The 144,179-nt window shown below is 43.6% G+C and overlaps 2 protein-coding genes across 2 annotated transcripts; both read right to left on the reverse strand.

The window, feature by feature from the left end:
- Positions 1–23,944: 23,944 nt before the first annotated feature.
- On the reverse strand, positions 23,945–25,098 carry ptf1a (pancreas associated transcription factor 1a; the record flags this gene model as incomplete). The annotated part of the gene is made up of 2 exons (XM_083781341.1): positions 23,945–24,153; positions 24,441–25,098. The coding sequence occupies 2 exons, from the start codon at positions 25,096–25,098 to the stop codon at positions 23,945–23,947; spliced, it is 867 nt and encodes a 288-aa protein (XP_083637467.1).
- A 12,204-nt stretch (positions 25,099–37,302) lies between these two features.
- On the reverse strand, positions 37,303–100,107 carry dlgap1a (discs, large homolog-associated protein 1a; the record flags this gene model as incomplete). The annotated part of the gene is made up of 16 exons (XM_083782692.1): positions 37,303–37,527; positions 41,390–41,542; positions 41,959–42,050; positions 42,391–42,523; positions 43,232–43,531; positions 44,652–44,697; positions 47,651–47,727; positions 48,810–49,208; positions 50,078–50,203; positions 52,395–52,415; positions 52,846–52,973; positions 70,500–70,893; positions 78,968–79,163; positions 90,494–90,708; positions 98,542–98,913; positions 99,082–100,107. The coding sequence occupies 16 exons, from the start codon at positions 100,105–100,107 to the stop codon at positions 37,303–37,305; spliced, it is 3,903 nt and encodes a 1,300-aa protein (XP_083638818.1).
- Between the last annotated feature and the right edge of the window lie 44,072 nt (positions 100,108–144,179).

Genomic DNA, 144,179 nt, shown 5'->3' on the forward strand with positions numbered 1-144,179 from the left:
TACTGGGACAATGGCAATTATAAGACAGCTCTCCTGCCGGGCAGTCACTGGCCCTGTCTTCCCTCGCTTCAGTTTAAAAGGAGACCTTCTCTTCAAGTTGGTTCAAGTGGCTATTCCTTGAAAGCCGCAAGAGTAAACCACCTGAAGATCTCTGTAACCCCTAATCATCCTCTAGAGGAAAAGAGCCTTTCCGTGTAGGTGCTACACTCAAGCAACCGGCCATTAGGGCCCCAAGACACATTCAAAATCAATGTTTGTTACTATGAGGCACCCAGAAAGACATAACTGGATTTGAATACAGCTTGTTGCCACCATAATGTTTGGACTGCCAATGGTGAGGAGAGGTAATGGATAACGTTGCACTCTCCCACTATGTTTCTTTATAGGTGGCAGTCCTGAAAGAGGAGGTGAAGAAAGAGAGAAAATCTGTGGAAGAGTCTTGTCACAATGAGGTAAAAAAATGAGGGCGCTTTCACACCTAATGGTCTGATAATTCCTTGGTCTGGACCAGAATGTTTTCTTCATCATACATTGCACGTGAATCAAATTGTGTTTGTCAAACAACCACAGTCTTGACACCAAACGGAGAGGAGAAAGTGAAAAGAAGACTGAACTACCGCCGCAAGCACCAACATTTAGAAACAAAGGTCAGTTGAAGGAGTGCTAAAACTGTGAATCGTCAATTTTCCACGATTTATTTTAACCAGTATTTGTTTTAAAGTTGAATGAATACCTTTGATGCAGTAATGGTCTTTTTTGTTTGAGGTATTAAATCCTTAGATTGTCACTTCACTGTCATCTGGGGACGTAGGCGTACCCCCCACAGGTTGAGAACCATGAGTCATACAGGACCTACTGTGGACTTTGACTGTTGATGTTTCATGTTGTTGCCATTAGGCAGAAACCATGTACTGTATGTCCATATTTCAACTTTTTGTGTTTCTTTCCGTAAATTAATGCTCTGCTTACTCGACACACACAGGTAATGGAACTAGCTGCCAAGCTCACATTGCGCTTTGCCACGCGCTGTGATGTTGTACAATCTTCTATTTCTGATGTCTTTTCATTGAAAAGTATTAAAATGCGCTTGTGACTAAATAATTACTACATCCAATAGAACACAGGTACCTTTTACCATATCCTGAAAAGTAACGGTTTTGGACATGCACAATTTCACCCGACAGCAACAGTTTATTACTAATATACTTACATAAATTGTACCATTGTGTATCATTTGTTAGCATTACTAATGCTTGCCTAGTATAGAAATGTATTTATTTACCCTTTGTCCACTTGGCACCTATTGCACTCCTGTCCACCCTCGAAGGAGGTAACCTCTTTTGTGAGACTTCTTGAAGTTTCTTCCTTTATTTTCTTGGGAGTTTTTCCTTGTTCTACTGAGGGTCTTATAGGACAGGGGGTGTTGTTTTGTTTCCTTTGTGAAATGTGGGTCTGTAAAGCCCTTTGAGACTGTAACTGTGATTAATGGCTATACAAATAAAACTTGACTTGGTGCTTTATACCGTTTCAAAATATTGAACTGTGCGATTTCACAGTAGAGTGTTTAAATTTTACAAGAAGATTTAGAGATTTATCAGAATAAAAAAATCACCATACACAGAAACTGCTCTGGTCAGAGCCTTGTCTGTGGTCTTAGCTATGTGGTTTGTCAGCACAGCCTGCCCTGAAACGGAACACACAGAAAACAATCCTTACCAATATTGATTTGTAGTCAATGTACAACTGGCAGATTCACACGAGCCAACACTGAAGTGCATCCATCAAGATGTCTCCAACAACACTTAGCTACATTAGGAATGTCTGTGTGTGTGGGGGGGGGGGAGGGGGGGGCTGTGGAGATTAAAGGATTTGCTACATTATTAGAGAAATAACTTCCGCACACCCGGTTTAATTTTCAGCAGGTGTGTAGGTCCTAGCAGAGCAGCAAATGTATGGAGAAGGAGGGAGTCCCGCACACCGCCACTTGCTGGTTCAAGAGATTTTTTCATCTTTGTCATAGCAACGTTTCGGCCTTTCGGCCTTCTTCAGGCATAGTTGAATTAAATTAAACTAAATTCAAGTAAATCTGCACTTTCAGGGTAAATTAGCAGTGCCGATTTGGCAGTGTACTGCCTGTGCCTGGGTACGCTCACTGTGAACATGGATACTTGCCAGCAGCACCATAGAAGAATTAATCGGATCACACGCATGCAGTAAGAAATGCCTTGCTCTCTGATTGAAATACAGTAATGTACAAAAAGAACCGAAACTACATTGTGTAGATGCGCTTCAGTGAGTGCAACACAGGAGTTAAAATGCATCCCACTTGTGTCTAGATATAAGTGTTGGATTAACCCTAACAATAACCCTTTATGAGAGAAGTGGAGGAATTTTAATAAAGCCGTAACCACCCTACCTAACCACACCACCATCTCTAAGAATGTGAGTCTTGGAATTCAATATTATTTAAATATAAACGACTAACGTGTTAACTACTGTAACTCACCAGGTGAAAACAAAGGATGTTTAGTGGTTATGAGTTACAGTGCCAGTGAGCTCGTACTGGATGCGAGGAATACAAGTGAACCATCCTGTCTTAAGCAGCCAGTGTTTATTTTATGTACTAGAGTCTATTGTGAGCGATCAACACCTACGCATTTACTGTCTTGTCTCTGCGCACAAAGCACATCAGAGGTGGGGCGAGCCGGGGAGGCCTTTCTCTCTTTCTTTCTCCGTTTTCTCTCTTTCTCCCTTTTCTGTCCATCTCGGAGTGAGAAAGAGAGCAGCGAAGGCTTCATCCCTGACAGGTCTGTTTGGGGGGCAGGCTAAAACACACAGCAACACAGAACGCCCACTACACTGTGGCTAATCTCTAGAGCCTGGTCCGCCCCTTATTCATTGACACACACACACACACACACACACACACACACACACACACACACACGCACGCACGCACGCACGCACGCACACACACACACACACACACACACACTTGAAGGACTTTTTGTACATGCTCACTCCGTAGTGGATAATGTGACAAGACTTTGATGGGACTCCCTCCCACACTCTGGTTCACTGCTATGTTCTTCTGGATACCTCGAAAGTGTAAACCCACATGTGTATACATACCTATCCATGTAATTTAACCCCATACACAATGTACTAATACATACATTACAACTGAATGTCGTTTTACAAACATTTCATGAGGGGATAGGAGTGAGGGACTCAAATGACGCACACTCGCACAGTATATGTATCAAACCATTTGCAACAACTTCTCCAAACAAATTCTCCTTAAGCCGCTGAAATTCAACAGGTTTAGCTTTGTGTTTCTAAGAGTTTAATAGGTACTATGGTAGCCATTTTGCCATCACTTTAACGTGGAACAAAAGCGAGTGTGTCCGGTTTGCCAAATGTGAACGAAACGCTAATGGTCATTAAGGCTCCATCTATGTGACTGCAGCCATATTGAGGTGGAGTAATTTGGATGTTCCGGGGGTTGACCCCTGGTGGCCCGACCTTCACCCCTTTCCCCTGACCATACGCTCTAAATCAGGCAAACACACAACAGCCACAATGCCGGCCGAGGGCACCCTAGAAGAGCCAGCCCGCCCATTCACAATGCAGGGTCCACGGGTCCTGAGAAAGGACACCGCTCGCCAGGTCAGAGCAGGCCTTTTGTAGGGGCTGGGGCTAATGGCACAGCAAGACCCACAAAAACACACTTAAAAGAGCTGGAGAATGGATGAAAAAAAACACAATGGATTTAAGGACACATAGGAGGCACCGCCTCCTGAATCAGGGTGTAGACTTAACATGGCTGTGATTCACGCCCCAGCCTTTGCTGTCATGTATATTGGTTTTGCAATTAACCACAATCCACCTGGCGTCCCTATTTTGGGAGTGTATGGGCGACAATTCTCAAAAATAGCCGTGCAATGCATTGTGAGCTTGTAGATTGGCTACTTCGCTGTGGGGCACTGTCATATGATGATACGTCAGGCTTGTTTAGAGGTTAAAGCGCCGGCGTATGAAACTCTGATCGCTGATGTTGTAGTTTGGTTTCCGGTTCAGGTTCAAAAGTACAGCAGGATACAAAAACGTGGCAGGTTGCATGGCTGACCGTATATTACACCGAAAGCAACACAGAAGCGATTCAATTCATAAATGGTTGAGACTGTTGAGTTACATTTAGGTGTGTCAGTACTGTCTGCTTGCAAATTTAAATCTTGCACATCTATTATTAATTTCATTAGCTTCAGCTGCTGTGCTAGCCTGCCATATTATTAACATAGCATCTTTTGTATGCTACACAATATACCCAATTATTCACAAGGAGAGTAAAGTGGCCAAACCCTACATGTCAAAGAGGAGGAGTAAACCTAATCTCAGTAACACAGCAATACAATTTTCAATTAAATTCCCACAGCACAACCTGTTGAGTTCAAGCATCTTGTGGTCAACAACATGTTCGTTCATGTGAACAACAGATCTTCCAGATTAATAGTAATAAACAGAAATGTTCAAATCAAAAGCAAACATTCTGGAGCACAAGCTTTGGCTGTTTACATTAAAAAGAAACTCTAGCATCTGCTGCAACCGCCCAGTGCAGTGCATTGGTTCTGCCCAATGTGGCTTTGCCATGCAATACAAAAAGCCTTTCTGAAGATTGGACAGACTTAACGCAGTCCATGTAGGGCAGCGGTGGCCTAAAGAGTTAAATGATCAATTGTGCATTTATAGTATAGTGCCTTTAGGCGCTTTACATAGATTGTGCATTACATTCACCCATTCACACACCGATGGCGGAGGAAACCATGCAAGGCACCAACCTGCACATCGGGAGCAATTAGGGGTTCAGCATCTTGCTGAAGGGCACTTCGACACTATAACTCTGGGGGAGCCCGGGATCGAACCGGGAACCTCACGGTTACATCCGACTGCACTACCGGCCACTCTACCCTTGATCCACTGCCGCCCCAGTTAGAGGAGCATGCTTGTTGCCGGAAGGGTGGGGAAGTGAATGGTCACCACTCACCCAACACCTCACTGAAGTGCCCTTGAGCAAGGCACTGAACCATCAAATGCTCCACAGTGGAGCTGCTCAGGGGCCAACAGTATAACACCTCATCTACACAGGCAAGGAGTGAGCGTTCCAACGGCGATATCACACAAAATACTGTCCTGATATAGAGCGTCGGCCATTGCGTTGTGACGTAGCCTGAACCAATCACATAACAAATAAATAGTAGCATGCAAATCTCAACCAATTAAAGTACAAGACTTAAGTATAAGACTGTGGTTGTACTGGTCAACTCCCAGTACAACAGTATATAAGACTGTGGTTGTACTGGTCAACTCCCAGTACAACAGTATATAAGACTGTGGTTGTACTGGTCAACTCCCAGTACAACAGTATATAAGACTGTGGTTGTACTGGTCAACTCCCAGTACAACAGTATATAAGACTGTGGTTGTACTGTTCAGTTCCCAGGCTTTGTGTGCCTGTTTCTATGTGCAGTCTGTCTGTCTGTCTAAGTATTAACTGACCCTCTGCCAACCTGGGGGGGGCAGCGGACTGACCTCATGCTTTCTTCTATGCATGAGGAGTCCAAGCTGCTTCTTTTCACCTGCTAGGGGAGAGTTTCTTCGCCTGGACGTAGTGCGTGGAAGGAACACGTTATTTCCGACCAGTTCCTTTCCCCTCCGTCAGGCGCCCCGGCTGGCCAGGGGGAGGTAGTTTAGAGACCAGGATTACTGCATGTTATTTGTGAGGGTACCTACCCTAAGGGACACGGGGAGGACATGCAAACTCCACACAGAAAGGACCTTTCGCCAACCCCACCTCGGGTATGGGCACTGATGACGCGGAGGAGAGAACACGCCCCCAGCGCCCACAGCGTCCCGAGCGGGAATCAAACCCTGGACCTTCTATAGCTGTGAGGCATTTTCAATCATTTAAACCCCTTTATGCATATTTTATACATTGGCTATCAACAGAATAACAGATAAACACATCAGCTATAAAAAAAACAAAGTGTTTGAAAAAATATATTTTTTTTAGATTTCTTTATTCCATTTAACACAAATCTTCTCTTCTGGGGTTCCTATATCATTTTGGGGGTCCGTGGCACGAAAACAGCAATAAGGCAGAATCGGCTTCAGGTCTTAATGGGTTAACTCTATACTGCATTGAATGGGGTCCCCCAAGGCTCTAGTCTGTACCCCTCTTTTTCCCTCTACACCAAATCATCACTGAAAACAGCTGATCTGCAAGCTTGCCCACTTTCATCTATTATGATGTACTCAGACTAGGGATAATGTTTACCATACACCTCAGCATCAGTCTCTCTCACACGCCTTATAAGGATTATTTTCCACTACACAACACACACCTACAGATACACATATCAGATGCACACTCACATATGCATACCCCCCCAACACTCTTTCTTTCAGCGTGTCCTTGTGAAATGGAGCCGTCCACTTGTGTTTCATTGCGGGACATTTTCACACAGACAGATCAGGGTTCAACAGGTGCAGGTCCCATTAAGTCCCGCTCGTCTCATCAAGCCTTTCATTTGGCTCTCTGCCTCGCCAGTAATGAATATTCATAGCTTTGGTTCTAACCCGTTATTGTTGCGCTGTTAAATTGTCGTCACTGCATTAAGGGAAGAATTACGCATGCACAAAGGTTGCTTCCATTAAGCTGGGGGGGGGGGGGAAAGTACAAGTCATCTATTTAGTAAGCAATGAAGGAGAAGAGGAATTAAAGTGGGTATATTTAAAACTTCGTCAGAGTCATTAGCCGACCGACGAAACACCTTTGTGGACCACACTACTACTGACCACACCATGATTAAACACTGTTACAGACCACACTACTGACCACACCATACACTGTTACAGACCACACTACTGACCAGTGTGACCACACCATACACTGTTACAGACACTACTGACCACACCATACACCGTTACAGACCACACTACTGACTAGTAGTGTGGTCTAATGACATTGATAAACACGTTCTAGACAACACTACTGGGCAGGGAGGGTGGCTGAACTATAGTGGACCCTTTACAGGTTTGTCAGGACGCCTGCTCAGCAGGGCTGTGGAACTATGAGATCATGTTGTTACTAACTATACACACACATACGTTACCCCAACCCCGGTGAAACTCCTCACCGTCAGGCGAAAAGAGATGTGTGTCTGTCAAACACCATCCCTAAGAGACTAAGACCTCTCAGTAAGGGTCAGCATAGGACTATATTATGTATGATTGGGGATAATTGGCATATAGATATTACTTACCTAATTCTCTTCGTGCCACGTAGGACATATGGCCTTGTGCTGCATGTTGTGCCTCGATCGCCCCTCATCAGGTTCATCTCCTTCAGCTTGGCTGCCACAGTTCGTCGCCAGGTTGTTTTAGGCCGACCTCTCTTCCTCTTCCCTGCAGGAGTCCATCCTTAAAGCGGACTTTGGGATAGGATCCCAGGCTGGGACATCCTGAACACATTCCCGAATTGGTGGCATTCAATCTCCAACACGTTGTTGACTATATTGGGAGAAAACAACAAGGGAAGGGAAAAACGAGGAATCAAAAAATAGACAACAATGCACGCATCTACAATTTACATATAGCATATCCATCCAAACATCATGTAGCCTACATGTGGTTTAGAAATGGGTGCATGCATGAGCATAGCAGCTATAGTTCATGAATAAGGTGCAGAGTATTGGAAACTTGGAAAGTGATAAATTCAACCCCATAGTTCACAAAAGGTTGCTTTACTGTACAATCCACAGGTCCATGAGGAAAGCAAAAGTCCAGCCTGAGACAGGCAGTGATCATGCCTTGTTCAACAGTCCAGCCCGGTCGTTGTATAGGCAGTGATCATGCCTTGTTCAACAGTCCAGCCCGGTCGTTTGAACAGATTTGAACAGTTTGTGCAGGGGGTGTAGCAGGGGGAGTAGTAGCTAAAATTGGAATTTGAAGAAAAGGCAAACTTGTGGAAAATCTTCTATATGGGAAAGTCAAAGTCGTACTATTTGTCACACACGTTACCGCAGCGAAATTTGTTCTCTGCATTTGACCCATCTCTTGGAGCGGTGAGCCACAGCCAAGGAGCGGTGAGCTGCAGCCGCACCACACTCGGGAATCATTTGATTAGTTTATTTGACCCCCCAATCCAACCCTTTGATGCTGAGTGCCAAGCAGGGAGGCATTGGGTCCCATTTTTACAGTCTTTTGGTATGACCCGGCCGGGGATCGAATCCCGACCTCCCAGTTTCAGGGCGGACACTCTACACAAGGCCACTAGCCTCGGAAACTGACGTTTTTATTTCCAGGTAGGAAAAAAAAAGTCTGGGTCCGAGTCCACTTCAATTCGGCATAGAGAAGCGCAAACGTCGATCACTCTCTGCTGATTTCGGATCGTCTGCACCTTTGTTAAATTGACGCACACACACACACACACACACACACACACACACACACACACACACACACACACACACACACACACACACACACACACACACACACACACACACACACCTGTTCTAAGTGCCTAACCTTGGGCTAGATGTTGGTCCTTGGCCTACAGGGGGCGTGCGTGCAACATTTCACACCGATCGGTACGGTGGGGGCCGAGATAAGCTGCTCAGCCAGACAGACTCACAGAGTCTAATACATAATCCCTGCCCCGCCCCCTGGCCCTTTGGCCTGGCGGGAGATCATGATGCTTCAGCACTGCTGTGTGGCTGTATGTACAGTATGTAGATATGTGCAGGTGTATGTGTATAGTATAGTATATGTATATATCTCAGTGTATCCATGTAGGCCTATAGTGTAAACATATGCTATGAGGCGTGCTTTTTCAAAATGAAATGTAAGAAGCATAGTGCTTCTCTCTATCCCTTTTTTGGACACTTGAACAATGCTGCAGTAGCAGCATGTAAAACATTGACATTTAACTATAAATGTATTTATTATATAAATACTACAGGTCAAATTATGCCTTTCTGGTGAAAAAAGGAAATAATAATCTTTATTTGTATAGTATCTTTTAAAAGACAACGAACAGGAGAAAATCCAAAGAGTCACATATCTAAAGAATAAACGAACATGAATTAATAAAAATGAATAAGAAAGTTGGAGAATAATATTCCAACTGCGGTTGGTCCTCCAAGGTCCTGAGTTGACAGTGACCTGAGCCACTCTAATCTCTCTGGGTCTAACTAGCTAAGCAGCACAGCTATTGACTTTGTCATCATAATTGGTCTGCGGGCTTAATGAGCTTAGTCGACACGACCGCCACTGATAAGTCAGGGGGTTTGGGGGGGGGGGGCTGAAGGCTTAAGGACCCCCTCCCTCCTCCCTCCCCTCTATCAATATGGAAGCCCACAACACAGACTCAGCTATCTGATGCACAGAAGCCGGCCCATTAATCTGAACAGATTATGCCGTCGTCGTCTTGAGAAAACAAAATGACAGAAGAAGGGGGGGGAAAAAGAACAGGGATTAGATATGTCAACAAGGAGAAGATCCTCTGTAATGATGATAAGACCCTGGGGCTCATGTTTTAAGGCAAAATCTGTTTCCTCCTTTCTCCTCCACCTGGAGAGGCTAGACTGTGACTATCAGCATGGGTAGCAGAGGCTGTGACGGCCTAATTAGCAAATACATCTGACTGACCGAGCCAGATGATAAAAACACCAACACCTGACTAAACCCATTTAACACCTTGACGGCTTTAGATCAAAAGGTGACATATACAGAGGCTGCCAGGATTGTTGAATTACCTTTGAGCATATTTTGTTGCTATAAATAGCAGATATACAAGCTCACATCGCGTCACTTCGTGCCACGCTGCGACCTTGTACATCTGCTATTTTTTAACATATTTGCCTATAGCAGTATAGGTACTACTTTTCTACAGTATCGAAAATGTTTGGAGAATGTTCACTCTTCTCTTCTGGGGGTTTAACCAACAGTTTTTAATTTTAAATTGTCTGTTTGAATTCCCAAATGTGTGCCATTATTAAATATCTGACTACTTTTCCTGCAGTACAAATTACAGATGCAGTATGTTCCACAAAGTTATACTGCTTGTCTTAGTTAGGCCTCCCAAAAACCTTTTACATCACCTGAAACCTCTCATATGAATTTCTACCAATGAGTATCTATTTGCCAATATTGCCAATATTGACATGTCGATATCTGATTTTAATAAAAGGCTAACTCTTGGTTATGTATAGGCGGACCGTTATGCAGGCCTGACCCTAATCAATAGCTCTGTGTATACATTCATCCATCCTTCTGTCTGTCCATCCAACCATTCATCCATCACTCTGTCCATTGACCTGCTTCAACACAGCTTTGTTTGCACTCAGGCCTTCAGGTCCAAAGGGCTCTCCCCGTCCTGCGCTCCCTGTGCTGTGTGCCACCATCAAGTAAAAGTCAACAGAGATGACAGGGAGCGTGGTGGAGGGTGACAACAATGCTTGAAAAAGCCACCGGTCTTCAGCCACTTAGACCCTGAAGGACACTCACTGACCCCTTGGACCGGCCGCCTACATCTCAGGGCCCCCACACTGGGAGCCCCGGAGACCCCAACCCTTTCTGCGTACCCCCAGAACCCCCAAGGTCTATACAAAACACACACCCGGCCACCATGACCAAACCATGTGGTAGCGGGCCACCTCTAGCCAGGCCCCAACCTTTCCGAGCCCTCCTTGGCCTCCTAGCTTGGTCATCGACCCCTCCCCCCCCCTCTTTCCTTGGCCTAAACCATGAGAATCCAGCCTCATACATCACCGCTGACACGTTGGTAATTGAGCTGGGATAGATAAGGGCCAGTGGACAGCCATAGTCCAGGGCCCGGGGTCCTGACACCACTGAAAGACACTTAACAAACAGGGTATGTCACCACACAACATTAACTTGGTTCTGCCGCCTCGCCTTCTCCGTTTCCTCCTGTTCGGCTGCTCACTTATCCTCTTTAGATGGCGTGAAGGGCTTTGGCCCTGAGCTGAGTTGTGTGGGTTGAGGTACGTACACACACTTGTGCCATGTGCGTGTCTCTGTCCATCTTCTATTGCTATGGCTACAATTGCTGGAGAACAGTGGCCGACCATAGTTGTGTCCTAAGACTCCTAAAGCATGCATTCATTGTATGACGAACAGCTAAAATAGCTGATCTGCAAGCTCACAATGCATTTTAGTGAGCTTTGTACATCTGCTATTTTCTCCATTTTACCTATTTGAAAATGTCCTATAATGACATGAAGCACTGAGAAAACTGTTGCGCCTTTTTTTGTCCTTTTCCCCCCAAACTTGACTACGGTAGCGGTGGTCTCAAAAACATAAGGGAACATTGACAGAAAAAGACTCGCTCACCGTACAGAAAATAGAAGTAAAACTCCTTAGACTGAGACTTTCCTTTTATTTTATCATGCTCATAAAGTGCTCTGTGCTCAAAGTGCAATTAAAAAGCAAACATTCGGTCCTAAGACCTTCGTCAGTGCTGTACTAATATAGGATACTATAAAGGTTTACAGGTGTAGAAAGCAACTAATCTTCCAGTCAGAAGTTAGTGACTCCAACAGTGAACTACTAACTACAGTATACAGATAGGTGTATAGTCAGGCTGCATGTGAGTTAACGGATGCATGAAAAATCATTAAGATAATTATGTTGAGATTTTTCAATCAAACACATTGATGGTGAAATAGAAGCGCTCAGAATAGGAATCATGACAGATTTTACGTGGACTTTGGCCATATCAGGTGCACAGTTAACTGTCACCAACTTGGAACCTTTACAGACCTCACTGAGTCACTGTATCAATATTCCTAGTACTTATTAATCACATCCACATGTAAACATGTTTTCCCTCATCAGCACTATACTTTTAAAAGTTATATCAAAGACGGCAAGGACAGCCAAAAGAGTGGAAGCCTTCTAAAAGAAGACTGCCCCCCCACCCCCACCTCCCCCAAAAAAAGAACACGTTGTTAGCAGGACGTACAAGCGTGATAAATTCCCGTTCGCCTTTTGTCAGTGAATACGTCTGGGCCCATATGCTGGACTACAAAGCTACGTGAAAGCGGCATTTAAAAAGCCAGGCCTACCGCATTAAAGCCTATAACAATCTTCGTTCATGGTAAGTTATCACTCTCAATTAATCACCTCCCACAATGGGATTTCTGATGTGTTCAAGCCCCCTGAAAGCTGCAGGTCAGGCCGAGGGCAGACAAAGTCTTAGTGGCCCATTCTCTGTCCTCTCGGTCCCTTTCACTCCTTCACATCTCTCAACCCCTCTCTCAATGCATGAAGCCCCTTTACATTTTTCTTATTCCCCGATGGTCTATGTGACAATGAGGAGAGAGTCGAGCATCCGACTATATCCAAGACGAGAGAATGCTTCAGCACTGTAATAATGTGAAGGAAGGATCGTATGCCTGCATGTGTCCCCCAGCGCTGTAGCCATGTCCGCTATATAGCCAGCCTGCAAAGACATTCAGTCCATCAGTCAGTGCAGTAAATCAGTGAGCAAGTCAGTGCAGGACAGTGACAGATGGAATGACTGACTGGCTGATGAAGTGAGGAGTCTTTCTGGCTGATTAAAACCCCTCCCTGGTCATTCCACTGGCCTGTGAATGGTATTGTATTGTCAGGACTCTCCCCATTCCTGCACCACTGAATGGGTTTAACCACTGGTTTAGATTCAGTTACACGGTTTTGGTTGAAAGTGTCCCCCTCCCACCGCTTTGGGCTCTATGGTTCCCTTGGCTGACCTGTTTAGAAGCTCCCGTGGAAATGTCATGTCGCCCCTCCCATGGGCCGGACCCGACATTCACTTTGATTGGTCACAAAAAGATCACTTGGGATGGGACGGGATGAAACCAATGGCTTTTTTCTCTTCCTCAAAATGACTCGCCAATTTATTGTGGGATGTAACAATGTGGTGATAAAAGACTTTGAAGTGAATGATGCAGAGATTCACTTCTTGGCCCAACTCTGAGCAGGAGTAAATACAGGCTTTGATTCTCCCATTGTGTCAAGCAATGAATGCACCCATGAAATCTACTGTGGCGACACATTTCTACAAAGAATTAGATGTTTTATTGCAAAAGTTTAAAGAAGAAGTAGTGGCAACTTTTATTCATGATGTTATAATGAAAGAAGATATACTGTACATATTGACCATTGACAATAGATTTCTGTTTAATTAAACTACATTATGTCTCACAATTAAAATAAAATCATTGTTTTGGGGGTGTTACTGATGGTTAGATAACCCAAGATTTACTAATCCTAAGAAAATAGGAAATTGTGTTGTGACTATGAAAGAAAAAAGGTTAACAGTATAGCACAAGTTTTTCTCACGGAAACTACAAAATGGAGCAGAAAAAATAAAATAATAATAATTCCACCCACTTCTTTACACCTGCAAACTGTGATGTGATTTTGATCCTTCACAGCACAAGATAAGTACACAAGTCTCCACTAAATCTGTAGAAAAAGTGTTCGAAGCAGAACTGAGAACTGGACATTAATACTATTGGCGTGCACATGCTACGGTATGTGCATTGTGCACATAATATGCAATTAACATGATTTCAGTGAAATGTCATGACATCATAGAATGGCAGTATCACTGGTTAACCCATTTTGGGAAAGGAACCCCTTTTGGTGTTGGTATTGAAAAATAGCAGATCTACAAGCTCATAGCGCGCCACTCGAGCTAGTAGGTCTGCTATTTTTGAAAAATCAAAGAACGACTGACATAGAAACAGCTTTTTCAGAAAACTGCAAAGTCCCTCCTGATGACCATGATGATTCTGGAGTTCTCCTCAAGGCAGTTCATTGAGCAACTTATCAAGGAAATAAAGAACATAATCTGTCTATCCATCCATCTATAGGCCTATATACAATCCTATGTAAAGAAAGGGTATAAAGACAATAGTGGAAAGAAGTGATGATAGTCAATGAGGTGGTGAACAGTAAGAAGAATGTGGTGAATGAGGGAAGTCTTCCTCTCATTTAGCACGACTATACCAGCCTTAAAAATACAGGAATGCAACTAAGCCTTTTAAAAAAACATTCTCTTGGTCAATCAATGGGGGTTGGTTGGGTCAGGGTGTGATGCAGGATTGCTGTGTTTGAGCCTTTCTATATATGTCCTGCAGGACAGCATAAGCAGCTAGACTCATGCATGAAGCATTACCTCGGAGTGCTGAATGAGTTTTTAAAAATGCTTATTGTTCCATTGATGCATATATACCCATGCACTGCTCACACATAATCTTGGTTTATCACTTGTATGTTAGCGGACAGTATAGGATAGCCTATGCCAGCTAATGCTTTCACACAGGCTGGATGGCCAAACCACCCACCCACACACAAGCAGCATTTTCTCCAGCCTACTTCCCCCCCCCCCTCTGTCTTGTGAATAGGACAAGCCTATAATCAATTACTCCCTTTGCTTCTCATGCTGCTGTCAATTAGCCCAACCAATGATTGGGGATATGACTGCTTTATTAAGAGCGCCAACTGCCCCCTTCTTCTGATTATTGTTACTCTACAACTGTTAACACACAAGTAACCTAATAAAATGATTTTTACTTGACATTTATGAGACAGATATTGCCTCGCTTGGTTTTCCACGCAGCATGCTGGTAACTCAATAAAAGCGAACACAATTTGACACTTATGTGATGGCTTTTTGTGTTAAACAGAGCGCTGGCTGTAGTAAAACACACAGAACAATTAATAGACCATCTTGATGCAATTAATAAAACACTATTATTGAAACATATGAGGTTGCATTGGGTGACAATGGGAAGTGGTTTTCAAAGTGGGGTCCATGCATGCAGGAAGGATTCCTTGAAGAGTTTCCAATGGACCCTTACAGGTCCGTAACTCTGAGAGTACAAATGGAACCAAATGAAACCATACGGGTCCATTTGGTTCCATTTGTACACTCTCTGAGATAACATTTGAGAACCACTGGTTCTCTGTGCCTGTATTATATCTGACTGATCACTCAACAATAGTCCCAAACTATGCCTCGGTGTGTAAAATATATGTGGGCACTAATGAAGAGTGCGGGCACCTCTGTGTTAAATGGGCTATTTCTTCCAAAAAATGTTAGTAACAAAGTACATGATTTGAACATGCTTAAACATTCTGACAATTATAAAGTCTAATATTTCTACAACTTCTACAAATTGCTACAAAACCTGTATCCAGTCATTTTGGGGCATAAACAAGAAGTTGAAGGATACAATTATATCACATCATGTATACGTTAGCCAAGACCATTCAAAAATAGAATAAATAAATATTTAAAAATGATATAATGCTGCAGATGCTGCCCCTGCCATCAGATTCTCCTAAGCAAAACTGTGCAAGAAAATGTATAGGCCAGTCTGGACAACAGGCTCCTGCACTTTTGCAGGTCTGCTATAGGTCAACTGAATACAAATGTCACTGTCTGAGGCTTAAACTATTCTTTTATACATTTAAGGCACTTGACATTTATGAGGCCGTTGTTCCACTGTCACACACACACACACACACACACACACACACACACACACACACACACACACACACACACACACACACACACACACACACACACACACACACACACACACACACACACACACACACACACACACACACACACACACACACACACACACACACACACACACACACACACACACACACGCACACACACACACACGGGCCCTATGGTGCTGGGGGTCTCCATAGAAACGGACTGTAGGTATATTTTACAGCCTGTTGAACCGACTCAGGAGGGTTTCCCACTCAAGATGTCTGCGTTCTCTTTCAGCGCCATACTCTATTGGTGTGCAAAAACAACACATAAAGTGTTTGGTGCCGACTCTCCTCTGTCTAAAAGTAATTGGCTTCATTGGAGAGTGGATAAATAGCGTTAGCAGGTTGCAGAGAGTCCCCGCGGAGACTGACCGCACTTGGGTTAATCACAGTCCTCCAAGGCTGGAAGTCATCCCAGTCGCCACTGGCTCTCAGCCACATGGAAACCATTGGCTTCCACTGGGCTGGTTATGGAGATAAGGAGAGCTGAGTGCAGTCGTGGGATAAGTACTCGCATGTTTTTACATGTAAGTACAAGTATCAATACTGCAATGTAGACATATCCTACTTTGTTGCAAGTAAAAGTCTGGAATTCAAGATTTACTTCAAAATCAAAAAAATTACTTAAAGTATAGGCTATACCACAAGTAGAGAGTATTGTGCAGAATGTTTCATGGTATAAAAATATTTTGAAAATAGCAGATCTACAAGTTCACAGTGCATGGCATTGCGACACGCTGTGTCCTTGTAGCTCTGCTATTTTCAAATGGCCGAAATGTATTTATAGCCTATACATACATATAATAAGTGTGTAATGCATGTTTTGTATAACAGTAATCAAATACAAAGTAACTAAAGTTTTCAAATAATTGTAGTGGAGTATAATGTACAACCTCATTAGTGAGTGTAGAAGTAGAAGTAAAAGTATACTGGAAATTGGAAATACTCCAGTAAAGTAAAAAATAGCTATGGCAGGACTGATAAAGTGAGTCTCCTTGCATGAAAGAATATATAGCTTCGTAAAGATAAGCTTTATGGATATGCAATTCTTCCTGTGAAAAACAAAACTGACTGGGGGTGTTTTACCTGCATTTGCTTCATTTATTTTTGTCAATTGTCACGCAGGACTGTCAGGACCCTAACTGATGAATACTTTTGACTGTATACCCTATTTCAAACTTCTTCTTTTTTTGTATTTTTTGTTTTTGATTGATTTGTCGTTTGCATAATGCTGAATTTCTCCAACTGCACAGGGTTTGTGTGCCACTTGACTCTCTCTCCCTCCCACACACACACACACACACACACACACACACACACACACAGCTGCATTTGTCTTGCAAATCCCTCCCCGCTGCGCCGCGTTTAGAATAGGAAAAGAGAGCAGTCGGACATCAGTGAAGTTCAAGCCGGCGAACAAGTGAAGAGGCTGTTCCATAGCAGCCCTTTGTGAATATCAAAACGGGGGAGCTGGTGAAAAATGATGCATGCTTTTACACTTCTGAATCCTGGCAACTGAGAAAGGAGAGAGTGAGGGAGCAGAGGGGGAAAGGAGAGAGTGAGGGAGCAGAGGGGGAAAACCTTCTCGAGAAGCAAAAGTCAAGTCTTGGAGAGAGATGGGGACAAAAGAGTATCCTGCAAGAATTTAGCAGGGTTTGAAACGAGTTTGTGCATGTCCCTGCTATCCTATCGTATAGGGAATCGCGGGACTTTATATTGTATGGAGATAGTTTTGGGGTCGCTTTGATCGACTCATTGGGGTCCCATGAGGTCCCCCGGTGCGCACAGACTGACTGCAACTTCTGCAAGGCCTCATTCACACTTTTCAACCCCGCGGACACACTTACAAACGGCACATGAATGAAATTAGCATATTAGTAATTTATCACATTTTTGTTTCACTTTTTCGTCGCGTTATTCAAGGAAAAGGGGATCTCAAAAGAAAATCGATCATTTGTCAACTCAGTCCGGAGTCTTGCAGAAAAGAAAGGAGAGGGAAAGGGGCTTTATATAGCCTACTAAACATAACAAATAATAGTATAGCCTATTTATTTATTTATTATTTGGTGCATGTAAGCCTAAGTGCATGTAATTTTTTAAGATGTGTATTTTCCTTCAAGACATAACTTGCCCGAAATAACCCAAATTCGTTCATTTAACACAAAGCCACGAAAATCACTTAGCAACAACCTGTAGATTTTAAAGCTATATATTTCTGAAAATGTGAGATTCCTTATAGGGCAGGCTATAGATAATTTTGAATAAGAACCTGATCTCCACCATCCATAGCCTACTTTTTTCGTGACGTCGTCTCGTGGCCAAAGAGAAGAAGAAGAAGAAGAAAAAAATAGACTGTAATATTTCATCATGCATGGGGCACGCAAAAGCTGTGCACAATGCCTCTCATATCCACCCGTCTTTCAGAGCCAACAAAGATCATAGCGAGACGTCTTTATGGCTAATTCAGTCAAAGGCACAATATCCCGTTCCCCGGTGCAGAGGTCAGCCCGTCCGTGTGTGGTGCAGCGAGGGGGCCAGCTGGCTCTGTCATAAAGCCCTCAACACACTACTGTCACAAGAATATTATGCTCCCAAGACCGGCTAAGAAACTATGGTTTAACACATCCAAATAACATAACAAAACAGATTACTTTACATTATATAATTTGAGTTAACTGCATGCATGCATTAAAGGTTGTGAAAGTGAAAGTGCAGTTTATCGGTCTTATATAATCAACATGTGAACTATCGGCCCGCAACGTTGTAATACAAATGAATTATATATTATCACTATACATCATAAAGCACTAACAATTAGATTGTTATAAAATAAAACACATAATGGGCAATGTCATTGTGCCATCGTCCTGAATCACACTAGCATGCCATGAATTAATTAACTGTATAAGTGTCTGCATATAAAATAACACGTTTTCACAAAATATCATGCATCATGAGACAGCCACACATGTATTTTGTGCGTCCTGGGCCTATAATTGTTTTACCATGTTTCGAATCGATAACAATGAAATAGCGACATGGATTATTGTTAGATTTCTGCACAGCTGACTGAGATGACAAATCCATGCAGCGCGCGCATGTGACGTGCCATTACGCAACGAGTTAATATTCACAGCATGCTTTTCACTTTTACGCACGAATGCATTGCATGCCTGTTTGGAGTTAACTAATCACATGTCGTTATTAAAATACTTTGCAGGCTATATCTACAAGCTCATATAAAATATTTTACCATTGTGTGCCGCGCCCCCTGTTCTAAAAAATCCACTTTCAGTGTACTTTAGGCATAAAGTGAGCTCAAATGTTTTAGATTAAGGTATGTTTCATGCAAGAGAAATACATAGGCCATGCAAGTTTACGTAATTTCCCCTCTGTTGCGCACTGCGCAGAGTAGACAAGACTCGAGATTGACTTCGTGCGCAATCTGGAGTCTCCAGTCTAAAAAGATTACCATAGCTTTCCGTGCGCAAAAACACCCCGGAGAGACGACATAATCCTTCTCCAAGTTCAACTTTTAAATAATTTCCCCTAAAAATGTAAGTCACGGTAGCTTAGATTTAATGTGTCTTCCCATATACCTAGACACTTCTGTTTTGTAATGAACTAGTTTATTTGTTTTGTTCTCAATGGAAGAGAGCCCGGCTCAGTATATGCGCGCATCGGAGCCACTTGTTGCCTCGCACTAAGTTGGAGCTATTGAGAAGTTAAATATCCCGGAAAGAACACAAGTTACCATCTCAAGGGCTTCCCCGGGACAAAGGACCAGCGCCTTAGCCCCATATGCTTAATGGCTACAGCCGTCCAGCCATTATTAAAGGTAAAACGTGGCCCTTTAAAAGTTGGAAAGGCTCCTTTATTTGATTTAGATGGAGCACTTGCGCACAAAACGCACGCCTCGCCATTGACTCGGTCCCTTTTTCTTTTCTTTCAGCGGTCTGAAGCGACCACCACGTCGTCCCCTTGTTTCATTACAACATAAGCTTTTCATCACCCGGCTTTGTTCTCCGTGAAAGTAATGCTGTGAATCAAAGAGATGACAATATTTTCCATCAGCTTGGAGAACCCGGACAAGGGCCCTCGAGCTTTGGCAAAAATCAGAGCCTGTTATTCATCCTGTCACTCCGCACCTGTGGTCCCCGCATTCAAAGTACACAAACCTGTCCCTATTAACATTAATTATTCACAAACAACACAAAGGCTGAAATAGAGCAGGTTGAAGTCGTTTTATGGCTGCTAAATGTGTTTTTTCCCCCCCTCTGAAGATGTGCCCAAATCTTTTTTTCTCTCTCTCGCTCACAGCAGAGTGCCCGTCTCTTCTCTTTCAGACTTGAGTAGCTCTACAGTTTCAGTTTTCAATCGCAGCATCTGCTTAATCTTGCGGATCAAAATATGGAGACACAAAACATGCGTAATCGAGGATTTGTTAAATCCCAGTAATGAGTAATCAACGCGTGGGAAGACAATGGCGCAGGATGGTGAGAGCCGGATTTCGGGGGGCACACGGCATGATAGTTTGTTCTGGAGGGGAGAAAACGCCAGGTGATGGCAGGGAAACGCCGTGTGTCCCAAGGAAGAGAAAACACCGAGTGCTGCCTCTTTTCTCTCCTTGAAAAATTAGCAGACATAAATTTAATTGCCTTATCAAGCCAAAGCGAAAAGGCCTCGCTGTTAATTGGCTGGAGATGCTCGGATGGGGGGACAAAACAAACCCGGTTGAATGTTTGGGGCTGGCTGGCTCGCGCCGTGAGCTTTCAGCCCATGGTGTCACATCATTGAAAATGTGTTTTATTATTGCAAAACGTCATGCTTTACAGTTCCCATATTGTGCACGGGACAATGGCCTGATGGAACATTAAAGACATAGAAAACGGTGCCAACTCGTTTCGGAGACACTGTAAGGGCCTCTTCTTTGCTTGCTTTTAGGCAGCTGCTGTCCAGGGACTCGGACGCAAGGGAAAGAAAGGACTAAAGTTTAAAATACCAGGTGCATCCCCCAGAGAACGAGCAGGGGACGGCTCTGTTACAGCGGGACACACGGAAGCCGTTATAAAGATATACTAATGTAGATTGTTGTGAGGCGCTTCCAGGGGCCGTGTAAAAGGGCGCAAGGAAGGGAGGCAATGATCGCATCTCTTTGGCAACCTCCCCTCCCTGTCTCTCTGGTTCTCTCTAGCCCACAGAGCCCACTCTGCAAGGCAGGCTTCGCGCAAACACCTGTTGGTTTGAGCCATAAAGACATATAAATTGCCCTAAGTGTTATTTTTGCGCCTTTGCAGATTTGTATTTTGCTTTCATGCACATATTAACTTTTTGGTTTCCAAGACGAAGTTCCACACTGTTGTTTTGGTTGGTGTTGGACGCGGATACCACAAGCACACATACGAGATTATTTTCACGAGTTTTATTATTAAATTATATCACATTATAAGCGCGATAATAGCAATTAACTAATTTGCAGTTTATGCTAATTCCATTAAGCTCTCTCTCAGTTAGCTACCATAATGCTTCATGCATGCGGATTTGGGAGCATTTATCAGTCATGATATTCATTAACTCTTGTTTGATTAATCATTAAGTTAAACGTGAATAGATTAAAATGCGTATGCATAAGCCTCGATATGCCTAGATACAGACGAAACTTTGGCATGCTGCGCCTTTTTAATTAATTAATGTAATTAATTAACAAATGTAATATAGAGAATAGAGAATAGTAAAAGTATAAGCCTTCCCGAGCCATGCTTGCCAATCAGGCCGAGGTCTCATCGAGGCTTATGGTATGACCCGACCGGGGATTAAACCCTTTCAATTTACCTGCACAGGCATTACAAAGTCACTGTCGATTTTGCGATATCAGAATAAATATCTACATCCAGTAAAATAATAGGCCAAAGCAATTATAGTGAACAATGTATGCATGGAAAGCCCAGCTATTTTGCTCAATTGGCCAATATGCCTATAACTAATTAAGTGCCTGGCAGATTATTATTATGATTACATATTTATTTTTCTTGACATTTACCTCTTCCACATGCCAGAGCACCTCGGTCGGTCTGCAACAGGTATCAAAAGGCTCTTTCCAGCCAAACAGTAGCTGACTATGTGGTGAATTGACGCCCCCTTTTCAGCACACATCGACCCATTCTACACCGAATCGCCGCTTGGCACGGTCCTAATGTTCAGCCCCGGCTTAAGAAAAAAGGGAAATAAAACCTGTCAGACAGTAAAATGGTTGTCCCCTTTAAAGCCTTGCCAAACTCGCGGCGGAGACTGACAAGATAGCCAGAGTATTTCAATCTCCCCAATACGGCTGTCCCTTCCGCTTGGCTGGTACCGGACCAAAGGATGTTTAGAAAGTTTTCTCTCTCTTTGTAAATGCGACTTCGCATACAAAACCCCAGCAAGCCCACAATGGCATTTTAGGTGCGCCATACTACAATGATACTACTGTTTTAAGTGACTAAAAGTCCCTTCTTCTTTAGAGTGGAATTGTAAACGTTGAATTGTTGCCCGCCCCTCCTTGCGAAGTAGATGAAGTTGCTGCTTCATTGACTGGCCAGCATTTGACTTTCTAATCGCTGTAATAAGATGACATGCTCTTGTTGGAGGCTTACAGCGCCGGTGCACTGTGCACACTGCAAGGTCTCGACTCCCCAACCAGAAGGGGGGAAATCGTATAGGCCTAATCTATGATGTTTTAAACTATACTCTCCTATAATAGTGTATAGCCTAGCCTAACATATGACGCCATAGGTTATGAAAAAAAAAGAAGTAATTGTATTTATGCGTTGCCTAATACATTGAAACAGAATCTGTCACTATTACATTTAAGGTATAGTATATATGCCTATATATATAGGCCTAATTAAAATGCAATAGCAAAAGTCGCCTAAAACAATTACCGAAATATCAAACTGGATCTAATAAACATAGTCCTATACCCCTTATACTATACCTCATATAGTAGCCTACCATTAACAAATATTTTAAAGTCCAGAAAATGCACAAAAATCCAGAAGTGCCAAGCAAGCAAACTTAGCAAAGCGCAGAAGCCGTTTGGACGATTGACGAGCCCAAAGTGAGTATAGGCTATATGACTTTTCGGGTTGAGGGGCATACGGTGGCATAATATATGGTGGCTGTGCATTTATTGTCATCTCTCTAGGGGCTGACAGACTGACGTAGGGACGTGCACGCCAAAACAAGGGGACACATGTTGTTGGAGGGATGCCGCTATACCACGGGAAAATGTGGCCTGCAAGCACCTGGTCGCATTCAACAGTCTCATATAGCCTGCAGCCTGTGCGTCCACATGCAGACCCCCAGCCTGTGCGTCCACATGCAGACCCCCAGCGTCCAGACAATGCTTTTCGCCATAATGCTGCACGTTCAGGCTGCAGACACTTCCAGCTGATTCTTCTTTTTTTTGCTATACATGTTTGTTTTGATTAGCATCAATTTGCATATTTTATGCGATGATATTTATTGGTCGGCTATTAAGAGTCCATAGCCTTTAACTCGTTCATTATGGCCTTTTGATCAGAGCCCAGAAATTATGGAATCACCAAATAAATAAGAATGGCTATTATAGTTATATCTATATAAGTTGACTAAATTAATGACCAATACGTTTTCAATTTATTTATTTTTGTGTATCAGTTAACACATGCATATCACTGCATATCATAATATTTGAACTCTTGGACAAACCCAACTTTAAAGAGCCAAAATAGCCTACACTTAATTACACTTTAAGTGTATTAACTATATAGATCTTATCATTATTCTGGGAATGATAATGAATGCTTATTACAGACTATCTGTGTTGTTAATTGGTTTATAAATCGATCGAGTAAAAAAAAGCATGAATCTGTTTTAAATTATCAAAAGATTTTATTTGTAAATTGCATATAAATTAAATCATTGTACAATATAAAAATAGTTTTTTTCCTCTTCATATCAATTGCTATTAAATTAAAACATATTACAAAATTGCATGACAGACAAATTAAATACACATTTTCTACATGATTGCCAGTTGCCAGAAATACAAAAATAAAGACTGATGTCATAAATATGTACAAAAAACCGTTCAATCACATCATTATCAACAACGTGTGCATTTTTATACAATGTGCTTTCATAATATCACAACATTCACATCAAGTATATCGTCACATTTATAAAATGTGCATCGTTAAAAAAATAAAACATCCCGTTTCAAACTGAAGTGCTGCAATATTAAAGTATTTTAAAGTTCTCTTTTTTATATATTTCAGGCCACCAAGCCGAAGGGGGGCTCATTCTCGATGTTGGTGAGGGAGGAGGACTTTATGTTGTGCACTTTGCGGGGGTCTTCGGGGGTCCAGACCTTCGCGGTCCGGATAATGTTCTGGTCCCGCAGCTGCTTCTCGTCCGTCCACGACAGCGAGTGTCCGGCCAGGGGAGGCAGGCCGTAGTCGGGGTCACTGGGAGACGGAGATCCTGGAAAGAGAGAGAGAAAATTGGTCAATTAAGAAGAAGTAAAAAACAATGTGACAAAAGACCGCAAGTGGGGGCAGTTTTTATTTTTTATTGTGGGGAAAGTATATTTTACTTAAGAAAAAGTATATCAATATGTAAAAATAATTCAATCTTTTGAAAATAGCAGATCTACCAGCTCACAATGCGCCGCGGTGGGACGCATGTGAGCTTGTAGATCAGCTGTTTTCAAATGGCCGAAAATGTATAGGGTTGAAGTGGTTCATCGATATAAGGGAAGGTGAACTTACTTGTCCCCCTGTGGCAGATGATGACCTTCTTGGGCTGCGCGTGCGCCTCGCTCGCGCTGCTCCGGATGGGCATGTCCGACTGCACGAGCTCCGCGAGGAAGTTGATGTAGCCGATGGCCAGGCGCAGCGTGTCCACCTTGGACAGCCGCTTCTCGTAGGGCAGCGTGGGGATGTGCGAGCGCAGACCCTCGAACGCGTCGTTGATGCTCTGCATCCGCCGCCTCTCGCGCACGTTGGCCGCCTGCCGCAGATGCTGCATCTCCGTATCGGACCGCATGCGCCGCCTGCGCTTCAGGAGGTGGTGGTTGTGGTGGAGGTGGTGGTGGTGCCGACCAGGCGACAGCTCCCCGTCCGGCGTGATGCTGTCGGCGCAGCCGTAGGAGAAGGTGGAGGAGGAGGAGGAGGAGAAGGAAAAGCTTCCCAGGTCGTAGTCTCCGTCGTGATGAGGCGCCGTTCTCCCGCCGCAGCCGTCCTCTTTGTAATAGTCTTGGAGGTGGCTGGCCAGGAACTCCACGTCCTCGTCCAGAAAGTCGTCCGTGTCCATGGGACCGTCGCCTCTGGAGGACTGGTCGGTGAAAAACTCGTCGTCATCGAAATAAGGCGGGGAGGAGAAAGAGTCCAGGCCAGAGAAAGGGTCCAAGACGCTGACACTGTCCATCTTTTTGTCCCGCACGCACGTCTCCCTTTTGATTATCCTCCCGAGGAACAATAAGAGTGACCAGCCGTGTTGTTTTCTCGATTCTGTTGTGTCTTTTCTTTTTGGACGGTCAACACTTTAGTTTTAAATTGACTGGCCGGCACGCGAGGTTCCTTTATAGCGACATCCATAGTCGCGTGCCGTTCGCCGAGAGCGCCAACCAATCAGAGCTCAGTCCGCGAGGCGCACCTCTAGATAATCCTCGGACTCGGAGGATCACGCCCCCTCTCCACCACAGCTTTCTCTCTCAATCGTTTTAATACCAATTTAACATTAGCAAAGCTTATTGCATTTAGTGCCTAATTGGCTATTCATTTTTATGTAATTTAATGTTTTACGTTGTTTCAAAATTAATAAAATGTACACAAAGATAGTCCTATACGAAAAATGGACCACAGACATTTACGCATAACTCTTGCAATTAAGGCTTAATGCAGGCATAAGGGCAGGCTATTTAATCTGGATGACGCTTTTAGCTATATGGTTTCTATTGACAATTGGCCAGATTTTAAAAACCTCATTGGTGTAATATTAAGGTAACATTTTGCATAATACACTGCTGACAATCTGGTCAGTGTTAACGAAATAGTAAAATATGCTGCAACATGCAGGGCACAATGATGAAGACTGTTATTAGCCTATAGACAGCTAGTGCAAATGTCTGTTTCAGATTAAAAACATATCTTTCTCAATACATGCACCCTGTTTTAATAAGTGCTGCAGCACAGTATAATTTACCACCTTAACCACTATCCAGAACAATGCTTTGTATACATGCAGCAGCGCATGCATGGGTGAGTGCTGTCACTACGCCGGTCCTTGACAATAAAGTACCTGTTTGTGTCAATAGACCACTGGTCTGCAAGCAGGTTACCGAGACTGAGGAGATAGGAGACCGGCCCCCTCACCACCACCATAAATACACGCACAATTTTCAGGTGGATGATAATAATTATTTTCATACATCTGTGTGACTTTATATTTTACATTATAAGAACGAGATACTTTTTTAATGTTGAAATTATATGTGATATGGGCTTCCCCGACTCAATCTGCTGCCTGCAAGTTCAAGAAAAACGAGAAAATACACGTAACTTTAGGGTAATTTTTTTTCTTCCGCAGAACGAAAAATAGTATACTGTATGATCACGTCAATAAATGCATATAATCTTACATGCAAGCTGTTGAATTAATGTTTGTAACAAAAATACATATCACTGCACATCAATACATCAACATACGTATGCAGTGCATGCTTGTCTTCAAAACAAATCTATCATATAACATGCAGATCATGCAAGTCGGCTATACTTTTAGATTTTCTATACTTTATACCATTAGGCCAACCCTGAGGCAAATATTGTAGCCTACCTTTTGCACATACTTTAGTTATACTGTCACTCTGCAAAACAAATTACGGACGGCGGTAAGCCCCCTTTTATAGTATTCAAAAATAGAAGCTCCCTTTTTTTGTCTTGAAAACAATTGGTAGCTATACACTTTTACTTTCGTAGTTCTTTTCATGCCATTTGTATACTCAAGTACAATTTCTAATAGGACTGTGTAGGAATAGTATATTGTGGTTTATACTTTAAGTAAACAATCAGGCTATATACTTCTTCCACTGATTGCAGTCCACACGGTTCCACAGTCCAAATCACGCTCACGGGTTCATCTTCTGCACAAGAGAACCCATATTTTCAAGTCATTTGTTTGGCGCATAAGTGGGCCCGCACTTCACTATAGTGCCATAAATGGACGCACCAGTAAAGTGGTCGACGGGCCACTCGTGACAGCCACTATAACGTTTTTATTGGGGAGAACTGGTTGACAAATAAAAGCCCAGCGGTGGCCCCCGGGGGCCCGCGCCATGCGCACTGACACGTCGCGCGACAAATGAACGCACCGCCCGGTACCTGAACATGCAAACCAGGACCCCAACTGGTCTGGGAGTCGGTGTAAGTACGCATGTGTTCACTCCTTTCATATGGGGACACAGGGAGGGGGGGGGGGGCACTTTGTTTGCCTGTGAGAAAAGGTCTTTCTTTCAAACGCACGGTGTGTGTGTGTGTGTGTGTGTGTGTGTGTGTGTGTGTGTGTGGCGAGATGGCAAGCTGCAGCACGGCGCACGGCCGTGGGAAGAAGGCCACTTGTGCCAGTCAATGCAACTTGTCGCGTTATAAATGAGGGGGCTTCTGGTGGTACCGCGACCGCTGTTCTGTTCTCCTTTATGCCCCCCCCCCCCCCCCCCCCCCCCCACACACACACACACACTACTCAGACACACACACCTGATTTATGAGCGCGCGCGCGCGTGCTCACAGCGCGCACACGGCACGCGTATAGGGAGGAGACGTCGTCTTCCGCACATAGTCGTCGCCGGGGTTCCGTCCATTCATGAGCTCGACGCTATATAGTGAATTCACAATTTGTGGTTTCAAATCATTATTCAAACAATTTACATATTGTTGGGGTTTTTTTAAGCGACCACTCCACTGGTATACCTGCATGGGCAGGTGACTGCATGGTCCCTATATATAAAAAGGGCCGTCTCATTAATTCGCCGATTCTTCCCCTCTCTAATATGACGGGGTGTGACGGTGCATTCATCCATTGAGCGCTGTGACATGCGCCCGCTGGCCTGGACATGCTGCAGAGCGGGGAGTTGCATGGGAATGGCAACACACGGTCCACTCCCCGAATCACGGCCACGGCGGACGCTGCACACCCACTAAATGAGACGTCATAGCGTGACGGGGTCACGGTGCATATTTAAACAAGTTGGGTTTGCACCCTTTTCATATCAAGGTCTGTTATTTATTTATTCGGCGTTTGAGCCACGGAGGACAGACATGGTATAAAGTATAGGCCTACCTGTTTGTGTCAATAGATACGATTTTTGGATAAGCTTTTTGTCCACAATTCCAGGCTGATGTTGGCATCATTGGGAGAGACAGGCAACAAATGACAATTCTTAGTTGTGCAGACCGCACCTCTTGTCAATTTGAATATGATAATGCAGATGTTAAACAATAATTTAACTCTCTCGCGTAAAAATGAAACCAAATGGACCCATTGCGTGCATTTTGTTTCAGTGTTAAAAGTCTAATAAGGGTCCATTTGGTTACCATATAACTCTCCTTCATTTAGCTGGGTACAACCTGGAATCCCCTCAAGGCAGGACCACTGCACGGTTGACAAACATGCACCGACTGCATTAAAACATGGTAATAGCATTGGTAACAGTGCAGGTGCAATAATACTTTTATATTTGTTTTTCTGAAATGTTCAATAGTTTCGCAGACTTTAAATGTCATGAGCTTTTGGTATAGATAAAAACGGAAAGGAAATGTGAAAAGTGAACTTATGCAGCTAAATGTGTCGCATTAGCCAGAGATAATCCCCCACAGCGGTGATCCAGCACTAATCCATGTAATCTGCGCCACAACAAGGGATTATAGCAGATTGGATAACTCAGATACAAATTACATGGATTATATATAATTTTAACATGGAACATGTTAGAGAATAAACACTTTCTTAAGTGAACTAGACAAATGGACAGTTTTGTCTATAGCCTTGAAAATGAAAAACACCTGTTGATTTCCTGCAGGCTATAGGCCTATAGATTAGATAGCATGCTTTGTCATTCATTCATTCAGTGAGAAACAAACATTTCTCAGTCTAACAATTAGCCAAAACTATAAAGCCCCCTTTCCATCAAATATGCAAATGCATAAGCGCATAACGTCTATCATGAACGACGCAAATCCGCCAACAAACCGAGGCGCACGGCCGGTTTTGTGTCGCACTTTAATGACAACATTATACACGCGTTTTTCCATTCAACATTTTGGTGACCTGTTACCTGAAAGACTCAACGGGGGCGAAAACGTCCAATGACGAATGAGGTCACGCGCCTGCGCGCGCGTGCACACGCGCGCGCACACACACACACACACACACACACACACACTGACACACACACACACACACACACACACACACACACACACACACACACACACACACACACACACGCAGTGTTAAAGTCATGGGAATCCGACCACATGCGCGCGGGACACGGCTATAAAGAGAGGAAAGGGTCTAATGAATGCAAACACATGTTGAAATCATCCTTTTCTGTTTCATTAACCAATTGTTCCTTCTCCATGTTGTTGTATAGACTATAGCCGCTCTGAAAAGTTGAAAGGGGCAGACCAGACCAGAGCATGCATTGATGGAATTGGTGGAAACAGCCACTGGAAAGGAAAAAGGCCTATTCTAATTTGCTCTAGCCTACAGTAAAATTGTCCATTCATTGTCAATGGGAATGTGTAGGACAAACGTACACAGTACACTGCCGATTTGCTCAGACACATAACGTAAATTCTCCATTCATTGTCAATGGGAATGTAATGTTTGTGTATGGCGAAAATTGTACTCTTACATAACAGCCTTGGGTCTGGTAGTCCACAAAATGTTACATGAATGTAAACAAACAGAGGCTAAAAATAGTCTGTCAGTTCTCTCCAACCACAAGTTCCTTCCCCACCCAGTCTCTCTTCCTCCCACCCACCCATCTATTTGTGCATTCGTTGAATGTCTTCCTTTCGATTCACGTCACTCCGCGAAATTTATTTGGATAAATGATTGTGACGTTGCGGCGGTGCAAAAGCAATCCATTTGATGTCATTAGCCTACAGAACGTCCATTCTCCATCGCTGTAACAGGTTGTCCTGCGTGTTGAATGTGAGCACAGCCTGCGTGACAGAGACTTGAATGAGAAATCCATTAATCTAAATAAAATCAAGCGACGCCGGCGTTTCCCATGACATTGAGAGATAGATGCACATATCGTGAAAGTGAACGAGTCCACTTTCAGTCCGGTTTTCAAACCAAATTGGATTAGCCAGTCCACACACAGCATAATCCATCGGTGTTGTGTATTATTATGTCAGGGTAAAATTGAGTTGCATAAACTCCATAAAAGATGATTTGTAATTCGATTTGATCACTGCAGAAATCCTTAAGCCCCCCACCCCCCACACACACAAGCACACATTTAAGAATTTTGAATGCTTTGTTATTGGAAACTAGAAACTACTTTCTACACATATAAATGGCTTCCCTGTGTGAGGCTGTCTGGTTATGGTCTAATTCCACTAAACTAAATAGGCTAAGAGAGAGAAATTAACACTGGATTTGGGGTGGGGTAATTAATTGAATGTACTGTTCATATGCTGGGGGAGGGGGGGGGGGGTTATGGACACTGGCCTGGGGCTGTTTACGGCTGGAGGGGAGATTTAAAAGAGATTAGCGGTTTTACAAGTCCCATAACAACCCGCTCAGAGACTGTCTGGACTGCAACATGCCTTTTCAGTGTTTTTCTCACACACAATTACAATTATTAAGGGTCCATTTGGAACCTCAAACTCAAGGAAGCCTCAGGATCCCCCTGGCTCCTGCCCTGGACCCCACTTTGAGATAGATATTGTGAAAATAGCAGATCTACAAGCTTACAACACAGATCGGCAATTTTCATGATTGTTTCTTATATTATTTAACAATTTGACCAATGTTTTGACTGACTGCAGTTCTTGGCCTTTGATTACTTTCGTTTGTTTTAAAAGTCTGTCATTGGGTGCCCAAAATGATATGTGGTCCCCCCTGTGGGTCCAGACCCCTTTTAATACTCTGGTCCAGACCCACAGGTTGAAACCAGTGGCCAATTATGAGAACGTGAGCTTATTGATTTGACAGGGAGGTGCAGGAGGTATGGTCACAATATGACATGATTTACTACAAGCCCAAATAAATGCCAAGTTTATAATATTCGGTCTAGTCTCATGGCCTTTTGGGTTTCATTGTGTGAGCTCACACAGTTAAATATTTGCTGAGTTTATTCACTCACTTGGTGACGCCCAAAAGGCCTAAAACATATTTCCCAATAATAGGCCAACATCTAATCCAAAATAATTGTCCATTTGGCTTACTTGATGTCGAGATGTGGTTGATTGAAGATCCATGTCTGACCTCTGCCGTTTGGGGGATGAATTGATATTTTGATCCTGACGACTCGAGTGAAATGCAGCCAGGTAAGTTAGTTAACATCATGTAGCCTTAGCCTACAATACAAAATAAAGTTCGATGAGCAGGCTATGGAGGACTAAAATAACACACGCAAAACATAGCATTAGAATAAAAAAATAAACGTTAGTTTAAAAAGTGCGAAAGGACAGAAAGAAAAACAACCTGACAGCAACACACTGTGACCTGAGTCAACTCTGACCCCGGAAATGGTTGCGTCATTTCCTATAGGCAATTTTGTTTCCCTCGGAGTCAAACTTGCAACACATTCTAATTTATTTGAAAACAAAATACAAAAAATATAGCTTAGGCCTATATGCAGGGAAGATGCAATGTCATTAAATAACTTTCAAATAATAGGCTGCCTATGGTGGGCCGCCCACACATAGCTTTTATAAACTGTTTTAAATACAATAATATTAATAATAATAGCCTAAAGCACCGTATCTGTCGTGTTGGCCTGATCGAACTAGGTTATTCCGTGTCATTGCCATTGGTGACAATAAACCTATAAATGTTCATGTCATGCATGTTCATGTCGTGAGCACAGACTATATGATGATCAGTGGCCATTCCTATTCTTCTTTTCGTCCTGTAATTTACAGCTAGCAACTGATTTCAGTTCACCAATAGGCTAATATTTGTTCAAGGTGCGCGCGCACACACGCACGCACGCACAAATAATTCTGGGACGGTGTGGTACCGTCTCACCGCTGATAACGTTGTCGCCATCTTGTGGTTAGAGAAGAGAACACATTCATATTCAGAGTTTATGATGTGATCCAAACAGGACCCTATCTCTATGTGAGGCCCAATGAAGATGTTCTCTCTCCAACATAGAGCATTTTAGCCTAACCTAAAACTAATAGCTCAAATTGTTTCCTGGTTACAGGTCACCTACTGTAAGTGCTAAATGGAGAAGAAGCCAGTTTCTATAGCCTCTTAATCCCACCAGTCATATTTGTGACCACATTTCTAGAAGCTTTGGACAAGAAATTCAAGAGCGTGCACGCACGCGCGCACACACACACACACACACACACACACACACACACACACACACACACACACACACACACACACACAGTAAATGTATGTATGCATGAAGAATTTGTATAATGTGGATAACGTAGGCGAGTGGAATGTTTTATTAGGAAGTCATTATTAGGAATGACTTTTCTTTTAATTATTTTGTGTCCTCTTGGATATTTCAAAATGAAGGAGCAAAAACAGTTGGAGGATATTCTTTTATTTTGTGTTGATCATCAGGTAGGGACGTATAATCTGTTCTATACAGTACAACAGTAGATCAGTGGAGCATGATAAGACTACTTCAACATAATCTCAAACAGTAAAAAAAAAAAGCAGAAACAAAAATCAATAAATAATTCAACTAATCAATAAATAACAATATACAGTAAATAGCATAAGTTAAATACAAGTGTTTAAAACTCAAATATAGATTCATAAGTACTATTGTGCCTGCATGCGTCGTGAAACATCCTCAACCATTTTGCTGTATACCAACACAAGAGAGCAGTTTCAAGTAGAGGTTAATGCAGAATGACTAAATGACGCTACTTGACCAGAATTGAAGAAAGGCCCAGAACACAGAAACCAGGGACGTTAGGAAGCACTTTATAAAGCCCACGCACGCACACACGCACACACGCACACACACACACACACACACACACACACACACACACACACACACACACACACACACACACACACACACACACACACACACACACACACACACACACACACACACACACACACACACACACACACACACACACACACACACACACACACACACACACACACACACACACACACACACACACACACACACACACACACACACATGCTATGGCTGACCAGGACCAAGACCCTGGTTTTATGGACTACATTTCCCATCTTTTCCTGAGAAAAAACAAACCAAAAAACAACACAAGAAAAGGAAAACACAGATCCAGCTCAAGAAACAACACAATTTGTCAGAGTGAGTTCCAGCATTATTCTGCACGTACAGTAACTCGCTGTCACAGCTCCCTGTCTTTGGCCCTCTATCTATACAAGTTCACTGACTGAAGATGAGAAAGTGAAACCCAAAATATTTTTTTAATTTTGATCATCTTTTGTAAACTACTGTATAAACTAGAACAGAGGAATATATTCAATTGTCCAATTTTATAGAAATCTTTTAACTACATATAAATTCATAGCCTCTCTCTCTCTCTCTCTCTCACACACACACACACACACTATACATACTCCCTATGCGTATCCCTATGCACACATTTAAGTCGTGTCATGACATGCGACCACATATAATAGCAACCAAAACACATTATGGCACAAAATGTCTGACTCTGACATTGCACTTAACTGTCTGTCCTCAACCTGTGACGTTAAATAAGCCCAGACTGCCGACCAGCATTCACAACTCTGAAAAGGTCTGTGAAATGTGTATTTGGTGATGATGAAATCATAACTAAAGACGGCCTAATTCATCCCATAGTCTGTTGGAGGGGGGGGGGGGTACAGTGATTAAAACTAGTCCATGTACTTTACACCCATGATGATGCCATAATCTGCTTTACTGCTTCTTCCATCAACAGATGGTTGTAGAATCCACTAAAAGTTGCTACTGGAACAATAGAAGTACAAAGCAGTTGAAAGAAGTTGTTATTTCATGGCACCTTTCCTTAATGGTGAGATAATGTCACAAACAGCTATGGCTCACTATCATTGTCATCATCGATACATCACAATTATCAGCATTTTCACTCTCGTTGACTTTGTCATCCTTATTTAAACAGGTATCCAGCTCCCATACAAAGTTAAGACACATGCACGCACGCACGCCACGCACACTCGTGCACACACACACACACACACACACACACACACACACACACACACACACACACACACACACACACACACACACACACACACACACACACACACACACTCATGCTCGCACACACGAAAGGAATGTACAATATCTTTCTTCCAATAAACCACGTCATCAAAGAATATTCTCCAATAGTCAATGATTGTTTATATTAACACTCTCCATAGTTGTCTCATGAATCCTTACTGTTGACAAAGTCTGTGTCCAGAGAAAGGAATGGCAGTTGAGAGTCACCAGACTAAATGAAGTGGACATTGTACAGAGGTGCAGTGGTCAGATGATCTTACAAGGTTGGTCATTGCACAGTGGTGCAGTGGTCAGATGATCTTACATGGCTGGGCATTGCACAGTGGTGCAGTGGTCAGGTGATCTTACATGGTTGTAACAATTTAGATCAGTGTTTCTTAAAATGTTCTGGATCAGGAGGACCCATTTGAAAATCTCGGCTCATCCATCAGACCACTTAAGTGATCAGATGGATGATAATTCGTCCAGGTTTTCATTAATTAGCCATTATTTGGGGTCCTCCTCACAGCACACCAGTGGGCCCCAGGCCTGAGAAACCCTGATTTAGATATTTGGAGTGTTATTTATCTGTTCCACAGGGTTGTAATTTCACAGAGAGGGGTACAACTGCACAACTGCACACACCACAGCTACTGTGTGGTGTGTGCATGTCGTTTGTCAGTGATAAACAACAATAGGTTTGCTTTCACAAAAACGACTTGGTCGTATGATCCCTCCGCCCACCAGTGTGCTCTGATACCTTACGGAAATCAGACCCAGAATGGGAAACGTGACGTCTTTCTGAGTTGCCAAGTTCTAGTCTTCTAATGCAGTGGTTCACAAACGTGGTCCTAAGCACGCTGGGCAAGACTACGCGGTATCGGCAGGAGTAGCGGGAGGAAATACATCTGATGGATGTTCCCGCCCAACACTTCGCTGATACTTATCTGCGAAGACAAAAGCCTGGTCACAACCTAAGGAGAGTCCTTAGGTTGTGACCAGGCTTTTGTCTTTGCCGATAAGTAAGGCTGGGACCGAGGCTAGGTCCTAAGGCAGCCCATGTACTGCACAGGTTTATAATCTGATCAGGTGATCCAGGTTTATAGTTCCTGTTTGGACAGCAGAATGACACAATGCAAATGCACTTAACCACTCTCTATAATTAGTAAACTCAGTCGTAGTTGACATTAATGGGGTCGGCTCTGCACTTGAGCTGATCATTTTTCCCTCTACACCAAATCGTCAAAAATAGCCAATCTACAATATCACAATGTATTGCATTGCGATGTGTATTGAGCTTGTAGATTGGCTATTTTTGGCACTTGTTTCGCACAGAATAGGAACAATAGAAGTGTGATAGAAAACCAGCAGTGAGGTAAGTTCCTGAGGAACCAGCTTTAGCATCGCAAGGCATCGTTTTACAAGTAAGTTCAAGCAACAGTAATGGATCCATGGTGATATTGTTGAGGGCTGATACTGTTTTGAGGAGAGCCAGCCATGGCTGCTGAATTGTCAAGGCATCAAACACTGTTTCTCTTGAAGGTATTTCATGTTCTGGGATCAGTCAAACACAGAGTGGTGCTAAAGCAATGTCCAGCACCGTCCGTGGATTCTCTCATTTGGTGTTGGTTTGGATAACATGTTACTCTTCATTCCCCTAAGGCTTTCCATGACAGCAGAGAAACTGTTTCTCTCTAGCTAACATGTAGATCTGAGATTGATAACATAAAGAGACAGAAATCAAACCGAACAAAATGACAGTACTTCCTAATTGCACATTGTACACCTGGATAAAAGATAAACTCACACTAAGATTCATCTGGGAATTCCAGTCCAGAAAAAAAGTAGTAATGTTTCCTTTTACCCGACAGTGATGTTTCACTAGGAGTAGGCTATACAACGCATGAAGAGGAACATGCTGCTATTCTATATACTGTAGTTTCTTTCCCTGCTCAACAGGCACCCTGACCAACCTGTAGGAGTCGCTATAGTGCAACAACAGAGACCACCCAAAACGGGCTTCCCTTCGGTGAGCACGGCCAATTGTTCTATGTTATGGATTTCAAACCTCTATAGTAGTCTCTACAGTTGTGGGCAGGAACTTTACCCGTAAATCACTGAAGATCATTCTTTGTAGAAACTGACTCAAGAAGGTCACAGTCAAGTTCTACTTCAATCAAAGTCAATTCTAACTGAATTAAAACATACTTATGGGCAATCTGTCTGCTGTCTGCTCCCTCTTTCTTTACTTTACTACCAATATAATTAAATAATCTTGAAAGGAAAAAGAAAAACCTCAACAAATAACAAGAGTAATTGCTTCCATGGTATACGTCAATTCTGTGAATTTCAACTTGCTTCAAAGCAAAAGGAATGCACTGCACACCAAGTACCACACTGTGTGTTGTACGCAATCCCAACAAACGTTGCCACGTTTTTGGTGAATATTGCTTATGCATAAACGTACCCTGTTTCTCAGCCGAATCATTCTTAACCCTTGTGGAAAAAGTGACTCCGTAAAGGTAGAAAGTACTAACCAAGCAAGGGAGAAAACCCAGGTGATCCATGCTTAGGTTCGGTCCAAAGTATCCAAAGAAACTCATTCCCAAACATTATTTAGACATCAACCTTCGTATGTGGCTTATTTTCTTTTTCTTTTTTGTAACATCAACACTATAATTTCTATGTTCAACGCTGTGGAATCACCACGATGGCTTCCTATATATTACAGTTAAAAGTGATCAAACTCTGTCCATCCTCCTCTTCAAAGAGAGCTGAATAATCTGTGCAGGGTTCATCTTCCACAAAAGGACGGGGAGGGAGGGAGGGAGAGAGGCAGAGGAAGATAGAAGAGAAGAGACAGTAGCCACCATCTCTCATGGGAAAATGGAAAACAAGAGAGCGTTTTTATATTATAGCCCGCGTCTATCCTGCAGTGTTCATATATGGCCACAAGACCTGAAGAAATGCCTGGTATGCCTGGAGTGTGTGTGTGTGTGTGTGTGTGTGTGTGTGTGTGTGTGTGTGTGTGTGTGTGTGTGTGTGTGTGTGTGTGTGTGTGCGCCTATGTGCGTGTGTGTGTGTGTGTGGATAAGCCCTCTGTCTACATGTGAGCTTGGTTCGCTGTGGCTGGCGGGCTCTCATAGCCTCGTCTGAGCCTCGGGGATGTAGATTTCGATGCTGTCGGCGCTCTCCGTCGCCGAGTTCTGCCGCACGGACGCTGCGCGCTTGGCGGCCATCAGACGCTTGCGCGCTTCTTGCCGCTGCTTCTCAGAGCTCTCCAGAGACCAGTCCCGGGCCAACGGGGGGTGGTGGTGGGGGGCCTTAGGGGGTTTCTTTGGCACCGCGGGCGGGAGACGCCTCTCCTGGTGAGCGTCGGATGGGAGGGGAGGGGAGGGAGTGAGGGGGAGAGCGTTTCAGGAAAAACACAAGACAAGAGTGGTGTTTGTGGGTGTGTGTGCGGTTCCGTTCATCACTGTATGTACAGTGTGTTTGCCTTTTTAATTGATGGCATTGATGCAGGAGTAGAGGTTTGGCTTCTTCCAGTAGCGCATGCATGCATACATGTCACGCACTGCACATGTGTGTGAGTGCGTGTTAAGAGGAAGAGGAGTCCATGTCAAATATAGTCAGTAGTTCTTAGCGTGCATACATGTGCTTTATAGTACAGCTATATATGTGTCTTTATTACATATCAAGTGTGTCATTGGGAGTGAATGAGGGGAGGTGAGGAGAACACCTCACTCCAGAACACACTCATCAGACCGCATTTTGACCGGTCTGTTTTCACACAACCACAAATCAACTTTTCAAAGGTTCTTTTGAACAGAACAGAGAAAAAGCGCACATGGCGAGACGACAGCAGAGGAACGACGGTAGGGAGGTAGGTAGGAAGGAAGGAAGGAAGGAAGGATGGATGGATGGAAGGAACAGACAGATGGAAGGATAGACAAACAGATGGAAGGACAGACAAGCGCAATGTGTCTATGATGGCCACGAGGTGCTGTTTGGTGCGTGGCTGATTGCATGGGCCCTCACTGTCGACACACGAACACAGCACAAGAAAGACCACAACAAGAAAGACAACAAAGACAAACAGATAAAGCACATGAGGAAGCCGTCAGAAAATCAAATTTCACAACAATGCGCAGCCATGTCGGAGATCCACTGTTGAGTGAGCCTGAAGCCTGACTTATACTATATATGTGCTGGTTACCCGTGACAAAAATAGCCGATCTACAAGCTGCTAACGTGCCACATCATGATGTGAGGTTGTAGGTCGGCTGTTTTCTGTGCGGGACACCCTCGTATACCAGATCAGTGGCCTTAAGGTTATACCTCGGGGGTTCAATCCCTGGCAGAGACAATGACATACAACACTATAAAGTATGCCTCCCTGCTTAACAATCAGCATCAAGGGTTTGACTGGGGGTAAGTCTCTGCAACATTATGAGCATAATTTCCAAGAGGTATAGTTGTACATCAAGCTGCCTCATGCTATCCAAACAGAAGACAGACTCCTGTGACTCGGGAACCATTGCTTCCCCTTGCTACTTACTTACACCACTGTATGACCAAGTATAAATCGAGTTCCAGGCAGAAAACAAAATACTGTACATAGTTTAATTAAAATACATTGTGTACATAAACAAAGCCTAATGTTGTGCTGCACTGTAGTTTTGCAAAGCCCACATCTCAAGTGTCTCCAGCATCCAGACTTGAAAATCCATATTTTTGCTGACTTCTGACCACTGAGATAAGCTGCTGTCTCCCCTTTGTGACTAAATATAATTGAACTGTTCAAATTAGTCTTTTGTGTAAAGTAAGTGATCCAAATATTTTCACATATTATATGGTATCAAAAGTGCATCGATTTGAGTATACACCGAAAGCCTTTAAAACATGCCCCCCACAAATGATGCAACAACCACTTTCAAGCCAATAAGAAGGCGACACATCTCAAACAACTTCCTCATAGAAGTGTACTAAATCCAAATGTAATTAATGTAAATCGGTATTTGAAACCAATTGTATTCAAATGTTTTGCCTGGCTCTCCAGCAGTGGCATGGCAGCAGTAAATGCTCGTTCATTTACTAATATTACCAGTAGAAAGCATGACGCAGCAGAATTATTCTCAGGGACTTTTCAGGGTTGTCTAGATATGTTCTACAGGATATTTCACAGTGATAGAACTTAAAAAATAAATCAGGTCTTGTTCGGGCCGAGTAGTAACTAAGCCACCAGCACTGGCATCTTTGTGAGATGAGTTTGAGTTCATTTTACTGTTAGCTCTCTCCACCATACTGCCTTGTTTATCAGAAGAGCCTTCGGAATCTTACTTTTGGGAACTAGAAATTTCTTCAAAATGCAACATACCACAATAAAATAAAAACACCGAAATGAAACAAGAGGTATATGTCACATCCCTCTTAATTATTAAGAATGTCCCATCATCTCTCAGAACTGCACTAATAATCTTTTGAATGGACTATATGCACACAGAATAACTCTTCCTATTTCTGGGCCGCTTCCCAACTTCCTGTGTTGCCGATGATACTAACTAAGGCTCTGTTCCATTTAGTGTGCAGTGGTTCTCAAACGTTTTAATTTCAAGGACATAACTCTGAGAGTGTACAAATGGAACCAAATGGACGGTCAATTTTGGTTCCATAGTTACACACCCATAAAAGGGGCCATTTGGAACCCACTCAAGGACACTTTGAGACCCACTGGTGTAACAGAGTGTTTCCTGTGAGCCAACACGCACAATAGCAGCACCCTGACTCTGTTTGACCAGAATGAAACAGAGCCTTCATTAGTACCAGCGGTAACACCACAAGTTCTGTCCAAAATGGCGTATGTGCATAAAGCCCATTGGAAAAGGGGAAGGAAGTAAACGTGGAGGTTCATGGCTGAGGAATTCACTCTGGTAGAATGTTTGTCCCACAGACAAAAGCAACGTGTTGCCAGACAGTTAGAACAACAGCAATGCTTGATCAGCCATGCAGATGAAAACGACACCGCGAGTCAGATCACTCAATGTGAAGGACTTATTATGTGCACCGCAAAACCTTGAATCTCCATTGTCTCTGTATTTTCCAGTACTATATTGATAGCTGGCATCGTACGCAAATATTTGTACAAATCTCTACACCCTCCAGGACCAAGAAACACAATAGGGACCAGACTGGTCTGCAGAAGACACTGATAATGTGAATTCACGTGACCGGGATGGTTTACCAGCCTATCCTGGTGAGTCTTCCAATTAGAATAGTTATTACAAAAGCTCAACCTTAATCACAATGTTCCTTACTGGGTCATAAGAATGTCTCGTCTGACCAATTGTGTTGTCAGATAAAACAGCAATGCATGGAAATGTATCTAAAAATCCTCAGACTTCTTGGAGATCCAAGCTTTTGTCAGGCTAATGTAAACATGTTGCAAGGCATAGCCCTGATACGACTGTGTGTTTGTGTGTGCGTGCGTGCGTGTCAGTGGTACCACACTGGACCAAAGCCTGCACACACAGCTGTGTCTCTCTGTCTAGAATAGATGCGTAACTCAACAGTAGGCAACCACCACATTATGTATGACCGTCACAAAGATAGTTAGCCTCTCTGACAGGAGAGGAGGAGAGGGAAGTGGACAAGAGAGACAGACAGACAAACAGACACACAGACACACAGAATGTAGATACAGACAGACTAGCCAATGTTTTTATTATGATATTATGTATCACATTATTCAAGGTATGATGTATCACACGTTGTTCTAAATTAAATAGGGGAATCATTGCAATAAACACTGATGTTTTTTTTAAATAAATATAATGATGTAGGACGGTAGAGACTTGTCGACCCAGTGGCATTCAATTAGATTTCTAGACGTGATTTCGGAATAACACATGAGGCCCAGGCAATCCATTTATTTGCTTAAGTCTAATAAATGAAAATGACCAAATCAGCATCTTTATTTATGTGTTGAAGCAGACAGAGTAACACACTGCAACTATACTGTAACAAAATGTCAATTTCATAATTACTATTAAATCGTTGATTCGTTACACACACACACACACACACACACACACACACACACACACACACACACACACACACACAGACAGACAGACAGACAGACAGACAGACAGACAGACAGACAGACAGACAGACAGACAGACAGACAGACAGACAGACAGACAGGGGGGTCCGGGCTGCGGTGCGTACCTTTCTCTCGGGGGGGTCCAGGGGTCTCCAGTTGTTGGCGCGCAGCTGGTGCAGCTCGTCGAACTTGAGGCTGATGTTCTCGATGGAGAGCTGCAGCATGTCCCAGAAGCCTGCCAGGTCGGACGCCACGGGCCTGGGGTGGGCCTGAGGGTTCTGAGGACAGGCATGGTGGGGGTGAAAAGAATACTCACGTTTGTTCTTGTTCCCCCAGAATAAGCATATTTTGAGATGGGGGTCCGTGGCCAAATACAGATCATTTTGGGGATCCTTGACATGAAAAAGATTGCCACCTGGTGGCGGGAGAAGGTAGTTAAGCCCTGCCAGTGCCAGGGCATTTGCCCTATATTTAGGTAGTTTCATTTCCGCTTTACCGGCATGGAGACCGCCATTAGCTCACGCTGTTTACCTTTCGCAAGAAACATTAACATGTCGGGAGCGATGTCGTACAAAAAAAAGACAACTAAAATGGACGTTACATATTCTGACTTGAAAGAATCTTGATGAAACTAGGGATATGCCAGAGTTCACATTGTTAACAGAGATATAGCGAGAGGCCTGTTGACACTCACCAAGTTGTCTTCACACAGGTCTTTGAACTGCTGGAACTTCTGAGACATCAGAAGCTGGGCACTTCCCACCGCACTCCGGATCTTCCCCAGGACTGCAAAGCACATCAAAACCTTTGAGCACGTCAAGAACAGTCAAAGAACAACTTGGACGTTAATTAGCACTTTGGTTGTCTCGTATGGGCGAGCACAGTGGGTGACACTTTAAAGTGATGGTACAATGTAGAACCGGGCATTTTGCAGCATGATTATGCAGGCCTACTTGTCTCAGTGCAACAGGCTCAATAGTGTCATGATAGTTCATATTCTATGTGTGTATACTAGTACACACACACACACACACACACACACACACACACACACACACACACACACACACACACACACACACACACACACACACACACACACACACACACACACACACAGACATACTGTCATCGGGCAGGTCATTTTCCTGTTGGTCCAACTCCATCTGCTGACACCAGCCTTCCATTCTGTCTGTCTCCGCCTGCAGCAGCTTGAGGAACCAGCGTCCATCTCTCTGGCACACTGACCGCTGCACCACCTGCCATCACCACGCACGCACACACACACACGCACACACACGCACACGCACACACACGCACACGCACACACACAAACACAAACACAAACACCACTACATTAATAGCCTACAATTATGCATATTCTAAATTGGTTTCATGCCATTTTCGATACTGAGGTGATACATACAACAGTCATAAAACATTTGGTTAAAATACTGCTGCTGATGGTTAAGATGGGTTGAATGCAGATCAATCTAGCAAAGTCTGCCATGTAAAACACATGTACCTCTGTATGCTTTTATTTAACGTTTATTAATATAGGCAAGAACCCCATGGGTTTCCTTCATCACCGGCACTTATTTCTGTGCCTTTTAATAACGTTACTTTGTATAGACCCCCCAGAAAAATGTAATTATGTGATCACAACGCATAATTTACAGCATAATGAATTGCATTTTTATAGCGCTTTTCCAAGTGCTCAAAGCGCTTTACAATGGTTCATTTATTCATACATTATGCAGATTAAGCAGGGGTAAATCTTTTTCGAAACTTCCCACATTTGTCACAACATAAATCACATAAAAACCTGCATATTTCATCGCAAAATCAAGGATTCTAGCCTACACGATCAAGGATTTTTGCCTGCGGTTTTCTGGAGGGTCTATTTGTAGCTGATTTTATTGTGCGAATACATTTAAAACAAAAAAAATTACAAAACAAAAAACTACCTCCAGGATGGCAGATGGGTTGAAGGCGGGGGCGGGCTCCAGGGAGTCGTCCTCGGTCACGCTGTCTATCCAGGGGTCGGGCGGCGGCAGGATGGACGGGTCGAAGCCCACGTCGTCGTAGTCGTCGGAGGTGCAGGCGTGGTAGTGGTTCCCCGAGCCCTGGATGCTGACGGTGGAGGAGGCGGCGTCGCGCAGCGAGTACTGCAGCGACACCGAGCCCGACGGCGACAACGGGAGCTCAAAGTCCGTGTCCGGAGAGTCCATAGGCGTGTCCAGCACGTCTGGCAGGTCCAGGTCCGCCTGTCGACCCCGTTATACAAAGCATCTGTGTTTAAACCACTTTAACCATTATTGTATTACTTTCGATATTCCAAAAATAGCAGATTTACGAGTTCATAGTGCATCTTAGATAGAATTTGATACAGACTTATAGCATGTTATGTAGACAGCACTATAATTGCATTGTATGTAGTCATAGCATAGTCATAGTCATAGTCATAGTACATAGCATAGTATAGTATATATGTATTGTTTATATGTATAGTTTCATTATATAGATATTCCACTGTTACGTTCTTAGTTTACGCATGTTTCATGATAAATGCTTTTTATGTGATGTATTCCCATGCTTTTTTGTTCTTGCTTAAAGGAGAATTCCATGCTAGAATGCTTTCTTGTTACGTCCCCACCAAAGAGGTCCAGGTGTTATTTTGTGTAAAAGCTCCTTATTGGCTATTTCCCTTACCATAATTAATTGCATTGAATTGAATGGAAATTGAATGGGGCTATGGGGTGTTGGGCTAATTCGCTTATTTCCATCGCTCAAAATTATATATTTTTTGTATATATCCTCTCTTCATAATGTAAATAATATCCCAAGCGGCACAGTTTACTACTTATTTCGATGGAAATAAGCGAATTAGCACAACACCCCATTCAATTGGAAATAGCCAATAAGGAGCTTTTGCACAACAAAACACCTGGACCTCTTTGGTGGGGACGTAACGACTACAAAGAAAGGTAAGAAAGGTAAGAAAGCCTTCTAGCATGGAATTCTCCTTTAATGTAAATCGCTCTGGATTAAGAGCGTCTGCTAAATGCCTAAATTGTAAATTGTAATCACTCCATGCTATGAGCTTGTATATCTGCTATTTTTGTCAATTCTGGAACATTTGTGCAAATCTTTGAATATCTGGGGGTCGCTGGAACAATATATTTTGAGATTGGGGTCGGTGGCCAAATACAGTTTGGGGGTCCTTGACAGTTTGAGCACCACTGAAGGTTTTCAGACAACTGTTTAACAGACATTTGTAGAATTGGCCTCAGGTCATAATGGGTTTATACAAGTTCACGTTTATCGCAAAATGCAGCAGTAAAGTTTAGCAAGCTTCTGAGTGAAATAATAGTGGATATAGTTTACCTGTACTGCTGCTGTGACACTGTTGGAGCGCTGGAAGCGTCGGTACCTGGCCACGATGGAGACACAAACACAGCAATAAGTACCAGAGAGCAAGTAGTGGAAAGATACTCTTACTTAAGAAAAAGTATATCAATACTGCAATGAAGAAATACTCTGTTGAAAGGAAACGTCTGGATTCAAAATTGACTTGAGAAAAAGTTTCAAATATATGAAATGTATAAGAGAAATCTTTTGAAAATAGCAGATCTACAAGCTCACAGTGTGTCGCGATTGGCTAAGTACAACTACATACTATATTTTTTCGTTTTTCTTTTAGGTTTTATGGCTTCAATTACACCCACACAACCTGAACTTTGAACATTCAGTGGATTGTCTGGTGTTTTCTCTCAGTGTTCTTAAGCCTTTTGAGCTGCAATGAAAGCAGTCAAAATCCCTCAACAGTGACAACATCCCTCACAGTCCACAGGCAAATCAGAGCACTTGTTAGAGCCAGAAAACCCCAGACCACAGTAAATGTACTGAATGTTAAAAGTTCAGGTTTTTTGGGTGCTATTGAGCTCAGAAAACAAAAAAACGAATAAATATATATTTTACAAAAACGTTTTTTTATGTCACGATTAAGCAAAAGTACTTTACACCACTGCTTCCAATACCCCTGCAAGCTGTTTATTGTAGGATTCCATGCAGTCTATTTCAGGCTGTATTGTTTAGAATGATGTATACGTGTACATTATGCTTGGTTGGTAAAGGCTTTTCTCCCTCTGTTGTATCTTCATCTATCAAAAGGAATATCACCTGAAGAGAGGCTGAATGTGCATTGAAAAAAGCACGCCTGCCTGTTACTATTCTTTATTTCTGAAATGTTCAGGTCAGAACGCTCAGCAAACAGCCGAGGACGTATAACTGTGAGAGTGTCGTTTTGATCCTTTTCTATGGTCTGACCCGTAGCTGCTCCCCTATCCGCCCGAGAGAAGCCATTTCACTGAATACACCCTCAATATTTGGAAGGCTGTCTGCAGTGAATGGCTCTCCACAGAGATGAGCGTGGGAGGCAGAGAAAGATGAAGACAACCAGAGGGAGACAGAGAGAGAGAGGGAGTCTGATGGAGAGAGAAAGAGATGTATGGGGGAAGGGAGAGATAAATACACACACGCACGCACGCACGCACGTACGCACGCACGTGCGTGTAAGGTCAAATTCGCTATAGGTGAGGGATACCATATAATTATGGTAGGATCAAAATGTGTCCTGCAAAACCTGGTTTATAAAGTCACGACGTGGCACGTTGTTAGCTATAGCTGTACAAAGTGTACATCGGGCTATATTCCCAGGGTGCAATGGAGCACAAATAAAGGCGTTAAATAAGCTTGAAGCCGCGATGGCGGGAAGACGGGCGGCTGAAGGGGGACCAGAGCCTCTCCCCCAGTCTCCCTCAGGTTATCCTTCCTCCCACAGCTTCACAGGGTGAGGTGATAATGCTAGCTGATGGGTGTGTGGGTGTTGATAATGCTGGCTGATAGGTGTGTGGGTGTTTGCTAGCAGCCAGAGAGCCACACTGCTACAATTATAGAACAGATGACTCAGACATATAGCCCATACTGCAGTAACACCAGCACTGGACATCTAAGAGAACCACTGGATGTGATATGACATAAATATGTGTAATAAACGAATAGAGTAAAAATGATAAAACGATAATATCTGAAAAAAAAAAAAAGGAAAAACAATGTGATGCCTGCTCTGAGAAAATGTGCAAAATTATTGCAAGAATAAAATAAAAGGTTCGCATAATAACCAATTTAACCCATTTAGACCTGATTTAAAAACATTCACTTTGAAAGAATATATACTCAAAGATTTGCGCCACATTTTTACGAAATTTAAAAAATAGCAGACCTACACTCGGTGAGCTTGTAGATCTGCTATTCTTCAATAGCTAAATTATAACATAATGTTTAAAACACTAAAAGGGGTTCCCGCCCAAAATGGGTTAAGGTCTTAAAATACAGTATAACATTTTACATATGACTCTCTTCCCTCTGGAGTCTGAAAACTCACCTCTTCAAACGCCATCTTAGCCCGTAGCACTTGCCGTAGCACTTGCACTAGCCTCGACGACCTTCCAGGCGTATGCATAGGCTTAGACATGTAGACATATAGCACTCTAGCATATACTCATAGTTTCAGTGTTAGACGATGTTAGGTTCTCAGGTTGCTTAATATGCTCCTTGATGACTGATTACAGTATGTATAGTATTTGATGTATTACCATGTGTTGTTCTTGCTTACTGTAAAATCGCTCTGGATTAAGAGCATTTGCAAAATGCCTAAATTGTAAAATTGTAATTGTAGAGATACTGCATGAGTACGTACTGCCATCTGCTAGTTTAACTGTGTCTGTCTAGTAGTGTACATGTTGAAGAATATGTGCGTACCCTGGCTGAGATAACTCTGCAAATCCTTTCATTTTTCGAATGATGTTCCCCCACTGACAGTAGATTGCTTTATTATGCAAGAACGGTGGCGGGCGGGCAGACAGACATGAAGAGTGAACGTGCTTGTGTTATTTGCATTTATCATTTGATTTAAAATGTGTGCTCCGGCAGACACAGACATATATTGAAGTCAAGGACAAAAGAATACTTCATGTAGAGGCTTGTTGACTGTCTGGGACTGGTACCAAGTGATAATAATGAGCTTGGCCTGTTGTTCTCAATGTGTTATGTTCCATTATGGGTTGGAGTGCTAACACAGCTATTCGTTTTGATGAGAATACATTCACGGTTATTGCAAAATGTTGTCAGGAAGTTATAATGTTATCTTAGGGACTGTTTATTTTTGAAAGGCAGCCTTTTCTGTACGAAATAATCTAGCTTGCACAAAATTAATTTCACCCACTGATTTACACCTGTAAACCTGTGATGTGAAAATAAAACAAATTCTGATTCAAGGCCTACATGGATGGAAAGAGACGGTGTATAGTATAATATGTACTCACACTTTCCCATCCTCCACTTGAACCCCAATGGAGGCGAACTTTGACGGGTCCTCAGGGTCGTCCTCTGGTCCGTCCACCTGCAGCGGACAATCACCACTAATCACCACTGATTACAGCTATTAGAATGCACTGGTTGTCTGGTTCCCAAACATTTGTGGGTCACGGACCAATTTTTATGACGACTCAAGTGAAAATACCATCATTTCTTTCTACATTTACAAAAATACATACCGGTATTTCAAAATATATTTTTCTAATAATTGTTTTTTAAATACACCAAAGTTTGGTGTCCAAATCGAAAAAAAGGGAAGTAGAGTGTTCTTCCGGGTGCTTCAAAACGCCACTGACTTCCATTGAAATGAAGAGCGGGGGGCGGGGCAGCCGGGGCTGTCGCTCTATGCCACTCTATCCTTTATAACTATGTGTTAGTTAACACAATAATACACTTGAGGCTGTGACCTATTCGAGACATAATATTGTTGATTCTAGGTTGATTCTAAAAACGCTGTCTAAATCCTGACCTAAGTTTTCTGGAAAAACATCAAATATTTATAGGCTATAGCAGCATAATTATTTTTTCATTTTTGAATACTGTACTGTACAGAACCGTTCCCGTACAGAAGGGAAGGGTTACAAAAAGGGGTTCCCGCCTAAAATGGGATAAAGCACGACTAAATTGAAATGGTGTAATTATAATATCCAGTGAAAAGATTACCTGCACTCTCTTGAGCAGTTTCTTATATTCTTTGTCTTTCAATTAGACTGTAAGAGACCTCACCTGACCTCAAAACTCCCCTTGAGTTGAGCATGTCTTCTCCTAAGAAACCTGATCTGGTAGAGTTGTCTTGCAAATATAATTACCACCACAAGAGGGCAGGGCAAAGCAAGAAATCCACATACCAAATCTCCTCTCTCCTCTCCTCTCCTCTCCTCTCCTCTCCTCTCCTCTCCTCTCCTCTCCTCTCCTCTCCTCTCCTCTCCTCTCCTCTCCTCTCCTCTCCTCTCCTCTCCTCTCCTCTCCTCTCCTCTCCTCTCCTCTCCTCTCCTCTCCTCTCCTCTCCTCTCCTCTCCTCTCCTCTCCTCTCCTCTCCTCTCCTCTCCTCTCCTCTCCTCTCCTCTCCTCTCCTCTCCTCTCCTCTCCTCTCCTCTCTGTACCTACCTGGATGCCTATGGAGAGACATTTGCCCTGCCTGAGTGCTTCCTTCCTGGGATCACAGTGTGTTTCTGGTCTGTACGGGTCCCTAATCAGGCCGTCCACCTGTGCTGGCCTGTACGGGTCCATCATCAGGCTGTCCACCTGTGCTGGTCTGTACGGGTCCGCTGGTCTATAGGGGTCCCTCATCAGGCTGTCCGTCTGTTGTTGTGCTCTGTACTGGTCCCTGAGGCCGTCCACCTGTGGCGGTCTGTACTGCTCCCTCATCAGGACGTCCCCCTGATGTGCTCTGTACTGGTCCCTGAGGCCCGGCTCCCCCTGCGATGGTCTGCAGAGAGCCATGGCGGCTGGTGTGCTGACAGTGATGCTGCTGTTAAGGACATGCTGGCTGGCCGGCCCATGGATCTGGAAGGGGAAAAGGACAGTGACAAACATTAGACTACATGGCTGGCCGGCCCATGGACCTGGAAGGGGGTAAGGACACTGACAAACATTAGACTACATGCTGGAGGTTTTAAACCTCTGTACACATTGAGGGAAACAGACCTGGGTTGCAACTGTACTTACTTGGTCTGCTGTTGTTTCCTTCTCTAGACCAAATCTCTTAGCCAGATATAGCAGATCTACAAGCTCACAGTGCGTTGGCGTTGCGACGGGTTGTGAGATGTTAGATCTGATATTTTCACTCTCTTCAAAAACAAAAACAGCATGTGCTTTTGTGTGACGCTGTAGTATAGTAGGGCCTTATTTTTCGAAAAAACACAACGAAGAAGCATCGCACTCACGTACAGACATGTACGTGAGTGCTGCTAGAGGGCATGCGCATGCAAGTGATAATGGCAAATCGAGTGGCAAAGTGAGCTTAACATTGTTTAACGTTGCTAAATGCAATCAGATAGGACTTTTCTGTTTGGATATATATGGGCTGTCAAGGCCAGAAAGTAGTTTTTGCCACTCAGTAGACGTTCCCGCATAACTTCCTGGTAAGATGATGATGACACGCGCATACCCTCTATTGGTCGTTTTAGACCTAGTTTTATGTACTGGGGGATTCGGAGTCCTTGGGAGATGTAATCTGTTTTCTCCAGAAAGAGTACCTAACAGCACATCCAATTAATCGCCAAACCAAAATAAATGTATTGCACAATAAAAACATTTGATCAGCTCAAGAGGTGTCATGTCCTGTTTCTGCCCGACAGCAACACATTGGGGTTTAAGGGGTAGCCTATCCTATCTTTGCCACCTCATATTTCTTTCCGGGTGAACACACTGACCTGTGCGTTGGCAGCCTCGATGGCTGCTGTCAAAGCCTTCATGCTGTCAATGCTCTCCGTAGAGTTACTGAGCCCTGATTGGATGGTCATGTCTCCTCTTGGTCCCTCCCCTTCCATGTAGGCATCCTGATTGGTTTGAGAGAGAGAGTGGTAAGACGTAAGGCAGCAGCAAAAAGAGATTGTTGTGTCACATTTTGTGGAGATAAGCTCTTGAGATCTTTGGCGTTTTGTCCTTTTGACAGATAATGTACATAGCAGTGGTTCTCAAACCTTTTCAAGTCAAGGACCCCCAAATTGTATTTGGCTGCCAAACCCCATCAGAAAATGGTTTGTGCCAGCCAGGGACTACCAGAATTAAGAGAAGATTTGTGTTTAAAAATATCTACTACTACTAAATGTAGTGTCAATTTGTTGAATTTGATTCTGCCTGGTCAAAATAGGTATTCTGTGATCTGACATTTCTTTCTGATTCACTGTTCTGACTCTGCTCATGTTGCTATAGCTATAAAGCTAATGAAATGTGTTTTTAAATAATAGATTTTGGATAATGTCCCAGATTTAACCTCAACTGATAGCGGCAAAGACACTATCTAGAACCAGCCCAATATATTCCAGTATTAAAAGTTATAGATAATGGTTGTTATAATTAATCTGCATGCAACATTCTAATTACAGAAGATTGCAGTTAAGACTTAATCGCATTTTTCTTAATACACCTTCGCACATCAATACAGCTTACTAGAACACTGTCAACCTTTTTTTATAAACATATCATTTTCTATCTCAAGAAATTGGCATTTAATTACAGAGATAGAACGCACCAGACTCTTGCGTCAAGGACTGGGTTTTAACAGCTGTAGTGAAACTGTTAGTAGGCGTCAAGTGGGCGCTTCAAAACCTGTTGAAGCATCTTCCAGGGCTCGGTTCTATTTCCGAGCATCGACACAGGCCGCAGACCACCAAAATACATATGTATATTGGCACCACAACAGTGACGAGTATAAAACTTGCACTGTGTATAGAGCACCGAAGTCCTGGCGTAACTCGCTCATCCCTTCGATTCCCCTGGTTCGCGGAAGTAATTTCTCTATGGAGAATAACATGGGGTGATCTTAATATCGTCTACTATAAGCGTTGTCGTCCAAAAATAAACAAGCTGTCTCGGCGTTATTGTCAGGGAGGTGTTTCTGTATCGTTTGTGACAGTCAGTCACTCATATATGATACAGTCTGCTTCTAGTGAAAATGTAACGAATTCAGTAGCAGTAACATTAGCGTTTTCTCTCAGTCAGTTGATTCTTCATATCCATATGAGTGAAGCGGCCGGGATGACATGTTTATTTTTCAAACACAGTTCTTATATGAGGCGATCTAAAATCCCCCTATGGGGATTACAATGCAAATAAAAAGTACACGAACCTGTGCATTTGCGTATTGAATATTGCATTTGCATATTGACGTCAGACTTCGGTGCTCTATAGTGTTTATGTCTTACACATCCTGAAACGTAATATGGTTTGTCTGTGAAACTCCTGTAGTTCTGTCTGTCTTGCCACATACTATAGCTCGTGACAGCAGCACTTTAAACTATGGATATGGAGAATGACAATACAAAAGTGCTCTGTTCTATATGATGGCAAACTAATTTAAATTTAAATAGACATTGTTTATTGTTTATTATGGATCCCCATTAGTCCTCAGACTACTCTTCCTGAGGTATAACCACTCATACTTCACAATCAAATTAAAAGTTAAAACATAATACAATGGAATTCTGCCATTACATAGTTGTGATGCTTTAAATTCTCACCCCTCAAGTGACAGCTTTCTTTTCTACTAGACTGTGTGTTTCTATGTATGTACTTTGCTATGTGAGCAACTAGTCTGTGGGTAACCTGGACTTCTAGAGTTTGAGACATAACTGGAACTTGTCACATGCCGAAAATAGCCGATTACAAGCTCACAACACGTCACGTCTGTGGCGTGTTGTGAGCTTGTAGGTCAATGTACAAATCAGGCTTTAGACTTCATCCCTGGACTCTTGGTTAGGTATAATGTACCTGAGCAGACTCAGTGCTGCTCTGGGCAGTGATGGAGATAATGTACCTGAGCAGACTCTGTGCTGCTCTGAGCAGTGATGGAGATAATGTACCTGAGCAGACTCAGTGCTGCTCTGGGCAGTGATGGAGATAATGTACCTGAGCAGACTCTGTGCTGCTCTGAGCAGTGATGGAGATGTAGGGTTAGGTATAATGTACCTGAGCAGACTCAGTGCTGCTCTGGGCAGTGATGGAGATGTAGGGTTAGGTATAATGTACCTGCGCAGACTCAGTGCTGCTCTGGGCAGTGATGGAGATAATGTACCTGAGCAGACTCAGTGCTGCTCTGGGCAGTGATGGAGATGTAGGGTTAGGTATAATGTACCTGAGCAGACTCAGTGCTGCTCTGGGCAGTGATGGAGATGTAGGGTTAGGTAAATGTACCTGAGCAGACTCAGTGCTGCTCTGGGCAGTGATGGAGATGTAGGGTTAGGTATAATGTACCTGAGCAGACTCAGTGCTGCTCTGGGCAGTGATGGAGATAATGTACCTGAGCAGACTCTGTGCTGCTCTGGGCAGTGATGGAGATGTAGGGTTAGGTATAATGTACCTGAGCAGACTCTGTGCTGCTCTGGGCAGTGATGGAGATGTAGGGTTAGGTATAATGTACCTGAGCAGACGCAGTGCTGCTCTGGGCAGTGATGGAGATGTAGGGTTAGGTATAATGTACCTGAGCAGACTCAGTGCTGCTCTGGGCAGTGATGGAGATGTAGGGTTTGGAGGCAGTGGAGCAGGTGGAGGTCCTGGGAGGCACGGGTGGAGGAGCTGTCTTCTTATAGGTGGTGATGCAGGACGACACTATGGAAGAGAGGAGAGGAGAGGAGAGTCATGCATTTGTTTTGATTTGTATGACTATGAGCAGAGATGAGGAGAGCTACTGTATCCATGGTTCATCGTTGGTGATATCCACCAGGTTTTGAAGCAATCTGTATCTGACTGTCTTTCAGCAAGGCTGGACTGGGACAAAATATTTGACAGTGACATTTACAGTAATTGCCTATCAAATCAAGTATAGCCTGCCCTGCATTGTGCAGGTACAGTATATCCAGTATGTATGCAGGCTAGGCATATACTGAGACCATATGTAGAATCGGCCTGAAGTCTAAATGGGTTACGATGATCAGGCTTGTCAGAGCAACTCAAACGCAGCACCGCATGAGGTGTAGACTGTGTGATCGCATGTGGAAGCACATGTAAACACGGAGCATGATTGTACTTAAGCTGGCAACAGACAAACGGTTCTGATGTCAGGGAAGACAAAACACGCTATTTACTGTAGAGACGCGTTTACATTATCTAGAAGTCTCAGCTTGTCTTGGTTTTAGTTATTTTATTAAATTATATATGATGATATTTTTATCAAAATTTTAGTTCACGCACGCACGGACGGACGGACGGACGGACGGACGGACGGACGGCAAAACATACTCTCTCCCCATGCCTTTGGCCTGGTGGGGACAATTATACAAACTTTAACATGATTTGACTGGTTATACGGTGTAATCCCTAAGTGTTGCCCCTGGACCCTCAGTCCTCCAGGGGGACCTCTAGCCCTCCAGGGACCAAGGCAAGCAGTACTGTAACATCACACCCTTCATACAGCCATGAAAGACGGAATTATTACACATTACCAGTGGGTTGTGCGTATGCGTGTGTGTGTGTGTGTGTGTGTGTGTGTGTGTGTGTGTGTGTGTGTGTGTGTGTATGCGTGCGTGCATGCGTGCGTGCAGCAGCTGTCATCATGGCACACAGAGTGTAACAATGAGAGATGGACCCATATGCTCTCAAGAGTTAAATTAACATGGAGGATTTTTTGTTTCTTCTGCGATGAGCCTCTTAATTCATTTCTGTTGCATTTATTGTTCTCATACTGGGAATTAAATTTCAATAAACAAGGCTGAGCATCAATTTACTTTAATGGATTTTGATTTGACGTCTCACAGCGGACAGCGCCGGAGATTAGGGAGTTGGGGGGGGGGATAATTAGTCCATGGTACGTACTCCAATTCATTTTGAAAGCACTGGTTCCCAACATTGGGCCCTGGGACCCCCAGGGGTACTGTAGGTAGGGGGTTCCAGGGGGTCCTCGGGTAAATGCTTCATAGTTGAGAACCGAATGGACCGGTACTTACTTACGTGTCTTGCCAGTATTAATTGATTGCCCGAGTCTCGTGGTAGGAGTTCTGGTCTGGTTTTAGTGAATATTAAGTAGTTCCGGTCATTTGGTGGGGGGCACTGGGTTGGGGGCCACACACTAAAAATAAATTAATCCACAAAACTAGCGTCATTTGTATTGTTGACCTATTTCTACTACATAGCACAACTTTCATTCAAATGTGACCCCTCTGTCACTTTGTTTTGTGCTGCTGCTGCTGCTGCTGGCATAGTGACACTGAAGGGGTCAACTATATTAATGGCAAGTATTTCCAAAATCTGAACTAACCTTTTAACTCTCAGAGGTAAATGAACACTGAGGATTTCACATTGTAGATTGATTGGGGTCCCATCCCATGGATTAGATTAGACGCCTGTATCAAATGGTGGTCTGTGGCCTAATGCATACAAACTGGGGGTTGTTGGTAAATGCAGGTGAATATTAATCACTGATTTAAAGCATGTCTGCCCTGTTAGATAACATGTTGACAGCGTGTTCAGGTTCACATTTTCCATTCATCCACAACGTTCCTTATTGAAAATCTATTTTCATGTCAAGGACCCAAAATGATAGGTATTTGGTGGCAGACCCAATACAATACTTTGTCCCATACAAGATTTGTCCAAATGTTTCAAAATCATTCCAAATGTTTCACATTTTACACGGTGAGCTTGTAGATTGTCTATTTTCAAAATGTATAGGGGGTTAAAGTGTTTGAACTGATTTTGATGGGAAAGTAACACATTTGGCTGGGGACCCCCTGGGACCACCTTAAGGTCCCCTGGGGGTCCTCAGACCTCACTTTGCTGTCCAGTACACATAGCCACCGGCTTTAAAACATCTGAACGCAGACGTGAAATGTCACTTATTCACGCTTGTGTGTTCCTGTACGGAATGTAGTAGCCGCAGGATGATGTAGCTCGCTTACATATCAGCAGCTAAATATCAATATGCTGCTGGGAAGATAAACAACACGCACGCACTCACACAGACACACACACGCACGCACGCACGCACGCACGCAGACATAGTTATGGTCTTGGCCAACATGTAAAGTCTGATCGTGGCTTTGGCTTGACCTGTTTTGTGCAAGCCATTTAGATTTTATATAACTCCAGTTAATCAGCAGGTTAATCAGTTTTGGCCTCACAACATCACAGGTTGGAACTGGAACCATGTGGCTTTGTCAAAAGGCAAACCTTCTGGGCAATACAAATACATTGTTGTTGTTTGTTTTTCAGTACAAAAGTAAATGGGTTTCAGTTTCCCAGCATGCATGGACCTCGATATAGTATACGTATGTGTAATAGTACTCTACTGTATATCCAGTCTACAGGTGCATCGTTAATCCACACAGCAATGCATGGCGACTCTAATGAGTTCACACTAGCAGCAAAACAGGAATTAATAAAACATTAGTACCCTTAATGTAAACTTTGCTGTCATGGAGAAACATGTAGCCATAAGGGACCTGTAACTCTCTTAATTAAGATGGATTTTACGGTGCAGAACTTTTGGATAATCCCTCCCCTATGGCTATGTTGATTAAACCACTAAGCCCACCATCAGGCATCAGGAGACATGGATTCCATTGATATGATAGGCATGCTAGTGGTTCAACCTGTTTGACAGATGTTTTTAAAACTGTGTTCTACTACACTACACTGTAGCATCATCCGCAGAACAAATCCATTACAGAGCAAAGACCAACTTTACGATGCTGCGAACATCTGAGGCTCAGAGGCTGGTGTTTTGTTTCTCCACAACTTCACAAGACCCTGCCAAGGTGCAGGCTTGATAAGAGCAGGATCAGATCAGATTACACTACAGATTACGCTAATCGTGTTTGCTAATAAATAACACAAGTATACAGTACTTTGAAAAGACACAGTCAAGTTTTCTACCTGAAAAACACTTCAAAGTGATTTGTCTCCCGGCCCGTGGGATACACAGAACTGTCTCCCCGCCTGTGGGATACACAGAACTGTATACAGACTGCAGCATCAGCTGCACGTTGCCTCGGGCAGTGGTGGAAAGTTAACTTTACTTGAGTATTAAAACATGTTATACTTCACTACATCTCAGAGCACGTATTGTACTTTTCACTCCACTATAATTATTTGACAGTTCAGCTGTAGTTAGTACTACAGTTATTTACAGATTTAGATTATTATTATTATTATTATTTAAGATATTTTTTTGCGGCTTACGCCTTTATTGATTTTTTAAGGGATAGAAAGTGCCCAGGCCGTAGCGTAACGGTCTGGGCACCGGACTGGTGATCCAGTCGCGGTGTGCCGCGGGTTCGACTCCCGGACCCGACACGGCCTTTACCGCATGTCATCCCCCCATCTCTCTCCCGTTTCCTGTCAGCCTACTTTCTATCCCTTAAAAAATCAATAAAGGCGTAAGCCGCAAAAAAAAAATCTAAAAAAAAAAAAAAAGAAAGTAGGCTGACAGGAAACGGGAGAGAGATGGGGGGATGACATGCAGTAAAGGCCGTGTCGGGTCCGGGAGTCGAACCCGCGGCACACCGCGACTGGATCACCAGTCCGGTGCCCAGACTGTTACGCTACGGCCTGGGCCCAGATTTAGATTATTATTACAAGACGTACATTAACCAATCAAGCTGCACTAGACCGGTCTACTCTGGAACGAGTCAGGCACATACATGGAAATCCCGTATGGCCATCACTGGCCTCGGGGCTAAGCAACATGTCCTCTGGCCTGCGTGAGGACGCAAGTTAACAGGAGACCAGCAAGTCTTCCAACATTCTAACGCCGAATGAATATACTCCATCATACAAGGGTGAAAATAGCAGATCTACAAGCTGACGTGTTGTGAGCTTGCGCAGATCGGTCATATTCGGTGCGTAACACCATTGTGAGACTATACATCAGGCACAATGAGCTCCATTGCAACATGGACCCATTTTTTCGTTCAGCTTTTCAGGAAGAAAGAAAAAGGAAACAAACACAGAGGGAATAGTGATGGGGAAAGGCAGGGGGCGAGGGCTGATATCTGCTGCATGCTCACATCTCTGACACTTTCACAGTATCCCCCACTCCTCGTCTTTCCCTGCTTTCTTTCCTCTCTCATCTGCTTTCGCTCCACTCTCCTGAGCTGTCAAATTTCTAAACGTTTCAGCATAATCTTCTCGTCAGTTTTTGGATGGGGTCAGGGCTCCTCAATGCCGCCTTTCTGCCGCATCAGCGTGAAACGTGCTGAGGCTTTTGGCAGAGGCCATTTTGAAAAGTGAGCAACACGGGCCACTGAAGTCACACATGGCTGCTTTTCTGTCAGTCAGCCAGTCTTCCCGAGGTTCTAACACAAGTGATTCTGAAACATTTCCATGTCAATGGTCATGTATTTGGCCACCGACCCACACCTGAAAATATTTTGTGCCAGGGAGTCCCATTTGACAACACAAGATTTAATTTGTGTTATCAAAAACCTCTCGAGACGTTTAGAAAATAGCAGATCTATTTTCAAATAGCCAATGTATGTAGCTATTAAGCTATTTTGCTATTTATTTAATGCATTTATTTATTGTTTTGACATTTTGTACTTCTACACCACTACATCTCAGATAGGTAAAATCGTTAAAACGAAAGAAAGCAGCAAATTAAAAAAAATAATTTTGTGAAAATATTTATTTCAGAAAACTGGAGGATTTCGAAGATTTTTTTTAAATTTCGAAGTCAGGCCTAAATGGGTTAAGTTTTCTCTCACCTTGGCGGTGGTTACACGGTATACCTGCAGCCACTGGTATTCATCAAAGTGTTTCATAATAACACTACAAAATAACAGTGTGAAACGCAAACAACCCGCCTGCATCTGAATGCCAGCAGGCACTCCCGAGTCCTGCGGTAGCTTTGGGCCTGGCTCAGACAAAGTGTTATCCCTTCATTCCAGCTCACCAGCAGTGTGGGACCGCATATACAATGCGGTATAATCTGGTCCAATGGTCCAATTGAAATGTGAAATGGATTCCAACAAACGAGTGAGTTTACACATCAGCATGCATAGAGTTTTCCTCTCAGTATAGTCATTGCTTTGGCGTATATTATGGCCTTGATGTGCTCTTTCTTTGCACCCTGCTGAACTGTTATAGCAGTGGTTCCCAGGCTTTTTCATGTCACCCCCAAATTGACCCTTATTAACCTGCGGACCCCCATTTGAAAAGATGCGGCAGGGACCCCCCATAAGAGAAGATTTTTACGGCTCTAGCAGTGATTCTCAATCTCAACCCGTTTAATTTCAAGGACATTTTAGTTTTAATTTGTTGACGAAATGTCAATATATTTAGTCATAGTTGTCGGCTTCAAAGCTTAGTATTTATTTCGTTTTTGTCAGTGAAAACACTGGTGCGAGGTCACCCAGGGCTCTCTATTTGCTCCGTTCCTTTTTATCAGCTTGTGGAAGTTGCGGAGCTGATCTACATTTACTAACAACCTTATGATTTGGTTTTGGCTTTTTGCCTTCATTGATAATTATTAGTGAGGACAAACAGGAAAGTGGAAGGGAGAGAAGGGGAGAGACATGCAGCAAAGGTCATCATGAACGGGACTCGAACACGCGACACGCTGTCAGGCTAGAGCCTATAATGTGGCATGCGCCTGGACCACTTGGCCAGCGGGCTCCCCACAACCGTAAAGATTACCATAACCACGACCGTAGTGGACACTTTCATGATTTGCTACCGCTATATAAACCAATGGCTGGGAGCTTACCCATAAAACCAATTAATGGCATAAAAACCCATACGCAACGTGATGGAGTCAGGTTAAGTCTATTTATAACCTGAACAGATCGACTCATTGTATTACTTGAGTGCCATCTATGCTATTGCTGAACTCTGCTGTATGTAGCTTCTAGATGTGTTATTTTCACTGGATGTTTGGCCCCAGAAGAGGGGCAATAGGGTTCATGTGGTTAATAAATTTACTTTTTTACTACACTCAGTGGTTTTGATCACAAGCGGTATGAAACAAAACATGCAGAAGTGGAGTTCCGTATATATTTAGATAAGCTTTGGCTGCTAGGCTGAAATGTTGAATAGCGTGAGGTGAGATTGCCTACTTTGTGGACTTGCTTCATCGCTGAACACTGGGCCCCCCGTCTAGACCAGCTGCCACCCTGCCTGAAAGCATTTGTGATGTGCTCTATCATTTTCAGTGGGATATCACCATGGCTCATTTGTGGATAAATTAGGTTTGATGTAGAGCCCTAGCCTCTCTATTCCGGGGCGAACATTCATTGAAAATAGCAGATCTACACTGGGGGGGGGGGGGGGGGGGTGGCAGTGGCTCAGGAGGGAGAGCGTTCCAGGTTCGATCCCCGGCTGCTGCAAGACACTGAACCCCAAACTTCTCCCGATGAGCAGGTTGGCACCCTGCATGGTTTCCTTCGCCACCGGTGTGTGAATGTGAAATACAATGTAAAGCCCTTTATAAATGCAGTCCATTCCATTCATATTTACAAACTCAAAATGCTTCGCAACGCAATATGCTGTGAGCTTCAGCTATTGTTATATTCCTCGCGTTACACTGCATTAAAACACAACAGTCAGCAACCTAACTTTGACAACATAACATAGAGTTCACTGTGTTGGTGTGTTCTCAAGCAAGTTTCAAGTCTCTGTAAGTTGTAACAGAAAATTGTCAACAGCAATGTAAAGAATAGAGAATATGATTTCTACACACAATACAGTGAGCTAAACAACATGCAAAAACATACAGTCCTTTTACAGTACAGAGAGTTTGAGAGTGAAATCAACATTGGACTTGATTCATGGACCAACAACTGTTATCTAAAAGGCTAGAACCCCCTCTCTTTAATGCAGTGAAATCTCTAACTTGGTAATTAATTGTTCAGAGAATGTTGTTCTGTCTCACTTTCTCCACAGTTCTGGCAAATGAAACCACACAATGCTTTAAAAGAAAGTCCCATAATTAAAAGTGCAGTGTGTTTTCCCTCTCCGTCTCTCTCAGCGCTAGAAGCTGATGTATGTTTGTGCAGCCTGTCATTCACTCAGGCAGATGGTGCCATTAGGAGGGGGTAGAGAACTAGAGCTTATGAGGTGTCCTCTCAATGTCACGCAGTCGCTGAGTACATTACTGTACCGGCAAAACACACACATACCTGTACAGTTAGCTTGTGTACAGGAATATGTGTAGACGTACAGGAATATGTGTAGGTTTTTAGAGACAATGATACTGTACATAACATACTGTACAGATATTCTTATATACAGGCACATGCGCGTGCGTGCACACACATCCAAGGTGCTTTACGTAGATTGTGCATTACATTCACCCATTCACACACACATTCATACACCGATGGCAGCGTAAACCATGCAAGGCACCAACCAGCACATCAGGAGCAATTAGGGGTTCAGTGTCAAGGACACTTCGACACTAACTCTGGGGGAGCCCGGGTTCGAACTGGCGACCTTGCGGTTACCATCCAGCCACTCTACCCCTGAGCCACCGACACCCACCCCTCCCCCCCAGTCAGTGAGACATCTGAATCGTTTTCATACGAATGGCATCAGTGGCCCCTCTCTCTCTCTCTCTCTCTCTCTCTCTCTCTCTCTCTCTCTCCATTCGTGGCCATCCTGGCTACCTGCCAGCAGCTCGCCAGGCCTGCGCCAAAGAGCATCATCGGTGTCAGGCATTCACAGCACTCTGCCACCTCAGTGTGTCTGTGGCCACAAGGCCACTGACAGCCAGTTGGCATGCATCGCTTTGACCCTCCAACTACCTACTGCACTGTCTGTGGTCACAAGGCCACTGACAGCCAGTTGGCATGCATCGCTTTGACCCTCCAACTACCTACTGCACTGTCTGTGGTCACAAGGCCACTGACAGCCAGTTGGCATGCATCGCTTTGACCCTCCAACTACCTACTGCACTGTCTGTGGTCACAAGGCCACTGACAGCCAGTTGGCATGCATCGCTTTGACCCTCCAACTACCTACTGCACTCGCTGGTCTAGCCAACAGCACGCGATGACAACAAAGAGGATGTTGTACCATCGTCATTTAAAGCCGGGTTATGTCAGTACTGTATATCCACGGTCCCCCAAAGTGGGGTCCTTGAGGGAGTTCCAGGGGGTCCCCTGCAGCTAAATGATAGTTTGTAACCAAATGGACACTTATGGGTCTGTAACTCTGAGAGTGTACAACAGGTCTGTTTGGTTCCACTTCCACTCTCAGAGTTAAATGAACATTGATTTTACGATATAAATTGGGGTCCCAGAGATAAAAACAAAATGCCATTATATGGGGTGTCCGTAGCCTAATTCATGTCAAACTGGGGGGTCCTTGAAATTAAATGGGTTTTGAAAAATGTATGTTTCTTCCTTGGCCTAGTGGGGACATGCGCACAAAGTTTCACGCCATTTGGAAGCCGCGTTCATGATCTGCCGCATTTTGTACAAAACGTGCCACTCCTGCAAACTCTGGAAGCCCTTAGCCAATCATGATGGAAAATGAAAGATCACATGACTATAGAGATAATGTGGACCAATGTGCGTGATGTTTGGATAAAATATGTAGGTGTAATATTCAAAAAACACACTCGTGTGAAGTGAGGCGTACCTTTGTTTGCTTTTGTACGTCACTGGGGGCTGCTTAAAACAAACATAAAAGGTCCATAGACTCCATAGACTGCCACATGATGTCACGTCTGAAAGCCATTGGAGGGGACTCTCTCTCTCTCTCTCTCTCTCTCTCTCTCTCTGACTGTCTCTGTCTATTGCGATGGTGTTTCTCTCACTCACTCTCTCTTGCTCATTAAACCAAATGGCCTCATTATGCCTCGGCTGTCACACTGGTCTCCTCTGGTGTCAGGGACAAGGACTTTGACTGAGCACCACGATGACATTTCAAACATTAACATGCACCAAACAACCGTGATGAATTGACCCCTAATGAATTGCTCCGTCAACAACAAGCGACGCAAATTGTTCAGTTTGAAAGTACAGCTGCTTCAATGTTCCTGTTATAGAACAAGGCACCCGAATGTTACAAGTACTTTATGCCATTGTTTATTCTTCTGACTACACATGCGTCATGTCCTAGTGTGAGCCAACAGGGGAAGGGGATCAACGTCACAGGATTCTCTGCTTGACCCCACAAACACTCGGATGTGTGTCTCAAAGAATATCATTATAGAGGGTATGCGAGTGACATCATCATCAAACCAGGAAGTTATGCAGGAATGCCTACTGAGTGGCTAAAAACTACTTTCTGGCCTTGACAGCCCATACATCCAAACAGAAAAGTCATATCTAATTGCATTAAACAACATTAAACAATGTTAAACTCACTTTTCCTGTCACTTTGCCATGCACTCGATTTGCCACTCACTTTATGCATGCACATACCCTCTATTGGCAGAAAGTTTTGAATATTTGGCGGTCCCGTTTTAAGTTTTCACAAGATCGGTGGTTGTTGCACTACAATACTTCACCATAATGTTGAGCTATGACGGGGGGAAAAAAAGTACATTCCCCAATGCAATTCCAGTGGAAAGCTGTGTTGTTTTCACCATAGACATATAAAGGTAGACGCCTCTTCCGGCTCTGGGGCGTCTGTATCTTGAGGGAAGGCAACATGGAGGCGAGCTTTCCCCAGATTCCTTACGAAGCAAAGCAGAAGCTTGCCAAGCTTCCGGGTACGTAACAGAAGGGGTATCAGAAGCGCGACTACCTCTTTCCCAGCAGCACTTGCTTTGGCAATGTAAAACAGAAGTCCCGGAAAAGTCGTGCTGTGATTGGCTTCTTCAACTTCCCCTCCCCACTGAAGACAGATCGCTCCAATGAACTGCAGCGACCAATCAAGCATCTATATTTTGTAATATCTATGCTTTTAGTTTTCACCTCATGAAGGAATGGCGGATTCGGCCACGCCTCGAATTACCCGTACAAGTTCGCTATTCAAAATTTACTTGAGACAAAATTAGAAAGTATTCAATACTCATTATGTAAAATGTCCCAAATGGGAAAATCAACTAAATCAAATTCTATAAAATAACTATAGGCCTAAATAAAGTCTTTAAATAACTGTAGTAGAGTAAAAGTATAATATTTGCTTCTGAGATGTAGTGAAGTAGAAGGAAAATGACAGAAAATTGGAATCGATGTAAAGTAAAAATTAAAATGGTACTCAAGCACAGTACTAAATGTACTTTACACCACAGTACAGTGAATATACATTCCCAGCCAGACAAATGCTGTGAATGTATAGACCAGCTATTTTCAAATGGCAGAAAATTATATTTAAGGTTGAAGTGGTTACTGTATGTAATAATTTTGTAATAATAATAAAGATCTACAAAGTAACATCGTGAAATTGTCATATACACTAGGATGGATTAGCTTTTGTTGAGCTGCAAATTCAGTACCACTTAACCCTCTGTAGGAGCCAAACAGTTTCTATAATTTGAGAACGTGTTTAGGCAAACAGCGTCAGTGTGGTCAAATAAACATCTTATTTTGGAGTGCCGCTTTTTCCTACTTAGTTGGTTTATGAGTTAAGTTATTCTCAAAGCTCACCCACTGCCTTAAAGGGATAGTTCAGATTTTTTTAACTTATGTTGTATGAAATACTTGCCATTAATATAGTGGTTGCTACTGTATTAATTGATTGCCCGAGTCCCATGGTGGGAGTTCTGCTCTGGTCAATTTGAAGTAGTTCCGGTCATTTTGTGAGGGCACAGGGGCCACGCAGTAAAAGTAAATTAATCCACAAAACTACCGTAATTTGTATTGTTGACCTATTTCTAAAATATTAGCACGACTTTCGTTCAACTTTGACCCCTCTATCACATGGAACTATTTTTGGGGTGTAGTGATATGGACATAAAAAACATAGTTCCGTGTGATAGAGGGGTAAAAAAAAAAAGAAAGTTGCACTAATATTTTAGAAATAGGTCAACAATACAAATGACGTTAGTTTTGTGGATTACTTTACTTTTACTGCGTGGCCCCCAGTGCCCCCCACAAAATGACCGGAACTACTTGATATTTCACCAAAACCAGAGCAGAACTCCCACCATGGGACTCGGGCAATCAATTAATACAGTTGCAACCACTATATTAATGGCAAGTATTTCATACAACTTAAGTTAAAAAAAATCTGAACTATCCCTTTAACCAAAGGCGGTTTCCAGAGGAAGCGCACCTGCTTTTCTTTCTTTACATGGTTTATATTTGTATTTGAGCACTGGATTGGATTATTGGACCTATAATAGATAGAATAGATGTAGGCACTGTGTTGGTGGGGAGTGAGTGTCTCTGTGGGCGGCCTCCAGCGGCCTTAAGTACTCAACCGATCACCTGATGGCTGGTTTGACCGTGGGTTAGGCTGAGCTGGGAGAGGTAGATTTTGTTGACCGTGGGGGTAGGGTGAGCTGGGAGAGGTAGATTTTGTTGACCGTGGGGGTAGGGTGAGCTGGGAGAGGTAGATTTTGTTGACCGTGGGGGTAGGGTGAGCTGGGAGAGGTTTGATTTTCTTCCAAATGTTTGCACGGTCATTAGTAAATTGGCATTCGTATCACAACTAGGTTTGGATGTTCATTTATTGATTCATTGATTCACGAAGCTACTCACTAGCAATCCCGTTTAGAGAGGATGCAGACATGGTTTATGTGTATGCATGTATGTGTTTCCTAATTACTGGATATAGTATAAAAATACTGTTTCCAAAGAATAAAATTGAAATAGGCAGTCTAGAATCATATCATCTTCCAAAACCATTCCTATTGCACACCTTAAATAATGACTTCATAGCCTACTGTAAGGCTGTCCCCGAACATTCGGGGTTCGAACGTTCGCTCGTTAGGGTTGGCACTCGAATCTTAATTAATGGGCTTGAACCATTCGAAAATATATCTCGGCGAGAATGCGATATGCATAATAAGAGCACTATGTTCATGTTGTGTTTACATGTTACATGTTTAGATGTTATTAATAATCAGCGGGGCACAAAACCGGTGCGTCACTGCGCACCGGTTTCAGTGGTAGAGCAAATGTCCTCCTGCTGCTTAACGACTAGCCTACAAATACACTGTCTGTGAGCATCTTTTATCTTTTGCATCTGCCCGTGTGTGTTAGCCTACTGTGAGATAGTGAAAAGAAAAAGTTGTGAGGGAACAATTTATCGCATTACATTGATTCCAAAATACAGTAAACAAGCACGCACGCATGCAAGTCTGCGCGCACGCACACACACACGCACGCACGCACGCACGCACGCACGCACGCACGCAGGATACAGATCACGGACACAGGAAGCATCGCCTGATTCGCCTCATCCATATATGGCGACTGCCAATTATCACAAACACTGAACAGAATTTAACCAATGCCTTAGCTCTTGGCTTGGACATTAAAGCAATCTGCAGGCCTCTCACAGCTAATTAATGGACATTACAGAGGCTTCCAAATATGATCACAAGCTTGTAACCAAGCTGTATAACAGGCTCTTTCACTCACACACACGTACACACAAACATGCAAGCACGCACACGTACACAACTACACACAAACACGCAAGCACACACTGTCTACTCCTACACTCTCTCTGAGTGCTTTCTAGTACAGGTTTTAACAGCTGCTAATAAAATATTGAGTGTTTTTATTATCCATATAGTGAAAGTGGAATGTTTTATTTTAATAGCCTACTGTAGATCTCTGGTAGGGAGCTAGTTAGGACCAACACCTACCGGGGCCTGGGTGGTGGAAGAAGTAAAAGTACCAATACTACAATGCAGAAATACTACAATTTACTTGAGTAAAAGTGCAAAAGTATTGTCATCATGACGTATTTAAGTACTCATTATGCAAAAATGTAAAATATCATTTGAAAATGGCAGATCTACAAACTCCCAACGTGTTGTGTCACGCCGCTTTGTGAGCTATATTTAAAATCTACAAAGTAAACAGTGAGTAAAGTTGTCCAATAATTGTGGTGTAGTGCTATATTTTCCTCTTGAGACGTAATGGAGTAGAAGTGAAAGTATTGAATACTTCAGTAAAGTGAAAATACATCACAATTTGTACTTAAGTACAGTACTTGAGTAATATGTACTTAGTTACTTTCCACCACTGGCTTTAAAGTAACTCCTGTGGCATGTTACATATGGATAATGTGCCTCCTGCATAATGTCTTTTTCATTTCACTTCTACAAGCGGACCAACGCGAGCTGTTCCGTTCACTGGACATTCACAGTCCCTTGTCTAGCGCCTATAATGGCCACCCATCTGGAAACATCTGGCTTTAGCAACGTGATGTCTACTGTGTGTGTGTCTGCTTCTAACAGTGAACACAGAAGTATTCACATGTTTACTATACTATACTACACCTACACCTACACCTACACCTACACCTACACCTACACCTACACCTACACCTACACCTACACCTACACCTACACCTACACCTACACCACACCACACCACACCACACCATACCGTGACTGCCGGGGTTGTTTAATTACCTTTGGAGCATGACTTTAATCCATGAAAAAAGACAAAGAGCAAAGCGTGCTAAGATCGTCTATACCCCCTCGTTTGCATTGGAGTCAGTTTCCCAGAAGCCCTTGCAAGCCGGCGGTTGGTTGATTTCCGGCTACGTCATCATAACGCATTCGTCTCATCACAATGTCCGCGACAAAACCAGATTTTCATAATAACCATCTAATAACGTGTGTGTGTGTGTGTGTATGTGTGTGTGTGTGTGTGTGTGTGTGTGTGCGCGTGTGTGTGTGTGTGTATGTGTGTGTGTTCTGCCCCCTTGGATAACTATGTACAATTCCCCAGAGCAGTGACAGATGTAGGTCGCCTTCTCTAGAGACTTTAATAATAAAATCCAACTATAATAATCAAACAGACTTCACACACACACACACACACACACACACACACACACACACACACACACACACACACACACACACACACACACACACACACACAGGCCCTGCAGCAGCAGCTGCCTTGTCCAGTGTTCTGAATGGCGAGATGAAGCTTTATAGAAAAATCTTAAATGGCATTTATGCTGAGAGAGAGAGAGACAGAACGAGATAGACACACACACATGTGCAGTGTATTTTAATGTTCATGTAAATCCACACAAACATCATTTTAACACTTTTAATAGCTTGAGGATCGCTTACTCCCAGCTTTCATATCAACACTCAAAATTACACTTTAAAATAATAGAGATTTTTGCTTCGAAAATACAAGAAAATATCACTCAGACTACCCTGCTACATTGTTTGACCCTGTGAAATGTGAAACGGCAGCACTGTAATCTAGACGATTAATCTACAAGACAGTAGTTGTGCTGTAGCGAATCAGCGGTAATACAGAGAACATTCTAAAATGAGATTAAAATTTGCCTTGATCCCTGTTGCACCAATGGCCTACATTGCCTTCAAGAAACTCCCAGATTTCCTCTATCAAGCTGCATGGAGCCTGCACGCACGCACGCACGCACGCACACACACACACACACACACACACACACACACAATGCACGCACCGCACGCACACACATACACATACACACACACACACACACACTGCTGCTTATGGCAGTCCATCGATGTCGATGATGACGTTGCTCCAAATAAAGTTTATGGGATGATTATTGTTGTGTCTGTCGTCTGTGCATAGCCTGGTGGCTGCTCAGACCAATGCGTGATCCGCATATTTTGTCACAGGAGGGGCAGGGGAAGGCAGCAGCGGTGGTCGGTGGACCCCTAGCACGCTGGTGCCGCTGTGCACGCCGCTGTGCTCTCCTCTCTGTGAACTTCTCCTGAAGGTGAGCGATTCCCTGGTGGCAGGTAGAGCTCCAGGTGTGGCGATCAACAGCCAGGGACTCCAGCGCTGGTGGTCTGATGTCACACTTCTTCAGGAGGGTTTTGATGTGGTCCTTGTACCTCTTTGTTGGACCTCCGGCAGCCCTTTGACCGGCTTGAAGCTGGCCATACAGGATCTGTCGGGGTAGGCGATGGGCTGGCATACGGATCACATGCCCGACCCATCTGAGGTGTTTTTGGCCAAGGAGTGCTGTAATGCTGGGTGTGTTGGTCCGGTCATATATTTCCGTGTATGGCACCCTGTCGGCCCAGGTCAGACCCAGGATCCTTTGGAGGCAGAATATATGGAAAGCCTCTAGACAGTTTATGTGCCTCTGGTAGGGTGTCCAGGTTTCGGAGCTGTAGAGCAGTGTGGAGAGGCAGACTGCCTTGTACACAGCTGCTTTAGTGGAGATGGTGAGGTTCCTGTTCTGAAAAACCCTGGACCTTAGCCTACCAAAGGCAGTAGAGGCCAGGCTGATGCGTGCCTGGACGTCGTCCTCTATGGTGCAGGATGGTGACAGAGTGCTACCGAGGTAGGTGAAGTGAGGGACGATGGCTAATGAGTGCCCGTCGAGGGTGAAGATAGGCGTGTTTGGCTGGGGGGTGAAATGCTGCACGAGTATTTGTGTTTTTTTATGTTTATCTGGAGACCAATGGCACTGTATATGGAGGCGACCACATTTAGTGCACGCTGAAGGGATTCCGGTGTGTGAGCAAGTAGAGCACAGTCATTGGCGTACTGTAGCTCCAAGATGTGCTGGGTGGTGACTTTGGTAGTGGCTTGGAGGCGACGGATGTTAAAAAGGTTACCATCCAGCCTGTATTGTATATGTATCCCATCCGTGGGGTCCAGGTGTTTATGGGACAGGAGGGTGACAGTGGAGATGAATACATTAAATATGGTTGGGGCTAGGACACACCCTTGCTTGACCCCCACATCCACACTGAAAAAAGGGGATTGTTGGCCACCGTTGCTCACACATGCCTTCATACCATTATGTAGCTGCCGCAGGAGGTTGCAGAACTTTGCTGGTACACCTAACTTCCCCAGTATTTCCCACAGTAGGTCCCGATTGACGGTGTCGAAGGCCTTGGACAGATCTATGAAAGCCAGGTACAGGTCTTTGCAGTGTTCTCTGCACTTCTCCTGCACCTGTCTGGCAACAAATATCATGTCCGCCGTACTACGGTCTCGTCTTGACACACACACACACACACACACACACACACACACACACACACACACACACACACACACACACACACACACACACACACACACACACACACACACACAGACACACACACACACACACACACACACACACACACACACACACACACACACACACACACACACACACACACACACACACACACACACAAACAAAGTGTTGCCATTCATTCTTCCGCCACGCATGCACGGTTGCACGCACGCATCTTCCTCTAAACCCCCCCTGTATTTACAGGCATACAGAAGATTTCTGCACAAAACCTATTACTGGTCCAAATGTACATTCATGCCTACCAATAAATCTTTCTTCCGGCATTTGTCTTTTCTATCAGTATAGCATCAGTGAGAGAGAGAGAGACGGGAAAGGTGGACAGTTGTTACATGTCCAATTTCACACCATGAAAGGCAACCAGGAATATCTAACGGCAGATGAAAAACGCCATCACGCTGCAATATGGACAGATCTACAAACTTAAAATGCGGCGGAACACACTGCATGACAATTTGTAGATCAGCGCAAGCGCTCTCGCGATTAAAATGTATGAATTAAATATAGTCGACCATCATGTGTAATGAAAAAAAGTGTATCAGAGCATTATTGATCACTGAGGGGATTCTGTCCTTTAGACAAACCCTCCACTACATCGGAATTGAAAACGGCACAATGGACACAGCTTTCATCCATACTGTATCCTCATCAAGGTCAGACTTCTTCATGCGATGTGGTCAAATCAAAATTATACATTATTAGCGTGTCATTGGAGTTGGCGCAAAAGCCAAAATTGTAAAAACAGCAAACACGCCGTGGGTCGGGACTTAATAATTCTTTCTTTTTTAACTAATCTACTGTCAAGGATGAGTTTGGAGGAGTTTTTCCCCATGGCCCAGGACTGCCAGGGACGACTTTGGATGAGTTTTTAGGCTTTTATAGAATTATCGCCGTATTCATCACTAGCTGCCTTGTGCGTAATTAACGGGTAGTGGGTGGGTAGTGCCAAGCGATATCGCAGGACGGAAGACAGGAGGACCCCATAATATCCCCATATTCCCCACCAACCTGTGCTACTCTGGATGGTTCTGACGGTGGTGGCGGTGGTGCGTGGGGGGGATGCCGGCAGCAGGAGCAGGGGGGTCCCTCCTTCGCCCTCCGCCTCGTCCGCGCAGCCCTGGTCAATGGCTCGCACGTAGCTGTGGCTGCGCATGCGGAAGCAGCCCGGCGGCATGGGCAGGGTGTTCATGGACGAGTCCATGGCCTGCGACTGCAGCTGATGCGACTGCATCTGCGACTGCAGCTGATGCGACTGCATCTGCGACTGCATCTGGGACTGCATCTGGGACTGCATCTGGGACTGCATCTGCGACTGCATCTGCGACTGCATCTGCGACTGCATCTCACTGTACACCTGCTCACACACCTGCTCTAATTGTCCGTTGACCTCCACCTCACTCACCTGGAGAGGAGGAGGAGAAGGTATAGATAGGGTGACAGGAGAGGAGTGGTGAGGGGAGGGGAGGAGAGGAGGAGGAGGAGAAGGTATAGATATGGGTGACAGGAGAGGAGTGGTGAGGGGAGGAGAGGAGAGGAGGAGAAGGTATAGATAGGGTGACAGGAGAGGAGTGGTGAGGGGAGGAGAGGAGAGGAGGAGGAGAAGGTATAGATAGGGTGACAGGAGAGGAGTGGTGAGGGGAGGAGAGGAGAGGAGGAGGAGAAGGTATAGATAGGGTGACAGGAGAGGAGTGGTGAGGGGAGGAGAGGAGAGGAGGAGGAGAAGGTATAGATAGGGTGACAGGAGAGGAGTGGTGAGGGGAGGAGAGGAGAGGAGAGGAGGAGGAGAAGGTATAGATAGGGTGACAGGAGAGGAGTGGTGAGGAGAGGAGAGGAGAGGAGGAGGAGAAGGTATAGATAGGGTGACAGGAGAGGAGTGGTGAGGGGAGGAGAACAGAGGAGGAGGAGAAGGTATAGATAGGGTGACAGGAGAGGAGTGGTGAGGGGAGGAGAGGAGAGGAGGAGGAGAAGGTATAGATAGGGTGACAGGAGAGGAGTGGTGAGGGGAGGAGAGGAGAGGAGGAGGAGAAGGTATAGATAGGGTGACAGGAGAGGAGTGGTGAGGGGAGGAGAGGAGAGGAGGAGGAGAAGGTATAGATAGGGTGACAGGAGAGGAGTGGTGAGGGGAGGAGAGGAGAGGAGGAGGAGAAGGTATAGATAGGGTGACAGGAGAGGAGTGGTGAGGGGAGGAGAACAGAGGAGGAGGAGAAGGTATAGATAGGGTGACAGGAGAGGAGTGGTGAGGGGAGGGGAGGAGAGGAGGAGGAGAAGGTATAGATAGGGTGACAGGAGAGGAGTGGTGAGGGGAGGAGAGGAGAGGAGGAGGAGAAGGTATAGATAGGGTGACAGGAGAGGAGTGGTGAGGGGAGGAGAACAGAGGAGGAGGAGAAGGTATAGATATGGGTGACAGGAGAGGAGTGGTGAGGGGAGGAGAGGAGAGGAGAGGAGAAGGTATAGATAGGGTGACAGGAGAGGAGTGGTGAGGGGAGGAGAGGAGAGGAGAGGAGAAGGTATAGATAGGGTGACAGGAGAGGAGTGGTGAGGGGAGGAGAAAAGAGGAGGAGGAGAAGGTATATATAGGGTGACAGGAGAGGAGTGGTGAGGGGAGGAGAGGAGAGGAGAGAGACAGCAGGCCACAGAGCAGGCAGAGGTGTAAAGATGAGGTATAGTGAGAGGACAGAGGGTGTTGTGGGCCGTTGAGCGGATTGGAAACGGGATGAAGGGTGTATGACGGAGGGAGAAGAGGAAAGGTGAAGAAATGACAAAGGAAGGGACGAAGGAAAGGAAGGAAAAATTAAGGATGAAGCAGGGCCGAATGAGAGAGATGGGGAAGGTATGAAAGGAAAGATGATAAGTGGAGGTGGGTAAAGAGGAGGAGAGATAAGAGAGGTTTAATAGAATGAGCATTTAAGGCACCATCTTGTCTTCATGCAGACATGAGAGGTTCTTCTGTCAAAACAATCAAAAAGCTGAGGTATGAAGAGACGGTCAGTTTGATTTGGCTGAGCTAAAGTTGAAAATGAGAATTTGAGGATTGTCTCCAAGTTAATGAGTTAGATTCATGACTCCATGTTAGTGAGGTCATTAGCTTGACAAAAACTGAAAAGTAGTCTTTAAAGCTACAATCTGCTAGATTACAGTAATGGCCGTTGTCCTAAACACCTGGGTATACATTTCTCAGTCTAGTGTAGGGAGACCACTTTTAAACAGTTTTTTAAACTAGATTTACATACATTTCCATTATTCATCTCTGTAATTTTGCCCATCGGAAATCAAATCACGTTTTATCCCACTTCCATTTTTCACCTAATACATATTTTATACAAACACTTCATGAGCTTCATAAGCTCATTTACAATTAATTTTAAAACAAAACATCATATAGTCACTTTACTTACCCTAGAGCTTACCTGTCATACTTAAAAAAAGGGGGGGGGGGGAGAGAGAGAGAGAGACAGAGACAGAGAGAGAGAGAGAGAGAGAGAGAGAGAGAGAGAGAGAGAGAGAGAGAGAGAGAGAGAGAGAGAGAGAGAGAGAGACACAGAGAGAGAGAGAGAGAGAGAGAGACAGAGAGAGAGACAGAGACAGAGAGAGAGACAGAGAGAAGCAACAGCGAAGCACTAATAAGTGCATCCGGATGTCCCAGAGGCACTATGCTTGAATGAATACCCACAGTGATTTTTAGACCATAGAGTCTAGATTCACACAGGCACAATAACATTCTTGTTTTTCAGTTATTTTTGTGGCTATTGATATGATGATGCTATAGAAACATTGTTGGCAAAGTTTTACAAACCCAAGTGTTTTCCTAATGTGTCTTCGCCATAGGCAAGTAAAGCCAGAAAGATGTGCCACTTGTGTAAATCTAGCTTTCCTTGTTTTAAAATACTATAACTGTATAGCATTATCTCATGTATTTAAAACCTTGTGCATGATGATATAGGCAGCAGAAATACATGCATTGATCTCAGTACATAATGCAGCATCAACATTTTTGGTGTTTCTTTCGTATGGTGTAACTGCAGTACTAGACGTAATAGTAGGTGTAGCAAATATTGTTAATGAAATCACAAAGAATAAATTAGGCATTATATAATACTATGTGTGCTATAACCTATGGATATATGAAATTACAATCACCTTTCCTTTCCTTCCTCTCCAAGTACATCAACCAAATATGACTGTATGTTCTTTGTTCAGCTATAAGTGAAGTGCAGATAAAAAAAAAGGGTCTGTCTGTATATCTGACAGCCGACAAAATATCACCAATACTAGAGTCATTGTAGATGACAGTGCTCTCTACCAAAGTGAAACATACCTTAACGTTGCCCTGGCAAGCTGACCATAAATTGCTAGCTGCAGATGCAGCCAGGGCCGTGGTGTAGATTCACGGTGCCCAAGGCTATAGTATATAAATAGGGCCGAAAGTATTAATGTCATCATCAACAGTCTATAGGGACCCGGTGTCGTATATTTTCATGATGGTGGGGAATCCAAATAAAACCATAAAACAACACAATTGTGGATATTTAATACTAGAGCACACCATAGTTACCACTGTATTAGAAGAAGGGGAACAAAAGGAAATCTGAGTTGTGAGCTTTTAGATTCACAATGTTTGGGGGAAGGTTTTCCGCCTACAAATGCCCAAGTTGATACTGAAGTTGAATTATGTATTGAGATCAAAAGTTTTCATTAATATTATGTGCATATACACCAAAAGGTGATATGCGGTATTGTACGTATACAGTATATATCAGGCATAGAGAGGAAGAGAGAGTGGAGGGATGATACAAAAGAGAAGACAGGTGTGTGTGAGGCTGAAACCTGACTCATACTTTGTCGTACGGTGGTACGTCTCTTGCTGAAAATAGCTGATCTACAAGCTCACTGCAGTTTGTAGAATGTCTATTTTCGGTGCACGGCCCTGCCGTACGAAAAAGCATAAATTAACCAGAGAGGTTGAGAGGTGAAGACTGAGAGGTGAAGACTGAGAGGTGAAGACTTTCGAGGATGGTTTCACATAGTTAGTAGTACGGTGGTCACAGAGTTCACGGCGAAGAGATGGGCTTTCAATTTCCATTCACGTTAAGCGTTCTGATGCCGCGTGCAGTGCATGTGTGTGTGTGTGTGTCTGTGTGTGTGCACGCCCACCCCTCTAACAGCTCGTTTGAACCCATTTCATTTTCCCATGACAGGAGATAATTTCCACACCGACTGCATTAAAATGAAATGGAGCTCGTTCGTGACACGAGGACCTGTTTAAGAACAGTGAGTGCAGGTTAATGGATGCTTTATAGCTAAGATCCATGCCGGGTAAGATACTAATAATTATTAATCAGGATCAAACAGACTAATGGATGGCTATACGTTCAACGAAGATTTAATTGCCTGCCTGCATGGGTTCAAGTTGAGGCTAAGGCAGGGTTAGCTCCGCTAAATGGCTACCGACCAAAGGAAAGGAAAAGGGAGAAAGGGAGTCTTTTCGCAGATCTTCAAGCTCACAGTGTTGTGAGCTTGTAGATCTGCAATTTTCAAAAGTGGTTACAGTATGTTTTGTAATAATAATCCAAATCTAGAAAGAAAACTAACTAAAGTTTTAAAATAATTGTAGTGGATTAAAGGTACTCTATTTGTCTAGGAAAAGTAGCGGAGTCGAAGTAAACGTGTTGAAAATTGGTAAAACTCAAGTATGTACAGTACTTGAGTTAATGTACTTGGTGACTTTCCACCAGTAGCACTGTTAGAGGTGAAGTTTCTTGCTCAGCGGAACACCGTGACATCATAGACTGAGGTGAGTCCAGGTTGCAAACTGATGAGCAGCTTCTTCCCTGCACACCAGTGTTGTTTTTGGCAGGCATTTTTTAGATTTAGTCAGTCTTAGTCTTTTGGAAAAATGCTTAATTAGTCTTAGTCAGTCTTAGTCATTTCTATCCTTGATAGTTTTAGTCGACGGAAACTCCTAAGGGTTTTAGTCAGTTTTAGTCATTTTAGTAAAAGGTTTTAGTCCAGTTTGTCAAAAAATAAAAAAAAACTTTAAATAAAATGTCTATAGCGTACAGGTATTAATTAGAGCTGGGACTCGATTAAAAAAATTTAATCTAATGAATCAGAGGCTTTGTAGTTAATCTCGATTAATCACATTTTAATCGCATATCATTATTTGACCCAAGAACTGTGAGAGAGCCATTTTTTTAATGGATTTTGGTATACTAGTGAATCAATGAATAGTGAATACATAAGTTTAAGCAATAAACATTGTTTTTGTAGTAATAATATCTCAAAATTAATAATTTATATACAGCTTTTCTGAGTACCCAAAAATGCTTTACAAGGGGGACATGAATCAAAAACAACTTTATTAAAGGAAAAACACTAAGTAAATAAAAATAAATAGCTGGGGAAAGTAATATTGAAGGTTTGGATGGTGGGGGCATGTCTCTGAGAGTTTTGGGGAATGCATCCTACAGGGTTTGGGGGGGGGGCTTCAATTGGTGCAGCAAATATGTGACATGACCATAAGAAAACACCTCTGTGTTTCTTCCGTGGACATACAGTAACAGCCATAGTAGATTTTACATTTTATTTGGCCATAACCGTTTAGTTAGAAACCATGTCATCTGGTCGGGTACTTGAACTGCTACTGGGAGTTGGAATAACGTTAGCTCTGATCCATAGTGTTAGGAGGAAAGTAGGCTTTCACATCTTTTTTATGTTAAAAACGAGGGGCTGCCTGCACAGCTTCCGTGGGTGTGAGTGAGGGGAAAGGATCAAATTAAGTACCATAGAACTCATGAGTCCTAACTACACTATGGACCAGAGTTGTTGTTGATTGACGTTAGCTTCCAGGCTAGGCTCGGTGCAACATGTTTCGCATTGAGCCGACACTGGAGGCTTGACGAGGTGCGGTGATGTGAATTCTTTATTGAATAATTGCACACAACTGTGCTGTAATCCACGCTATCATCGGATAGCCTTTTAAATCCTATTTCCAATCCACGGGGACAAGCAAAGTGATCTCAGCGGCTTCCGCCAGTCGTGTTATTGTCTGAAGAGGACACAGAGTCGAAATGGGACGGTGTGTGTTTGTGTGTGCATGCATGCAGATGGGCGTGACCAACAAGGAAAGGAGAGAAGGATAGCGGCGAGAGCAGTGACATTATTGGCGGAACATTTTCATGCATTTAAAACTTTGTTCGTCAATCCACTAACATTTTCGTCTAGCCTCGTCTTGTCAGCGATAACACACACACGTCTCGTCATCGTCATCGCGTCAAACAGAGCTAATTAGCTCGTCAGCGTCAGTCTTGTCCCGAATTATTTGAGTGTCGTTCGTTTTAGTCCGTCTTAGTCCTGGAAAAAGAGGCGTTGACGTCGTCATTTACGCTATAGTCAGTCCTGACGAAAACAACACTGCTGCACACTCAGCTGTACGGCCGCCCCGATCAGAGCCGTCTGAGGCTTGACAAGGGCCTGTCAGATCACCCCCCCCCCTCACTGTAGCTCTGGGACATGGTCATATAGTGCCAATCTACCATCCACAATTGGGGACACTGGTGGGTGTCTGTTTCTCACGAACAACGTATCAAAAAATATAAAGCTATAGTACTTGAGTTCCTGATAGTGTTGACTTTGGCAGCAAATTTCGATTTAGTTTTGGTCAAAATCTACAGTTGATTTTGTCGGCTAAAATGTATTTAGGCAGGACTTGATGGCATCGTACTTTACACTGCATGGTTGCACACTGAAAATAGCATATTGTCTATTTTCAGAGCGCAACCAACCATAAAATGACTTTTCATTTTACTGGATCTCTTTTCCACCAGTCCCCCCCTAACATTTTAGTCTAGTTGTATTTGTTGACGAAATTGTCAGTATATTTAGTCGTCGTAGCTTAGTTTTAATTTCGTTTTAGTCAGTGAAAAAAGGTAGTCGACAAACTTTTTTCGTCATAGTTTTAGTAGAAATCAACACTGGTTCCTGACGATGCCATTTTTTTAATGTGATTTAACACATTTTGGATTTTGACCTGCCTGTGCCAAAAAAATATTATTATCATTATTGTTATTATTGTTATTATTATGTTAGCACAGTCTTTGTGGAGCATGTCCCACATGTTTCGATGCTTGTACGTGAGCATAACGCATAAACATCTGTGTTCTTGATTCACTCATGCACATACAGTACACTTGGCAGCTGCCCATACACAGCCTCCTATGCTGTTAGTTTTCTACTGGTTCGGTCCAACCATCCTGGCTTTACAAGAGTGACGCTTTGAAAAGCTATTGTCAGAATACAAAGGGGCTGTTTCTCTCTGCGGAGTGAAGTTGAGGGATTTTCTGACAAGCTGCAATTTCCAGGCGTCGTCTGGGCTTCGCTCCCATGATGTGGGTATCAACGTAGGAGGACTATTACTGATGGTGACCGGAGTCCATTTTTTCATAGCATTTTTTAAATTTTCTTGCCCTTCAGATTTCTATCCAGTGACTTTATTATATATATTCTTTGAGACATTTCTGCACTCGCAGTGTACTATTTAGTGTTTATTATTACTAGGGCACAAACTCCTTCTAATTTCTTTTTAATATTGTGTAAAAGTTCATTTACAGATGATATATTTACTCAATGTTTTGAACAGACACTGTATTATGAGTAAATGAAATGACATTTTGTTGATTGATCACACTGCTTCCTTTCACAAGTTGTTTTAGGGTTTGTTTGTTTGTTGATTTTTTATCTGTAGGCAGTGGTTCTCAAAGTGGGGTCCAGGGACCTCCAGGGGTCCTTGAGGATTTGGTACAAATGTACACTCTCAGAGTTAGGGTTTTATAATGTAGATTGTGGCCCCAGAGTTGGAAATGGGGGTCCTTGGCCCTATACATATAGAATCTGGGGGTCCTTGAAATTTTTTTTTTTTTGAGAATCACTGATCTAATGTATGAAACACGGAAAAAGGTCCAAATTCATCTTGTCAGATGAATTTGTCGAGTCTGACGTCATGGATGGGTCTGATTTTGATTGGACTGGAACAGGAACTGAAATGGACATGGCCCTCTTCCTCCGCATGGCCCTTATGGGGCACACATGCAGACATAGTGTTTGAAACCAGTTATAACGTTATAAAAACAAGGGGAATAATATACTCTAACAGGCGATGGTGCAAAGCAGTCTATAAACCAAATCATCCGATAAACTTTTGCCGTCCCAAATGAGCCAACTTGAACATAAAATGGCTACAGTAAAACGGGATGTTGTAAAGTCAAAATCAAGGATTATTTTCTCCCCCAGATTGTGATATACATGAAACAATACATACTGTACAATATGGGGAATCAGCACTCGGTACACATTTACCGACAAAGTGCTTGGAAAGATGGTTTCAAACACTACTGTGCCACCGCGGGCACAAACAATTCTGGCAGCTAGGGGCCTTGCCGGCACGCCCGACTGTCGGCACAGCGGCGGCATTGCCAACCAACCTGACTGATGGTGCTCATAGCCCTCATGTAGCTCTCGTTGCGCGAGCGGTATTGGGGCGAGGACAACAGCGATTTGGGGTCCAGAAGGGTTTTGGGGTCCAGGGTGTCCACGCTTCTATTGATGGAAACCTCACTCACCGCACGAAGGTAACTGTGGCTCCGAATCTGCAGCTTGGGCGAGTGCTCGGTTGAAATCCTGGCAAGAAGCAGAGGAGACATGGGACACATTTTCAATAATCACAGCCTCGGGCATATTCTGTAGTGTTATTTGCACTGAACCATTAGGTGCATGACTTCATACATCCTTCATGTTTGGAACTGCAATTATCCCGGTGACATTTTTCCTGTGCTGTATGCTGTCAACCTGTCATAGCAACTTGCAAATGTGTCCTGGCTGTTTCGTATAGGCAACAGCGTTTCCAAAGCCATCCATCTATCTGCCTGCCTGCCTGTGTATGCATGTTATTAAAAAAAGTTATAAAAACTGTTTTAGGAAACACGCCCGTTGCCCGTCAGAGGTACATAAACCATGTGAAAAGGACATTTCTTGTGTGCTCGGGTCTCAATGGGTTAAACCCTAACTGCTCCACAGGTGCTGAATTAATAGTTATAGGATGGGGAAATGCGGGATTTACACACATGTGCAAATTACAGTGACCAATAACCCAACAACAACTAAAGCGTGTCTGTCTGTCAGTCAGTCAGTCAGTCAGTCAGTCAGTCACTCAGTCAGTCATCTCCTCTCCTGCATAATAGATGTGGAGGTCCAGGAATAGAGGGGGCTGTGCCGTCGGAGGCAGCTGTGACAAGATGCTCCTCTCTCTCTCTCTCTCTCTCTCTCTCTCCTGCTGTGCTGGTCATCGCCCACCGCCATGAACACATAAACTCACTTAAGAATAACCACCCACGCACCACCTTGATTCCGGGGGGCGGCATGCATGGCGGCTGGCTCGCTTATGTGTCGTTATATAGACGCTGTCAGGTGGAAACCTTGCAGTTCCAAAAACATACATATTTATAAAACCCACAGACATCCACTTTTTTCTGTGTGTGAAAATAGCAGATCTTCAAGTTCACAACGCACCGCAATGTGACACGTTGTGAACTTGTAGATCCGCTATTTCCGCTACTTTAGTGTGACACTGTTGTGCGGCCAACTACTGGGCAATTAATTAGCGAAAACATGAAAAGTTGAAACATGGAGTCATGAGGTTTCTCCCCAACGGCGATGATAGTATGTTAGTGCAAACGGGTGTGTTAGTGAAAGTCAGCGAGCATGTGTGAGGGTGATGAAGTTCCCAATGTGTGTGTGATATTAACCCATGTAAGAGACCTGAGGCCAATTATACAAATGTCTTTTCTGACAAAACGTATGTTGCTACAGTACGCCTATAGAGGGGTGCTCAAACATTTTCATGGCAAGGTCCCACAAAATTATATTTATGGCCCCCAGATTACATCTCAAAATATTTAGTTCCAGAACCTCCAGAAGCAAGTTAGAAATGTTTGTTTAAAAAATATATGTATTATTAAAGATTTGCAAAAATGTTCACGATAAAAAAATATAATAATAGCCGATCTACACGCTATATGAGCTAGGGAAGTTACAAAGACAACCGGAATTCATAGGGAAACACCCCAGAGTAAGAGGCAAGGGCATTAATGGCCGTCCTCCAGTGCATATGGTCAATAAACCATGCACAAAGCAGTCTTTCAACTCTTCTTCTAATGCACTTTTGCAGTATCATCCAATATTCTAGATTATGTTCTATTCAGTTACACTTTATGCATATATTATTCATTTTCTGGTCCAGTTGTTACTATGTTTGCACATTGTATATATCCATATGGGACTGTGTTTTTGTATCCTTAGGATTATAAATCCTCAAGGTACTTTTCAGCTGGAATGAATTCATTATAATATTGATTTGTTATTGATTGATTGCTATTGATTTTCCAGGTGACGGCTACATGTCTTGCATGACAAAAGCAAGGTGCTCAAAATGCAACAAGGGTCGCAACATGGCGTGGCTGAGGTCAGAGCTCCTTCAATTCAATCAATTTTTTTTTGAAATTACAACCTTTAATGAGCATCCTGTTGCAACAATGGGGAGGAGTTGAAGGTGGTAAGGTTTGGATTTCTAGCGGCGTTTCTCCATCGTTTTTCCGAAAAACGCGTCCAGTGTGCAACCACCATTACTGTTAGAGATGTTAGGTTCTTAGCTTACTTATGATTCTTGATGACTATTTTGTATGTACTTGATGTATTACCAGATGTTGTTCTTGCTTACTGTAAACCACTCTGGATTAAGAGCGTCTGCTAAATGCCTAAATTGTAAATTGTAAGGTGAAGATTTCCCAGTCAGTTCTCTGCCCGACTAAGCAAGACTATTTTTGTTCCACAGCGCATTCCATTACAACACTGCACAAACGTCTGTGTTAAACTGTAAACAGTGTTAAGTGTACGAATCCTTGCTGTTGGGCAGAAATCCTGTAATCCTGTGTAAATATATGCCCTACTTCACCACACAAGTGTCAGTCACACAAACGTAGTGAAAATAGCAGATCTACAAGCACACAACGCAACAGGCCACATTGAGAGCTTGCAGATTGGCGATTTCACTATTTAAATAGTTTTTAAATTAATAAAATAAAATAAAAGTGAATGTATATTTGAACACCATACAATTGCATCAATTTGTATCCATTTGTACACTTGGTTACGAATGGATGACGCTGAAGGTTTCACTGTGTACACTACATACGTTGACTGCTGATAATGAGATGCATTCACCATATTATATAATTTCCCCCCATTTCCTAAGAAGGAGCATTGGCACATATTGCAAGTACAGATGTCTTTGTAGTTGGTGCTAGAGAATTGTACGGAAAACGGTGATACTTTGTTCATGTAAGCACATAATTGCCCCCAGGCTACAGTCTCAATTGAAAAGGCATTTTGTATAGATTATCGATTAGCTCCGGGGCTACAATGTAGTAACCGAGATCCGAGTGGAATCCTATATGTAGGCTAGTGTCTCCGTTTAAAGTAGCATTTATGCAACTATGTCCGTGTGAAAAGTGGAAGCAAAACAAGGAGACAGGGGAGAGGAGAGATAGAAACAAGGAGAGAGGGTGTAAGACATAGCAAAAGAGATAAAAGAGAAAGGACCAGAAAAGGAAGGAGGCCATCAGAAGGAGAGAGAGAGAGAGCTACATACAGTACTGTAGTCCCCAGGCTGTTGGCTGTAATTACTCTTAACTATCTGGGGGGCTGTGAGACGTTAATTAGGGGGAGGTGATATTTCTGGCCTTCCGCTCTAGCCTCTACTGTAGGTCTGGGGAGACAATAGATGGTATATTCACACCTCACTGTGGCTGTATCTGAAACCACAGAACCGAGCGTGGAATCTCAATGTAAAAATTGATCTTAACCGATAAATACATTGAACATTCACACCAATGTTGCTCAGAAGATCTTTTTCATAAATGTTATGCATATGATTACTTGTGAAATGGGACATTCTGCACAACGAGTACTTTTACTTTTGGTACTTTAGGTAAATTTTCATGCCAGCTAGTACTTTTTAGATAGTATCTTTTACGCAAGTAAATTGTTATAACCAGACTTTTCTTGTAACGGAGTATTTCTGCATTGCAGTATTGGTACTTTAACTTAAGTAAAAATATGAGTACTTTTTCCATCACTGTGAATGTGTTCTATTCGCATTGTGAATCTGTTCTATTCACATTTGACGAACGAGGACAGCGATTTCTGATGTCTCCTCCTGCCTTGGCGTGTTTAGTGGTCTGGACGGAACAACTCCTCTGGCGTAATCTTCTTTTCAGCAATGCTTGACGAATGAACTGTTCACTTCCATTTGCAGTGCAAACGTCACACTCGCTGTTATACCCAGTCTGTAGCACAAACACAATTATTTGAGGGGTTTCTATAATTAATGCACATAGCACTGCTATCCAGTTATGCACCGGGTAAAGCCTACAAAGAACTATAAATCACAGTGACGAACAGTGACACGAAGCAGAACAATAATTCAGGCTTTTGTGTGGGAGGCCAAAGCCGCTGCACAGCATTCATAGTAATGAATCACGTCATTATGACGCATCATTCCCCTTACTCAACTTTCAAAAACTACTTTAAAGCGTGGAGAAATCAACTGTTTGAATATTGTCTTTTGATAAGACACCCACACTTATTCCACAATGGTTGCTAAGTAGGGCTGAGCAACCAACTGATGATACATAGAGAGCTGGCTGATGTGAGCTCATTTTACTTACTTTACTTAATTTAGGCTAGTTTTTGCCAGCTGCTTAACCGTTTGATTTCTACGTGGTTCAAATCTCAATGGTCCGGTGCGGGAAAGGGATTTCTACGTTTACCTTGATGTATATTTCCTAGCAACTAAAGAGAGAAGAGAACTGACGACGGACAGGCCAATGAAAGTTTCCAAGTCCATTTTATTATCAGAGCTCAGTGTACAAAAACAGCATCGCAGCCATGCAGGGACTGGAGCCCCATGCATGCACCCAGCCAGCCTCACGGCTTGTGGGCCTAACACACAGTTACAGACATTTCAGTGGAGTCTTATACAGGTCATCAAAGACATGAAAGACAACAGCTGTGAAGGTAGTGGGGGTTTCCAAAACACCACTTTACCAAATTGTTACCTTATATGGTAGTGGTCACCAGGAAGAACAGTAGGTGCTTGCTATCAACAGGTCCGATCTTTAGGGTCCCTGCTAATTTCTCCTGCAGCTGTCCCAACTATAGGCGTTGGTCAGAGCAGAAGTTAAGTCTCTCATTTGAACAGAGACAACCTAAAACAGTTATTTGAGCTATATTAATTGTGAATTGTGTTTTCCATATACATCAACCTCATTTTTTTATTGATTACTTTCAATCGCCTTTCTACACACCCGGACAAGACCTCAAGCAGTCCTGATTCATTGCACAACACTCCGATCACGTGAAAAAAAAAAGATCCCTCCCCACTCCTGAAAACAGGACGGGAGGCAACCCCGTATTGTCACGTAATGGCGGCTCGGAGACTCCCATGCAACTCAGGTCAACAGAATCGCTGCATAACAAGCCGATCGTGTCGGTGCATGTGATTTATCTGTCTTTGTTTCAGGGAGGGGAGGGCTCTCTCCTGTGTGTTTCAGCGGAGGGGTTGTGTGTGTAATATGACCCGAGTGTGACGAGAGTGTATGTTCGTCAGATTTCTGTCTCCTTTTTTCTTCATATTCAAACAAAAAAACTCACGGATTGTATCGAGCGGTTATTTCTTTATTTTATGATGATCAACGCCGGTCAGATGGAACATTGCACATGTGCTGTGTTGTTACGAGAGTTGGGCAGGCTTGACAGCAACACTAACCGCTAACAGTCTTTCCACCTCGGAGGAAAAAACAGCAACACCACCATCCCTCGGCGAACTCGGCTAGCCGAGTTGGAACGATACACAGCGTCTGACATAAAACCGCTCCTAATTAGGCTTGATGTTCAAGAATAGTACGTTACTACAAAAGCAGGTGTTACATAAAGGTACATATCTCCAGAATGGAAGATGGTAATTTTTTTTAGAGTGGACAAGTTACGCTTTCTTTTGAGGTATGCTGTGTGATTCTCACTATAAGAGAACATTTACTGTCGGCCTAGGAAAAGTTTGTTCGTCCAATGCCATCATCGTAGCAGTGAGGGCCATGCAGTTAATCAGAATGGTTAGCAGTCTTTGTGTTAAGTGACTGGACAACATTTACACATACAGTACCTCTATAGCGACCGTAGTGGAGACCGTGGTGGACACCTTTTCATGATTGGCTGCCTCGAAGCCAATAGGAGACTTACCCATAAAACTCATAGTGTGAACGACATAAAAACCGATATTCTGAATTCCACAACGTGAAGCCGCATTGGCCGCATACTCTGAATGCTGCATGATGTTGGAGAGCCAATGAGAATGCTTGTTATACAGAACAGCAGAGTATATGCAATGTGATGTTACGCTGGCTTCATGAGTAAACTGAACGTAACCTCACTCTCTGCCTCATTATTATTATAATAGACTATAGGATAATAATGTAACAGTTAAGCCGTGACGTTCATAAATGAGAGCATGCAGCAGCTGGCAATTATGACTGAGTCATTCTTGTTTTACAAGAGAGTCCCTCGATGGCATTTACCTTTAAGGAGATCAGCAAACCACCATGTTATTTAATTTACCTTTAAGGAGATCAGCAAACCACCATGTTATTTAATTTACCTTTAAGGAGATCAGCAAACCACCATGTTATTTTATTTACCTTTAAGGAGATCAGCAAACCACCATGTTATTTAATTTACCTTTAAGGAGATCAGCAAACCACCATGTTATTTAATCTACCTTTAAAAAGTAGATCAGCAAACCACCATGTTATTTAATTTACCTTTAAAAAGGAGATCAGCAAACCACCATGTTATTTAATTTACCTTTAAAAAGGAGATCAGCAAACCACCATGTTATTTAATTTACCTTTAAAAAGGAGATCAGCAAACCACCATGTTATTTAATTTACCTTTAAGGAGATCAGCAAACCACCATGTTATTTAATTTACCTTTAAATAGGAGATCAGCAAACCACCATGTTATTTAATTTACCTTTAAGGAGATCAGCAAACCACCATGTTATTTAATTTACCTTTAAGGAGATCAGCAAACCACCATGTTATTTAATTTACCTTTAAAAAGGAGATCAGCGGCCCAGGCCGTAGCGTAACGGTCTGGGCACCGGACTGGTAATCCAGTCGCAGTGTGCCGCGGGTTCGACTCCCGGACCCGACACGGCCTTTACTGCATGTTATCCCCCCATCTCTCTCCCGTTTCCTGTCAGCCTACTGTCTGTCCCTTAAAAAATCAATAAAAGGCGTAAGCCGCAAAAAAATATCTTAAAAAAAAAAAAAAAAGGAGATCAGCAAACCACCATGTTATTTAATTTACCTTTAAAAAGGAGATCAGCAAACCACCATGTTATTTAATTTACCTTTAAAAAGGAGATCAGCAAACCACCATGTTATTTAATGTACCTTTAAAAAGGAGATCAGCAAACCACCATGTTATTTAATTTACCTTTAAAAAGGAGATCAGCAAACCACCATGTTATTTAATTTACCTTTAAAAAGGAGATCAGCAAACCACCATGTTATTTAATCTACCTTTAAAAAGGAGATCAGCAAACCACAATGTTATTTCAGCAAACCATTAGACTCTTCATGGAAGCATATACAGTAAGGCTCGCTCCACTTAAAGCTAGTACAGTAACTTTGTTCAGTCCCGCTGAAGGTAGATGGTAGCTATGGTACGTAGGGCATTAACCAAACGTGATTTTTGATAGTCGACTCGACTACCATCAAAATCGATTTATAGTCGATTAGTCGGCGGTAAAATATGATATTTATTCCATCCAATCAAGCATTAAAACATCGTGTTCTGAAACAGCCAGCGAGTGAAGCAAAACAGAGCCGGTGAATGCAGGCCGAGTGGAATAGTACTAAGAGAGTGGCGACACACTTTGAGTTTGATCTCACCGCAAAGCGGGTACCTATGGGCTATAGTTCCAAACATTGGAACTATCCCATTGAGATAGAATGAGCACTTCCGCATTCCATTGTCAACGCGTCAACGCGAGTGTCGCCACTCTCTTACTAGATTACGCTGAATGCCACTCTGATTGGCCGAAATTAGCTCAGCTGTTTCAAGTCAAAGTTGCAAGTCCACAATGACTCACGGATGGACGCGTTGTGAGCTTGTAGATCTGCTATTTTTGATGCGCAAGACCGTACGGAGCAGCATAGCATGTTACGTTGTTCACAATGTTTGGAGAGTGGAGACTGGAGCGGGGAGGAGGAATGAACCATGCAATGTTTTTCATACAACCCTAAGGGCTAGATTTTGAAGGTGCGTTTTACCAATGGTAATACATAAATTGGCCTCGCTCTGCGCACATTCGTATTATGAAAGGCATATCGGCCCGTGTTGAACGCACTGGCCCATGTTGAACGCACACACATTATGGCTTACCGCGTTCCTGAATATTTTAGCATTGTGGGAGACTAGTGTCCATATGTTAATTATTTTCGCTTTGCGCAATTTGCTATTAAGCCCCTTGACCTAAAGACACTCAGCGCATAACGATTAGACGTGGGTCTGACCACCTCATAAACGCAAAAAGCACTGTTTGATTTGACACTTGAGCGGCTCTGTGAGGCTGCTAGAGTGTTGCCATGTCTGTTTATTATAAGCGGCTTATTTTTCTGTAAAGTTGCTTTCTGTGTGGTTGCTTTTCTTGTTTCTAAAGTGGTTATTTGGGCTTTTCTCCTAATGTTGTTTAAACCAGTGATCCTCACACAGCACATTCCCATGTCAAGGATCCCCAGATGAATGCATTTGCCCAACTAAGGACGGCTAATCCAAAAATTAAATTAAAAGATTACTTTTGAAAATAGCAGATCTATACCAGCTCACAATGCATCACATTCATTCATTAAAACTATGAACTCTGACTGCAGGGGGATATATAATGATCATTATAACAATGTGCAAGAACATATTTAAAAAGAAGGAAGAACTTTATATTTGTGGACAATCAAAATATGTTTTTTTATTTTAATGTGGTGTCATTCAAATTAATCTGGATATGGCAGACTCACTATTTAGAAAATAAAAACATGCACTTCATTTAAAATAGGTTACAGACCCCTGTTATATGCGCTTATTTTTATAGACCTATTTACTTGTTTCTATGAGACATGGCAGTTTTGTGTCTTTTTTTTTTTTAAATGTTGAGATTAGAAACGGCCATAATTCTTTCATTTCTCAACCTTAAAAATAAATAAAAACATATCCATAATCCGTGGGAAGTTTGCTTTCATATGCTGTATCACACCCGATTCAAGTCTTCTTCAATAAAATGCTACGAGCGAACTCAGCGAAGACCATACCATCGGGGCCACAGCATTACGCAGCACGCATTCAACTCATTCCTTCGTCGTGACTTGAATGAAATAAAATATAATAAACGTTATTTTACTGGTGTTTTTCAATAGAAACAAATAAAGAGCGTGTGTAGGCTACTGTGTGCAAGTGCAACAGTGCATATACATGCATGCACTAGGCTATATTTCTTCCGTGTCGGGATGGTGATTGAGCTCTTCAAGTTCACAGCCCGTTTGTCTTTCATAAAAAAACGTTGATATTAGCCTATAAACACTCATGGTTCTCTCATTTCTCAACCGTTTTATTAAATGTAAAAATCTCCATATTCCTTAGGAATCTTGCTTTCATTCGCTGTATGGTACATGGTTCTATCGTTATCGAATTAAACAATATCAAACGAACTTGCATGTTCGGGGGTTAGACGATTCTGGGAACATTACGCATGGATTGCCAATTTGCCAATATGCTGCTATCTACTCGCAGTTCCATTCCGATCTGAAAGGTAGGCCTATAGGTGGGTCTGTTCTTTTGAGGCATAAAGGTGATAGCATGCAGTGCAATAGGAATAATTAACCCAAATGTGACAAAGTCATGTCATGTCTTCTATGGTGCCAGCCTGAAGAAATGTAATACCACGATCCCCAAAGTGCGCATTCCGTATGTGACATCAGCTGACTGGTAAATAGAATAGTACGGACATGTTGATTGGGTACGTCTCAAACACGCCTTAAACACACCCATGACTAATTCAAGGCCGTTTTGCGCCACACGCCCCCAGATCATAATACTGTAATATGATTAGTAATATAGAAGTAAGTAAAATAGAAGTCCTAAATGGCACCCTAAATGTTCAACAACAAGTTACAACCACAGTTCCTTTGGTTTTTAGAAGGAGCTACAAGCTAGGAGGAGGTTATGATTACATACTAGGTTTGCTAGCTAGCAGGCTGCCAGGCTATGAAGATGATCAACTACTTAACTTCATCGCGACTATTATAACTATGATCGTGCGGCATAGCGGTTTGTTTTTTTGTTGGATAAGCATGAAGAAACATGAAATCACGGCAAGAGCTACTGTAGTTTGACTGTCACCAAACTGGATAATATTGGGCAGAGTGAGGAGGAACTCCTGCTATACTTTACTGTATCGGACGACACAACGACACGTCTCCAATCTAACTAACTAACAAACTACAGTAATAAACTCACCAATAGTAAAAGTATATACACACTGTAGTTGTCCCCATTGAGCGTATGAGCCTATGAGGCATATCGCATTATGCTTTTCCCAAAGAAAAACTGTCTTGAATGCTGCTAGTGCCACCGCCGATCCGCCGCCCACCGCACCTACACGAGTGAGGGTGACGGCAAAACCCACGTACAGTAGGCTTGTATATGATATGAAAACAATCAGGCAGGAATGGATTAGTACTGAAGTTGGCGAACTACCAACAAAACAACCGAGCTCACAGCTGCATGCCTGCATGTATGCTGTAGAAAAGCAAAAGAAAATCATAAAAAATCATAAACAATATTAGAAAATAATATTAGCGAATAATCGGATGTCAATTAACAGTGTCGACTAGTGTTTTGCTAGTCGACTATTGGATTATTATGTTAATGCCCTAATGGTACGGTGTGCTGTCCTTTAACCAAACAGCAGGCCAAACAAAACAAACCAACAACAACAACATAAAACAGGCTTTGATAATAACAAGCACCACTCCAATGTCTAACATCATGAGGCTTTGGGGTGAGAGAACAACAAACAGTGGACTGACTGATGAATTCAATATGTTCCCCTCAATTATTTATTTTGTGAGAAGAAAATAAATTCAGCCATGTTAGCCACAGCTAACTGATGTCAAGGCACCCTGGTCTGTCCCCAACCACAAACAGCTCACTCTCACAAACATTCATTGAACTACAGCACTGTTTCTCGATCGAGGTCCTGAGAATCCCAGGCGACCATTATGGGTCTGTAACTCAGAGTTAAATGAACACTGAGCATTTTTTGAAATTAAAAAGGTTGGACTACAGCACCACACACGTTGAATATACTGTAGCCATACTGTCAAAACCAATTAGCCGTCTGACAGGGATCCATGCCAAGTGGAGTGCATGAGAGCAAATTAACATTCAGTGAAATTATTAACTTGCTAATGTCATTTGTTAGACTCCGATGCTCATGACAAAGGACTCATGCTAAGGTCAAAAGTATAACCATGTAATGAAAGAAGGATGGAAAAAGGATAAAAGTGAACAGCGAAGAAGGAATTAATGCACATACAGAGGAAGGACAGGTTGAAGGAGGAGAGGTGAGTAGTCATGGAGAAGAATCTGATAAAACACATACAGAGGAAGGACAGGTTGAAGGAGGAGAGGTGAGTATGATAAAACACGCAATAACAAACACCAAGTATGGAGGGTGGAAGGAAGGATAAGTACTAGACATAATGACAACGCACTAAAGGTCGCGTGACACGGAGAAATTGAAGAAAATAATGCAAAGAACTCAAGACATTCTTCTTACTGTAAAGTGGTCATCTCCGTCAGGGAGGGCTGCGTGGCTTTCAGGTAGCTGGCCCGCCGCGCCTGGACCTTCGGAGAGGGCTTGGGGCTGCCGTCCGAGTCGCCGCTGTCGTCGTCGGCCATGGCTTTGACGTAGCTGCCGCTTCGCATCCGCCGGCAGGGGATGTCGTCCTCCTTGCCCAGGGGAGAGAAGCCGCTCCACTCGTCCTGAGGCACCTGGTGGCCACGCACAGGGGAGAGGGGAGGAGGAGCGCTGTCACACGGGGCCACCCACGACTGGAGGTCGTCGCCGCCGACACAGTGACGACCCCAGCCGCTACTGTCTGAGTCCCACTCACAGCCGTCCTGGCTGACTAAGCTGTCCCGAAGGTACATGCAGACTAATAAAAGCACACCACGACTTGTACATGCAATGGAATGATACACAGGACGGCACGCACGCACACACACACACACACACACACACACACACACACACACACACACACACACACACACACACACACGCACACACACACACACACACACACACACACACACACACACACACACACACGCACACACACACACTAGACTAGAGCGCACATTATTGTGTGTCAGCTAATTAGCATGATGTGCAGTGCGTGTGCGTGTGTGTGTGTGTGTGTGTGTGTGTGTGTGTGTGTGTGTGTGTGTGTGTGCGTGTGTCCATGTGTCCATGTGTTTGCATGGTTGCTCAGTTTTTAATTAACCTCTGGTATATTAATACATCTGTTTCCCTGGTCACCTGGGTTGACTAGGGCCCAGGGCATGTTCGCTTGGTGCATGTCTGTGTGTGTGTGTGTGTGTGTGTACTAAATTACAGAAATGTTTAAATGTGTACATGAATATGTAGAGCATAATTGGCTTCTCTGAATGAATGGAATTCCATAAGCCAGACATACAGTACTAACTTTGTGACCTCTGCACCACACTTCAGGCACATTCACAACACAATACAGTAACTTGTTCCCTTCTACTGTTAATTACCGTGCCAGTGATCTGTGTGTGTGATAGACACACAGATCAGATCACACAGCTCACACAATGCCTCTGAGGATTATTATTATTTGCTGTGAGCAAAAAACTGGAGTTGCTGGCAGTGGCACTGTATACAAAAGCCTCATCAAAGGTGTTGAGATGTTTAATGTTTGGTTAAATGAACTGGCAAAGAATGTGAACATTGCTATAGTAAAATAACTGGTGGTGAACCACAAGAGACAACAGTCGTTGTTTACAATGTCTTTGTTTACATGGCTTCTAAGTGAATTTAGATAAAGTGCCATGCGGGAGCTCGGCACTGTAGAATCTAGTGTCACAAAGTGACAAATGTTTGTTTGCAACAAATCTTTGATCCTATATTCCTATATTCCTACATTCCATTTCCACGCTGAATTAATACAAAATGTATTTCTTACCAATGTGAATTGTGTTTCTGGTTGAGTTTATTTTTATTTTTTAATCTGTCATAGTGGGCCCGGAGGCACATTTCCACATAAACTCGTCTTTACTCCAAATATGGAAACTTTGGTGGTAAGGTTTTATTAAAGGCAGCCTGCTGGTAGCCTGTGGCAACGTGCAACATAATGTGTTGGAGCACTGGTAATATTGAACCACTCTATCACATACAACACCTATTTCAGAAATAGCTGTAATATTCCACCTGACTAAAATGCATAGCAGGTGCAGGTGGCATTTTCTTCCACTGCAGTGGGCGTTCATGAATCATTTTCCCAACATGTGAAAATGTTCAAAAGGGGTGAGGGCTGTCATAAGCAATGTCCTATAAGGACAAACGGAAGGGATTAAACATATTTCTAAATCATGCTGATTATCTTCTAAATCGCTGCTGTCACACCAAAGTCCGTCTGAAGGAAGCCAAATAAAAATAAGATTGACTCTTTATATGTACCTGTACACAAGATGTAAAAATAAAGTACATCCTTGAGCCTTGAACCTTGCTATTCAAAATGCAGGGGACACAAATCACGTATGCAAATATACAGTAACAAAAACACACCCGAAGGAGTGTATATTATATATTATAGATGAACTTTTCCAGTAGTTGTTATTGGCCCACTGTCCTACTGTATCCTCTAATGGAAACGTGCCATCTGTTCTAGTGGAAGCTGGGTTGTGAGGTGGATAGCCTTATGGCACTGAATGCTAATTGGTTACCTTCATTGGTGTTTGAGTGTGGGAGCTTTTTACCTCTGGGAATGAGTCAGTCTGTTTAGAAAACAGCTTAACTTGACTATGGTTTCTGATAGAAAGTTAGTGATAAACATTACAAAAGTTATATCGACATTTTAATACTGTCCAATACTGAGTTAGGGAGGGGGGTGAAATTATGACAGTTACTGCCGTCAAAATATGACCCCCCCAGTCAAAAAACACTGAAATACACTCGTGCTTTCTAAGGTGTGATTTGGGGCCCTAAAGATGAATACAAAAGTAATATCAACATCTTAATAATGTCCAATACTTAGATAGGGAGAAATTAAATATCAAAATATGACCCACCAGTCAAAAAACACATTTCTTTTATATATATATTTTTTATCCCACTTTTCACCCCTGTGTCAATCATCTAATGTGATCCTGGGCTCTACACACCCTCCACCAACCTAGTCCCCATATATGGGGGACAAGGGGAGAGCAACGGACTTGAACTCATGCTTCCTTCATGCCTGAGTGTCCAAGTTGCTCCTTTACACCTGACAGGGGGGAGTTTCCCTGGTTGGACGTAGCGCGTGGAAGGAACACGTTATTCCAACCAGTTCCTTTCCCCTCCAACAGGCGCCCCGGCTGGCCAGGGGGAGGCAGTTTAGTGACCAGGATTACTGCATGTTTTTTGTGAGGGTACCTACCCTAGGGGACACGGGGAGAACATGCAAACTCCACACAGAAAGGCCCTTTCGCCAACCCCGCCTTCAGGTATGGGCGCTGATGACGCAGAGGAGGAAACACGCCGCCAGCACCCACAGCGTCCCGAGCGGGAATCGAACCCAGGACCTTCTAGCTGTGAGGCGACAGCACTACCAACTGTGCCACCGTGCCCACCTTTTGACTGATAGGCACTCGTGTCTATCAGTCAAAGACACTCATGCTTTCTAAGGTGTGATGATACTATACTGTGGACAAAGCAATAGAGAGAGAGAGAGAGAGAGAGAGAGAGAGAGAGCATGCGTGTAGGTGGAGTTATTAAAAGTGAAAGGCAGAATGAATATAACATTTAGAAATAGTATGTAATCTAAATAAAACTATAATTCTAATAAATGAGTTCTAAAAGTTCCTGTCTTTCAAACGTCTATCTTACAAAGACATAAAAGTAACAATTGACTGACTAAGCTCAAGAGATTTCTTTTTTGTTTACTGACAACTGGAAATTAGGTTTAAATGTATTTAGAAAGGAATTGTATGAACCATGTGTTGGTTTAAGTGTTGTACTGGGGCAAAGGGCCAAGATGCCCAATTAAATCTCAAAATTAAATTAAAGGGAGCAATAGCTGGCACCAATAGGGCAAGAATTACCATAATAATTTTGAATGTGCTCCTCATTACAATAATATTGGAAGCATATTATGCTTCAAGTGGAATCTAGGTAACATAATCTTAATTTTCAGGTTATCTAATTTAATTAATTAAAAAATGTCCCCTCTGCTGTGAAAAGCAATACTGTAGCAACACACAGCATAATTATGCAGGATTTTAGATGACTGAAAAAGTGTAGGAAGTTAATCTGCATAAAGGAATCCCAAACCGACATTATTTTACTCTGATAGGCCCTAGTTATCATTAACCCATTTTGGGCGGGAACCCCTTTTGGTGTTTTAAACATTATGTTATAATTTAGCTATTGAAAAATATCAGATCTACAAGCTCATAGCGCGCCACCGAGTGGGGCGCTACGAGTTTGTAGGTCTGCTATTTTTGAAAAATCGTAAAAATGTGGCGCAAATCTTTGAATATATATTCTTTCAAAGTGAATGTTTTTAACTCTAAATGGATTAAAGGCTTTTCTGCACTGTGCTGAAATAAGCCTTTTCTGGTTCCTATCTTCCAATGTCCGCTGATGTTGAGCGTTGGCGAGAGGTACAGTGTACCTGTTGCACTTATGGAATCACTCCAGTTGTATTGCAGAAAATGGAGACACGCTGAGGGGAAGAGAGATCGGAGGGAAAGAGAAAGATGGTGTGTGCGTGTGCGTGTGTGTGTGTGTGTGTGTGTGTGAAACAGAGCCAGTCAGAGAGAAATACAGACACGGTGAGAAATCCTGTTGCTTCTCAGCCTAAATTCAAACAATATGAATTGCTTAAGAGAGAGAGAGAGAGAGAGAGAGAGAGAGAGAGAGAGAGAGAGAAAGATACAGAAACTAAAGGGAGCAGCATGACGTACATGTGTGTGCGTATATCTCCGTTTGAGAGTGTGTGTGCGAGCGTGCGTGCGTGACTGACGTCAAGCAGACACACAAATGAGCAGGTTGGCTATAAAAAGAAAGTGTGGGGAATACACACCAGCTGCAGTAGCGAGCAACAGAACAGAAGAGCCTATATCTCCCCCACACACACAACAAGGCCTCATTCCACTGCACCACCTCAGCCGACTGTACAGTCAGGGGTCCGTGTGGAGTGCCATGTCCTTTGAGCATTGTTGCGAGATTTTGCAAGATAAATAATAAGCAACCAGGTAAATGAAAACAAGCTCAAAAGAAGCGACTATATTGGCTACATGAGCATTGTAAACACGTTGGCAATCTTGCATTTTTTCTTTTCTTTTTTTTGTGAGATATTTTCTGACTGGGGATGACAAAAGCATTACTTAATTCATGAATATAGGCAGTCTTTGACATGAAAATATTTTATCAAAAACATTGTTTTACAAAAGTCTGCCTCCTGGTGGCAGGCCGTTCCGGAAAATATGGGGCAGAGGTTCATCGTTGGCATCCAGGGAGTGTGTGTGCACAATTTGGCATCGACCAGGTTAACAGTGCCTATTAGCTGTAGACGGACAGACACACACACACACACACACGGACAGAGTGCAAAACATACTCTCTCCCCATGCCTTCGGCCTGGTGGAGACAATTAGTCGCCACGGTTGACTTGCATACAAGCAGCCAGCCTGCACTGCGGCCTCGCCATGGGATTTGTGTGTCTTGGTTCACAAACCACACACATAACTTACTATGGATAGAAGGTTGGACAGGGAGCCCAAGTCATCATTATAGCCATGTCTTGTTATATGATGTTTTGACTGCATAGGGCGGTAGTGGCTCAGCGGTAGAGTGGCCGGTAGAGCAGCCAGATGGTAACCACAAGGGCAGTTCAATCACAGGCTCACCCAGAGTTAGTGTCAAAGTGTCCTTGAGCAAGACTCTGAACCCCTAATGGTTCCCCATGTGCAGGTTGGTGGATTGCCTGGTTTCCTCCACCATCTGTGTATGAATGGGTGAATGTAATGCACTTTCGATAAAAGCGCTATATAAATGCACCATTTACCATTTTAGTCTAATTCCCTTTATGTATAATACTGCGCATACAATGTAAAGTACAGTAATGACCCCTAAAGTAGTACACACACACACACACACACACACACACACACACACACACACACACACACACACACACACACACACACACACACCCTCACACACACACACACACACACACACACACACACACACACACACACACACACACACACACACACACACACACACACACACACACACACACACACACACACACAAGCTGCAAAGGCTCTCATAAATTATGTTTCACTGTCTCTTAGCAAATTACACATAAAATGTGATGACAGAAATCTGAGGTTGCATGGATGTTAGGCTCTAACATGTAGCTCTAAGCGTAAGTTCAATAAGGAATAAGCTCATGGGTCCCAAGACAAATGTTAGTGCAAGCTGACTATAAAGTGCTATATCATATCATCTCTCTCGCACGCTTTCATCCACAAACATCCTTTCATTCACAGCTTGTGAGTGTGAGCACTGAGCAGCGTATCATTTAATGGGTAACTAGACTCTGCCAAGCCCCGCCCTGCCTGCCAAGAACGAGTCAACAAGGACACCGCCCGGGGTCACATTCAAATACAGCCGTAGTGTGCCTCGCAAATCAATAGACTTTCCGTCTCAACCTCCTGGGATTGAATTTCAACTGCCACTACTATTTTTCCAATAACCATTCTTTTATTTTGAAGATAAAGTTTAGTTAGTGTGTTTGCCCTAACAGTAGGACACTATAGTTGTTGTCTGCGATGGAGCAACTCCGTCTGGTGCGGGGGGCACCAAAATGAGCCCATCCAAAATGGGATCCAAAATGATCCAATTTTCTCCAAAAACGAGTCACAACCTGTGTGCGTCCTCAAGTTGCATGCGTGCCCATGTGGATCTCCTCAGAGCGGAAGCCTTTCCTATAATTTAGCTTGATTTGCTTGAATTCATTATCATTGGTGATTGGTTTCAATCAGCGCATTTGCTATTTCTAGCTGCGGATTACATAAGGAAGTCATGCTGTGTTTTTCTAAAGCTATTCAGTGATTGCAGTCGTAAGCTAATCATCTGTTCAGGTTCAGCTCCCTCTTCACGTTTTGCAAGACTGTATGTAGAGGTTTCCAAGTTTGAAATCAAACGGATCAGTTTTCCTTGTATATTATTAACATTACTAATACTGTCTTTAAAAAACAGAGATGCCGCGGTCGCGGTGTGACATCTTGAACAGACCCTTAAGCGATGACCATCACATAAATGTGTTGGCCTGCTTTGGTAAAGCATCTCATCTGATAAAATGATTTGATTGATTATGTCTGGATGGGAGACAAAGAGAAGGACAGTCAAGCAGAAGAAGGCATTGCGAGGGCAAATGTTAAACGCCAACATGGCCAATTATCTCCTTATCCCATGCCCACATGCTTCTTGCAATGTTGTGTAATGAAATGGATCATTATCCCACAGCTCAGCGTTGGTCACAGTGACATGTATTGATGCAGTGTCGCACATGACACCAATTACATGGTTTTAAGACTATCTACCCTATGTACGGAGAAGACAAAACAAATCCAATAATTAGGATAATCTGAATACCAACATTGTAGATACTACTAGATAGACCTGTATTGATCCTGTGGGGGGAATTCAGTCACTAGGGGATTATAGACGTTCATGGTAACAATATTTTTGTCATAAATTGTGGCATTCCCCGTTTGTTACAATTAAATCGCCCTCCCCAATGTAAAGCATCTTTGGGTACTTAAAAAAGCGCTATATAAATAGCCAGACATTATTATTACGCACACACACACACACACACACACACACACACACACACACACACACACACACACACACACACACACACACACACACACACACACACACACACACACACACACACAGCTAGATGGCTACACAGTACACTACATGCAATACAAAATAACACACCACCCCACAAAACTGCACGGCAAAAACACAATATTCAATATTCAATATACAACACGACGCAATGCAACAAAACACGACACAGCACGACATAACATAAGTCAACAACCGAAACACAGAATTAGAGGAAAAAGTGAAGGAAAAACCCAGGAAGGGAAATACTACCAAATTAAAGGTGAGGTCTATAGAAACGAGAAAGAAAGGATGTCATTCCTCTAAAACTCACAGCGTTTCAGAGAGTAAGGCCTCTACTGGCTCTGCACTTACTTCTTTCTTCAACTCAAAAGGAAGGAGGAAGAGGAAGGTGGAGGAGACGCTCCAAACCAAGGGGTGGGGGTGGTGGTGGTGGTGGTGGGGTGTTACAGGGGAGGTGGGAAGGGGAGGTTAGGTGCCAAACAGCGTGCAGGTGTGTTGGGTTATAACTTATAAGTGGAACATAAGGAGGCTGCAGAGGAGGCGGTTGGTTGGAGGAGAGAGTTGGGGGGGATATTTGAGTGATGAAAGTGGAGAAAGAGGTGAGTGAGTGAGGGAGAAGGGGGGTGTTGGGGGGGTTGGGACGGGCGGGTATCATTTACCTGCAGGAAATGGCATGTGCGCTCCTGCTGCTGACTGGCCTTAGATTTGACTAGCGCTCTATCTAGGTTTAGGTTACCGCATCCCGCGGCACCGGCCCGCGGCTCGCCACCATCGTGGTTGTTGTAGAGCTCTCGGGCCCTGCTCACCGTTAGGCTTGAAGACCACGCCCCTTTCTTCACCAGGGGCCCATCTGAGGCCCCCAGCGGCAGCAAGGAACCGCTGCCTCCTCCTCCGTTATTGCTGTTGCCGCTAACGGGCATGCACGCCGATGCCGACGACACTGCGTACTTCATGTCGTTGCTGCTCCTGGAGCCCTTGAGCGCCGCGTGGTGATGATGGGAGGGGTGGTGGCCGTGCTGCGTGTGGCCGTGCTGCGTGTGGCTGTGCTGCGTGTGGCTGTGCTGCGTGTGGCCATGCTGTGTGTGGCCATGCTGCGTATGGCCATGCTGCGTGTGGCCATGCTGCGTGTGGCCATGCTGCGTGTGGCCATGCTGCGTATGGCTGTGCTGCATGTAGCCGTGCTGCGCGTGCTGCTGCTGCTCGTTGAGCGTTCCGTACGGGTCCATGAAGTAGGACTGCTGCGACTGGGACGGCGGCAGGCCCGGCAGGGGCGTCTGGGGGAACCGGTCGAGGTGGCGCCCCACTGTCATGGAGACGGGCGAGGGGGAGAGCGAGGGGGAGGAGGGGGAGTGGTGGGCGTGGGGGTGCGGGGGGTGGTAGAGGCACAGCTCGTGCTCCAGCTTGTCGTCGGAGCTCCAGTAGCCGGAGCCCGGCGCCGAGGCCGAGCCGTGCAGCAGCTGGTGCTGATGGTGGTGGTGGTGCTGGTGGTGGTGGCTGCGGTGCTTGGGCTCCGCCGACCGGCAGCGCTCGCGGCTCTTGCTGCGCTTGCGGTGGTGGCGTCCCCCCCCCGCCGGCGGGGGGGCCTCCCCCTCCGGGCTGGTCCGGGACCCGCCTCCCCCGCCACCGTTCACGCTGCCGTTGCTGCTCCCCTTGGAGGGGGGCGCGTGGTGCGGCCCCTCCAGCGAGTGTGACTTGGTGAAGAGCTTCTGGACCGAGTGGACGAGGTGCCGTATCCTGCCGGGGCTGTCGCTGTTGCTGCCGATGCTCGTCAGGACCATGCCCGCCGAGCCACCGTGCGCCATGGCGCTGCGCTTGTACTGCAGCGTGTGGTAGCCGTCCCGCGCGAACAGCGACTGCGACTGCTCGAACGGGTCGGAGAAGCCGGACGGCACACAGGTGGGCGCCTTGGGGCCTCCTCCCGTGTAAGGCACCAGGGCCATGCAGTCCTCTTTGGACTCCGCATGGTGGGAGGCCGAGGACGTGGAGTGGCACCTCCGGGGGAAGGTCCCGTAGGGCACCACGCTGCTGCTGTCCGAGGCGTAGGGGCCGCGCTGGGCGTTGTAGTAGGAGACGTCGGCCGGGTGGTGGGGCATGGGGACGGGCACGGGGATGTCCATCTGGCTGATCAGATATGGCTTGCGTTCCATGTGGTGGCCCAGGGGGTTGTAGGACGGCTCGTAGGAGAGCACGTGGTGGTGACTCCGGCTACTGGACAGCCCCTTCATGGCTGAAGGAGCGACGAGGCGCAGATGGAGAGAGAGGGACGGATGGAAGCAGGGAGGGACGCGAGGAGAGATGCCTGCAGGCAGTGCCCCCGGTGGTCTGAGAGAGGTGCTGCAGGCAGAGGACTGTCCCTGAGAGGAGTGCTGCAGAGTCTGAGGAAGACAAGGAGGGAGATGACAAACCACAGTGTTAATTGAGCAGGGTTTTAACCACTTAAACCCTGATTACCTCGTAGACCGAGGTCCTCCACCCCCACCACGTTTTTTTCACTCTACAGCAAATGTCTGTGGAAAACAAATAGCTGATCTACAAGATTACAGTGCATCACAACGCAACACGATCCATCTTTTTGAGGAGTGCTAGCTCCTCCAATGCCTTCTGAAATGACGTCATATTATGGCAGCCGAGTCTATGGACTGTTTGTTTATAGCAGCAGTTACATAAACTGTTGAAAGGGCAGACGACGTGAGACATCCTGTGGCCAATATTCTATACATCTTGTGACTGATTTGGTTCTGTCTCGTAACGTATATACAGTATAGTGGCAGTGAATATGCAAGGAATGTTAGTGACTCTGCCATCATGTGCAGGCTTTTGAAAGTCAAAATGATGCTTCATTTTGAATGTCCCCCATGATGTCATGTGGCGGGCACAGTGGGCACCCCTCACTTGAAGTGTGATTTTTATTTTCAAGGACCCCCATAACTCTCAGAGTTACAGACCTGTAAGGGGCTATTTGGAACCTGGCTATTTGGCGATCTGAAAACGTCATTTCCACTGTGCAAATAGCCACCATCTGCAGGACTGTCTCAGGATGGTGAACTGATATCCAGTCTCTCATAGCCAGACAACTATTCCACAATCTCTGAATGCTAGAGTCTGGAACTGATGTCATCAAATATTTCATATTAGGTACATAATACATTATGCAAGCTGTGTTCAATACTTCTAGCTGTGAGAGAGAGGCTGTGTCATGTCCATGCTGTGAACTATATTAAGAACGAGAATGGCTATCATCCACTGAGCATTTGATATGACAGCGTGCAGAGAGCACAGCTAAACACCACACTGACCATTTTGATCCAATGACCATGCATGTAAAGTCTCATCTGTTATGATGATCACACAAATTTGAGATGTGTATTAGCCAATCAGCTTAAAGGCCAAAGGGATAGAGAGAACTACATGATGTATTATTAGTAAGGACATGGATATTTCTGTAAACATCTGACAACTTTAGATAAAGACTTTAGCTCTCGTGATGAGAAGAAGGACTGGTGGGAGAGCGGAGTGAACATCACAGAGAGATAGATAGAGCTGGTGGTCTGCAGGGACACCTTTCCGGGCTCTTGGAATCTGTGCTATGGCTGTCACTGAACAAACAAAAGATAACCAACAACTCTTGTGTTCTTCATTTCCCAAAAACCCTCATCAGAACTACACCTCCCGAAATCAAGAAAGCTCCCATTTCGGTTCATGAAAATATCTTTACATTTGATTTTCTTATTTCCAGCTATATATGCTTAGATGAATTTGATTTATATTAGGATAAACTTGCGTGACTGTAAAGATGAAACGGAAGTGGGGAGGAGGCTTCACTTTCCGCTTTATCGCTCACTCATGAGCAGAGGTTCCGTGGTCTCCTGAGTGTATGACGGAAGCATTTCAAAGTTGTGAGAGGCAACCGTCTGGCAACGTGAGACAGGAATGAGTCATAAGGCTACAAACTTCATGCGCCTTTCCGGACGGCAGTAGTTCTTAATCATTAAACCCTATCTTCTTTGACCGGGTGTCTGTCCGCCCGCCCACCCGCCCGCCCACATGGATGTTCAGTGAAACAAATTATGAAAACATCTTAGACTTAGACCCATGTATGTCATCTGTGGGCTGTGGCACACCGCAGCGATGTACTGTACAGTATACAGCACTGAACAAAGTGTAGCAGTCTCTGCGCTCTCTAAGATCATCAATGATGAATGCTTTGTGCACAGCAGCACATGGAACATCTGCACATCTCCGAGTCGTCCCTATAGCTGTGCTGTGTTCCCAACATCCCTAAAGGCAGCTGCTACAGCAGGCACCGCAAGAGACACTTTGATCTAGATTGGAGCCGTACAGTTCCCATGAATACAACCGCCCACACACACACACACACACACACACACACACACACACACACACACTCACATATGTGCTGCGTGCACACACATGCAAAGTGCACACGTTCTGCTTTCTCGTGGATGTGTAAATGTGTTCTAACATTTCACATCCCACGTGGGTATATTGCCTTTTATGACTGGGTGATCCATCAAGTTCAGAATACACTATCAACAATGTACGCCAGAGAGAGAGAGAGAGAAAGAGAGAGAGAGAGAGAGAGAGAGAGAGAGAGAGAGAGATAAAAATGACATGCACAGTGAGAGCAAAGGGTTTTGGTCAATACAGCGTTTACAGTTCAAATGCATGTGCGTGCGTGTATTATGTGTGTGCAAGTGTGTGAAGATGTACAGGTGCATGTTTGTGCATGTAGTATGTGCATGTTTATGTGAATAACTGAATATACAGAGTGTATATGAGTGTGCATATATTTCCAAAGTGAGTATTTAACCTATTAAAACCAGGAAAGCATTTTAGATTTGAAAGGTTTCATGACATTAATATAACAAAATGTAGCAACTTTTAGCTTGTTTGGCTAACGGCCGATGTAATCTACCTAAAACCGGCCGAAATCCGTGCGTGCACGGTCGATCACACACGTGCGCAGTCTTTATGTGCATCGCTGCGTAAATGTGATATTCTGGGCTTGATTAGAGCTTAATGTTACTTAGTTATTCAAATAAACAATGATCGCTTATAGCATCCCAGACATCTGATAGTGCTGTACAGTCCAAAGCTAGTACCGGATGTTATTGTTCCTTAAACCGAAAGTGATCGCCAGATTCGCTCTATTTGGTCAAAATCGGCATAATGGTGACATTACCGCCACCTTCAGGACTGAGTGTCTAATACTATGGGATTGCCGTGTGAGAATGAGATGTAGTGTGTATATCACAGATTTTTCTATTGGCATTAAAATGACGAATTAAACATATGAATAGTGCAGGCAGAAGGCACAATCCACTGTTAATTAGGCTGGCCATAAGCCAGTTAATTTTAATTTATTTTGAACTTTGAACATTCAGTGGATTTTCTGTGGTCTGGAGTTTTCTCTGGGGTTTGGAAGCCCTTTGAGCTGCAATGAAAACAGGCAAAACAGTTAAAACAGTGACATCTGCTGGCAAATCCCATTGACATGGGATTTGCAGGCTGTGACATCACAAACAGCAGGAAAATCAGAGCACTTGTTTGAGCAGAAAACCCCAGACCACAGAAAATCTACTGAATGTTAAAAGTTCAGGTTTTTTGGGTGCAATTGAGTTAAGAAAAACCCTACAAATAATTAATAAGAAAAATTACAAAAACGTTTTTTCAATGTCACAATCCCTTTAAGCACTTTAACCATTATTTCTTACTTTGGCGATTCAACAAAAGCAGATATAGATGTCAGATTTGTATTTGTAAATAGCCCCTTGAGATGCAGCGTCTCATTTTCAAGGGGTGACCTATAAAACATGAACAAGATACATATGGTACACATATACAGATACAAATAATACACAGATACATGCGTACTGTATATACACAGCTTGCTTGCTCACCCTCTTCCACCCACCCCACCAACCACCACATCATCATAAACAACAAAGGAAAGAAGGGCACAGTGCAAAAACAACAGTGTCAAGTATATGTGTCACTTAGTGCCACAAATCGTGATTATTTGTGCAAAGCTACAGTATACTGTACTACATTATATATTATAATATATTATATACTGTATTATAATATATACAGTATATAAAGCTATACTGTATTTTTTAAGTGAACATTTTTAACTCAAATTTGCTTCTGGGGGTCCCTTGAACAAACTATTTTGAGATGGGCGTCAGAGGCCAAATACATATAATATTGGGGGGGTCCTTGACATGACAACGTTTTAGATTTTGAAGACATTTTGTAGGTCTTAATGGGTTAAGTCATAATGTCTCTCATAATGGTGTCAACATGCGCTAGGAAGCAGCTTGCCTGCAACAGGAAAAAAGGCGGTCTCCACAGGAGATGATGAGAATGAGCGTCCAACCGTATCATTACTGAGCCTTTATTGGCCGGCTGTGTGTCATTACGGGCCTATTATTGGCTGCTGAGGTCCTCTAATGGCTCAGGGGGTGGTAGCTTTTGCACCATGAGGCATTTAGTGCCCCAGGGGTCCCAGATTGTTGCTTGCTACCACGTGCAAGGCTGCGGTCAATGCCTTTCTCAATGGGGGAACTTCACTAAAAGGCCCCCATTCAGAACAGGAAACAGTCCCTGAAAATGGACCTGTTAGGTCTATTTGTTGGTTGGTGTACAGGACCCTTACGGATGCACTTTTTGCCGTTTTTAGGGGCAGCAGTGGCTCAGTAGGTAGAGTGGCAGCTTGCATGGGAACGGAAGGTTCCCAGTTCAAACGCGAGGTTTTGGGTTGATGTTGAAGTGTCCTTAAGCAAGACACTGAACCCCTAATTGCCCCCGATGACCAGTTTGCTGCCTTGCATGGTTTTCTCCACCGTCGGTGTGTGAATGGGTGAATGTGAAGAATATAGCGCTTTGGAGAAAATGGACAAAAACATCCATCCATCCATCCAACCATCTTCAACTGCTTATACATAGTCGGGTTGCGGGTGCAACAGCTATGACAGACAAAAACAATGATGTTAAATTGAATCAGTATGGCTATTTATAATGTTTTACTATAGGATTTTTACAAAGCATTTTTTTGAGCGAGGGAATATCAAAGGTATATCATTACTACAGTAAAATAGCAGGATGAGGATTAGGCGCCTACACATACAGTGCACGCATGCACGCACACACACACACACACACACACACACACACACACACACACACACACACACACACACACACACTAAGGCTGTACCCTAGCCCTTATTTTAGGACTCGAACTTCGGCAGGAATTTCCGAGTGAACATTCGGACCATTTGTTTTTAATTAATTAAAAAATAACCGTCTCGATCAGAGCGCACAGCGCGTCTCCCCCACTCTTCTCTCGTCCCTTCCAACACACACACACACACACACACACACACACACACACACACACACACACACACACACACACACACACACACACACACACACACTTTTCTAATTAATTAAAAAAATAACCATTGAGATATCAGCGCGTCTCCCCCGCTCTTTATAAATCTCTCTCGTCTCTCACAACACACACACACACACACACACACACCACGAAAACAGCTGATCTGCGCGTTGCTCGTTAGCTGTTCCTCGTTAATTTGTTCCACCTGTGTATGAATGCGGCTTCAGAAGAAGTGGGCACAGGGAAAAAGCAGATCCTCCGTGACAGTTTTGCTTAACAATGATCAGAGTTCACTCCTTTTGTGATGCTATCATACTAGAGAGCATATGCTAATATATTATGGCTGCTACTGGTAAGAACAGTTCCCCCTATCAGCGATCATGCTGGCGTGTGTTTGTGTGTGTGTGAGAGAGAGAGAGAGAGAGAGAGAGATGCGTCAGTCTCCAATCAATCACCAAATGAATGTGCACAGCAGAACAAGGAGAGATTTCTTTAAAAAATCATAACTTCTGACAGGAATGCACTAGAAACTTACTTTTTTTTTACACGTTCACATCGCATTCTCGCCGAGATATATTTTCAAGTTAATAAAAAAGGAAAAAAATAAATAAATAAAATAAATAAATATATATTTTTTTAAATTAAAATTAAATTAAAAAAAACGAATGGTTCAAGCCCATTAATTAAGATTCGAGTGCCAACCCTAACGAGCGAACATTCGAACCTTGAATGTTTGGGGACAGCCTTAACACACACACACACAGGGTCTGGTTGGATGCATGGATTCTGCTCTCCCTATAAAATATATATACACTTTATGCTACAGTATGTATAACATGCATCCTCTGTAGATATGCATTATTTTTTTCTTACATACACACGTCACATATTATACAGTATGCATGAAGTACACGCATGAATTTTGGTATCGTCAGAACTAGGACAGGCACTGTGAATTCATTCCCCCGAGATTTTGGTCTGTTGCAAATCTAAGATGTTTGTATGCTGTGGATAATGAAAGATATTAGTTGTGGTGAAAGAGACTCTAAGAACTCATCTGGTATCAAGGATTTTGTCCTTGCGCAATAGTTAAGGTAAGTGCAATGTAGGTACACTGGAAAGATAGTTTCAGGATATTAAAATACTCAATTCCCAAATTTTGCCTTTAACCAATTTTTTAAACGAACATTTTTAACTCAAATCTTTTCTTCGGGGGTCCCTGGAATAAATATTTTGAGATGTATGTAATGGGAGCCTGCGGCAAAACTTTGGGGGTCCTTGACATGAAAACGCTTGAGAACCACAGACACAGACACATACGTTTTACTGAAAACTGTTAGGATTCAGAAGAATCTTTTTTAGAACCAGCCTCACGTCTTAATTGGTAAAGATATTTCACCGGTCGTTGGTTTAGTCACTGTGTGGTACAGTATATACAGCAAGAAATGCCCTCATACTGACCTTATGTAATACAGGAATGATTTTACATCTCAAGTCTGGCCTGGGAAACCGCTCCAGAGAACACAACGCTACATAGGCACTTTTCATTCCACACAACCCACTGTGTGTATGCGTGTGCGTACGTGTGTGTGTGTATGCGTGTGCAGTGGATTTACATGTGCAAGTCTGTGAAAGTATGCATGCATGTACAGTATGATTTGACTGTACATATTGTGAATGTTTGTCTATGCATACAGTACGTGTGTGCGTGTGACCCTATCCTTGAGCACCAAGATGCATTTGTGTGTGCGTGTGTGCGCGTGTGCACGTGCGTGCGTGCACAATGTGTGTATTCTCTGACCTACTTGGCTTGTCCCATGGCTACTTAACACAACCTGACAGCTTCACCGGTAAGAGAGCTGCTAACAAGGCTATGTGCTACAGTAACTCCCTGCGAGATGTCACACACACACACGCAGGCACGCACCCACGCACACATTCACTCACTCAGGGAAATATGCACGCACGCACACACATTCCACTAAAGTTCCCATAGTATTATTCCCTATACTTCACATAGTTTCACCAGAGTAATGACACTACCTTCTATTAAGAAATCAATTCTGATTAGCCTCCTGTAGTGATGGTCATGTCGGTCGACCAAAATGTCCACACAACACATCTCATAATCTAGGAAGATCGCATGATCAAGGCCTCAAGGGCGGATTGGCGTTTGTTATAATTTGCTCACAGCACGTCATGGACGTGACACTTACTCAAAAGAAGACTGAAACAAAAGAATAAGACAAAGGACAAAGCATGTCGGACGCGAGATGAATTAAAGCCTGCACCAAATATCCGCCTGGTTCTTAAAAGCATGGGGTCCAAGTCGATGTTGTGAAATAAATGACTGGGTTACTATTTTGTGGACAAACGGTAGTATTGTTGGGTGTAGCTCCTCTACAGTTGGTCTAAACCAGTGGTTTTCAACCCTTTTCACATCACGGTCCATTATTTGTACTGCATTTGAGCGATGGACCACAGGACCACCATTTGATGACATTTAGCCTCTCAGACACAAAACTAAAGAATAATTACTTGTTGCAAAACGTTTTTTTTCTCACAATTCCATTCTGTTGGCAAACGTTGACCAAATAATACAATGAAACCAAATATATGGTTTAATTTTGCGCTCTCAAGAGTTAAAGATCTATAAGTGTTCATTTGGTTACCAACCTGGAACCCCCACAAGGACCACTGGTGGTCCCTGGACCACTGGTCTAAACCTCTACGTCACTGTTTGAATAAGATCAAATTTTTCAAGCTTTGTACCATTGTTACAAATTAGGAAAATTATACATTATACAATCAATCATATATGTAAATATGTAACTGAATTATTATACTGCACTACATAATGACAGTGACGATGAGCACAATTACTATTCTTTTAGGCTAAACAGAACAACCACCACTACCATAATGATCTCACTAAGCTAAGATCCAGACAAGCCTGCCTTTTATCATCAAAAGTGCCCAGTCCATTGAGGCATTTCCTCAAGACTCATCTCTTTTCAATGGCCTTTGATCACTGCTGAGGCTCAGGCTACTGTACTGCGTACATTGTTTGTCTTTCGATGCTATGTGGGTGCAAATGCATAATGTTTTGTTGATACTTTGATTTCACTCATTTTATCTGAACGTTGCCTTTGATGCTATGTGGGTGCACAGGTATAATATCTTGTTGATGCTTTGAATATACTGTGTAGTACAGCACCTTGGTCAATCTTGATTGTATTAAATTACATTGAGCTTGGTTTAATTTGATTTGATTTGATAACAGCAGCATAGAAAAGAATCTGCTTGGCAATTCAGGCCTGATGTCAGACTACTGTTTCTGCTTTCACTGCAAAGCAGCAATCACTACTACAGTATGCTCAGGTCACCTTTGACCTCATTTGGAAATGGTTTAATTAACGCAGTATGGTACGGGAGCAGTGGAGCACACTCCATCGTTGAAGACAGATCAAAGGTCATACAGAAGAGATAGAATATGCAGAGAGAAAGTGCACTCTCAGAGTTACATTTACACTGAGGAATTGGTACAAAAGTTTACAGTTGTTGCAGGTTTGTGTTCTTGGATTAAATGCACTTGACTGCAGCGCTTCTCAGAAGTGACACAAACACGTACATTCCACATAGAACATAATAACAACAGAATAGAATTCCATAGAATACCATAACAGAGTAGAGTACACTCAGACAAACAGCTCACTTCAGGTCATCAAAAGGTCATCTTCCATGGTGAACAGTGATAGGAAACATGTACCACATCACGGTAAAGGATTACTGTATTACTGTAAACTAGGAATCACATTTATACCGCCCTCTGTGTTACAGTCTATCCGTGTCCCCCTGTTTCTAATTAGTTTGGTAATAATGTGATGGCTGTCACCCTCTGGAACCTGCATGTGCAATCTATCCTTTCTTGTCTGCCTCCGTTGTCTCTCAATCTCGTACCTCTGACACAGCTGTGCTCGTTTTGAAAAATCTAAATAGAGTGCCCATTACCGCTTGCTTTCATAAAAACACAACTATTTATATAACTGTCAGCAGGATGGAAATCCCAGGAGAGAAGATAAGTGAGGGAAATATAAGAGAGTAAAAGAGGAGAGGAAAGTACAGACGGGGGGAGGGAGAGAGAGAGATTGGTAAAATAAATAAAGAATGCTTAAAAGTGGGGAAGAGAAAGTATGCAAAGACAAGATATGTTGTGCACGGTGCACCAGGAGAGCAGGTTGTGACGTGCCAGGCGTGTCTGTGCGTGTATGTGTGTGTGTGCGTGCGTGCGTGCGTGCGTGTGTGCGTGCGTGCGCGTGCGTCTGTGTGTCTGTGGGCGGAAGGAGAAATGAAAATAGGGCTGAGATCAAGTTATTTTGGGCTGCGAGGAAAGAAAATCATAAATGAAAGCCTTTGAGTCACCCTGTGAGGGTGGATGCATGCCATTCAGCACTAACTGAATGCATGAGACTGTGTATGGATGGAGAGAGAGAGAGAGAGAGAGAGAGAGAGAGAGAGAGAGAGAGAGAGATATTTGCAGTGCAGTTCAGTGATCCACAAGCAAGTCTAGGTGAGGTACTGTACTATACTGTCACATACCTGTATGCACACATGCACAAGATGGAATGTATTAAGATCCACTCACGAACATGCAGTCTGTACTCTCTCCCCGCCCGCTTGGAATGTTCAACCCATAATCAAACCAGAAGGTTACTTATCAAGTCCATGCAATGGAGCCTACTGGACATTTCCTACATACATATACTGTCTACCGCGAGTAGGCGACTAAGAAACGCAAAGTGAAATTACTGCCGCCGAAGCGAAACTGCACTATACAACAACTTCACTTTATGTTTAAGACTGAGGTTATAGGGTTAGAGAGTTAGGGTTAGATTTAGGGTAATAATAGAGTTAGTAGTCAGGCAACGTGCCAAACGGGACGTCAAACAATGGCTGACAACAACAATGTCAATAGGTAGGAAATGTCCAGTAGAGCTCATTTCATGGTCTTGATAAGTAATTAACCTACTGGTGGTTTATGTCTTTTTCTGTCACTGTTGTCTTGAATGTCTTCCTCTCTGTCTCTCTACTCCTCTCTCATGCACACGACACGTCTCTGACGACCTGTGAGGTGTCAGTCTGGATGAGACTATAATAGATTAGCCATTGCCGTAGACAGAGGCTGGGTGATACTCAATAAGGCAAAATTAGCTAATTGTTTTGGCAATCGTTTCTAACCAGCTCTCAGCTTAACTCTCACAGAATAAGCTACATGGATCCCCAACAGCCACTTCAGTAAAACAGCACTTTCTCGTATTGTAACATAGGCCGCACTCCATACTGTTGGAAAAAACATTCAAGTCCTTATTTTGTTTGCAAATATATATTTTTTTGATTGCCGTTTTAATTTATTTTCATTAAATTCGTTTTTGCTCTGTGTAAATATATATTTGTATGCTGGCAAATATCTCATGATTTGCCATTGACCATGGTAAGAGAATTCCGGTCAAATGTCTGCTGAATTTTGTGCCCGCCCGTCTCAAGTTTTGCCATTGACGATGAACGGAGAAATGACGTCAGAATTCCGCTAAATATGACGTAAATTAAACCTCAAAACATTAAACGCCATTGACATTGAAGGGAAAGTTTACGTCATATGTAAACGAGCAAATCAGCTAACCAATCACAGGCAACAGGCATTCTGATTGGCCAATATGAGATCCATGATGATGTATGATGATAAGAGCTGATAATTCTGCTAAATGTGATGTAAATTAAACATCAAAACATTAAACGCCATTGTCATGACATTGAAAACTTACATCATACTGTACGTAAATGAGCTAACCAATCACATGTTGGTGGGAGCGCTTGGCCAATAAGGGACCACCTTATGTACCTTATGTAGCAATGTCAAATGTCCGCTGACATAAATTGATGTACGATGACAAGAGCGCCCCTCATTTCACACAGGTGTGATTTTTTGCCCTACGGGCACTGCTTTAGTTTAGTAATAAAAAACATCGGAGAGCACGGTTCCAATAAGAAAAAGAATGTGTCACCATGGCAACACAGATACAGATACAGACACAGTAGCAAGGAGCTGACGTGAATGACTACAACATTAATGTACAAATCCTTTCACCATGCCATCACATCTGCTGCCTCCGGTATGCTCACACTGATAAAGTCATGTCACTCAAATGTAGCACAGAGATAAGAAAAGCAGCGTATTCAGACTTTTCAGTTCATTTATTTTTCTCCTGTGAAGTATTTCAGGAAATTAACGCGTGGGCAGACAAAATGCACATGGACAGAGAGAGGTACAGAATAATCTAACCGATACAGAAATACTGCATGACTCTGTCAGCTAAGGTCGTGGACACAGGCATTGTCCCCATCACGCTACAAAAACTACAACATGTCAGCCTTCTATAGGCTAAGGTCGTGGACACAGGCATTGTCCCCATTACGCTACAAAAACTACAACATGGCGTCACGCCGCAGTGATAAGCGACTCACCGCTCACCCCAGCACTTATCTCTGTTTTTACTAACCACCGTTTTGGTGGTCACCTTATCACCTAAAGCTGGAGTATCAATAGGCCCTAATAGAGGATGGCTACTTTTTGTATGTGTCCGCCATACTACTTGCACACCGGTCGTGCGAAGCCTCTACACTACGCGGATATATATATATATATATATATACTGTCTTCCCTGGGAAATCTAATAAACTATACATATCATGCTTTCAATTTTTTGTTTGTATTTGCATCATTATTGTACACTTGGTTGCATGCTGAAAATAGCAGTTCTACAAGCTCACAATGTCTTGTGCTGCGATACGTTGGGAGCTTGTAGACCTGCTAGTGCAACACCCCAGCGCAAAACTAAAATGACTTACCTAAAATGACTTTAGCCCCATTTTGCTTTAAGTGCAAGACAGAGATTGGTAACTACGTTCACTGTCTTTGGTCCTGTGTGAAGCTTCAGAACTATTGGAATGACATTGTGTCAGAACTCTCTGTTATTTTTGGTGTGTCGATCGATTTAGATCCGTTGTGTCTTTTACTTGGTCTCCCGGATGATCATGTCATTGATGTCAAACATAAGAGGTTGTTCAACTTATTAACGTTTGCTGCTAGGAAAAATATTCTTTTGTTTTGGATCAAGGATGTTGCTCCATCAAAGAAATCATGGCATAACATTATAATGGGCTGTATTCCTTGTGAATACATCACATGCATGTTGCATTCTAAATTGGACACTTTCTACAAAATTTGGGACCCTTATTTGAATCATATTGGAACCACACTGTCTGCCACGATACTTGGAGGTTTTCCGTACCAACCTTAGATGCCTATGATAACTATTGTCTGCCTTTTTAATATACGTAATTAATGTACTGTATGGATGTATTCCCTGGTTGAGAAGCAAATTCGAAAGTCACTTGTCATTTTGGTTCCTTGTCATGTCTTTGTATATTCAATCTTTTTACATATTTATAATAGTGTTGTGCCTGAGCTGTTCTTTTATTTTCTTTTGTTTGTTATTGTCTCCACCAGGCCGAAGGCATGTGGGGAGAGTATGTTTTGCACTCCGTCCGTCCGTGTGTCCGTCCGTCCGTGTGTGTGTGTGTGTGTCCGTCCGTCCGTCCGTGAGGAGCTAATCTCGGCCACCGTTAACCCGGTCGATGCCAAATTTTGCACACACACTCCCTGGATGCCAACGATGAACCTCTGCCCCAAACTTTCCACAACGGCCTGTTATAGCGCCACCAGGAGGCCGCTTTGTGCTAAACAAGTTTTTGCACAGTACACCTACAGATTTTGTCCAAACATCACGCAAATTGGTACACAGTCTCTCTACAGCCATTCAACCAAACCGGTCTTTCACATTTCTCAGACTCCATCCTGATTGGCTAAGATTGGCTTCCAAAGTTCACAGGAGTGCTCAGTTTCAAACAAAATGCTGCAAATCATGAACACATCGCGGGATTTCCGTGAAATTGTGCACCCACATTCCCACTAGGCCGAGGACGAAATGCCACATGAACAATTTCAACTCAGCCTCAAGGTGGCGCTATAACTGGCCAAAAACTGTTTTTACCTCTAACTGCACGGATCTGTGGATAACTTTGTATGCCAACTCCCTAGAGGCCAAGGAAAAACCTTTGCCTGGAATTTTTCACATCTGCTCTTTATAGCGCCACCAGGAGGCCGACATATGTAAAACACATTTTCTATTATTACTCCTTCAGACTTTATCCAAATTTCACGCAAATCGGTACACATGATCTCCATAGTCATGTGATCAAGACAGGTTTGTTTGATTTCTCATATTCCATCCTGATTGGCTAAGATTGGCTTCCAAAGCTCACACGATTCGTCCATTTCGAAAAAAGCCCACAAATCACAAACGCAGTGTGCAATTTCCATTACATTATACACGCACATTTTCACTAGGCCGAGGACGACATGCCACAATTTATTCCTCAAAATCAGCCTTACGGTGGCGCTATAACAGGCCAATTCCTGTTTTTAGCTATAACTGCATCGATCTGTATACAACTTATGTATGCACACATGGAAAAACATTGTACCTGCATCCCTCCAATACGAACCTCCGGCCCAAATCTTCCTCAACAGCCTGTTATAGCGCCACCATGAGGCCACAACCTGACCTGCCCTGGTGGAGACCTGTGCCGATTGGCACTTTGTCTAGTTATGTGTTTGTTTTTGTTGTGTCTGTTTGTCTTTAAAAAAAGAAAAAACCCAATAAATATACTTTATAAAATTTTTCACCATAGTTTTAGTCGACGAAATCAACATTGCAGGTGACACACACAGGTTTCTCTCGGCCAGGGAATCCACGGCAACACACGGCGTGAATCCACAATGGCCCCTTTGTCAGCTGAGCCCGGCAAACATTATGTTCTGTAAGATGTGGGGAAGTGGGAGCTTTTGTAGTTCATGTATAGTGAATCCAAACACACATAAATCGTAGGCAGTAACAGGAAGATGGCATTACTGTAGAATGGTATTTGTGAACCAAAAAGTGTGAGCATCTTAACTGTAATAGCAAATAGGATTTACCTATGTGTGTGACAGGATTGGTTGGCTCACTGGAGACAATTCCTGGCAAATACAATGTACCAAGATATTCAATCCCCATGCATGGCAGAATGACAGCCAGGCACTGACATGGACATAATTGAAAAGGTCATGTATTGTAGTGTGTGGATGATTTTTATCTTTGCATTTTTTTCAGACACTTCTTCTTTCAGATTCACTTCTCCACATGAAGAAATGCCCATCCATCAACCACAACGTTCTTGGCGCCTTTGGCTATTCAAATATAGCAATAACAAGCCACTTCATGCCGTGCTACAACCTTGCATTCCTGCTATTTTTGAAAAACGTGTGCAAATCTTTGAATATATATTTAAAACAAACATTTTTAACAAAAATCTTTGCTTCTAGGGGTCGCTGGAACAAAAATAAATTGACATGGGGGTCGGCGGTCATGGGGGTCCTTGACATGAAAAAGTTCAACCACAACCACACCAAGGGGTCTAATGAAGTACTGTCACCTCATAAACACATGAAAAACTGGAAAAATACCAAAATCACAGCACTCCATCTTTAAGGAATAACAACAATAAAGCAGTGGGAAGCAAATAGTACACTTCTGGTGCTGTGCATGGGTACTACTATAGGCCACACGCTCAGTAGCAGTAATTCCTACAGGGATTGTGTGTTCACTGGGTTGGGTGGATACAGCAACTTGTTTACTGATTCATCGATAGGTCGTGAATGTTTTTACTTTGATGGAACAGAGACAGACATATGACTGACACACTGTCTGTCATATGTCTGCATTTCACCCCCCAAACGGCCACACAGTGCCCCATGCAGCTGTCAACATATTACTACTGTTTCCATCACGTACGACTCAGGCTGACAAGGCCCTCTGGCCTTCTTCCTGCCCTCTGCCCTGGACACGCCATAGATACATCTTAACATGCAGAGGTGGACGTTTTATGGCGTCTAGTTTTGACTAGCCATGTTTTTTTTGTTTTTTTTAACCCACAATTTTTGCAACCCATTTTTTTCACCCAGTGTCAATTATCTAATGTAATCCTGGGCGTTACACTCCCTCTGCCAACCTGGGGAGAGCAACTGACTGACCTCCTGCTTTCTTCTATGCATGAGGAGTCCAAGCCGCTCTTTTCACCTGACAGGGGGGAGTTTCCCCGGTTGCATGTAGAGCACAGAAGGAACACGTTATTCCAACCAGTTCCTTTCCCCTCCATTAGGTGGCCAGGTGGAGGCAGTTTAGAGACTTTCTATTCAAATCTTTTCTTAGCCTGGCTCCAGGCCCTGGCCTGAATCGTTAGCCACGGCCATTCAAAAAACTCTGGCGATTCAGTGTCTGGTGACGCCGTCTATGTGGGTTAAGAATAAACAGCGTTGTTTCAATTTGAAGAGCTCAAACAACAGCGCCGGACAAAACATCAACAAACATGGCTGCCCCCACTGCAGTGACACAAACATGGCTGCCACCACTGCAGTAACACAAACATGGCTGCCACCACTGCAGTAACACAAACATGGCTGCCCCCACTGCAGTAACACAAACATGGCTGCCCCCACTGCAGTGACACAAACATGGCTGCCCCCACTGCAGTGACACAAACATGGCTGCCCCCACTGCAGTAACACAATATGGCTGCCCCCACTGCAGTGACACAAACATGGCTGCCCCCACTGCAGTAACACAAACATGGCTGCCCCCACTGCAGTGACACAAACATGGCTGCCCCCACTGCAGTAACACAAACATGGCTGCCCCCACTGCAGTAACACAAACATGGCTGCCCCCACTGCAGTAACACAAACATGGCTGCCACCACTGCAGTAACACAAACATGGCTGCCCCCACTGCAGTAACACAAACATGGCTGCCCCCACTGCAGTAACACAAACATGGCTGCCCCCACTGCAGTAACACAAACATGGCTGCCCCCACTGCAGTAACACAAACATGGCTGCCACCACTGCAGTGGCACAAACATGGCTGCCACCACTGCAGTGACACAAACATGGCTGCCCCCACTGCAGTAACACAAACATGGCTGCCACCACTGCAGTAACACAAACATGGCTGACACGATCTGGCTATTAAATCACTCTATGATAACTAGTTTATTTACAGAAACAACAGGTTTTAGAAACATCATCCCATTTTACAGTGTACTAAAAATGTTTTATAATAATACCAAGCCAGATAAACCATGATGGAAATGCTTTAGAACTTTGTGTTACACTTAAGTATAAAATGAAGAGAAATGGAGGGGATGTTCTATTCTTTGCAAATGGCTGCTTTGCAAATTGCTTTTGAAAGCAAAGACCAGCCGCAGCGTTTTGACCGGCTCCAAGTGCATGTGAGCACAAGCTAAGTCACAAACAAAAAACAATTCATCTCAATTCAATCTATATGCATTTACATTAAATTAATCTTTAATGCTCAAGCTGCATTATTCTGATTTTGGCATATTGCCCCAAGGGAGAAAGGCAGGAAGCAAAGGTGAGTGTCAATGAAAGAGAGTGAGTGAGTGAGTGAGTGAGTGAGTGAGTGAGTGAGTGAGTGAGTGAGTGAGTGAGTGAGTGAGTGAGAGAGAGAGAGAGAGAGAGAGAGAGAGAGAGAGAGAGAGAGAGAGAGAGAGAGAGATACCCCTGTGTTATGACCCTATGTCGATGTTGATGCGGGTTGGGGGGGTCTCACCCACTCAGTTAGGATGATTCAACCCAGTTTTTAGAAGAGAGCAGAGACAAACGTGGGATGAGCCGTTCTCTCATCTCTCTTTCTTGTCCCCCGTCTCCAATTCTCTCTCACGGCCTCTCTTCTCCCGCCCCCTCTATTTTTCCTTATCTATTTTGTTCCCCATCATTTTCCTTTCCGGTTCTTTCTCTCACATTTTGAGTCATCTTGCTCTCGCTGTCCCTCTCTGACACACAGAGACACAGGCTTGCCTACTTTATCTTATGTAGCCCCAGCCTGCCGCTCCTTTATGCAGGCAATTAAATTGGGTAGTTTGTGAGTTCACATCTGTCTCACATGCTGAGGAGTCTCATTCTGCTTCACAGCTTCTGTCATAATGACACAGAGAGCCAGGCGGTCGGTCGGAGGGATTCTAGCCACGGCAGGGAGTCAGCTAGGGAAAGATATTAAGCCAGCCAGAGAGAGAAAGAGAGAGGGAGAGAGAGGAAGAGAGGAGGAGGGAGAGATAGAAACAGCTACTTTGTGGGAGGTGTTGACATGAGGACCAAAGTGAGCATGTGACTGCGATGGCAGTGTGAATCAGATCCATGAGGCCTATACAGTATCACACACTCACCGCCCCATGCTTCCTCGTGAAGGTTCTGTGTGAAGCATTCATCATTCATTACATAAGAAGCTATTCCTGATACGAGCGCCTCTCAAGCTAGGGGTCATCATCAGAGATGTGGCCTGGGTCCAAATGATCCCAGCGCCAGCCAACACACTTTGGCTTCGTTCAGGCTGCAGGCACATCTGATTGGTTTGTCAGATCTTATCTTTAGGTCTGACCGTCCTTTACAAGCGATAAGATCACATGTGTGTGTGTTTGACATCGTCAACTTCATCTGCTGGTTGCTGTGGTAACGCCGCAATGACATAGACGTAATTCAGAATCAGAACTCACAATGTCATGCTGAGTAGATCAGCTGTCCTTGGCATGTATTAACAAAATATTAATCACTCTTTGGTGTCCCAGTGTGCAACTTTAGAAATCAGTTCAGCAGATCTGAAGTTGAAGCCAGTTCAACTTATTTGTAGCTTTGCATCTTTGTATCTTTTGCAGCAGATACAAACATCGGATGCATATTATTTGCATCTTCATGTCGCTGGCTTTGATTGACAATGAATGGTAGACTGTATCTCTGCATCTGCCCGTGTGAACGCAACATTTGCCTCTTTCTTATATCATTTGACAATGTGGCCAATGTTTGACCAGTTTTAATAGTATAGTTTGTTGATAACTTTTGATGCAGTAATGGCATTAAAAGTCCTTAAATTGTCACCCCTCCCCCTCTCTGCAGTCAATGTGCCATTCGTCTTCATTAATCTCCACGTTCGTCAAACTACAGTATGCAGCAACATCCCTGGTGTTAATTAAATAAGAGTGTAAAACCAGACTCATAGAAATACATAGGCTACTGTACATATAACAGAATCTGTTTAATGGATGGTGGTCATTATATTGAAGGTCAACGTTGTCAACTGAAGCAATAGAACAATCAATGTGTACTGTGTATATAATGATGGCGTTCTCATGCTCACAGAACATTACAGACAGTGCCTACTGTTACTGTACTGTATAGTACAAAACAAACAGTAGATCATTAAGCAAAAACGGTTGCTTCAGTGTAAACCTTACTGATGTTGTGCTACTCTAGTATCAGTTCAAGCCTGAAGAAGGGCTACAAACCTAATGTTGTTGTGCCGATTGAAATGTGCAGTAGTACCAGTGGGTGAGATTTGCCAAGTTTGAGGCTGTTACAGTTTCTGAGACTCATACTTACTCATACGCAGAAGAATAATCCTGACAGATAACAATACTATTAGGCTACTATAATAATATAAAGATTGGAACAATGGCAATTTGTCTCTTAATGACATGCACTGATGGCACTATCCCTCATTCCTCTCTTCATGTGTGTGTTCCTTTCCTTTGTGCCTGCACCCTTCCTGTCTCCTTGATTTAATTCCTTGAGTATGTCCCTTTCACCATCATCTCTCTCTGTCTGTCTCTCTCTCACTTCATCACTTGGTGAGTGTGTGTGTGTGTGTGTGTGTGTGTGTGTGTGTGTGTGTGCGTGTGTGCGTGCGTGCGTGCACGAGAGAGAAAGAGAGAACGCAGGTTAAATGAGAAAGCTACAAAAAGGCAAGCGAGCGATAGAGGAGGGAGGGCAGAATCCATTCGGTGCGATGGGTCGGCCGGTCCGTGGGAGGGTCGGCCTCCCACAGATTTTTTTTTTTTTTTTTTTTGGTACCGGCCGATGGGCCGGCCGGTGCGATAGGTCGGCCGGTCCGTGGATAGGTCGGCCGGTCGTTTGATATGTCGGCCGGTCCGTGTATAGGTCGGCCGGTCCGTGGATAGGTCGGCCGGTCCGTGGATAGGTCGGCCGGGCCGAGGGTGGGTCGGCCGGCCGAAAAAAAAACAACAAAAAAAACATATATATATTTTTTTTTGTACCGAAATGGTAACTCTGTCATTTCTCTACCGTTTTGGACGGGGGTGGGCTCATTTGAATCGTGTCGCCCCCCTGGGGACCCACCCACGGACCGGCCGGCCTATCCACGGACCGGCCGGCCTATCCACGGACCGGCCGGCCTATCCACGGACCGGCCGGCCTATCCACGGACCGGCCGGCCTATCCACGGACCGGCCGGCCTATCCACGGACCGGCCGGCCTATACACGGACCGGCCGTCCTATCCACGGACCGGCCGACCTATCCACGGACCGGCCGACATATCAAACGACCGGCCGACCTATCCACGGACCGGCCGACATATCAAACGACCGGCCGACCTATCCACGGACCGGCCGACATATCAAACGACCGGCCGACCTATCCACGGACCGGCCGACCTATCCACGGACCGGCCGACCTATCCACGGACCGGCCGACATATCCACGGACCGGCCGACATATCAAACGACCGGCCGACCTATCCACGGACCGGCCGACCTATCGCACCGGCCGGCCGACCCTCCCACGGACCGGCCGACCCATCGCAGGTACAAATGGATTCTGCCCTTGCTGCGATAGAGAGGGAGGAGTGTTTGTGACTTCACATGCGTGCGTCACCTCGACTCCCATCATGCCTCACTCTCTCTGAGACACTCATCTGCAGTTGACGGCCGAGGTGGAGGACAAAGTGACATACAGTAGGTCAGCTCACCTTGCTGCCTGCCTGTCCCTCTGTCTGCATGCCCACTTGCCAAAACTGGACTAACTTACGGACTGACTGCAACTGCAGTATTAGATAAGCATTGTGCTTATAAAACTAATAGTAATAAGCAGTAGAAAGTAGAATAATAAATGTAGAAAATAAATCTGTGTCTGTGAGAAAGCTGGCATGACAGCACAGATTCTGCAGCGTACGCAGTGAAATCCAAGAAGATTGTACACATTTGTAAAAATTGTGCACAAAACAAAATTGACCAGTTACATTTGTACACTCTCAGAGTTATAAATAAACACTTTTACTGTGTGTGGTAGCTTCAGTCCCATGCGTTCATATTCTTTTGGTGACTAGGAAGTGCATTCCTGCCAAGCAAGTCATCTTCTGTCACTTTTCATTCAAACTGGACAGGAAGAGCGTTGCCACAACACTTACAGTATGACAGAGAATTAATGATATATATATATATATCATATTTGTGTTGAATGAACGGAGAGTGACAACAACACTACTACTTCTATAACTATTACTACTACTATTACAACTTAATAACAATAACTCACCTTTTTTAGATCCTCATGGTTGTAGAGCTGTTGTTAACCGGAAGGCATTGGAATGTTTCGGTGTTTACAGTTGGACACCAGCGATCTGGCAACAGAATGCACGCACACGCACATGCGCACGCACACACACGCACACACACGCACACGCACACACACACACACACACACACACACACACACACACACACACACACACACACACACAGTTAATTATTGTTGACATCTGCAGGAATTAATTTCAGGGGTTTGAAATCACAAGTTCACAGTTTGTGACAGTGCCGTCATAACAAATGAAAAGTCAAGTGTCCAATAGAGGAACCAACATACGTGTGACTCAAATAAACAAACAGTTAAAAAATAAATTATCGTTTTTTTCCACTCAGTAGGCATTTCTGCATAACTTCCGGGTATGACGATGTCACTCGCGATCATAGAGTGGCCGTGCACCTACAGTATATGACATGTCACATGGATGCATGTGCACATGCACGGTAGAGATACACTGTTAAGTTGAAGGCATGTCTGATTAAAAGAGGGAATACAACCTGCACACATATGACACAAGCAGATGCGTGTACACAGAGAGAGAGAGAGAGAGAGAGAGAGAGAGAGAGAGAGAGAGAGGGAAGAGAGAGAGAGAGAGTAGTTTGACACTACTGCATCAGACTGTATTGGGCCATGCCTTCAGTCAAAGACTCTACAGTGCACCTTTCTAGTATACATCTCTCTTTCTGGTCTAATCCCTGTAAGATGGAAGGAACAATGTGACCCCTTCAAATCACTTCAACACCACTGCTGTAGCCTCAGGATGTGGAACTGTGAAGAAGTGATAGAGTTTGGCCCTTCTTCCAGAGGCACAGGCTTCATTACATCCGTGTGTATCTCTGTTGCTCAGAACGTCCTAAGCCAGGCCCATGGGAGGCAAAAGGCAATATCATTATAGTTTCTCTCGCTATCTCCTATTGGCTCATGACAATACCTTCACCATTTCTGTGTCCCCCTTTTGTCTCTATAGTGTCTTCCCAGGAGACAGGGAGGTATTTCACTTTCAAACACATACGGGGTATCAAAGTCTACTCTGGCTTCTGTGTGTTCCCCAGTTTTTAAGCTGCTTGATTCAATATTTAGCCTCCATCATTGAATGGGTGAACGCAAAGTACAATTTGGATAAAGACGCTATAGAAATGCAGATCATTTACATTTTCAACAGCATCTACCCGATATGAAAACAGTAAGCAGCGTAACATTTTTATTTTATTTTTATCACTAATAATCATGATAAAATACCACCAATTCATTCTACTCAGTCTGTGTCTCATGGGAGGGCTGTGGGCAGTTCAGAAACCCGTCCACCACTGACATCATCGATGGGGAATCCAAGCAAATAGAAACGGCAGGCTTTCTAGTCCTGAAAAGTTGCAATGCGAAAATGGAAGCCATCGTTCTCACGATAATACAAATCTAAACATTTTGGGGGAAAGAAATCCCACAGCCCTCCTATGAGACACAGACTGAGTAGAATTTTTTTTTGCCATTTTATTATGATGATTAGTGGGGACCTATTATATGAAGATAGGTTGAAAAGTGGTGAAGTGGTCCTTTAAATAAGCCTCTTTATGCATAACACGCACGCATACACGCACGGTCGCACGCACACACACACACACACACACACACACACACACACACATGCACGGACGCATGCACACACGCACAATGACAGGCAAGCATCACTGGATTTGATCATTAGCTGATCTCTAATCAGTCCACAATGGCTAGTGTGAGAAGAATAGAGAACGGAATAGAGTGATTGCTGATTTCCCACACGAGCTGCTGTCTCCCAGACGGGGGAGAGGAGCTCGGTGATTAAAGAGACAGACTTGGCCTGTGCACGAGCCAACGTGTCCATTCCTGTCAAGGTTGACAAAGACACACTAATGCCCTGCCGTCTGTCCCCTGCTGTCTGACAATCCCAATGAAACGCTTGTCTGTTCATTATACTGTGGCAAATGGGGAAGAATCCGGCCTGGGCTATGTGGCTCAGCGGTCCAGGCACCCTGGCTGGTAATCCAGTCTGGCAGTGTGCGGCGGGTTCGACTCCCGATCCTGACAGCCTTCACTGCGTGTCAACCCCCCCCCATATCTCTCCCCATTTCCTGTCAGCCTACTTTGTATCTATCCCTCTACAGAAAATAATAAAATAAAGGTGAAAGCCAAAAAATAAACTAAAGTGGGGAAAAATCTGATTTCACGCACGCACGCACGTGATGGGGTGCCAATGTTTCCCATAATTCCCCTCGGCGAGCGTGTGTGTGCATGCAGAGCTGGCGTGCGCGCTCGTCATACTGTATAGGTGCACTGCGTTTTGAGGCAGGCGCACATACAAAACACACCCGCCCACTCTACAATTGGCTTCCGACGTGCACACGCATGCACACAAGGCCCACACAGGTGGTGTGTGGCACTGTGTCACTGAGTATTTAACTGTGAGCACAGCAGCCCAAGTGTCAGACCGTTTATCTCATTATTTTGAGATAATTTTGAGCCTCGTGGAGGCTCAACAAAGTACAAGTTCACTGCCTGCGTGCAATGTTCCCACAGTGCATAATTCATAAAAAACAACTTCAAAATGTGAATGTCAATATAATGGAAAACATAAATGTGATTACACGTTCGGGAAAAGTTCGGGAAACACGCCTATATGACCACACCTCTAGGCGCAAATACCGGTGTCGGCATAATAGATAGCGGGTGACGCTGGACCAAAATACATTTAGGAACAGAGCAAGCTCCTATACTCGTAATTTTCGGGCAGCGGCTGACTTGCGGGCAGCGTCGCGGGTAATGGCAGTGACGAAAATAGAGCCCTATTGCCCAAACATTATCAATTCAATCACCACACGTGATCAATTAAATAATCTGTAGCATTGAATTCTGCCAGGGAATCCTCTACACTTCTTCTTCTAAACTGTGTGTATAAATAAAGAATAATTCACAAAGGGTAGTGGACACACACTCCTCACCTCTCATACACACACACAACTTAATAATTCCCTGCTGGTAGCTTGATATAACCCCTTTCCTTGCACTGCCTGCAGCTGTAGTTAACATGTGCACATACAGTACATACACCATGCAAAACATGTTAATTGTGTGTGTGTGTGTGTGTGTGTGTGTGTGTGTGTGTGTGTGTGTGTGTGTGTGTGTGTGTGTGTGTGTGTGTGTGTGTGTGTGTGTGTGACTGTGTGTGTGTGTGTGTGTGTGTGTGTGTGTGTGTGTGTGTGTGTGTGTGTGTGTGTGTGTGTGTGTGTGTGTGTGTGTGTGTGTGTGTGTGCTCACGTGCGTGCGTGCGTGTGTGCGTGATTCCCAAGCCAATGGGGGGAGGTGTAAAAATCATGCACAAGCACACCAGGTATTCATTTTAATAATAACAACCTAATTTGTCTCCCAGAGATTTGTTTCTCTTGACTGGTGAAAAGACACACAGGGGTCTAGTTAATGTTAATATATATTCTTCTTTCTATGACACTCAGAAAGATGACAAAGATGTTAATGTAAGCCGAGTTAACTAAATCGTATATTTGCCATGCTACGGAATATCTTCAACATGCATTTAATCATTCATTGTAAAGAGCGTATAAGTCCCGTCCCCTTTCAGAACGGCGAAAGGAAATAATAAATTAAATAATTCCCCATTCACTTTTCCCATAGACGTTTCCAAAAGTAATAATTTAAAGTCATGTAAGCCTCGGACAAAGCCAACAGCTGAGTTGACCAATCATGACAATGAACAAATTCTTTGGAGGCCAAACAAAAACATTTTTCTTCTAATTATCTGTCAAAGATTTATAGAGGAAATTGTAATAGGTTATAAATTGTAGATAGAAATGTTTTGCTATTTTTCAGCAGATTAATTTATGCAGATGAATGGAAACGATTCTGACAGTTCTGCAAAAAATAACTGTGATTATCTTAAATTATAATAATTGTGACAGACAGCGCTTATTGTTCCCAACAGGCATTCCAAATGCAAAAGACATTTAAACATAAACCAGGGTTCAGTAGGGTTGTCACTCAGGATCCAATCATGTGATCGGAAATCGGGGCCGATCATGTCATTTCGGAAACGTATTGGAAGCTAAAAAACGTGATCGGGACATCCCTAGTATCAATATTATTATCATGATATATATATGTCATGATATTAGACTGGATATTGTCTGGGATTTTGGATATTGTACTATTGTGGTATGGCATGAGTGTCCTATAAAAATATAAATATCGGATAAGGAAAATCGGTATCGGCACATACTCAAAATCGGGAGCAAAAAAAACGTGATCGGGACAAGTATAACCTACTGTATATCTGTGATAGAAATGACATGACATACGGTATTTGTGTCCAGGTTTCTCAGTCGGTAGAGCACATGCCTTAAAGCTGTTTAATGAGCTTATATACAAGTAAGTAAAAACAAGCTACCTTTACAAAAACATAATTTGCATGTCAAGCATGTACCTTAATTCGACCTAAGGCTATACTGCACCTGATAATAAAAAATAAAAAATGTATCAAAGGATTCCTGAACTTCAAACAGGGGACTCACAGCAAGCCAGAGGGTTGTAAACACCTTGCATAGATTATTTACATTTTAAAACTGTATTTGGCCCTGTACTTTTTCTACAATAATTTCTTTCAGAATTCTCAGCCTGTTACTTGTCCTCAATCACCCAAGTCTGTGGGAAAAGGTACACAGATGAATTAAAATCAACTGCAGTTGTCCAGAATTAAAAATTAAAATTAAAAAATTAAAATTAAAGTCTCTTTCAGTCCCTTTAATGCACATATAAGTCTGTCTGTCTGTCTGTCTGTCTGTCTGTCTGTCTGTCTGTCTGTCTGTCTGTCTGTCTGTCTGTCTTTTTATCATAGTCATATCATAGACTGGCCTTTAAGAAATGATGCGTAGCCTGCAGAGATAGTTCAGTCAGACATACTCGAGGGGGTTCATGCAGTGCTCAAAGGTGCATACTATACTCAAGGGGTTAACATGCTGCATTACTATGTGGGCGTATAAGTGTGTGAAAGTCACACACGTCATTCGCTGAAGTGGCAGTCAGCTGACCAATTGGGCGGGCTACTTAAGCTCACTAGACTGGATGATCTTCCTGCCTTCCTCTGCATATGGTTCCTGGTTGTTATGTGATGTTTGCTCCCACCGCGTGAAATCCGTTTGTATCCGAGCATAGGCATGGTGACGCCCCGCCTGCCTGTGATTGGCCTACTGACACTGCCTGTCTTGACTGTCCTCTGAGGTGGATATGCTGGATAGTCTGATGCGAGGTTACTCCGTGGTGGGAAATGATACAAGTAGTATGGTATGATACAAGAGAAAGCTAACTTATATTGTTTATGCCATTTGCTTTGATGGAATAATTGATTGAACATGCATGCCATAATATGATTTGATTTGGGTGTGTTTGTGTTGATTGTGTAAACTCGAAACATTATTGTACTATAAAAAGATATATTTTCCCTTCATCTTTATCATTTTTTTTAGTGTAATAGTATTAGTTTACTATAATTAGATTAATACACGATAATCAACACTAACACTTTATTTAGAACACACCCAAATCAAATAATATAACATACATGTTATTCAATCAAAGCAAACGGCATAAACAATATTAGTTTTCCTCTTCTACAAAAATGAAACATACAAGTTAGTTACAAGGCTGCATTCTGTTGCGCGTGTCAAGCTGTCATTCTCTTGTAGCCTATTATTTATTTCTCAATCTCACCACGGAGTAACCGTCCTGCATCTCGGAGGACAGTCAAGACGGGCAGTGTCAGTAGACCAATCACAGGCAGGCGGGGCGTTACCATGCCTCAGCCATGCCTATGCTTGGACACAAACGGAATTCACGCGCTCTCATGTTGGTAAATCTATTCGTGAGTTGTCTGACTGAACCATAATAAGGCGCACTGCACCAAGAACAGCATGCAACAGCATGCGTTCCCAATGGGTATTGTTCCCTGCAGTCTAGTTACACATTCAATTTCTACAGAGAATAACTATACGAATTGAATTAACTAATGATTAAGTTATATTGTACTATAGAATGACTCCACCAAAAGTGTAAAGCTTTATTTTAGATAGGAGAGTGCATAAAGACAGGAAACTGAGGGCAAAGAGAATGGAGGCATTGACAGGAGTCAGATTCAAACTCAGAGACTTGTGACTCGCATTATTTTCAGTTCACTAACTGGCTGCACCACCAGGCAACTCAACAGCAAGCATTGTACCTGAATGCCTTGGAGGATTTCTAGGGGATGGGAGAGCATTGGTTTATACTAGCCAGGGTTTTTCCTCTTCGAGTTAGAACTGAGCTTTTGAAATATAAATGCCTGCTATGCTGGGATTACACCTGGTTATTCATCTGGCAAAAACTACAGATCTACAGATCTTTGACAATTTCTTCATATATGACATACTATAACTAGTCCATACCCGTGCGGGGCGGAACAGCCAAACTAACACACAGGCACGTGAAGCAGCTGTATGCCTCACAGTACTACTCTGTACTGTACTGTACTTTATAGTAATACCTACGCCTGAGGACAAGAAGTGCACGCATCCGCCTGGGGGACAGCAGACTGCTGGGCGAGCGCTGGCACTTTGGAATGGCATGCATCGTCACGGCAACCACACATATCACCCATGTTTATGGTAACAAATAATGGCTAAACAAACACAAACCAACAATGTTAATCACCGTAAACACGTGTAACACGTGAAAAGCCACCATCTTAACCACTAGTCACCAGGCAGATCGAGGCTCTGAGCCACTCTGCTACACACATGTAACCCGGTTCACAACTCCAATAACGCAACACAAAAATTAAACAAAATGCTGGCATGTGGCTGGAGGCATGCTGGCAGCTCTGTCTCTGTCCTTTTGCGAGCCTATTGTGCGAAAGTGAGCCGAGCTCTTTTTACAGAGCCATTATCTTGAGTGAGAGAAATCAATGCCATATTCATAGCAGCTGTAAACACTCAGCTGTCAAAACGGGCCATTACAGAGGACTTGGCTGTAGAAGTTGTGATTACTACCGGTGCCATTACTGTAACTAAAATTAAAAAATAAAGAAGAAGAAAAGAAAAGGCCTGACAATTATACGTTGAATTGTATACAGCTTTAACCGATTTAGATTAGACCTGAGGCCTATTCTAAAAACATGTGTCTCCTTAAATGCAATAATTTGGTGCAGGTACAGTACCAAAGAAATTCTTAACAAGCATGCTTCCACTGTGGACTGTGCTCAAGTGATCAGCGGTTTATGAATCCATGTCGCCAGGCACAATGGATAAAATACAAATCCCCCCCCTCTCTCTCTTTCTCACACACAAAATGGACATGTACAGTATAAAAGGCTACACACACACACACACACACACACACACACACACACACACACACACACACACACACACACACACACACACACACACACACAACAATGTCATGAGATAATAGACTGCAGAACACTTCATTGCATAAATTGGATTCTGTGGCCATCTATACCATAATTACGGTTACTTGAAAATGAAATGAAAGGAATTTATTTCAAACGACGAAATTACAAAAATGTGACATACCAAAAAATCTTAAAAATAAAATAAAACACATTATGTCAGTGTAACCCTTTAAAAATATTTCTTTCCATTAACAAACAGTGGGATAGGCAGATGCAGGCTAAATACCTTTTAGTGTATGGCTATGTTTCCTACAGATCCCTCAAGAATGTATTTAAAAGCCCACAAAATGCACTGGTTAACCATATGAACACCAGCATCCCTGGGGGATGTTCTAGTGGAAACATTTGCCAGAAATAGAGTACAGTACAGTACAGTAGAGTACAGTACAGTTGTAACTAGGTCTGTTGTGTACCAAGAACTTTTAAGAGTGTAAGAGGGTTTATGTTTTTTGTACCTCAATGCTGTGTCCCTCAGAAATGTCATCTTGCAAGCAGTGTGTGCAGGCCCGGTTATTGGTGGAGGCGGGGCAGTTCCCCACCTAGGGCGCCAGGTCCTTAGGGGTGGCGCTGTGTAGCCCTCCAAAAATATATTTTTCTGAAATAAAATAAAAATAAACAAAATAAAATAAAATCTCTGGTGGGTGACTAGGCGCACCCTCCCCATTGAACAAACAGACATGAATAAACACACTCTTTGCACCCCTGTTCCGCTCCTAACAACAACGTTTCATAATTGTCTCCACCAGGCCGAAGGCATGGGGGGAGAGTATGTTTTGCACTCCGTCCGTCCGTCCGTGTGTCCGTGTGTCCGTGTGTGTGTCCGTGAGCAGCTAATCTCGGCCACCGTTAACCCGGTCGATGCCAAATTTTGCACACACACTCCCTGGATGCCAACGATGAACCTCTGCCCCAAACTTTCCAGAACGGCCTGTTATAGCGCCACCAGGAGGCCGCTTTGTGCAAAACAAGTTTTTGCACAGTACACCTACAGATTTTGTCCAAACATCGCGCAAATTGGTACACAGTCTCTCTAGAGCCATTCAACGAAACCGGTCTTTCAGATTTCTCAGACTCCATCCTGATTGGTTAAGATTGGCTTCCAAAGTTCACAGGAGTGCTCAGTTTCAAACAAAATGCTGCAAATCATGAACACATCGCGTGATTTCCGTGAAATTGTGCACGCACATTCCCACTAGGCCGAGGACGAAATGCCACATGAACAATTTCAACTCAGCCTCAAGGTGGCGCTATAACTGGCCGAAAAGTGTTTTTACCTCTAACTGCACGGATCTGTGGATAATTTACTTTTGTTGCCCTTTTATCCAACCACCAGATGAAGGCAAGCTGCAATGTCCTACATTCCTATCCTGGTGGAGACCTGTGCCCAGAAGGGCACTTTTTCTAGTTTCATCTGTTGCACTGATAGTGGTGCTTGCTTTAAGTGGGGGATGTCGGTCGGGCAACTGGCAACCCGCACTGCCTAGGAGAGCCGACCTTTGAACCGGAAGGAAAATACCGAACATTGCCTCTCATTATTTTCCCTGTCGTCCGTAAAAAAACTCAAAACAAGCTTTTTTTCAACAGACAACAAGTTAATTAATTAGAATTAAGCAACTAAACAACCAATGATCATGATCGCCTTTACAAAAAGTATTTTCAGGGTGGAATTAATTAACTTAGTCTTAAAGACGACGACGATCCACAGACCCAACATGGCTTTTTTGTTTCCTTTTTCCTTCTATAACTGCTGCAGCTGCCTGCCCTGCAACTTCTGCAAACATCACTCATGCGTCTGGTTCAACAAAAAAAAGAGTAAGGTAAAAATAAAATGAAAAGCACTATTACAGTATACACTGCTGGCATTGACTGGCCAACAATGAATACCTGGCTGTGCTGTGTCCTGGCATGCTGTCACTCAAAGTGCTAAGAGTGAAAAGGGTCTCTACAGTGCCCCTAAGAATAGAACCGGAAGAGAGACATTATACGGAGAGAGAGAGAGAGAGAGAGAGTGTATGTTGCACACTTCACGAACACACTTATTCTATGCACTTATTCTACACACTTCAACGATTGTTTAAAATGTACGAAATGACATACATCCTTTTATTTGTAATGGTGGCTGGATATAGTGCTTGTAGCGAGTCTTGTGCCTATATTATGCTTAAGCAATATAACACGAGAGGTGTGCGTTACCGTCATTAATGGCACGCCTGCGTTGCTGCAGGAACGAGTTGCCTGGATCAATGACAGGTCTGCTACAGGTCTGGTCAAGAGGGGCGCGACAACGCAAGCATAAAAAAAAGCTAAACCGAACCCAGGTCTGGTGAGTCCACGAAACGAGCACGCGCGCAACAAAGCAAAAGCGCAGGTCTCATTGAAAATGAACTATAGGCGCGTTTTATCGCTCACCGTTTGCAAGGCCCTATATTCTTGAAAAAAAAACTAAACTAAGATATTCAATAATATTTTTAATGACAGATGTAGCCACTACACGACAGAAAATGCCCTGTCAAACGCCTAGCTTTATAGTAGCCACTGTGGGGACTGTCCAGCATGGCTGTTTTTTAGGATGCTCGTTTGAAGCACAGGTAGAGAGCTATTTCAACCAATCAGATTGCTTCATGGGAACTACCTGTTATGTCCTCTCACATCAGCTGTACTCTGTGTGTGTTTGGATTGGAGCAACCGTGAGATGTCAGTCAGTCAATGTCACCCAATCTGATCTCCCAACATAGGTGTGAAGCTTCATTCGAATCCTAATGTGCATCAAATAACCGCATTCTACTTCGACCAAAAATGGGGGTTTCGCTTCGCTTCCAATCGCACTTGATTTCGATTCGGTGCAGGTGGAATGCAATCCGCAGCAAAGAAAGGAAATGAAGCAAACAATGTGGCTGGTGAGGAGCTGAACACAGTTGGAGACGGGGAAGGCATATTTCACTGTGTAGGCTAGTTTATTAATGGAACACATTGATAAAGGTCCCCCCTGCTGCGTTTCCAATTGCTGCGGATGACAGTGTGAAGGCAAACCGCAGCAAATTAAATATGCAAGAATCCCAACTTCTCCGCCCATTCGCATCGAGTCTACATGTATGCTTTTTAGGGAGCCAGGAACCACAGAAGAGTAACAATTTGATATGGATATACAGTACAGTACAGATGAACAGGAAAATATTAAGAGTTTGTTGTTCTTATTTCAGAGGAGGAAGGGGGACTTTTTTTAGTTTGTTAATTATCTCACTGGTTTTAATAACATAATCCGTTAAACCGTTTTAATCCCTGCCCCAGGCCCAAACATCAAAACATGCTGAAAACATGAACCCAAACCCAAAGCAAGTATCTGCATGACTGTACAGACTTGTTGAGGTCATCACAACATACAGAAATTAGATCAAAGGAAACAGCAGCAGCACTAAAGAACAAGTCAGCGTGCAACATCAAAATTTAGCTTGCAAAAACAAATTCCTTGTTTAGTTTTAGGCTACATCAAGGTCATGGATTATGTTGTGGCCCAGGATGCACTTGCATGCGCACGCGCACGCGCACGCACACGCACACGCACACGCACACACACACACACACACACACACACACACACACACACACACACACACACACACACACACACACACACACACACACACACACACACAAACACACAGGCTAGAATGAAGTGCATAGAAATCTTACTCACTTTGTGATTGCAGGAGTTTGATTATGGAACTATGGAATTGTGAATTTTCCGTCAGTGTGTCGGGGCACCATCAGTGTTTGTAACGGGCACCATATATGGTTCCCAGTTCTCGTGACATAATCAGGAATGGAGATGTGGAGACGCTGATGTCATAGTAAATGTGACCTGCTGTCGGAGTTAAGCCCATATATGTAAATCCCTGATGTCATCAACATTGGCCAGCAACTACTGTACATCTGACCTCAAACCCTTATATCTCCATATATGGATATATGTCATTACATACTGTATGTTGATCCTTCCCCATCCATCCTTCCTCTTCGATGTCTCCCTTTTTACTTATTAGTGAAGCCGCACCTGGCAGCCGGCGAAAACTACAGTTCTCAACAGGCCCGAAAATTATGGCCCGGCCCTACCTGGGCCCTCATCAAACTCTGTACACTCAAGAGTTGGTGTCGAAGTGTCCTTGAGCAAGACACTGAACCCCGAATTGCTCCTGATGTGCTGGTTGGTGCCTTGTATGGTTTCCCCCGCCATTGGTGTGAATGGGTGAATGTAATGCACAATCTATGTAAAGCACCTTGGATAAAGGTGCTATATGAATGCACCATTTACCATTTACTCAAGAGAATGTCCCCGCTACCACCCTTAGATCTCCATATACTGTATGTATGGAGCTTAACTTAATATAGCACACAATTTGCAAGAGCAAAATATTTAAATATCCCACGCTACACTCTACTAGAACATTTGTGATGACACTGAGTTTGCGCTGGTGTCTAACAACGAAGGTCGGAGTGTGTTCTTACAGTGAAAGGTTTCTGTCAAAGTGACATAAAGCTTTGAGCTGGCTCTCAAGAGCCGAATATTAAAACTCATGAACCCTGGTAGAAATCTCAGACACACACACACACACACACACACACCTAATTCAACCCCCAAGGACTCCCTTGAGCATAGCAATGATAACGCTATCATCCCAGCCTGCCGCTTCTGAGCCTTTAGGGTGCCAGAGGGCAGAGCCAGCATGGGAGAAATGGATGTGTCCACAGAGACCTGCGTTTGACACCGTCACACACAAACACATCCTCTCTGCCAGACGAAAAGAAACCCAGAGGAGTCACATAATCTCACACACACCGTACCTTGTAACTGATAATGGGGAGGGGGTCATGCAGAGAGAGAGAGAGAGAGAGAGAGAGAGAGAGAGAGAGAGAGACAGAGAGACAGAGAGAGGGTTTTGTTGTTCTTTGATGTAAAATCTCAAAGAGTTTGAGTCTGTCTGTCTCTCTTGTGACGGCCAATCACTTATTGACTCTTAATTGACTAATTGACAACCCATCACCACTCAACGATGATTGACACCTGGCAATCTCCCTGCTCACTAATTAAATTGCAGGTGTGTGTGAAACTGTGAATCAGTGTGGAAGAATTAGTTTTGTGTGTATGCTGGTAGCAGCTCTCAAGGAGAGTTGTCCAGCTCTCTACTGCACATTCTCTACCCTGTGTGTTTTATTTTCTCCTTCAAGTGGCTCAACTTGGAGCAAGTTATCTGAACAAACCCTATATAGTTCACTAACTGTGGAAGCAGGCCTGCAGATCTTCAAGCTCCACTGCATCTGGAATCCAGGGAGAATTGGAGCTAAGGAGGTGAATTGTTTGCCACAGAGGAGTTGTCCTTCAGGACTTTCTAGGATTTCACTGTATTTGGAGTCATCCATTTCAGGACAGAAGGAACACAGGTACCCATATATGGAATCTACTTAACTCAACTGAGAGCAAGAGGAGTTTGCTTCTCATTGCCTAAACAGTAAGAGGATATTTCCCTTTAACATTGAGAATTGAAGAGGCTCTGTTTGTTTTGTTTCATTTGAATTGAGACTCATTTTGCTTAATTTTTTTCAAAGGGTTGAATTATCCCAATTGGAAGGTTTCAAGTTGAACATTAATTGAAAACATTGAGTATATTTTGTTTTGGGGTTTCTTATTTTGATTGAATTGAACCTGGATTTTGAATTTATATTTGATGTTTTGTTCTTTTCATTGAAAACAAGAAATGTTGTAACCCACCCTGGTTATATCTTTATCTACTACTAACCCACCCTGGTTATACCTTTATCTACTACTAACCCACCCTGGTTATACCTTTCAATACACTATATACATATATCTAATTTAAGGCTTCTTGATGTTCAATACACTATATACATATATCTAATTTAAGGCTTCTTGATGTTTTATTGAGTCCTCTGTCTGTCTGTCTGTCTGTCTGTCTGTCTTTTTATTTTATTTTATTATTAAAAACTTTATCCCACGATTTTGTAACCCAGTTTTCTTTTTCACCCAGTGCCAATTATCTAATGTAATCCTGGGCGCTACACTTCCTCTGCCAACCTGGGGGGGCAGCGGACTGACCTCATTCCTCCTTCTATGCATGAGTCCAAGCTGCTTCTTTTCACCTGACAGAGGGGAATTTCCCCGGCCGGACGTAGCGCGTGGAAGGGACACGTTATTCCGACCAGTTCCTTTCCCCTCCATCAGGCGCCCCGGCTGGCCAGGGGGAGGTAGTTTTAGAGACCAGGATTACGGCATGTTTTTGTGAGGGTATCTACCCTAGGGGACACGGGGAGAACATGCAAACTAGAAAGGCCCTATCGCCAACCCCCGCCTCGGGTATGGGCACTGATGACGCGGAGGAGGGAACACGCCGCCAGTGCCCACAGCCAGGGCTCCAGCGTGCGACCTATTAGGTCGCATATGCGACTTAATTTCTTATGGTGATACTTAAAATGTAATGAGGTCGCACCGGTGATACTTGGAAATGTGCGAAAAAAAAGAAAGAAAAACGATCCGTTTATTTATTTTTACTCCGTCTGAGGCACGGGCGCCGGGCGGCTATTAGTAGTGCGATAATAAAGTATTACTTTCTTTTGGCTAAATCGAATCCCCTCTCTTTCTCTCTCTCTCTCTCTCTCTCTCTCTCTCTCTCTCTCTCTGCCTGCCTGCAAAGTCAATGTAAAGACGATAATTGCGCAAACAGGTGCAGCGCGACCTGCCGCGGTACAAACTGGACGAACGGAGGAGAATATATATTCAGGTCTGAACGCAGTTTATCCGACACAAATTAACTAATCTTTCTCAGCTGTACAATTTCACTGGAGCGCAGCGCGCATATCTAAACTGCATGATGATCAGTCATGATCTACACAGACGGCCGACTCCCGACCATAGACTGTAAGCTCCCGACCCAAACAATAAGTGAGGAGGTAAACTTGTTGTTTGATTAAACATATAATGTGCCACGAAAAATAGCTTCCTAAGCTTGTTATGTTTGCATCGAGGAGGTAGCCTGTGTCCATACATGATGATCGGCCAACAAAAGACATTAATCTCCCTCCCAGTGAGTGAAGAGCACTGATGCCTGATTTATTCTTCGTCGTACAAAGTGTGTGCTGAAAATGGCTGATCTACAAGCTCACAACGCGTCGCGTCCGCGACATGTTGTGAGCTTGTAGATCAGCTATTTTCAGCACACGGAGATATGCAGGCTCTGAGAGCATTTAGAAACTTTTGCCTTCACAATAAAAGTATGCAGCTTTCACAAGTTGGCCAACTTGGCCCATGAAGACAAGGAAAAGGATTAAGAATTCGGTGGCATTTCACATTGCAAGAGATTTTTTCCAAAATGTAAAAAATATTATAATAAGGAATTAATTTGGATAATGGTAATGGGATATTGTACAAATTGTCACTTTATTAATCCCAAAGGTTTGGACTGCACAAAACCTTGAACTGACTTTCTGTGTGTGGAATATAAATATTGCCATAATTGACTGAGTGACTTTGTGTTGGGTTCAAACCATCTACAGTGTTTTGAAGTATAACCAGGTAGGTTGCTGTTTTTTACACAGTGACCTTTGTAGGGGGTTTTATGATTCAAACCTTTAATGGTGGAAACCACTACAAAAATAAATGGCGCCCTATGTGGGGGCATGCTAAGATCATGTAATAATACCACGCTATACAAAGAAAAAAATGGTGCTACCTCATTTCTGGTGGCGCTACCAAATGAAAAGGTAGGTGGCACCAGTGCTACCTGTGAAAAAGTTAGTCTGGAGCCCTGCCCACAGCGTCCCCAGCGGGAATCGAACCCAGGACCTTCTAGCTGTGAGGCGACAGCACTACCAACTGTGCCACCGTGCCCCCCTGTCTGTGTCTGTGTCTCACACTCTCTCTCAAAATGTGAAAGCCAATTATAGCCAATTAGGATGGAATATGAAATATGGGACAGATCCGTCTTGAGCACATGACTATAGAGATACTGTATAACGATTTGCAGGATTTTAGGACAGGATCTGGAGGAGTAACATAAAAAAATGTGTTTTACAAAAGTCGTCCTCCTGGTGGCGCTATAACAGGCCGTTCTGGAAAATTTGGGGCAGAGGTTCATCGTTGGCATCCAGGGAGTGTGTGTGTGCAAAGTTTGGCATTGACCGGGTTAACGGTGCCGGAGATTAGCTGGTAACAGACGGACACACACACACGGACGGTGCAAAACATATTCTCTCCCCATGCCTTCGGCCTGGTGGAGACAATAATAATAAAAAAATTGAAAAAAAGGGAAAATATTCACAACGGAGGCAGCGCTTGTTGCACCTGCCAGTTAATGATTCGCGTGTCATTCTTGTTTTCTTATAGTAAATCGCTTAGACTGATGCTGGTCATTGCTTTACCTGTGATCCTAGTATACTGAGGCACTACACCGTCTCTCTGCATCCTATGTGATCCTATAGTTTACTGAGTCACTACACCGTTTCTCTGCATCCTATGTGATCCTATAGTTTACTGAGTCAATACACCGTTTCTCTGCATCCTATGTGATCCTATAGTTTACTGAGTCAATACACCGTTTCTCTGCATCCTATGTGATCCTATAGTTTACTGAGTCACTACACCGTCTCTCTGCATCCTATGTGATCCTATAGTTTACTGAGTCAATACACCGTTTCTCTGCATCCTATGTGATCCTATAGTTTACTGAGTCACTACACCGTCTCTCTGCATCCTATGTGATCCTATAGTTTACTGAGGCACTACACCGTCTCTCTGCATCCTATGTGATCCTATAGTTTACTGAGTCACTACACCGTCTCTCTGCATCCTATGTGATCCTAGTACTGTATACTGAGTCACTACACTGTCTCTCTGCATCCTATGTGATCCTATAGTTTACTGAGTCACTACACCGTCTCTCTGCATCCTATGTGATCCTATAGTTTACTGAGTCACTACACCGTCTCTCTGCATCCTATGTGATCCTAGTACTGTATACTGAGTCACTACACTGTCTCTCTGCATCCTATGTGATCCTATAGTTTACTGAGTCACTACACTGTCTCTCTGCATCCTATGTGATCCTATAGTTTACTGAGGCACTACACCGTCTCTCTGCATCCTATGTGATCCTATAGTTTACTGAGTCACTACACCGTCTCTCTGCATCCTATGTGATCCTAGTACTGAGGCACTACACCGTCTCTCTGCATCCTATGTGATCCTATAGTTTACTGAGTCACTACACTGTCTCTCTGCATCCTATGTGATCCTAGTACTGAGGCACTACACCGTCTCTCTGCATCCTATGTGATCCTATAGTTTACTGAGGCACTGCACCGTCTCTCTGCATCCTATGTGATCCTATAGTTTACTGAGTCACTACACCGTCTCTCTGCATCCTATGTGATCCTATAGTTTACTGAGGCACTGCACCGTCTCTCTGCATCCTATGTGATCCTATAGTTTACTGAGTCACTATACTGTCTCTCTGCATCCTATGTGATCCTATAGTTTACTGAGGCACTACACTGTCTCTCTGCATCCTATGTGATCCTATAGTTTACTGAGGCACTGCACCGTCTCTCTGCATCCTATGTGATCCTATAGTTTACTGAGGCACTACACTGTCTCTCTGCATCCTATGTGATCATATAGTTTACTGAGGCACTACACTGTCTCTCTGCATTTGATCAATGTGTTTTAAGTCGCTCTGGATAAGAGCATATCTGCTAAACTGAAAATAGCACAGGGAACTAGATGAACAATTACTTTTTCTTACATTTACAGAACAGAGCAGGAATTATAGGGAGAAAAATGTGTGTGCATGTACACACACAAACACATGCACAACATGATGCTATTATCACTTGAACTCGCTGCAATTAGAAATATATTTTTACAGCAGCAAAACCTCCATTTAATTAGCTTCATCATGAGAAAGGGAGGGAGAGAGAGAAAGAGTGGCTGGCAGACAAACTACATGGGCATGCAAAGAAGAGGTGAGACAAGAAAGACAACCATGCAAAAACCAGCAATTGGCAGAGAAAGTGAAAGAATGCACACAGTTGGAGAGCAAGGAAGTACACAAGGAAGGAGACAAAAAGATGAGAATGAAGTTAGGCAGAAAGAAGGTATACTGCAAGAAGAAATGCATGAGTCCTGTGGTTATAATAGGATATGAGCCCTCAACCCCAATGAACAGGACGCCAGCAAATCCTAATGGATTCTCATGAATAAAACACTCATTTGATTTTAGGATGCAGTGAACAAAAAAAACATGAACATGTGTCCTTTTGCTAAATACACTCGGGTCTAAAATGTTTTCCCATGGGCCAGGAGGAGAAACTCTAATGTTGCAGTCTTGCAGAAATTGCCAGCACATTTTAAGAGTAAGACTGAGAGGTTTTACATTGTATATACCTGCTGCACAAAGGTTCACTGAGGAGGAAACAAGGAGCAAGACACTGAACCTAATTGCTCCTGATGTGCCAGTTGGTGCCTTGCATGGTTTCAGATGCCATCGGTGTATGAATGTGTGTGTGATTGGGTGAATGTAATGCACAATCTATGTAAAGCACCTTGGCACTATATAAATGTACCATTTACCCTTTTCTGCTCTGTGCAACATTCGGAATGTGATGCGTTGTGAGCTTGTAGATCGGCTATTTCTATTTCCTTGTTGGAGGTATAGGCCTGTCATGTCTTCCGCTACAAGGATGTCTGAAAATGAAACCCAAAGGCATGCAGGTGACATCAATCCTGCAGCACAGGCTGGCAAGCGAGCTGTATAGCCTGCAGACCGCTATGAAAAGGCAGGCATCCAGATAAGAGGACCTGTGGGAGGAGAGGAGAGGAGAGGAGAGGAGAGAACGCAGACGACAGAAGGCTGTATCAGCGCCCACAGAGGCAGGCACAGAGAGAGCTACACCTGCAGAAACCACAGACAGAGACTGCCACTCAAGAGTCTGCACTGCTCATCCACTCATCAATAGACTAATCCCTGGCACATACTCCATCGCCTTGTGAGACAAAAATCAGACAAATCTAACCATATTCTTATTTCAACAGAAATACTGGCCATCTCAGAGTGTACTAAATGAAATGTCACCCCATTGTTGCCTTTGCATCGTAATTCTTTCTCTGCCGCTAGCTGTTAGCATAAATGAAGTTAATTTTTTTGGAAGTGACACACCGTCATGATGCAAGTATCAGGGTTAATGTGGTCCAGAATGGTTCTCCCATGTGTCTCCCCTATACTCTTACAGCAGCTTTCTACCCACCTACACCCAGTGCTTCATTTCAGCCGGAGCTTGGCGGAGCTCAGCTCCGGTACCTGTGACTTGAGCTCCCCTACCTGCAGAGGCAGCTCCGGTAGCTGTAGAGAAATGTGTGCCCGTTGTGAGAGGAAATAGGTGGCTATGGAACCCAGGCGTCGTGAGGCTTGACGCCTCACTGTTGACGGTGCCGGGTGCGTAAATAAAAACTCTCGTCTCGAGTTTTGCAATTTGCATCTGTTGTCGTTCGTTGCATATGGAATATGGAACTTTCATACTTTTATGGAGCAATAGATTAACTGCTACTTGGAGTTTAGCCTTGGGGACAGCATGTGTTTTGTTTTCAATACAAAATGTTACATGGTGAGTTCTTATGAACAGAACTAACTGCATTGCCAAATCTCGCAAAGACACCCAGCTTTACAACATGGCTCGATCTTAACGCTTGCTTTGGTGGGCCCGAAATAAAAAAGACTAGTACAGAATTAAGTAGTAGTAGCATTATTGAGTTGTCCTCGGAGGAGGAGGTGGTCGGAGGAGGAGGTAGGAGGAATTTGGATAAGGACGCACATGCAGGTAATTAGCATTGCGTACTGTTCTGATGATGGGCCACCCTAACTTAATACTGTATTTTATACAGTATGTAATATATTGTTGAGCCGCTGTGCCAACTGAACTGCAAATGCCTACTGTAGTTGTGTGTTGTGAGCCGGCGGGCCCCTGTGTAAACTGCTGCTGAACATGTTATTGATTGACTGATTGGACATTTTATTCAGTTTGTAGAATGCGGGTACAGTTCAAACGAAAGTAGCCGGCTACACAGGTCAATACAGAATCTGACTGCTACGAGTATAAAACCAGAAAAATAAAAAGACTTGTTGCTTCAGGGTCCTCTATTCATTCATCAGAACATTTAAAGACATTTAAAAACGTCTATATGCCTACTCTATTGTGTTCTGATGGGTGGGCTGGCCGTTGGTTGTGCTAAAAAAAGGCACAAAAAAAAACAGGATTAAAAAAACGAATTTTGCACGTGCATGTGCACCCGAGCTCCGGCACCTAAGAATTTAGAAATTAAGCACTGCCTACACCTATCATTTCTCCATGCGGATCACAAGCTGCTTGCTGCTGGATTTTCTGGGCCACTACACAAGAGTAAAACCGATTAATTCCTAAAGAGATTTCTGTAATCCCTGCGGAAAAATAAGACATGGAACTCGATCATCGTGGGAATTGTTTAATCTTTGACTGTGTCGTATGTGAGATGGCATTTTATTTCAAGGGCCATAATTGAGAGTGTACAAATGGAACAAGGCGGACCCGCCGTAATCGTTCCCTTTCGTTCCATTTTTTTCTTTTTTTTTAAACATCTGTTTATTATGATTTTTGGCATAAAAGCATTTCAGTAATGATTTACCAGAAAATTACAGATTGGACAAAAAATAGCAAAAAACATACAAACAAGAGACTTACAATAAAAAGAGACAAAACATAACTCAAAGAAAAAGACAAAAACAATAAAATAACTAGAAAAAGTGCCCTTCCGGGCACAGGTCTCCACCAGGTTATCCACAGATCCGTGCAGTTAGAGGTAAAAACACTTTTTGGCCAGTTATAGCGCCACCTTGAGGCTGAGTTGAAATTGTTCATGTGGCATTTCGTCCTCGGCCTAGTGGGAATGTGGGTGCACAATTTCACGGAAATCACGCGATGTGTTCATGATTTGCAGCATTTTGTTTGAAACTGAGCACTCCTGTGAACTTTGGAAGCCAATCTTAACCAATCAGGATGGAGTCTGATAAATCTGAAAGAGCCGTTTCGTTGAATGGCTCTAGAGAGACTGTGTACCAATTTGCGTGATGTTTGGACAAAATCTGTAGGTGTACTGTGCAAAAACTTGTTTTGCACAAAGCGGCCTCCTGGTGGCGCTATAACAGGCCGTTCTGGAAAGTTTGGGGCAGAGGTTCATGGTTGGCATCCAGGGAGTGTGTGTGCAAAATATGGCATCGACCGGGTTAACGGTGGCCGAGATTAGCTGTTCACGGACACACGGACGGACACACGGACGGACGGACACGCGGACGGACGGAGTGCAAACTAGAAAAAGTGCCCTTCCGGGCACAGGTCTCCACCAGGTTATCCACAGATCCGTGCAGTTAGAGGTAAAAACACTTTTTGGCCAGTTATAGCGCCACCTTGAGGCTGAGTTGAAATTGTTCATGTGGCATTTCGTCCTCGGCCTAGTGGGAATGTGGGTGCACAATTTCACGGAAATCACGCGATGTGTTCATGATTTGCAGCATTTTGTTTGAAACTGAGCACTCCTGTGAACTTTGGAAGCCAATCTTAACCAATCAGGATGGAGTCTGATAAATCTGAAAGACCCGTTTCGTTGAATGGCTCTAGAGAGACTGTGTACCAATTTGCGTGATGTTTGGACAAAATCTGTAGGTGTACTGTGCAAAAACTTGTTTTGCACAAAGCGGCCTCCTGGTGGCGCTATAACAGGCCGTTCTGGAAAGTTTGGGGCAGAGGTTCATGGTTGGCATCCAGGGAGTGTGTGTGCAAAATATGGCATCGACCGGGTTAACGGTGGCCGAGATTAGCTGTTCACGGACACACACACGGACACACACACGGACGGACGGACACGCGGACGGACGGAGTGCAAAACATACTCTCCCCACATGCCTTCGGCCTGGTGGAGACAAACATACTCTCCCCACATGCCTTCGGCCTGGTGGAGACAATAACTGACAAGGCTGATGACTACACGGCACTCCGAGGACAGAAACAACATCACAATCAAGTCTAAAAAACATTTCTGATATGGAAAATAAGACATATGCATACATGTGTACCCTCATAGACAATATAAACATACATACAGTATACACATATCAAACATTCATAGGTACATTAATTAGATGACATTACGGGGCAGAACAACATTGAATTCCACCACCTCAGTCCAACGTAACAAGCATCTCAATAATGGGCGACCAGATTTTTTGATAAAGGTGTTCCCTTTTCGACAAGGTAAATCTAATTTTCTCCAAATGCAGCACTCCTCCCAGCTCCCTTAGCCACATGTCAACTGTCGGAGGTTTGTCCGATTTCCAGGCTTGTAGTATTAACTTCCTAGCTAGCAGTGTTTCATTCCATTTCTTATTGGCTTTTTTAAAATGAAGCCAATGAGGAAGTGTCGAATTCCCTGCAGTTCTCATTAATGACCTAGCAGGACAATTACCACACCATGAATTACAATGGGGATTTTTCAATTTCCATGATATGTGTGTTTAGTTTTTTTGTAAATTATGGTTCAATACATTTTTTAATAAATTGATGATAAAGTTCAAGTTGATAAAGATAATCCATGGTGGAATCCATGTTGCTCCCTGGAAGGAAAGAAACATGCGCAATGGGCTATATGCAGCCAAAACTTCCACGATCAGCTTCCTTGGTCTCAATTGAGAATGTTTCTTTCCTTCCAGGGAGCAACATGGAGTCCACCGTACGGTCTTCACTTTCTGTCCTCTCTTAATAGTCCTGTAGGGAAGTCGTCAGACACAGAGAGTCAAGGAAGCTTACAGAAGGAAGAGACACCGCTGACGTCATGGTACACGCCATGAAACTTTCATGGACGCTTTCATGGGAGGCAAATCTCCATCAAGTTCTATCAATACATGACAGTGAATGGAGCGGCTGCCGCTGGACCAGCTTGTGAAGAAACATAGACCTTTGTCATATAATAAGTTCAGGAATATAAAAGAAGACATATCACAGGTTATTTTCTAATCACTTGCTTTTCAATGTGCACAGTTTATCGCACACATGCACCCTGGCATTTTGAATGAATATATTACTAATTTCTGCTTTGATCAATTCATATATATGATAAATAAATTTGTATATCAATATGTGATAGTAAAATAGGATAAAAAACTAGTTTTTGTTTGTACAGCATGACTCTTTTTTTTAAGATATATTGTTTTGGCTTTTTCTGCCTTGATAGGATGAAACTAAGTAGACTGACAGGAAATGGGGAGAGAGATGGGGGGAAGACATGCCGCAAAGGCCGTCGGGATCGGGAGTTGAACGCCGTCAGGCTGGTTCAGCAGCCTAGGTGCCCAGACGGTTGAGCTAACCGTCAGGCTGGCTCAGCAGCCTAGGTGCCCAGACGGTTGAGCTAACCGTCAGGCTGACTCAGCAGCCTACTGTAGGTGCCCGGACGGTTGAGGGCGCTGGTTGTTACTATGGGACTTAATGGGAGTTTCATCTCTTGTTCTTGAGTTACAGTAGTGCTACTAAACCACCTGCTGAGTCCTGTCACTGTGTTACTGTAAACCTCTAGGGCTTCTACTGGCTCTACTCTACTCTACTCTGCCTCTGCACATAAGACAAGCCGCCACCCTTCAGGTGTTTAAATCACGCCTCAAGTCACATTTTTGGCATTACCAAGCACAGCATGG

This window comes from Protomyctophum parallelum, assembly GCF_964188405.1.
Source record: "Protomyctophum parallelum genome assembly, chromosome: 14".
Classification (NCBI taxonomy): Eukaryota; Metazoa; Chordata; class Actinopteri; order Myctophiformes; family Myctophidae; genus Protomyctophum; species Protomyctophum parallelum.